This window comes from Carassius auratus, chromosome 27 (assembly GCF_003368295.1).
Source record: "Carassius auratus strain Wakin chromosome 27, ASM336829v1, whole genome shotgun sequence".
NCBI classification, from domain to species: Eukaryota; Metazoa; Chordata; class Actinopteri; order Cypriniformes; family Cyprinidae; genus Carassius; species Carassius auratus.
This window is the reverse complement of record NC_039269.1, coordinates 28915901-29039750: the sequence shown is the minus strand read 5'-3', so window position 1 is coordinate 29039750 and position 123850 is coordinate 28915901. Positions and strand designations below refer to the sequence as shown.

Here is a 123850-nt window from a genome sequence, read left to right as displayed (position 1 = left end):
AACTTCCTGGTATATGGCTGTGTTGACCTTTGACCTCAGAAAACACAGTGGACCAACACCAGCAGATGACATGGACCCCAAACCATCACTGACTGTGGAAACTTACACTGGATCTCAAGCAAAGTGGATTGTGTGCCTCTCCTCTCTTCTTCCAGGCTCTGGGACCCTGATATCTAAAGGAAATGCTCAATTTACTTTCATCAGAGAACATGACTGTGGAGCACTCAGCAGCAGTCCAGTCCTGTATGAAGCGAGACGCTTCTGATGTTGTCTGTTGTTCAAGAGTGTCTTGACACAAGGAATGTGAAGCTGAAACCATGTCTTGCATACGTCTGTGTGTAGTGGTTCTTGAAGCACTGGCTCCAGCTGCAGTCCACTCTTTGTGAATCTCCCCCACATTTTTGAATGGGTTTTGTTTCACAATCCTCTCCAGGGTGCAGTTATCCCTATTGTTTGTATACTTTCTTCTACCACATCTTTTCTTTCCTTTCGTCTCTCTATTAATGTGCTTGGACACAGAGCTCTGTGAACAGCCAGCCTCTTTTGCAATGACCTTTTGTGTCTTGTCCTCCTTGTGCAAGGTGTCAGTGGTCGTCTTTTGTACAACTGTCAAGTCAGCAGTCTTCCCCATGATTGTGTATCCTACAAAACTAGACTGAGAGACCATTTAAAGGCTTCGCAGGTGTTTTGAGTTTATTAGCTGATTACACTGTGGCACCAGGTGTCTTCAATATTGAACCTTTTCACAATATTCTAATTTCCTCAGATACTGAATTTGGGATTTTCCTTAGTTGTCAGTTATAAAATCAAAATTAAAAGAAATAAACATTTGAAATATATCAGTCTGTGTGTGATGAATAAATATAATATACAAGTTTCACTTTTTGAATGGAATTAGTAAAATAAATGAACTTTTTGATGATATTCTAATTATATGACCAGCACCTGTGTATGTATATATATATATATATATATATATATATATATATATATATATATATATATATATGTGTGTGTGTGTGTGTGTGTGTGTGTTAGCATTGCACTAGGGTAGTCATTATGCATAAAAATTGTGAACAAATACTTTTTGAAGGTTATACATGCCATATGAACAGACAATGCATGACGTATTTTCACACAACTGTAAGTGTCGATGAAGATAGGAGTTTGTTTGAGCTCTCCTGGTCTAGCATTAACTTAAAAATATATATATGTTTTAGATGTTTTGTGTTATTCCAAGAGCACATTCTTTATAGACTAGATTCAGACAACAGTCAGGATACAGTATGTCATATTCTGTAAAGAGATCACATGATATATGAGCATGTGTCAACCAATCGGAGTCAAGAATTCAACAATGCCATTGTATTCAATAAATAATTGACTATAGACCCTTGAATTATTGAAAATTTACGCACACTCTCAGCATTACCACCTTGTGTGCACATTAATTTTCAATAATACAACATCTTTAATTATTTGTTACATATACACACAATGAAAATCATCTGCAAATCAATATAACGAAGATAGAACTTCTATTCTTCCCAGTCACTCGGATGGTTCACAATTAAGAGTATCAACAATAATCAAAAACCAGTTCAGCCAGAAATATTGGGTAATCTTTGATGACCATCTGACCTTTAAAACCACATTGCATAGCTCGGTCATGAAAGATTGCATTGCGCAAAATCAGTAAGAGCACTTCCTAATTGAACAGGCTGCACAGCTCCTTGTTCTTTGTCATTTCTAGATTGGACTTTTGCAGTGCTCTTATGGCTGGACTGTGCAATCAAACCTCAACAAATGATGCAGAATGCAGCAGACGGGTCAATCAGACCAAAAGAGCCCATGTTACACCTCACCTTATCTCTATGCAATGGCTTTCAGCTGCTGCTTGCATCAGGTTCAAGACACTGATGTTTGTGTAAAGTACAACCACATTGTTCCATTCCCTCTTATGAGTCTACATCCTTCCAGATGAGTGAGCCGTGCCTCATGGTATCATAACAGAGAGGCAAAAAATCACTTTCCAGAACCTTCTCATTCACTATTCCTTGCTGGTGGACTGATCTTTCGGACCCAACCCGGACAGAAAAATCCCTGACAATGTGCAAGAAACAGCTGAAAACTCATCTCTTCTGTGAGCACCTGAATGCATTTTGTTAAAATATGTGACTTATTAAAATATGTGTCCTTAAACATACCGTGCTCAAACGAGTATGCCATGGTCCAATATCTTCTATAGATTTCTAAAGTATGGATCTGTGCACAGTATAAACATTAATATCGCCCACAGCCTTGTCTGTTCTCTCCAGAAGATATTTTGAATGTCATTAGGGTCTAAAACAACAGCTCTTCGTGCATGGACAAAAGAAAAGAAAAGAAAAAACACTGACACTTTTTTTCTACAGTGCAAGTGCACGAGCATCATCCAGTGTATTGGCAGAAAATATCAGTTAAATGGCTGGGTGTGGTCCACTGGCTCTGACAGCACACACAGCAGGAGATACTGACATTTAACTATCAAAAATACTGTGAATACACTGGCATGCCCTTACGTTTAATTAAGATTAGCTCTGATAGTCTACAGGGGGTCTGGGAAAAATGTCAGCACCCAATCGCTTCTGGAGGGGGTCTCAGCAGCTGGCAAAAGAGCTACAATGGCTGCTTCTGCAAGATAAATGATTCAGGAACTGCACTGCGCTTTGATGAACCGTGGGCAGGTAAAGTCAGCTAACATCACCAACATAGCTTTTGAGACAGTTCTTGTCATGTTTTGTTGTGCTGCTGTCCTCTTGAAGTGTGTAATGTTCTTAGATTTCCTTTTCTGTCATGCACACACATAAATTCTGTTAGGTCATTTATACAGTAACCCAAACATCAGAATTTGAGAAAAAAAAAAGTTATCTAAGTAACTTTGATAGTGTTTAGCGAAAATTGCTGACAGGAAGTCTGTGGTAGAAGGACTTTAAATTCAAAGGACCTTGTATTTCAGGGGTCACTAAGCCATTCAAATTCAAGCTCTCATCCACTGGTGTAGAGAGGGATTGGGACACAGCCCATGTTCAGTCTAGCTTTCCTTTTTTTTTAGAAAGTCCTCAATGAATTGGTCGCTTTGAATAAATCAATGAACAAATATTAAGTCTAGTTACCTTATATTATTTTATATACTGGCTATCAGCACAGTTATAACACTCTTGATTATATAGCTAATATGTAAAAAAAATAAAAATTAAAAATCTGGACCTATATCAGCATGTCAGGCAATTTTTATTATTTTGGTGCTATTTTACTCCCATTAGAATAACTAATTTACCCTACTCTTCTCTTCACAGTGGACGAATACCATCTGCTGTGGCCTGTCCTCACCACTAGTGTCTCCAAATCAGGAGTATGAAAAAAAGGGGGGCAACCACATGACTGGAAAACAGATTTTTCACAACTGGTTTCAAAGCCTTTAATTGCCAAACAATATTGCTTGACATCATCTTCTGCCCTCTCCTCAATCAGTAGCCTGCTGTGAAGATTGCACTGGGAGAAGGCTGATCCCCTAAGCTCCTAAGCTGTTTTATCCCTCAGTGGGGGTTCAGCTTACTAATGGAGCTTCACTTCATGCGAATACTTTTTCGTACTATGTGAATATCATTTTGCACACTTGCTCTAGTGTTATTGCCCACGCTCTACCTCTGCACACTCAATGACATCTTAACAAATATGCAAATTTATATTAAGGATGTATATAACACCTAATGAGAGATCAATGAACGCCAATGGTAGTGGACGGGTACTGAAAAAAAGGTGTTATTTGAATGATTTTAATGGGTTTGAAAATCAAAACACTACTGAAACATCTAAGATCATGTGATTTGAAATTTAGATGTTACTATATTTTAGTGATAGTCATGGAAAAACAGGCTTTTTGTCAGAATAATTATGTAGCTATTCCCAACAAACAAAAGATATGGCATAGTTATAATCAACATAAAGAGCACAGTGCAAACAAAACACCTGCTACACACTCCAGGCCTTATTAACAAGTAAGGATTCATTTCTGTATGTACCTCAATGGCTGACACATTATAAAGCATAAAGCAGGTGTAAAGCAGTGGTTGATTGATATATAGTGTGTGTATATATATATATATATATATATATATATATATATATATATATATATATATATATATATATATATATATATATATATATATATGAAAATACAACTCAAAAAAGTATCTTTTTAAAAAGTTTAACATTTTTAATTTATAAACGTGACCTGCTGATGAATAAACAGTCTTATCAAGTGCTCAAACTGTATTTAAAACTAAGATTGTACTTAGCAGAGACTAAGTGTTCAGTGAGTGTTAATATCTGTGATTCCTGTGTCTAGCAGTCTAATTACAGTAATACAGTCTAATTACAATCCTGATCTTGAAGTTCAGCCCAAAGGATACTGATTTTACACTTGGTGTGACTAGACAATTTGTCTGTGTTTTGCTTAATTGCAACATGCTTGTTGTGAAAGGTCCTTACAGACTATGTAATTGGAGACTTTTTAATATATATATATTATGTTCTCAGAATTGCTTAAAGGAATTTGAGATTAAAGTTACAAACTGAATTATTTTTGATTGTTCAAATGTAACGTGATTATTCATTAATACTTTGAAAGCAATTTTAATTGTTGTATTCTAGAAATGTGTCCAAAACATAAGCAACTAGTTTCCTGAATTAAAGTGCATTGTTTTCAAGCCAAAAGAGCATTTTATTTTTTCTTTCTTTCTTTCTTTCTTTCTTTCTTTCTTTCTTTCTTTCTTTCTTTCTTTCTTTTTATTTCACATTTTATTTCGAATATCCCAGCTGACATTAAAAGCTGTGCAAAGGCACAGAGAGTTTAATTCTGAAAGCTTAATATAAAATAATATATATTATTAATGATATAGACCATTGTTTCATTATGCTCTTTAATGGTATTCCTTGATTTACATCACATATTACCACTGTTTTAAATGATGTCAGTAAATCAGAACACTAAAGTGAATGGAATGATAGTGGCTCTGAATCGCTCTTGACGCGCGTCGTGGGAACGGCGAGGGGCGTCACCTGCGCGCGCTCGACACATTTACCAGACCCATGCATGTGAACCTCCCTGAGACAGATGAAAGAGAGCAGCTCGAAGTGAAGACCGCGAAGCTCTCGATGGGTAACCATCCCAACATGAGCCGTGAACACACGGTCAGTAACTGGACCGCTGTGAGGAGAGACGCGGGCTTCGAGGGTCCTGCGCTCGCGCTGCTCTCGGTCATGATGGTCATTCTGATTGCTGTGATCGTGTGTGGAAACGCGTTGGTCATCGTCGCCTTCAAGATGGACAAGAGTTTGCGCAAACAGAGCAATTATTTCCTGCTGAACCTGGCCATCTCAGACTTTCTCGTTGGTGAGTAAAGTTTACAGAAAAGTTGAAAAGTCTTCACAATATATTCAGCGTAGTCGGTTATGCCAACAATGTCAAATTCACTAGTGACTGTTATTCTAGGGAGAATAAAATTTGGTGCAAAGTGATGTGGTCGAACAATGTGCAGGATTGGTCTGTCTGAATTATACAGAACATATAGAATAAAACTGAATAAAATATTAATATCTTCTTTTTTTTTTAAATGAGGAGTTCTTGAGTAGTTAGATTATTCTTAATATATTCAAATCGCTACCAGTAGAATTTTTTTGTAAACATTTAGCTATTAAAATCTCACAAACAAATTCTTGATTTAAAATTATTTGATTGGAATGTGTTCACTTTGAAAAACAAGTTATTTAATACTGTCTGCATATACTAATACTTTCTCCAGATTTTTGAGTAATAATAATAATTATATATATAGGCTATATATATACAATCCAATCCAATAATCAATGAAATTCAGAGGGGAAAGGAGTTAACATTGAAAGAGATGTGATGTAAGAAGCGCATTCATGTGAAATGAGTCCAGCTCTGCTTCCCTTATTCATTACTTCAAAGTGCATTTACTGTATTTGGCTAAAAACAATATATGACATGTTTAATAATTTCATCAGTAGGTTGCATGAGATCCTGTGCTCTCTGTCAGTGGATTTGTCTACTTCTAAGTGTTTTTGTATTTTTCTCCCCATTTATTATGTTGTAATTTTGCCTTCTCATATCTTTGTGTTATAAAACAGCTGTAATCTCATTAATCACTGCAGTCCACCGATGTCTGCTCTTGTGATGACAAAATCTGTGAGCAATTCAGAATTACTATAGATGCTGTTGAGGAACACAAATAGTGTAAAGCTAAAAAGTAATTGCATGAAATCCCTTTTAGGCAAATCAGACTGGTACAGCTATCTGGTTGAACAAACTAAATGAACACAAACAGCTTTTGTGAAAGAAAAAGAAACAGCTGGGGATAAATCTAAACATAGTATCATAAAGTAAATATTGCTACCTTAAGAGTACTATTCTAAGATACTAATATGCATCCTTTAAGGGTAAATAAGGTACAAAGGTGTCCCTTTGAAGGCAGGTGCCACAAGCTCTTGTACCCATAAAGGTTAAAGTTGTGCACATTTTATTTCTGAGCATGCATGAAAGTCCATCAGAGAGTGGAATTCAAGTTTTTAGGAGTTTTCATTTATTACTGCAAACATTGACTAATTGTCTTTGATTGGATATACGCACTTTGTATGGAGCTTTTTTATTGCACTCTAATAAACTCTTACTTTACTCCACTATTGCTGTTATAAATCTGCACATGCAGATCTTAACGAGTCATTACACAAGAGATCCTCTCTAACTGCTGGAGACTATATTGCCTCAGATTCATTTTTTATGCAACTTTAGTGAATACCATGTACAGATTTCTCATTCATAAGTGAATTTTACTACATCGTTTACACTTTAGTTTGGGGACCCATTGCCACAATTTACTAGCTATTAACTGTGACTGTTGCTTCAGTAAACTCATAATTTGCTGCTTATTAATAGTTAGAAAGGTAATATTTGGGGGGTAGAGTTAAGGGACCTGTTCATGCAGAATAAGGCATTGATATGTGCTTTATAATGACTAATAAACAGCAAAGATGCCTAGTTAATAGTGTGAATTGGTCCCTGAAGTGTCATTACATCTAATACATTCATGTGCATTAAATATATAAGTGTTCTTAGTAGTAAGATTTTAAGAATAGTTACACTTTTTAAAAGTTTGCATTTTTTATTTTTTATTATTTTAATACATTGCAATGCTATCTCATGACCAATTCATACTGTACATATTTTATGAGGTGGCTAATTTGCACAAATTCATAAGCCTTCACTTGTACGATTTTGTAAGATTTGTCACCACCCCAGTGACAGGTTTAGGGGCGGGGTTAGGTGTAGGTCAATCGTATAAATTCATACAAATTGTGCAACAACTAAAATATCTACGATTTAGCAAAAATCATACGAAATTGTACGAGTGCGGATGTATGAATTAGCTACCTCGTAAAATATGCATGAATTGCTGTGAAAATAGGCACACACTTTAATATTTCAAATTATTAATCATTTTGGGAAAGTGTGTTATTACAGTGCACTGTTGTTTAGTACACAATTTTACCCCAAGATATAAATGTCTGCATTTCATAACTGTAGATTATTATTTTTTTTTCCTGAGAAAATACATTATCCTAGAGTTTTTACTTGACTTCCGCCTCAGATTCAATACCACGCACAAGTATAACAAACACTTTTGTGACACACTCAAATAATAACTAAGGAAATGTACATTTAGCCATTTCAATAGGAATCCATGCAATCTGGAATTTCGTTTTAGAGCAAAAAAAATAATAAATAAAACATTCCCATCACATTGACCAGCATAAAGCTGCTTGGTTTGACAGTGATGTTTGTGTGAGCTGAGCTTCATGCATCATCTCTATGCTACTACAATAGATAATGGACCTCTTTTGACTGTGTCATTTTGTAAATGCGACTGGATGTTTGCTCTTGACATTGCAATCATTGTGTAACCAAAGCAACACGACTGACAGAGTCATCACTAACATACACATGCAAAAAATGCTGTAACAACAGATATGAATTGCACAAATGATTCAGCTTGACTCTTCAGAATGACGATAATGTTGCTTTCTTGATTGGTGTTTCCCACAGGTGCCTTCTGCATCCCCGTGTATATGCCCTACATCTTGACAGGGAAATGGATGCTGGGTAAAGGACTTTGCAAGCTGTGGCTGGTCGTAGACTATCTCCTCTGCACTGCGTCTGTCTTCAACATCGTGCTTATCAGCTATGACCGCTATCTCTCCGTTACAAAAGCGGTGAGCTCTAATTTTATTGCCGATATTTTCATTATGAAGGAAACTGTAGTGAGGTATTCATTGTGTTTCAGCAGCCTTAGCTCATGACAACTGGCAGAAAGTATTATCCAGGCTGGCAATAAACAACTGCTACACGCACTATTAATGACACTCGTTAATAAAAATACATGCATAGTCACCGTGACTCAATTTGTTTTGTTCGCTTTAATCAGTCTGATGCACTGACTATTATAGAATATCACGTATTATTTAGAAATGGTCAAGAATATGAAATTCTTGCTTATGTAATAACCACCAAAAATGATAAAATGCTTATCCTTTCTGAATGAAATATCAAAAGGATAAACTGCAGATTTATTTTTCCCAGCCATCTTTACATATTTACCAAGAGTGCCAATATAAGTGGAGTGCACTGGTAGTTTTTGGCAGTTCAGGTGTCTGGATCTCTTCTGACATTTTTCTGGTAATATATCCCTTGTTTAAAGAACTGTATTGTCACTAATGCCAGCAGCGCACCTGTCCTACTTCCATCAACCTTTCTAATGGAAATGCAATTTTTTCTGAGGATATTCTTGCCTTCACATCACTGTCACTCGGGTCCCGGCGGTAATGCTGGGATAGGACTCATGATAGGAGCGGGTGGCAGGACAATGGAGCCCCACTGGCAGCTCATGATAAGTCAAAGCTGATGCTGATTGTGCCTCCTCATCACTGGCATCACGCTAGATCCCATGCATCATGCATTGGTTTAGTTTTGGTTCTGTGTTGGGGTTGGCAGAGCTCTTTTTCCTTGGTTTTTCCTGTTACACTGCAGAACATCGCATGAGGTAAAAGAAGGGCTGAGTTTGATTGAAGTATAATGTAAACGAGCAAATATATATTTCCTTTAAAACATTTTTGCATTATTATCTGGTTCATATTGTTTGTTTGATGTGTTTAACACCATGCCAGCTTGTATGGCTTATTTTCATAGCCAGAAAATTTATGCCTGATTTATATCATGTTTTTACAGTTCATTTGTACTAAAGCCGTATTTGACAACTCTATTAAAACTCTTCAAAAGAGTTAATTGTATAAAAAAAAAGTTTTCTCAAAGGATTTAAACCAGAACAATCCAATGGGCTAGTTGCATATCTCCGCCATCTTGGATTTCCGGTCTTGTGAGTGTGTGCGTAGATATTTCCGGTTGTGCTTAAAGTCAGTGCAGAGAACCAGAGAAGTCCAAATATTACCTTCTATATGTTTACAGGATTTATAATTTCACTTCATATGCAAATAAGATATACACTGCTATTTTCACTATACTATAAATGTTAACTGAGCCAGAACAATCCAATAAAACATGCTTGATAGATAAACAATTTTGGCAGAGTGAACATGTTGGAGGATCTTCTAGTGTTAAAACTTCCTGAAATTACCTTTTCTACAGAGGGTATAAACAAGTCCTATCGGCTGGAAAATTGAATGATTTTTTTATTTTTGTTTTTATTTATTTTTCAACATTGGGACTAATTTCATTGAGTTCATTCATTGTAGATCCCACTCTGTTTATTATCTGGTTCAGACGTATTGCTGGATTTCCCCTGAATGATAATTCTCCACCTGGTTCAGGTGGCTATTTCATTGGCTATAGACTGGTGGAAATGATAGATCTGTTAATCATGGATAATGCACTTGAAAAATAAATTTCTTCATGAACAAGGACCTGTTCTGTCTTACCCTTCAAACTGCATCTCCCTTGTGTGAATTCAGCATAGAATAATAGGTCAGTGCCTTCCTGGGAATGTGTATGACACCCTTGAAATGATTGAGATCATGGTCTAATGGTGAAGGGTGTCATCTCTCAAGTGTTTCGAAAGTGTAGTACCCAAGAGAAAGGCCTCTCCACTTCCGCAGTGGGCTGACTGGATGGAAGACTTACCGCTGTCCATCTGCATGGCTTTCGGGTTTCCACTGGTCTTTGAGAAGTTCAAAAGAAAAAAGAAAGAAAAAATCAGAGTAACTTCTGTGGCATGTTGTAGTGAATCAGCTTACAGCAAGACTGAACTAAGTCTAAAATAGATCCATAATTTATAATTGTACTGTAAAAAGTGGTCTTTATATGATAAAAACATAATTGTCATGTTAACATAGCATGCACTGATGAATTGTGCACAATAAATACAAAGCAAAGAAAGCAGGTATGATATTTTGATCCATTATGGCCAGCAAGCCGAATACATTTACCTTTATCCCAGTATGATTTCATTTATCTCACTAAAGGACACTGAAGATCATATTAACACACCTATCTTCTAAAGGAGAAACTAAAGGAATTTTTAATTAGCTTTTAAATTATTTATTTTGTGATGTCTTGATCTTTGCTCACATCACAAAAGAAAAACCACTGTGCTTCAAAGAGCACAACCATAATAGAGCTTCAGCCCATAGTACTGTGTTAAATGACAAATGACTGGTTTATATTTGTATTTTTCACAAGCGTTCAACGACTCAGATAACATTTATTTGTTAGTAGTAGTATAAGTACATTTAACTGCATATTTAAGTGCACTACCTTGAGTATTTTTAGCATTTAATTATTATTATTATTTTTTTTTTTACCAAAATACTTTAGTTGGATTTTTCACCAGTTCAAGGATTCAGATAACATATTTATTATTATTATTAAATACATTTTACAACCCCAATTCCAGAGAAGTTGGGACATTTAGTAAAATGCAAAAAAAAAAAAAAACTGTTTAAAACCCCAATAATGAATCTGTGATTTGTTCATTCTCTTTACATTTTATTTAATTTACAAAAGTAAAGAGAAAAGATTCCCAATGTTTTCACTGACCAATGTAAATGTATTTTGTAAATATGAACACATTTAGTTTTTGATGGCTGCAACACACTCCAAAAAAGTTGGGACAGAGGCTAAATAAAAGTGAAAAGGTTATAGAACATCCATGTTAAACTGTTTTGAAACAGCTCTCAGTAAGCAGGTAACTTGGTCATGGGTCAAGGTCTCATGTTTGGGTATAAAAGGAGCATCTCAGTCTTTGCAAGCAAAGCTGGATCATGGCTCATCACTTTGTGCCAAATTTCATGAGAGAAGTGTCAAACCAATAAAAAAATCACGTTTCGCAATGCAACATTGCAAAGAATCTAGGTCTTTCACCAAGTATTATGCACAATATTGTGAAAAGATTCAGGGAATCCAGAGAAATCACAGTATATGTAGGGCAATGCAGGAAACCTTAGTTGAATGAGCTTTTGACCCCTCAGATGGCATTGCATAAGAAACCATCATGCTGCTGTATTAAATATAGCCACATGGGCTCAAGAGTGCTTCAGAAAAATGCTCTCACTTAATACAGTCTGCTGCTGCATCAAGAACTGTAACTTGAATATCTGTTATTCTAGGATAAAGCTATAGATTAATTAAATGCAGCGATGCTGCCGTGTTCTCAGGGCCAGATGGTCAAAAATACTCTCATCACATTTCACTCTCATCACAAGTCCTCATTTCTACTTGTTTCTGGGAAAAATGGATGGTGAGTTCTCAGTCCCAAAGACCGAACGGACCATCCAGACATTCATTGGTGAAAGGGGGAAAAGCAAACATCTGACATGGTATGGGGGTAAATCAGGTCATATGGCATGGATGACTGGCATATGTGTGAAGGTACTATTGACATGGATGCATATATTGGGTTAGTACAGAGATATATACTGCCATCAAGATGTTGTCTTTCATGGGAAGTCCATGGTTATTAGGTCAAGACAATACCAGCTCTCATTCTGCTCTTGCTACAACAGCGTGGTCTCGTAGAGAGAGTGAATATGCTCGAATGGCCAGCAGATCTGTCTCCTATTGAAAATGTCTGGCTCATCCTTAATCCTTAATTATTAATTACAATTAAACATTGTAATTAAAAGGATTGCTGATGTTACACAGTGTTAAACATGCCTCCGTCTCAAAATCTTTGGAGTGTGTTGCAGCCATCAAAATCAAATTTTTTTAGAAATACATTTACTTTGGTCAGTGAAAACTTTGGAAATATTTTCCCTTACTTTAAATAAAAGTTAAAGAGAATTAACAAATCACAGATTCTTGATTTGATTCCATTTTACTAAATGCCCCAACTTCTCTGGAATTGGGGTTGTATATAATATTTTATTAAATGTTATTATTAGTGCATTTAGTTGCATATTTAAGTGCACTACTTCAAATATCATTAGTTCTCCAATAACAATGTCTACACTAATAATTACATTAACAGTGGTGCAAAGTAACTTCAAGTGTATCATGCAGCAACAGGTGTGAACAGGTGGGTTGGGACTTTACACCTTTTCTTTTTTTTTTACCAAAAGCCATATTTGAATGGATGTTGCATGAGAAGATCTTCCCAAATCTTTATTGTGGGGTTAAATCAGTCTAACTAAAGAAACATCCTGAGATGCCCCAGGAACAGTGATTTATAGGGCAGTAAATATTGTGGAATATTTACTTCAAAGCTTTCTCTGATGTTTGTTTAGACTCGGGTCAGAAAGCGTCCTTGAAATGTCTGGTTTTGTTTTCCCACACAAGCTCTTAACATCAGAGTAATGATACGAACATACATCACAATACGTAAGGTCTGCCTTTAATCTGCAAGACAGCCATGTTTGATCTCACAGACTGCGGCTACAGCTTCAATCAAAGGCAGTAGAGAAGGAAAGATTCATGCTATCATTGGCAGCACTTTGACAACACACATACTCTGATATGTGTGTACCAGCGAAAGAAAGTGTTTGTCTTCATCCCCTATTGTGTGTTTTCATGTACAGCTTCTGTGTACGATTTAGTGAAGCAAAACCACACTTTGTTGTCTTGAAATCAATTATGCCAAGAGTTGTTTTTTAATTAGTAGCCTATTAGCCCATTGGCTTCTATTTTGGACTATTTCATTGTATTTAAGTGTGATATTTGAGTATTAAAGTGCCCCATTATGGGTTATGAAAGGGTCATATTTTGGTTTTGGGAGTTCCCAACAACAGGTTGACATGCATGCAAGGTCAAAATAGACTTTCATTGTCTTATAATATGCATTTATTTTTACCTTACTTGCTCAAGGCTCCCAAACCATTTGCTGAAAGATACATTTTTCCAAACCCCTCCTTTGTGTGATGCTAATTCAATTCAATTCAATTCAATTCAATTCAATTCAAGTTTATTTGTATAGCACTTTTTACAATACAAATCGTTACAAAGCAACTTTACAGAAAATAACGTTTCTACAATATTTAGTAGTAGCTTATAAGTGGTGACTTTCAGTTTGTGCGTGTATGACAGGATTTTTCAGAAAAAAAGTTAATACAAGACGTAGTCAGCCAGACGATGAACATTATTAACAGCAATTATTATATGATGCAGTCACACTTGTAGCAATAATTGTTGTTGATTCAGGGTTAGCATCATCTGGGGTCCTCTGAGGGTCAGCATCATCTCTTCTCAGGTGTTCTGGGTCCAGACTGGAGCTTGTGTAAATCCTAGTTACCACGGGATGTAAATCCTGTGGCAAAACAGAGAAATGAATAGAGACAACATTAGCATAGCTGCTGTTCCAACAAAGTAAAATTAATTAGTCTAACCCAAGCTAAAGACTAAGAATGTGCATTTGATCAGATACAACTGCAGTCACAATTTAAGAGATAAATTATTCGAATGCTTGGCGAAAGAGATGCGTTTTTAATCTAGATTTAAACAGAGAGAGTGTGTCTGAACCCCGAACATTATCACGAAGGCTATTCCAGAGTTTGGGAGCCAAATGTGAGAAAGCTCTACCTCCTTTACTGGACCTTGCTATCCTAGGAACTACCAAAAGTCCAGCGTTTTGTGACCTTAGGGTGCGTGATGGGTTGTAGCGTGGTAGAAGGCTAGTTAGGTACGCTGGAGCTAAACCATTTAGGGCCTTATAAGTAAGTAATGATAATTTGTAACTGATACGGAACTTAATAGGTAGCCAGTGCAGAGACTGTAAAATTGGGGTAATATGATCATATTTTCTTGACCTGGTAAGGACTCTAGCTGCTGCATTTTGGACGACCTGTAGCTTGTTTATTGAAGAAGCAGGACAACCACCTAGAAGTGCATTACAATAATCCAGTCTAGAGGTCATGAATGCATGAACTAGCTTTTCTGCATCAGAAACAGATAACATGTTTCGTAGCTTGGCAATGTTTCTAAGATGGAAGAATGCAGTTTTTGTAACATGGGAAATATGATTTTCAAAAGACAAGTTGCTGTCAAATATAATATATTTTTGGTCCAATAATTAATATTTCTGTCTTATCCGAATTTAATTGGAGAAAATTATTGGTCATCCAATCTTTTACATTTTTAACACACTCTGTTAGCTTAGATAATTGAGAAGTTTCATCTGGTCTCGTTGAGCTATATAGCTGAGTATCATCAGCATAACAGTGGAAACTAATCCCGTATTTTCTAATAATATTACCAAGGGACAACATGTATATTGAAAATAGAAGGGGCCCTAGGACAGATCCTTGTGGCACTCCATATTTTACTGGTGATAAATGAGATGACTCCCCATTTAAATAAACAAAATGGAAGCGATCGGACAGGTAGGATCTAAACCATCTTAGAGCCTGCCCTTGACTACCTGTATAGGATCTAATCTGTAGTGATCGGTCCAATTGGTCTCATTCTCATTTCATCATGCCTGACTGTACTGCCCGATAAAGCAGTGTTTGTGAGCGCAGTGCTGCTTTGCCATTGAGTACAGCCATTACCTGGGAAACAGCTATTTTTACCGCTCCAAAAGCAGCACCTAGTAGCAAAAAATTTATTTGCATTTCATTTAGACCAACATGAAAAGACCAACAGGTGGGTGGGCGATATATTCAGCCAAAGTTTACTTTTATCAGTTATCCATGCATGATTTACAACATTCTAATATGAATCAAACCATAATAGCATATATATGTACTGTGACTCCTTGGCTCAGTATGTTGTTATATGCATGCATCTCTATAGTTCTCAGTTGTCTGCATTTTTTTTTCCTACCAATTAAATGCATTTTTTTCCATTGTTTTTTTTTCTCCTGATCCTAGGTATCTTATCGTGCCAAACAAGGAATGACCCACTTTGCAGTGGTGAAGATAGCAGCGGTTTGGATTCTAGCCTTCCTCCTCTATGGACCGGCCATCTTATTCTGGGAGCAGCTGACAGGCAAGAGCCGCGTGCCGGACAATGAGTGCTTTGCTGAGTTCTACTACACCTGGTACTTCCTGCTTTCTGCTTCAGTGGTCGAGTTTTTCTCACCGTTTTTATCTGTGGCGTTCTTCAACATCAGCATCTACCTCAACATCCGACAGAGGAGACTTGGCAGCAAGAAAGAATCCTGTTCTCCAAAGAGCCAGGATGCTACAAATCTGTATGGCGAGAAAGCACGCACGAGCATCCGAATCTGCTGGAACTCCATGATGCTCAAGAAGAAAAGCACAGCAGACGGCGAGAAGCGCTCGGAGAACGACGGTCTGTCAATGCGGTGCGTCCAGCGCTCACGTCTGAGGCAGGACAAGAAGATTGCTAAGTCCCTGGCCATAATCGTGTGTGTTTTTGCGGTGTGCTGGGCGCCGTACACTCTGTTAATGATCGTGCGAGCGGCGTGCAGAGGAGACTGCGTGTCCCATCACTGGTATGAGGTGACATTCTGGCTGCTGTGGCTGAACTCAGCCATCAACCCGTTCCTGTACCCGCTGTGCCACAGCAGCTTCCGGAGAGCCTTCTTCAAGATCCTGTGCCCACGACAGAGGTCCAACATACCACTGACAGCCCATTCATCCAGCACACACAGATAGTTTGAGTGATCAGAGGACAGCACACATGTATTGAAAACATGTACAAAGAGGATTTAAGTGCCTATGTATGGAAAGGAATGTTCTAGGTTCAATACAAGTCTGTAGACTGCATTTGTGATGTAAGGGGTGTTTACACGACACTTATTTTAACTTGTGTTTCAGAAAATGCTAACTTTTGAAAAGTACAAGTTTGCAGTAAGGGTGGGCGAAATAGCCTCAAAATTATATCACAATATTTCAAGAATAATTGCGATGATGTTTATGACGATATAGAAAAAAAAAATGAAACAACGTTTTATTGGTGATTGCAGCTGGCAGGCAGCAGTATGTATTAGTTCAAACACTAAGACTATTTTGAAGTGTAAATCTATTGTCATAAGGTGGAAGAAGCAGCATTATATTGCAATAGTAGTGACCAGTGTTGGGCAAGTTACTTAAAAAAAGTAATTAGTTAAAGTCATTAGTTACTACTCACAATTATTAACTGAGTTAGTAACTGAATTACATCATTAAAAAAGTAACCAATTACCAGGAAAAGTAACTATTGTGTTACTTTCATTTAAAAAAAAAAAATCTAATATGGTAAATAACTTGGATGCCTCCAACATTAAATGTGTAATTAATAAAATGGACACTAGATAAAATTGCACCCTGGTTCAGCCTGCACCGCACATGCATTGCTCTCAGTGAACGCAAGTTGAGCTGAGCCCATTCCACAGGGCGTTCTACAAGAGTGAAGAGGCGCTTCAAGGGTAGACTGCCCTGGCGATTTATATAGGACACCACCGCCATACTGTCCGAATGGACTAAGATGTGCTGTCCCCTTAGGTCTGGCAGAAAGGTGCGAATGCCCAAACATACTGCTAGCATTTCCAGACAGTTGATGTGAAGCTGAGCCTCCTCTTTCGACCGGTGGCTGAAAGCCGGTTTGCAGTCGCACAATGCTCCCCAAACTGGGTTGGAAGCATCTGTTAAGACCACCTTCCTTCTGCAGACCAAGACACCAGGTGTGGGGAACACATGATTTCAGCCAGCATATTTTGAAAGGCCATGAGAGGGCGTGAGGCTCCTATTTTGAATGAGGCCGCGAGCTGCTGAATGACCAGTGCATGTTCTGGCGTGACTAAAGCCCTCATGTGGGTCTGAGTCGAGAACTGTTCCCAGGAACAATATCCATTGGCTGTGGGACAGTGTACTCTTGGCAAAACTGACCCTGAGTCCCAGGCATTCTAAGTGGCTGAGGAGGAAGGATCTGGGAGATAGTAGCTTGACCTCCGACTGGGCCAGAATGAGCAAGTCATCGGGGTAATGCAGAATTTGGATTCCCATCTGTCTCAGTGGGGAAAGAGCTGCATCGTAACGTAACGTAAACGTAAGGCAACGTAACGTAAACGGCTGCTTCATGAGGGTGCAGTTCAGGTGTCTGAGATCGAGGAATCAATCTGAAATACTGGGGGTTTTGAGTGAATTGAAGTGCTTAACCTTGTTTTACTATCCCCAAAACTCAGTCTGCCACTCCGGGGATGGTCTGCCAAGCCTCGGCCGTGTGTAAAGATGTTGGATTGATTCGAATGACAGGCCACCTTGCTGGAACCCAATGCTCATGATAAGAGGAAGTGGAAATTTGCTCTCTTTTTGAAAATGTTTTTTGTTTTTTCTCTCGCTTTATCAGCGATCAGTTGTTTGAGGAGTATTTGAAATGGTCCAAAGTTTACAATGGTAGTTTACCACAAACACACTGCTGCCGGCATGACAGAGGCTGCTTGGGGGGTGGTCTGGCTGTAGCAAGACTTAGCCCCTTCCTCTCTCTGCCCTGCAGATCAGGAAGATGCCTGAGGTGTTGGGTCCAGCACTATCCTAAGCCAGGTTCCCAGGCACTTAGGGAATGGATAGCGTCTGTCCGATTGAGCAGCTGGAGGTGCAGGCTTCGTGTGCTGCCGAGTCGGCTCCATCGTGGCTGACTGGAAGCAGTGGCAGAACTGGAGCGCTTTGGCAAGAAGTGTTGTATTGTTATATTCAAAACCCAGCTCCTCCACAGCTTTAGTCCGGACGTGGAACAGTTCATGCCTGTGCTGGTAAAGCTTGGCTGTGCAGATGGCGAGCCCAACAGCTCGTCCGCATCTGAAATTCGAACAGGAAGGGGGACTTGATCACGGCGAAGGCTTCAAGTCTCGTAGACCAAAGATCTTATAGTCAACACTGAAAGAGAAGCAATCTGAGGATCCTATGGAAAAATGCCTGCTTATATAGCCAGATGGCCCCCACCCATTCTGGCGGGCTCTGGTGGCCTTTGTGGTTCATTTTTAATTCACAAACCAATGGCCGAAAAATGCTTCAGTCATCAGAGTAAAAGGAGTTTTCCCCATAGTGTCTTAAGCAAGATGCAGTATGAGTGAAGTATCGTTAAGGAACTACAGATGTGCAGTAAACTTATGTTAAAATAAGTCTTTATAAATCAACTTTACTTAGTGTGATGTTTTATTGCCACTAGTGTTAATTTCAAACAAAACCTGCAATTAATTATATGTAGGTATGTTTAAAGGAGTTTTGACATGTTTTTTCCAATGAGTCTAGGTTATGATTCTTACCATATACTGTAGGCAGATCTGTGCTATAGACTGAATCAACATGAGGTTATATATAGTCTTGAATTTTTATGCCAAGTAGAACATGTCTGATACAGCTTTAAGTGGCGTATAAGACATTGGCTTAATCGAGCTGAGTGCTCTTTAATAAGCAGCTCACTGATTTCATCATTTTGATTCACATGTGATGGGCAGTGATGATGTCTGAGTGGGTGAGTTGTTTACTTTGTAATTAGTCCATTTTCTGCAGTATGACCCACTCAGGCTTTGAGCAATGATTGCGAGTGTAAGAAGAGGGCATGATCACAATGACAAGGTAATAAGCCAATCACAGAGGGGTAGAGACATCTTCCTGCTTTGTGGCTCACCTCTTTAGATGCATGTATCTAAATGCTAACAATGTCTTCCATCATGTGCAACACACATTCAGTACACCTCAAAAATGTTTTGGTATTTCATGAATCTTTAAAGGGATGGTTCTAAAATTAACATCTTGTCATCATTTGCTCATCCTCAAGTTGTTGCAAACCTGTAGAAATTTATTTTTAACCAAACACTTTTTCGATGTTTGATGTCAATGCGTTCAGTCAACTAGTAACCCAATGCAATGAAGTCTGCTTCTTACTCAACTTGTTCACCTGCAAAAAAAAAAAAAAACATACACAAAAAAAAACATTGTTATCAAATCTGTGTTCTTACTGAACAACACATATTCAGTATTATAAATGTCTGCTAAATGTTGTATAGTGATAATTTAGCATTCTTGATCATTTTACACCCATACACTTCAATTTGCCAGTAGATTTTCAGTTTTTATAAAATTAGCATTAGCATTTTACATTATTTAAAAGCAAATGCATTTTACATTATATATTATAAGCTCTCTGTGTAATACGTGGTTTTCTTAAGCCGGTGCCAAACTAATTGTTAATCTATGATGTCAATAATAATTATAGCTATTGTTCTGCTAGGAATTATTTAGAAACACTTGTATAATGATTTAGATTTTGATTAATTATTATTAAATTGTTAAACTGCTTAGTTATTATTACTATTTCCATATTTTAAAATAATACTAGTATTTAAACTGTGACACACAAATGGGAATAAAGTAGTGGCCAAAATGCTACACATATCAAAAATATTCTCTCCATAGACTTTAACAGCTCTGCGCAAACTTTGATTGAGGTCTCTTGTGTGTTGATCTGTTCCAACTTTTGACTGGTAGTGAATGTATAGCCTGAAGTTGAAACATTAATGAACTCGTGACAATAAAGCGTGTGATAAAACTAAATGACAGACTCATTTATGTCAATGTTCTGAAGCAGAGAAATCAGACACATGCAATGACATCACATTATACTCACATATAATCACACTTCCTGTTGAATAATGTATTGTGTAGGCCTACTACAGTATTTCAAAATAAATACATGAATAACTAAAATATTACAGTCTGCATTAATCTTTTATACAGGCAGACAGACGGATCTTCTGTTGGGATGGTTTTGCTGACTGAATTGATCCATTAGATGTCACTGTTGATCTTTCACTTGAACCTCTGTGATCATTACACAATCTGACTGCATTTTTTGGGGAGGTTTAAAAATAATAAAATCAGCCATTCGCAATTTTGTTTTAAATCTACAACATATCTGAATTTATATATTTTATAGTGTGTATTTCAGCACAATAATTTAATCATGGTCTAGTTTATACCAGTAAACCATTTGCTCATTTATGTGAATATAATAAAATATGGGTGGATATAATAATATTCAATGACATCTCTAGACAGTGAAAATCAATAGGCTACAATGTCTTTAATGTTTGAATTGTATGTTTTAAACTTAAAAACAATGCTTTCAGGTTTTGTGAAGAACTGATGTATTAAAATTAGAGTTAAATTAAAGTTTTGAAGTGTTTGTAATGAAGTTTAATTACACTTGCAATATGAATCTGCAATAAAAAAATGAAAAAAACTGCAAAAGAAAAAATATTTAAGTGTCTAAATAGTCTGATGCAATATAGTCAATAAACTATATACTGTATAGGCATCTTATCCACATTACACGCTGTTGAACTATACCCAGAGTTTGATGTTTTGGGGTTTTAATAGGGTTTAAAAAAAAAAAAAAATTATGTAATGTTATGTAATGTGTAAATTCTCTTTATACAAAACTCCACTGATCGCACGTCTAAAACTGATAGACATTCTTTCAAATGCTGATCTTATGCTTTCATTTGGTTAACACAAATACTATAACAGTATAGTCTTACCAAAGCAATTAAAAACCCCTGTAATGTGGATACATTGCTGCACTTGTCATTCCTCCAGTGGGTCCCTGAGGAGCATCACTACAAGAGGTGATAATGACATGAAGCATACAGACAGAGTAATGTGACATACTTGCATAATATATCCCATAAATATCTCACACAAGACATCATCCTGTTGTTCTTTAATACTCATCTCCATTTTAATGATATGAGAGTTTAGAAAGATGCTGCTCCGTTTGTTCCACACTTAATTAAGTTTCCCTTTCTTTCTTCAACAGAAAAGCAGAATAAAAGACAAACAGAAAAGATAATAACAAAGAATAATGCAGTTTTTCACTGGTGTTATTTGTCATGAACAATACAATACTTTAACAATAAACTGTTTATCATTATCTAAAGTGAGCATTTGGGGACTTGGATGGAAGAGCTGTTTTTAGAAAAAAAAATGGCTCTGAACAACAAAGATAAGAATATAATAATAGAAAAAAACACAACAATGCAAGTCAAACAAACTTAATTTTACAATGGCTATATTTCACAGACTGCCTAGATCATATATAAAAGCTCATGTCATTAAATTTTGATCTTTGATATTAAATCAGTAGAAGTGTATGAATCCATTGAGGACAATAACTAATGTACAACCACTGTACACACAACAACTATTCAACACTCAGTTACCAGTGATATGATAATGATAATAGTCATTTTTTATTTGTTTTTATAATCCAGTTGTGCACAACAGTGCACATGTATAATTGTTGTTGTGGTTTAGAGTATTTATGTGCACCAAATTATAGATCAAAACAATACTGACAACTAATATCCACAACTGTTCATATCAGCCAATTAATTATGCAAACAAATAACGTTTTGGAGCTGATAAGCATTTCCTCATAAAACAAAGATATCCCAATGTTATTATTATTATTTTAATTTGATCACAAATAACGAAAATAATACAGATTTTTCAGACTAATAAAGAAACAACTGGGGCAGATGTTTCTTTTAAATGCTAGTCTAGGCAGTTTCTGAACTGCTAGCACAAACTAGCATAACTTCAGGAATAAACAACCTTTGCAAATGGCCCTTTCACACCAAAAACACAGCTCTTACGGCTCTGTAAGGGAAGTCATGTCTCAACAGGCAAAAGCAAGCTACTTTTAATAAAAGCAATACTTTTAACTTTTAGTTAGTTGAATTTGAGTTTAGCGTACCTGTAAGAAGAAACTCAGCAAGTCCGTCATATCGATTGAAGCACAATCATTCCATCAAATTCCTCCATCTTGTAAAAACACTGCCAGTGTTTATCCTTGTTTTACCCTGTTGTCTTTGAATTTTACTAGTGCTTCTGTAAAGGAATCTGAATTTGTTTTTCCAAACTGGCTAAACACCCTCAGGCCCAGCTGCTGCAGAAGCCACGCCCCAAACTCTCACTATTGGCTGTGCAGAAAGCACAGGCTGACAGACAGGCAGGGCATCCAATCATTGCATTCAGACCAGATGCAATGCTCTGGATGAACAATGTATGGTCATGAGCCTGGATGTTTTTATTTTCATACTTAGAATACTTTAATTATTGATTTCTATGTGAAGAGAATATCAATTAGTATAACAATATATATATATATATATATAAATGAGGCAGCTAGTTATTAGGACTGCAGGGCAGCCTGGGGTTGAGCGCTTTGCTCAAGGGCAGTTATGTTTGAGAGATTTATATGAAGTCTAAATGAATAACTCTCTCAAAACAGGGAAGCTTATCAGCATATGTGCCACTGGAGAGAGAGAGAAAACACTAAATCACTGCTACAGTCAAAGTCTTATATTTCATTCAATTTGTTGTATTACTTTAGGACAAGAAAAGTGCAGACAGAAAGCAATTTCATTGATGCCAGGTACATTGTCCAATAATATCAAGAATCAAACCATTTACATTTATTCATTTTGCAGGTGCAAAGCATTTTCAATGCAATTAAGGAACACATTTTATTAGTGTGTGTGTATTCACTGGGAACAATTCCCACAACTTAAAATACTGTGTGTGAAATAATAAAATGATATGTTAAGACGTGCTCTTATCATTCTGTGGACAAAATCCTGTGAACTTCGCCCGATCAGGACCCGTGTCTGAAGTATACATCGAAAAAACATTAAAAAGTTGGCCCGAGACTGCCTCTGACGTCACTACAGATGGGCACAGAAGGCTAGTGTCTCCTCCCCCACCTGCGGGCAGGGGTAAGGGGAATCGTGGGTCACGGGGAGGTAAGGCAAGACGTAAGGGATGTGATCCAGACGAGGCAGCGTTCTCATCCGAATGAGAGTGATGCTTAGGTATCTACTCGTTCCCTTTGGGGGTTTTGACATCTGCCCTTATCCTCCCCTTCCTAATTCCCCTGTAAGCACCAGCTCTCCACCTGACCGAGGTTGGGTGGGAACTTCTTGCATAACAGTTTCCTATGCTGCACCTATAAGGTTTTGGATGGTTCTATGTTCATACTTTAGTAACCACCTTATTGATGGACCAGACTAAAAGGAAGTGCCACTTGAGCGGGGCTCCAGCGCAGGAACCAGGTTGGGTGAGAATGAAACCCATTCTATATATACTTATGTATGTATCAAATTGCTGGTGGTTATGTGTGTACTAATACTCTGTAAGTTTTCTTTGCAGTGCTCAATTTCAGTGTTGACTAAACACTCGTCAGCATTATGTCCAGCCGGTATGATAGCCCTGATCCTGGCTATTTCCAGTATCAGGCGACCAAGGTCACAGGTTTCTGCGGGAGCATTCTTGATCATCAGGCATGGCACGGCACGGCACTGCAAGAAATTTCATGGATGTCCGGCCAGGTCACCCTGAGGGGCTCACTGGTCTCTTGGATATCCCTTATTGCTGACGCATCGAGCGGGAAATGGAGGTGGCGGTTACGGAAATCTTCTTGTATTTGCTGCCTCAAGTGATGCTCCCTTTATAAATTTGAGCTTGCCTCACACTTCAAGCTTCTCAACATGAGGGGCTATTTGGGCAGTTCTCGTGGTACTTTTACACGGCATTGTAATTTATTGAGATGCACCTGTATATATTAATAGAAAGACCAGCAGGACATAGCAGAGCTTGCAATGTTTTGATTCCATGATTGGGAGAGTCTTCATACTTAGAGGTTTCTGAGAACACATCCTCACATTCATGCCAGTAAAGCACAGATTCGTACCTGTGTATATCTCCAAAACTTGATTTTCTTAAGCATGTTAATGGACACTGGGAGATGTGGAAGAGATGTGGATTTTGAATTCCTAAAGTTACCTGTTCTCCAGGCCAGCATGAATAATTAACTCTGCAGGCTGCCCAAACTTTTGCAGACACCATTTTTTTGTTTCCTGTTATTTTGAAAGTGTAAATGATGGAAATAAAATCTAACTTTTTTTGACCTAGTATAAGGATGTCTAATCTGTCATTTGATGCCTTTTGGAGATTTTTCCATCTTTTCTTGGTGTCTTTATGCACATTAATAAAAACTTTTACCTGGGGTGCCCAAACTTTCGATCCCCATATATATATAGTTTTTTCCTTAAGATTACTGTGTAAAGTCAAATATGCCATTCTTCTGCTGATGTTTGGAAAAAGAAAACACAAACACATAGAAACACAGTAATGAAACGTTTTTGGAAAAGCACAGAAAATCCATATATTCATACAATTTTAATGTTTTCATCACATGAGAACACAAAAAAGGTCCAACAAATCGGACCTAATTTAATATTTTTATAGAACCATTTTTTTTATTGACATGACATATAATAAAAGTCTAATTTCCAATTGTCCAGTTGCCACTTATCAAGTCTGTAGTGTCAGCTCAAAATAAAAACATCCATAAAAGTATATTGAGTGTTGCAAAAGTGCATGTCAATTTAATTTCATGTAAAACTGGTGTATATTTTACATATTAGATACAACGTTATACAGTAAGAGTAGAGCGTTACACATCAGTCAGCCGTGACATGCTCCTGACAGCATTTGTGTAAGCAAAACCCAATGAGACAAATGGAGACAACAGAGAATAAATGTCCTCGCCCTCTTTCATATAGAAAGAAACATTCCAGACACATCCAGATTTTAGCAAGCATTAAACATCAAAAACAGAAATATACAAGTTAACGTGGACAGACAGCAGTTTCCCTAACTGTGAGAAATTACCTCAGGATAACAGAAGATCATTGGTTTTGCATAATTTCAACATATCCTAATTCATATTTCATTCAAAAGCTTGATGTTCTGATTACATGAGGCAGACTGGGCTGTTGATGATGGCTCAGTTTTCCTGATATCATCTTGAGCCCAAATACTTTCTCATATCTGTTCAATCTGGTTTCTTTTGTAATCTTCAAACACATTTATTTTCTAACAGTAAAAGTTCAAGACTCTTTACAAGAAAAGTAAAAGCAAAACATGAAGGATATTACTTACAAATAGGTTGTTGAAACACTGAATGTCAAACATTTTTACCCCCTGCCTTCATTTCTTTATAATTGCTTGACTGTGTGAAACAGAAAAATGCAATGTTCATATATTTATTGGGTCATGATGGGGTCTTGATTCTCTTCCAGGTTGTTCTGTTGTTAGCTGTTGTGTAGACTCACACTGTGGTTCTGAAAAACAAAACACAATGCAAGTTAATCAACACTGCAGCAGTTTCTTAATTCTGCACAGATGAGAATGTGTTCACACTGCGCAGAGAGAACAAAGAAATGCAACAGTGGTTTAACCAAGATGTTTGAATTTGACCGTAATATATTTTTCTAGCCTCTGTTAAGCGTAATCAGCACAACGGAGAAACAAGTCGGGAGCACCTGAAGGCAATATCCTTCATCAAGAAAAAGTACATTTAAGGAACAGCAAGAGCCTTAGGAGTTGAGCAGGACATCACTGGAATTCATTATGTGGTTATTAGAGAGGAAAATGTGTAGACCTGTCTCTACTTCCCAGTTCTGCTTTCTGGTCAATCCAACATTCCCAGGTTGGAGCTGGTTGTTTGTAGAGGCAATACATGCTGGAAAGAGGATCCCAATCTTCCCACAGAAGACCACATCAGAGGGGCAACAGCCTGAGGGCATCTTCCCAATAGAGCCTTCGACAAAGAAGTGGTCCAAGAACTGAGCCCTGAGGCACCCCAGTAGTTAGATGTTGTGAGTTGGACACCTCATCTCTCCAAGATACTTTGAAGGACCTATCTGATAGGTAAGACTCAAACCATTGAAGTGTGGTTCCTGAGATGCCTTTTGCCAGCTTAACTTCCCAAAACCATGCCTTGTATGGCCATCATCCACTCCATCAAATCCCAAATGACAGGAAAACCGACTAAACTGACAGTCCACTTTCATCCTCCTCCAGTTCAGACTCATTCCGTTACTCATGCCAATAAGTGCCCTAATTTCCAATTACTGGTATGCTTATGTCACAAGATACCCTGAAGCAGTTCTTCTCTACAAAGCCACACAAGAGAACATTGACAGAGAGACGTGTCTTTTCTCCACTAATTAAGGATTCCAAAGGAAATTCCTAAATAGGAATTCCACTGAGGATGTACTGTAAAAAAGAATCTAATCCACCTGGTGAGTAAATTGATCCCAAGTCAGTATCACCAGTCTATGCACACTGCCGGGGGTGATTATAAAGGTGCTTCCACACTGGAGGAACCTTTTCATAGTTTCTAGGACAATTGGCAGTAGTTCATGCTTTATGCGTGTTCCACTACAGGAACTAATTTTGTTCTAGGAATTCCATTTTGGGAAACTAAATCAGAGTTGTCATAGGAGATTAAGTCAGATTTTCATGCCCTTTCGATTGTGAAAGTGTGCGTTTACATAATATCTCTGTTATAATGAAACCAACGACACAACAAAAACAGCTCCGATCAGCATTCTCCATTCACCGGTTGTTGATGTTTATAAATGCCGTGAATAAAGACATCACTGTCAACCGCTTCAGAGTTCCTGCTGCCGGTTTAAATGCAACCGGGAAAACTGCCCAAGGGAGAAATCGGTTATCTAGGAATGACCCTGCTGGCTAGTTACTAGAACTGCAAGATGTAAAAGCACCGTAAGACAGCGGCCCGACTGGGTTTGAGGACAGATTATTGAGTAGCTGAGACAAATGCAATACCTATGGCTCATCTAAGAGGCCTGGATGTGCATGTCCAGCATCATCATAGTCTCAAAATCCAATCCCGGGTCAGTAGTGACTAAATGAACAATGGGTCTTTGCACTTGCCACTTGTCAAGTTACATTATGTATTTCTTGTATTTGGCCCAAGTGTTCAAATGAGCGTGAAGACCACAAGTGCATGTAAAACTTTTCATTACCCAATGGGACACACTTATAGTGTTGTAAAAGTGTGTTTACAGAGCTTTGTTTTGATTTTCAATACTGTAGAAAAATGGCTGTTCGGTAGCCTGTATAACAGAAGACACAATTTAGTAATGTGGTGCTTCTAATTAAGTGATAAAAAGCAGTAGCAAATAAACATACTGATCTTTGCACCAAAAATGTGCAACACTTTGTTTTGCTACCAAATGATATACATTTTATAATTATTATTAATATTCAATTTACACTGCAAAGGTTTCCCTCACTCGCGAGATCTCTGCAAAAAGTCTCAATTTATTTACAGAGCACGATGTATGAGGGAATACGCTTAGTCTCAAATACCGCTCTGGTGGATTTTGTGTGCATTAAAACAGGAAGATAATTCTGCTCACCAGCTCCAAGCCCTAATCTCCTCCCAGAGAGATCTCATCTATTCCTCAGAGCTCCTTCCTTGTGCTCAAACTATATACATCCAAAGCTGACATCTTCAGATTTCCAAGTGTGTTGCCAAGTTTGTCAGTTCTACCTGAATGTCTTTGTAATGCCGGATTAAGTCGTCACTCTGGATTTTTGCTTATAATTGACTGTAGATGTGGTTCTTTGTGGCCTGTACTGAATTATAGTAACAGCAATTGCTAGGTAGCCTAATGAAACCATTGTGAATACTTGGCTTAATTAACAAATGTTAACAAGGCAGCCGGATACAGTTGTGATTAAATTAGTCTAATTAACACTTTTCTTTTTAAGGATACCGTATTTACAGATCAGACTGAATGATTTGACCATGAAAAATCAGCACTGTTGGCCTTTTCTGCAGAGAAGAGTGCCAGAAAATAGATGGATGGATGGATGGATGGATTAGAGCTGAAGATCTTTGCCCAAACCCGATGAGACCCGACGGGCCTCTGGCGATTAAGTTTTGGTTGCACCAGGAACTAAAGCAAAGTCTGAGGTGTAGAAAAGTTTTGACCATATTTATAATGAAAATAATGAGTGAATACGGCGTACAATCAGTGAGTGCAAGAACGCACTGAAGCCACATCTGATTTAATCATTTTCCTCCTCAAAAACACGTAGGTTTAGCCTAATCTCTGTGAGTAAAGGTGTTTTAAATGATAACTAAATATTCATTGAGTCTTAAATGCATAATCTGGACAGATTATTTACGCTAATGTTGGCATTATTCTTTTATTAAATACCAGCTGCTAGTGCCGAAGCAAATCCGGCGGAGCCTTTATCTTAACTTCGTTATTCTCAAATACCAATCTTAATTTAAAATTTATCTTAATTTAATTTTTAAAAAGACTTGTTTTTATTGGTGCGTTGGTCTATTTATAGGCTAAATGAGCCTATGTTAGAGTGTTGCAATGTTACGATGTTACAGAGGAATTATTTTATTTTCTTTATTCCAACTTCCAAGTGGCCTAGTCTACATTAGTTATGAATAAATTATGTTAAAACATGTATAAATTACTTATTCTTGACACAAGGAAAAAGAGCTGTGTGTGTGCGCCCATTTGAATAATATCGGGCTGTAAATGGGTTCGGGCTTTTAAAAGGCTGTCTATCAAAATGTACTTGTCGGGTTCGGGCCGAAACCTGTCGGGCTCGGGTCCTGTCGTGCCTTACGTTTAAGGCCCGATTACAGCTCTTTTATGGATTTGATGGATGGATGGTTGACTGGATGGATGGATTTTAGGTGCACAATGCCTCCTGCCTTTTAAAGGCCGTTTAGTAAAGCGATGCTATTCTGTTGCTTTTGATTGGGTCTCTGTCTGCCAATTACATCAGATGTCACTGAAAGCTTTAGACCTGTCTGAGAGTTGATTAACAACTGAAAACATTCATTAGAAATTTATAAAAGCAATTAAAAATGTCATCAAATGTAATCAGTTACATTACTTTATTAAAGTACTTAAAATAGTTACACTACTTATTAAATTTTAAATAGGGCAACTTGAAATAATCAATTACATTTCCGAAGTAACTTTGCCAACACTGGTCCCACTGGAAGAATATTTACAGTTTGACCAAGATTGACTCTCCCCAGTAATGCCATAATAATAGTAATCTGCTAAATGACTTTAAATGAAACATTCTCCTGACAACACTGAAGCAAAGCAAATTTTATTTCACATTAGCAGAGTGGCTTGTAAAAAGTTCAGAGGAAGTTTACAGGAAGCAGAAGTGTGTCACAGATCAAAAGTGTTTGTTTGTATTGTGTGTCTCCCAGCAGTGATGTGCAGAGACTGCAGCGAGGGTCTGTCAGCGTCTCAAGACGAGGTGTTTGCATACACACTTCAGACCCAGCCAGAGGCAGGAACAAACACACACACACACACACACACACACACGCAAACTCTCGCAGGACGCTGCGCTTTGCTGCTGTCTGTATCTGATCTGCCTGCATCCGTGAGTCACTCATGGGTAATATCCGTGCTTTCATTACACTTTTGTGTACGAATCATACTTTAAAACATCTAAGCAATCTTAAACCTGAAGTCAAAAGCTTTGTTTATTTTTCTTGCTGTGCTTCAGTGTGAACTTTAGATTTAACGTCAAAAGTCTGAGTGATAGAAAACTATGGTTAGAAAACTGGGTTAGTTGTGTTGTCTGCTGTGAATGCTGGTAAAAACATTCAGGGGAAACAAATGTACTTTTTCATGTTGTTGCTGTCATGCATTAGTCAGAGGTTAATGCGTTGGCCTTTGAAAGGTTATGCAGTTTTCTCTTAATAAACTCCTAATTTGGTGAGTATTGATAGGAAGTGAGGTAGTGGTAGTAGTAGTTATGTTTGGGGTAGGTATGAGGGATCCAGAATCAGGCATTAATATGTGCTGTGTAAGTGCTAATAAACAGCCAGTATGCCAAACATGTGCATGCTAATAAGCAACTAGTTCATAAAAAAGTGATCCCTGAACCTTATTTGAAAACTATAAGCACGTTCATTAAATTTCACAAAAATGTCTAAACTTCCACTAACATGATGTAAATATAAATGTGCAAATTTTTTTCTTTGTCTTTTTTATTTTGTTTATTTACAAATATATACAAGCACATGGCAGAATATTAGTATCATTTAAAGCTTATTACATCTTTAGCTGTTTTTTAGTTAGTTTCATTCTTGCTTTCTTCAAAGTGAAGTTAGTGAAGTCTTCAAAGGTTAGACACATTGTATAGCTATTACAGAAACAGTTACGGTATTTTTATTCTTACAATGAAAGAAAATGAAAAATGAATGCTGAGCAAGGGTGACAAACACTGAGGGTAAAAGCGACTGTACAACGAGGAGACAGATTTAAAATGAACATGAGAAAATCACAGCTCTCAGTTAAAGAAGTCTAAAATCTGGAAAATGCAGTGCAGTTGCTCAACTACTCGTGCTTAGCTGATAAATGAAGTAGACATTTTCACTGTCATTTTTGGAGACAATCAACAGAGCAGTAAATTCCATGTGACTAATTACTCTAAAGTTGTAGCACAATGATGTGATGACAGTTGAACATGCACAGATGTAAACCCTTAAATAAAATGTTTACACTTTAATTTGGGGACCAATTTTCACTATTAGCTAGTTGCTTATTAGCATGCATATTACTAGCATATAAGCTGTTTATTAGTAATTGTAAAGCACATATTAATGCCTTATTCTGCACGAGCATATTTTAGATCCCTTAATCCTACCACATGACTAAACGTAACAACTCACTCACTAACTACATACACTACAGACCAAACGTTTGGAAACATTACTATTTTTAATGATTTTGAAAGAAATTTCTGACATTGGAAATGGGCATCATACTGAATACGATTAACATCAATAATGCAAAGTCGAGTTTTTTGCTTAAAGCCATTGCAAACACGTCCAATATATTTACAGTCTAATTTCTTCCCCTTGATTTATTTGTTGTGCCAAGCAGAAGGTTGTGATGGTCATGTGACCTCAGCATGGCATCCTCATTCTCAGTTCATCTCACCTGAAGCTCGGTTTGGAAGAAGAACTTGAGCGGGCACCGTGAGCAGTCGTAGATCTTGTCCTCCTGTCCGTGTGCGGTGAAGATGTGCTGCTGCAGTTTACAGGCCTGCACGAATACTGCAACGACACACAACACATGCATTAAACACACATCTTTCCGAACGCACTGCCAGTTTGCATCTCAGAACCTTTTGACACACAGCCCTGTTTCATTTCCTGAAATTAGTTCTGTAGACAAATGTAAGCCTTGACATGAAATAGCTTTTAATGCTTTTAAAAATATATCTTCTGCTCACCAAGGCTGCATTTGCTCTATTAAAAATACAGTAAAAATATTAATATCGTGTAATATTGATATGTTATGAAAATCTGCTTTACATATTGTGGAAAGGTATGTTTTCAGGATCCTCTGATAAACACAGTTTAAAAGAACAGCAATATATATATATATATATATATATATATATCAGTAAAGATATTAAAAAAATTGTGTATATATATATATATATATATATATATATATATATATACTTTTTTTATATCTTTACTGTCACTTTTCATTAACTTAAAATATCCTTGATGGAAGAAAAAAAATGTATATTTTAGTTCATTGCATAATTCCCATGAATCTTATTTCATGGTTGACTTTACTATTATTAAAAAATGTGGAAAGTAGTTATGACAATGTGTCTTTTTTTCCCCGGCATTGCACGTATAGTAAAATACAAGAAAAAATACTTGTGTAGAAAGCAAATTAAATCTTTTTGAATACCATAATGTCTGAAACTCAAATTCAGTTTCTACTCCTGTTTCTAATGGATCAAGTACAGTAAGAAAACAATTAGCCAACATTTATACAGTAGTATTTCTACAGTTCATATTCTAGTTTTATGGTAAAACACTCACGAGGACACTGAGGAAGTTCTCTCTGGTTATTTTTTTTCCGTAATCTTACTCCGTTCAAATCAGGAAAGACACATGTTCTGTTTTCCGAGCTCAGATTTTACAGTTTGGCAGCATGTGAAAGAAGTATTGTTACGAATGAGTGAATCGAGATGCTGGAAAACCCAAATGTTTCCAGTGCTTCACATCATGGGAGAAGCAATCCCACCTGAACACAACTCTTTCTCTCAAAACTCTCTGCGAATGTAATGCAGCTTTGATTCCCCGTCCAGCTAGAAGCATCCAGGGTTTGGCAGGATGGGTAACGGTCAGTGTTTTGACTCATAGTGAACAGTGAGGAATAATGATGAGCTTTATTTAGAGCCACTTTAGGGACATAAACAAGCACGGGAACATCTGGAAACACTGTCTCTATTAGTCAACAGTGCTAATTATATTGACATTATTAATATTCATGCAGACTTGTTATTTATGCGTAGCCTTATTTCAGTCACATAAAATCTTTGAAATGGCACTTAAAACACATAGTGCGTCTGTGTGCTTTAATTAAGCCATAGAGCTGTGTGTGTGTGTGTGTGTGTGTGTGTGTGAGCATGCACTTATTCTCTCAGGAGTACTTCAAACATGTTGTTTGTTTTCAGAGACCCATATGTTAAGGGTGGCTGGTCGTGAACGCGCGCACACACACACACACACACACACGCCAGGTTGTGTCTCTGTGGTAAAAGTTTTGGTCTTCATTTGAATTTCTTACGAGGGATAAACAACTTTTGCCTTCATGCCACCGTGTGGATTTGGGATTTAGACCCAAATTTGATGTTCACTGCTCCCATGCAAGCTTTATTAGGGTCAATGAGAATCTGTGTCTTCTAATTCAACTTACACAGATAAAACGATCTGGACGTCAATCTGTGGGTTTGAGATCCTGCATATGAGCATGAATGAGTGATAATATAGAGAGAAAGAGATGGACATGATTTGGAGAATGGCTAGACTAGAGTTTAACTTTGTATTTGTTAATGTTCCTTAATCCATTAGATGATTCAAAACTGACCATTCATGTTTAAATGTAATATTACAGTGGTTATTATAAATGATTTATCGCTGTGCATCACGAACAGGATGACGTGTGAGCAAGGGCTGTCCAATAAAGTCAATCCTTGAAACAATCAACAACACTTTCTACAATCCAACCGTTTCCCAACGAACAAAATCAAGATAAAACCCCTCTTTTCAAAAAGCTGTTTCACATCATAATAAGCAACAAAACCAGTCGAAATTTCCATTTTCATGGTTTATATACAGTATGCTACATTTTACGTATTACTAAATGTTTATTACCAAAACTCAAATTCTCTATGGAGGCAATGAATGGGATTTTTACTTTACAGTAGATAACTAAACTGTTTGTCAAGAGACAAAGCATCCAATGTAAAAACAAAAACAGCAATGAAGGATTTCTCATTATTGCCAAAGATTTTCAGAAAATGCTGTTCTTCTGTTCTCACACATTTATTTTTAATGTGAGTGTTTGTGGTTTTGGTTGATGAATGTGTTACAACTGTTATGTAATGCAAAACAAAACAAAAAAATAAAAATTCACATTTTAAATAAAGTCTTTTACAGTTATATAACAGTAATAACATGCATACAAACAAGTAGTTCACACTTTACAGCAAGGATCACGAATGTGCATAATGAGATTATGGGATGTTCCTATTGCATGTTAATGTTAGAGTGCTACTCTAATTCTAGGTAAAAGTGTAGAATTCTGATTTTTTATTTATTTATTTATTATTATCATAAGGGATTTACAGTTCTTCTTTACTTGTTTATAATGAGGCTTTCAAATAACTCAGTATTAAGAAATCAATTATTGATTTGAAACGTACTGTATAATGTTAAAAATACATATTTATTTTAAAAAGGTGTAATTTGAGCATATTTACTTTTTGATGATTTGTTATCATTTGTATTAAATGTATTGTACAAGAATTATTGTTTTGTATTGATGGGCACATACAAACCCAGGGCCAGGCTGCATTATTGTGCACACAATTGAGTGTAAAACTGTAGTGTTTTGTTGTGTAAAGTGAGACAAAAGCTCATAAGTGGCATGCCGAGTGTTTGTTCTGTGCTCGGCTTCCTCCAGGGTGAGCGGAGCTACTTTCAGCTGCGGGCTGCCTGACTTCACATAGCTGTCAAATGCGTCCCGCGAGAGCGACACTTCTGACATCTCCCCGCTGCCTCTGGATGGCTCCTCGACTCCTCTTTTACCTCCTTCCCCCCTCGCTCTTCTCTCATCCTCCCTCGCTTTGCATGATCACGCTGTGTATGTCCTTACCCTTCCGCATTACTTCATGCCTAGCTCCGCTCTCTCAGGCTGCAGTCCCCAAACAAACGCTTCTATTAAAACTGGTCGTGTTGAAATAATACTATAAAACTGTGTATAATTTCAGATTTTCCACTGGTGAATTGAAGTCCGATTGCTTGCGATCATTATTTGTGCCTGTAGAGGCCTGACAGAACGAGCTGAGGCCATCATATTCGACTCAGTGAAGAGCGTAAATGAGACTCGAGTCACAGTAGATTTGACTTTTAGTTTCAGCTCCAGTCCTCAACGGTGTGTTTTATATTTTATATATTAATTGCATTATATTTGACTCTGACCCATACAGCTTTTTTTTAAATATATTTAGTTTCAACCTTCATTTACCAAAGTATATTTTAAAATGTATTTCAGGGTTGAGAAAATACATTTCCAGTCTAACAGTAACTTACATTTACACTAAATGAAAATGTGGATGGAAGAGCCCAATAGATGTCAAAAGTCGATTTACAATGAAAATATAATATAATATAATATATAACATTCTTTGTTTTTGTTTTTCATTGTCAATTATGTAACTTGCTGATTTTTATTAAAATTCATTATTTTTATAACAAATATTTTTACTTCTAAAACAAACTGTAAAAAAAAAAAAGTCCAAATATATTAATAGAAAAGAAAAAATGTCTGTCTACTGCAGAGTATAAAGTATAAATAAACACTAAAAATGAGGATTTTTTTTTTTTTTTTTTACTGAAACTGAACATGCACAGAATGGTGTTTGTGCATCTCTCTGCTGGAAATACACTACAAGAGATGCAAAGAAAACCGTGTGCCTGCTGAAGGCCACTTCTTTAGACACAAAAAGCAATGGAAACACACTCACTGCTCTGTTTGCAGGGCATCGGTCCTGCTTGTTGGCAAGGTGAGCTAGAAAACACTCACACAACTGATGCTGGAGAGCTTTCAAACCAAACCCCAGGCTAAGGCTACGGTTTTCTATGGAAGCATATGGGTAGCAATATTCAATTTGGGATGTAATATGCAAAATCGCAACGCAATATGTAAAATGACAATGCATTTCTGTATTTACATTTGCCAATACATTTGTGCAACGTTTGGTGCAAAATGAAAATGAAAATTAAATTACATAATTTTCATTTGCCATTTCATACACCAGTTTTAATATGTAAAATGAATACTAATTTTAACGCTTTATAAGTTGCAAAATTTAAATTAAAATGTATTACAGAAATGATTAGATATGTCTAACATGTTCAAGCAAAAACTGTGGCAAAATGATCATTTGAATGCTATTTTTCTTAAATGCATTAACACTCACAGTCAAGACACTTACGATAGGATTTTCGGTAACACTTTAGAATAAGGTTCCATTAGTTAATGTTAGTTAACTACTTTCGTTAACATGAACTAAGCAAGAACAATCCTTCTACAGCATTTATAAGTCTTAGTTCATGTTAATTTCAACATTTACTAATGCATTATTTAAATCAAAAGTTGTGCTTGTTAACATTAGTTAATGCACTGTGAATTACCATGAACTAACAATGAATAACTGTATTTTCATTAACTAACATTAACGAAGATGAATAAATACAGTAATAAATGTATTATTCATTGTTTGTTCATGTTAATTAACTAATGGAACCTTATTCTAAAGTGTTACCGGATTTTCTTTCAATGTCCCGCAATGAATGTAGCAAAATTCAATGTGCACATTGAAAATGCATTCCGAGCCGATCACGTCTCCGCCCCCTCCTGTCAATCACTGTGTGAACAAGGCGGGGCTTGCAGAAGGTAAAGAGACTCAAGACTCAAGAAGAGGATTCAAGTGAGAGAACATGGACGAGACAGTTGGTCCGTGTACGTTTTGATCACTTCGGTTTATGGCTTCAATATTTCATTCGCACTTGTGGGTGGAGCTGAAACACTGCTTTCATCTGATTGGTCGAATCGCTCCACCTTCAGCTCAGTCTTTTCATTCTTTCAGGCAGAATAAGAGTCAGTGTGAGTGAAGCACTGTAATGTCTGAAACCACCGCTCACTGTTAATTAGCATAATATTTGAATCAGATGTAGCTGGGCACATAATTCGTGCTGCTGTGACCTGCAAATTATTTCTAGGTTATAGTATTGTATAAATATTGTCCCACTGATAAAAACAATGCAAATAGTTCTGTCTCCTTGGATAACAGTGAAGTGTATTGGAGAATGTAAATGTAAATACAGAAATGCATTGTCATTTTACATATTGCATTGTCATTTTGCATATTACATCCCAAATTGAATATTGCTACCCATATGCTTCCACAGTTTTCAAGCAGAATCCCATTTCAGAAAATAACTTCTGCACAAATTAAATGAACCAAAATGTGATCAAGTGTGAAAACGCCTCTAGATCAGTGTTGGGATGTTTGTGTGATGCATGTAGTCATATGTTTGTCATGCTTTCTGCAGTGCGGATGCCGTCCTCACAAAGCTGCTTTCTTTTCACTCTCTCTGTCTGCTGCATGATCAATATGAGCGCAGAAGAAGACGTGGTGGGACCAGTCTGTCAGGCACCAACACCAAATAAATGAAAATAGCCCAGTAGATCAAGTCAATAAGAATGAGAGAAGCAGAGAAAGACAGAGAGAGAGACAATTGAAGCACGTTGTTGTGGCGGCAGTAGAGAAATACATCAAGATAAAGTATTTGTATTAGCTGCAGCTTAAGGTTAAGAGCTCTATATCACTCCTGAGTCAGGGCTTCTCAGACTGTTGGGTTAGGGCTAGGTTAACCCTTACCCTAACCCTAACCCTAACCCTAACCCTAACAATCATTTTCTCCATGAAGAAAAGCATAAACCTTTTAATACAGACCTACAGTATTAAGAGCCTGGGCTGTGAAACAATGCTATAAATGACAGAAAACTGCTGTAGAAACTACAAATGTCATTTGGAGTTATTTATCTATTTTATTTATTCATCATGTTGTTGTTGTTTTTTCTAAAAATCTAAAACTTTGTTTTATTTAAATGAGTTGACCTATGGTCTTTCCACGTACTGGATGGTTTGGTGCCAACACTGGCAATTCAAAAGCAAATATATAGTTTTGTACCTTTGTTTAAATTTAGAAGATAAACGTGCTTCAAACTGACAAAAAAATTGTGATTCAGGGATTGTTGGTTTGGATCAAATCTCAAATTCTCTATTGAAGATTTTTTTTTTTTGGCTTGTATATGAAGAAAATGAAACTTTTGAATTTTGACTGACCTTATTTTTTCAAAATCTGCTAATTAATGTTAACCTTATGGTAAAGATAGTAAATGATGACAGAACTATCGAATTCCTAAACAAACTTTTATCCGTTGTGTTTGTTTGAATGCAGCTCTATCATAAACGTCCAGGTGTTTGTGAAAACCCGACTTAAACTACTCTTGAAAGAGTTTGAAAAGAAGCTTTGTGCGCTGAGCAGCAAACAGCCTCGGTGAGGTCTGCGATTGCATTCTGTGCACAGTTAACCCTTCTGGCACCAGAGATGAGACACTTTCCTGATCCCACTATTCACATCCAGAGACAGAGCAGATCGTTAACAGCAACATCCACTAACACAGTCCTGCTCTTCTCACAATACCACACTCCCAGCCAAAGACTCCACACACGTGTCTGAACTCATGTTATTCATGATCTAAAAAAAAAATCTTAATGTTCCTTAAAATGCATGAAATTCTACTTCCATTTGTGTTATTTCATAGATTTGGTGACTTTACTATTACTCTACAATGTGGAAAACAACTATGACTGTTGTTATCATTAAAAGCCTGATTGATTGTAGCATTTCTCTAGGATATGCAGTACACACACACACACACACACCAAACATAAAGTTGTACCTGTGAAGCAGACGGGACACTTGAAGATGCCTCCCATGCCCTCAAAGCTGTGCTCGATGAGGTGACACTGCAGCTTCGCTGGAGAGTCGAAGGTTTGACTGCATAGTTTACATTCATGAATGAGACCTTCCTCTGAGAAAAGACAGAAAAACATAAACACAAGCCTGTGTCACTGGAAGCGTCTGAAAGATTCACAATGCAAACACACCATCCCCTGGTTTCATAGACATGGCTTAAGTCCCAGACTAAAATACATTTCTTGGCTATTTCAACTGAAAGAAACTTCCACTTGGGTGATCTTACAATATGTCAGATGTATTGTTTTGCCTCAAGATGCACACCAATAATGTTTTAATCTAAGGGATATTTCTAAAAGCTACTTAAATGTCCTCATTGATCTATGGGCTAATCCTGGGTTAACCTAAACCCTGTCTGTGAAACTGGGCATATATTATTTGCAGTATATTTTAAACATTCATATTAAATTATCTTATAATCAAATATGGTTAAGAATAAACATGAGACACTAATTAAACATGTGTCTACATTGTATTGTTATTTAATGCATTTTTGATTTTGCAAACAAAGTCAACATTTATATCACAACATTATTTTGCATATTTTTGAATGAGTTTATTTTGCACTCTGCACAACTGCAAACTTTATTACATTCTGACCAAGTCATAAACTTATTGGATAAACATATGACAATGCTGACTAAATAACTGATTTACTGTACATATTTAATGTTTTAATGGTAAAGCTACAATGTGATCAAATGAGACTCAATAATTATTGGGGAAAATAAGATGTGTTAAAAGCACCATTAGTCATTGTGCGATATCATTGAGTGATATCAGAGCTGGTCTGATCTCAAAGGTCTGTGTGAGCGTACGGGTTTGCACTGCCACATGGGAACAGCTGTAGCCCATCAAACCCCAGAGGAGCCATTAACACAAGTGGCCACAGATGGGATTTAGCATAGAGTGAACTGTGACAGGATCTTCAAACGCACCTACAGCACCCAAACACAATACCAGACCGGTGACAACACACATAAAACTTCATTTTTAACTTTGCCTGTGCAAAAGTCACCTTGACTATGCTGGGTGTTGTGGGCGACTGCCAGGGCAATGCTGGTAGGTTCTTATAGTATGTTGTCTGCATGGCTGCTTACTGGCCCAATTCAATAGAGCCAACCCCTAAGACAATATTATGGTCTCTAGATATCAGTGTAACTCTACTGGCATTTGATTTTGCCTTATTGCTCAAAAAAGACATAACAAGAGGAACACATTTACATCAGTCGTTGATTGATACTGCTCATCTGTATGGATGACGCTAATGGTTTAAAAGTACAATTTGTAAGATATTTGCAGTTAAATATCCAAAAACCACTAGGCTAGTGTTATATATTTTGTCCAGCTGATTACTAACAATATCTCTAATGTTTTCAACTACTTGTAAATCATGAGAAAATTCCCATTCTAAACAGTGACATGGGGCAGTGCAGTCGCCTGTCAATGACATTAGTTACTCTTTGTTACATCCTTTACTGACGTAGAAACCACATGACACGTGGAACAAATGTGGACGTAGTGTCTAGCGTCCAGCAAACCACTAGCTTGCTTCAAGCAGTTCCTTATATACTTTTTCTTGCACGTTTTATGGTGGATTGTGTTACTTATTTACGGAACATGATTACAGTTTACCGTCTGCCGCTGGTTCTGTCGATAAGGACAGCTCCCGTAAACGTAAGCGTGCGGGCCAACCAAACAACCCAAGAAGAGTTTGGGACAAGGATCAATATTTCATTTTCTAGATGGAGTTGCATTTCTAGTTGCATTTTCTAGATGGAGAGAGCTTCGCCACAAACTTCAACTAGAAAGAGATGACGATCTCGCTTGTGTTTTACTCAATAGGCGAGTTGTTTTGATTAGTATCTTTACAAAAAACGTATGCAATTATAATGATCAACAAGATTAGTATTATGGGGCATACGCGCCAAACGCGGGGCATCGCATCTCTAGACCTGCGTGAGGATGCGTCTGATCCATAGTCTGATCGCGTCTTTGCATTGACTTTGTATGTAATCTACTTGCACAAATCGTTGAACTCGCATTTGCTATGTATGCCCAATTATTGTGTTTGAATGTACACGAGTGTATATATTTGTTGAACAAGTGGTAATAGTTATATCGTCTGATTGATGGCCATCAGTGGTTGGGTAGAAGACAACAAATCCCATCATTCCACTCTCCTTCTTACCGTCATCAAACCACGCGATTGTTATTGTTTCGGTAGTGCACCATCTAGTGGCAGGTCCTACAACTGTACCTTTAATGTATATCCCATGGTAGCTCAAATGTTTGGGATCAATAATATAAGAAATATATGAAGATTCTTGTTTTCACCAAGGCATTTGATCAAGAAATACAGTCAAAAACAGTAATATTATGAACAAAATATTTATATATATTTTTTTAAATATTACTTTTTCATATATAATATAACATATTGTTAATGACTATTCCACTGAAGGCTAGTTGTGATGAACTCAGGGGGAGTTTGTTAAAATCCAACAGTGAGCAAAACATGCTTGGCAAAAACATGAAAAGACTCTCCAACAGATGGTTACACAAACAATCATTGACGAGAGACAATGGCAACATTAGGGCTATAAAAACTAAACAATAAGGGTCACATGACATAAACCAACAAATGAGGAACAAGACACATGACTAAAACAACTAATCAGAACAAGACACACTGATCACATGAGGGCAAAGGAACTGAAGAATGATTAACAAAGTTCAAATAAAAAATATATATATATTTGAAAAAAAATTCAAAGCTTTGTCAATTTATTCTGGCATTGGCTGATCTGCAATGGACACATGTGATGCTGCAGCTATAGGGCAGAAGATACTGCCCTGAGAACAGCTCACTGAGGGAGTGGTGCATCTTTTAATACATAATGAGCCACATTAACATTGATTAAAGCCCTGGGAATTCAACCCAGACTCCTCCTCCTCCCGTGTGTGTGTGTGATTTCCCTCATGAGTTCAGCAGCTCATCTGGGACCGCCCTGTGTTTATTCATTCAACGATGAAAACAGCGTCGGAGGACTTTACAGAGGAAACGTTATCAAATCAAACACTGATGATTAATGATGGGTCGGAGCTATACGTGATTTATGAGTGCTGTAATGTTTCTGCGTGTGATCTGCATGCCAGATTGACATTTCACATCTAATGAAGACAAAGGGGAGCAAAGCATCACGAGTTGTCTGCAGTCAAAGAATCATTTGTTCAGGACATCATTATTTCTCACACACCGAACATGACATAATGTGATTTACTCCCACGTTCTCCTTCTGAAATTAGTGGAGATGCTCTAGGTGTGTGTTTATGAGGACCAAAAGATCACCAGCATTATTAGCATATAGCTATTGTAGAGTAGGAGGATGAATTTTAATACATTAATTATCTTAGATTCAGTGGCATGAAGTCATGAACTCTTATGAAAAACAGAGATTTGCTAAGAATAAAATCATCCAGTTCATACCGATATTAAAATTTGTCCATTATTTACTTTCCCCAAGTTGTCCCAAACCAGAGTGAGTTGCTGATCCCCTTTAACTTCCATAAAAATACTTTAAAAGTCAATGGGGACCAGAAATTGTTCGGATGCCAACATTCTTCAAAATAACTTCTGCTGAAACCAGCTCAAACCAGCAGCAATGCTTCAAGACATACATAACCAACATATTTATGCTGTTTTTTCAAAAGGGATGATATGAGGGTGAGTAAATTATGACACATTTTAATTTTGGGGGTAAACAATCCCAACCCTTTAAATGCAGTGTTCACTTCCTTTCAGTGTGGCCAAGATGAAGTACTGCTTCATTTGGAAACTTTTGGTAAGTGCTTTTGTGCCAGAAATGTAGACTTAATTTAAACATATATTTATCCTGCTTGCATACAAAACCAGAGATACATAAAGCCAAGTATTAGTATAATTTCTGAGCACACATGCTTCGTTGCAATACAACAAATAAGCATTTCACACTCTTTCTTCCCTCTCAGTGTCTCTCCATCAGTTTGTCGGCCGCCCCATGAGCCGCTCACACCAGGAGAGAGGAAGTTCATTAGCTCAGCTAAATCAGAATTAGTCCCTTCATTCTGACGGTCTGAACTTCATTAGACGGCCCTTCACAATCCAACAGGGAGATGTGATGAATCAACGTGGGACGATATGTTGCCTCACACAGCAGATTCACTCTTCCTCCCCACCGCACGCCCTTTCTTTCTCACTATCTTCTTCTCTTTCAGTTCAGTCATTCCCATCTATTCATTGAAATCGAGAATGAAATGAGAAGCGAGACATGTGTACATAATCACATGAATGAAAGCCACATGCCTGCAGAGCTGACATCAGTCCTGCATCAAACATGCTCAATAAAAGCCGTTTAGACTCTAGGGAACATTTGCTGCATCAGTCATGGGACAAAAGCATGATCGTTTGAGGAGTTCAAACAAAAGAGCCATGTGCAAATCACAGATTTATCTCATGTAACTATCACTGCATCTATAAATTATTTAAATTCGGTCTCCTCCACATGTAGATTATAATAACCATACAAAACCAGAAATGTCTGCAGCACAGGGCTGATTTTTTCTTTGGCTCGCGTGTTCTGTAGCCGCCCCACTGATGCCTGTTGCCATAGTTTCACAATTCAAAAGAGGCAAGAGCACCAATCAGATAAAGGACAGGACACAATTAGCAAACAAATCAGATTGTTGTGCAGCATGCCAAATAAATGAGACGGCACGGAGGAGCAGGTCCTGTGAGATTACACCACCGATATCAGACAGCATGCTTCAGATTGTGTCGTGCTATAGAACATGCAGAAATACAGCGACCTGAAGCAGCCATGTATGAAAATTATTTTATAGCATAATACAATACACCCTGACTGAATGATTATTCAGTGCATTTAAATGAGTAAACATTGAAGGCCTTTTACATTTTCTGTACACATTTGCATAAACCTGATGTATGTTTATCTTGAATAATCACAACAACAACAAAAATGCTATAGATAAAATAATTTCACTATTGAAACATGAATAATTGAATGGCATAGAGACCATTGTTGCACAATTCGTACAATTGCGGTTAAGGGGGGGGTGAAATGCTATTTCATGCATACTGAGTTTTTACACTGTTAAAGAGTTGGATTCCCATGCTAAACATGGACAAAGTTTCAAAAATTAAGTTGTACGTTTGAAGGAGTATTTTCCGGTAACCTTCCGGTTTGTCACAAGTTTCGGAAAGTTTTTTTCGAGTATGGCTCTGTGTGACGTTAGATGGAGCCGAATTTCCTTATATGGGTCCTGAGGCACTTCTGCCGGAAGAGCGCGCTCCCGTATAGCAGAGCACTGAGAGCACAACAGACTTCACTGATCAGAGCGAGAGCGTCGCCAAATGTCACAAAAGAAGTGTGTTTTTGGTTGCCAGGGCAAGACAACCCTGCACAGATTACCAAAAGAGAAACAGCATTAAGGGACCAGTGGATGGAGTTTATTTTTACAGAGCATCAACGGAGTTGTGCAAGTGTTTGTGTTTGTTCCCTGCATTTCGAAGATGCTTGTTTTACAAACAAGACCCAGTTTGACGACGGATTTGCGCATAGTTTATTTCTTAAGGATAATGCAGTCCCAACGAAAAAGGGTCGCGATCGTGTGTTGGAACCGCAGGCGGTGAGTAAAACTGCTTCAAATATCTCTGTGTTGTTAACTTAGCTAACAGCCCGTAAGCACATCAAGTAAACAACATGCGATGTTGTCATCAAACTGCACTTTCCACATGTACAGCTTAAAAAAATTAAAAAAAAAAGACGACATAAAGTGGAACTTAGTCATTTTCCAAAACCGCTAAGCAAATATATACAGTTTCAGTACATACCACATAGAGACGTCGTAGCAGATGCTGCTCTTGTTAAATTTCAGCCTCTGGATCTGACTCTGGATCATAAATAAACGGCTGAATCTGACTGTTAGCCATGGTTTGTTTTGGATGATGGTTTTTCCCTCAAGGTAAAGTCACAGCTTCCAAACGCTCTCAACGCAAAAGCCTACTGGCGCTCGTGATTCTTTAGCTCCGCCCACACGTCACGCCTCCAGCCGTTCATGTTTTTCCGGGAAAAATCGGTACAGACTATTTTTCTCTTATAAATATAATAAAACTAATGACTTTTTGGAGTTATGAAGGATGCAGTACTACTCTATAGGTACTCAAGATTAACAGGATATTGAGTGAATACGAGCATTTCACCCCCCCCCCCCCCCCTTTAAGTAAAACAGAATTGTAATGCATTCAGTAGCAATGCATCCAAAAATGTATACATGATTCAAACAGACATGAATAATTATTTCAAATGCAAATTATATTAAAATTAAATTTACATCTATGCATTTAGAAGACCCTTTAATCCAAAGCGACTTACTTTGCATTCAGGCTAACAATTCTCTCCTATCATGTGTTCCCTGGGATGTATCTATTATTATATATTGGATATATCTATTAAATAATTGAAAAATATATTTGTTGGACAGATTATCTAGCCCGATCTCATGAGAAAACATATATTTATGAGGTATAAGCATAAAGAATACATATGAAGAATAACAAGAACAAATTATGTAATAGAATATGTAATGGCTTCGCTGTATACCTTATACCTTGGAATATGGGAAATCTAAATATTATCAATTCAACAATTCTGTGATATCAAGAGAATGCATTGCAGTTCTTAAGATGAAAGTGTTAGATGAGGCCACACGTAGTTCATAAAAATAAAAAATAAAACATTTAAACTGTTACATTTACAGAAAAATGGCAAGAAACATACTCATGCTTTATAAAAGTTAAGACCTGTCCGCATCCTCCTAAAATTCCTTGTTCAAATACACCCCACGTGTCTATGTCACGATGTGGGAAGATTTGCATAACGCCGCCCAAATGTTCACGCAAAAAAGGCGTATTTTATTGTTGTGGCTGTCGGCACCATGTCGTAGAGACGCTGTGTGTTTCATTGTGAAATCAAAACGACTTTGTTTGGTCTTCCAAAAGAGGACACAACTAGAAATCAGTGGTTAAGTTGTATTTACATCATTGCTCCAGAACAGTTCAACCCAAATATTCAGATGTGTGCAGCACATTTTATAGAGGTTTCCTGACTTCCTGTTTCCTGGTAGAACATGACTGTAAATTTTAAATGCATACCCTAGTAAAAAAATAAATACTAAAATGTATGTGAAAAACTTTATTTTATGTTAAGTATACTACAATACATTTACATATTTAGGTACTTAATAAAAATGCAATTGTACTTTTTGTATACTAAACTAGGATACTAAATGTCTACTAAATTGGAACAATTTTGTAATTTTGTACTTAATGCAGTTTAATTGTCCTGTCGTACAACTAAAGATATGAAGTGTATTCGACTGTGCTAAAGTGGAGGTATGGCAAGTCTGCTTTAGATACACTTTAAATATTTTGTATTTAAAGACATTTATTATTCAAAGATCATGCAGTCCTCGTCAATAGTGACACTATTTTAGTGCAAGTAATACTCCCAAAAAAGTTTAATTATATATTTTATATACTTCAAAACTATTATAAAAGAACTAAACGCCCAAAACTCATATAATTTCATGGGGTCTTTAAAGAAACACAGTGAAAAATAATCAATTTAGGAAGTATCAAATGCAGCAATGATGTGATGAACAGTATTTTTCCTTTCCTTCATGAAGGAAATATCTGTTGGCATCACATTTACACAAAACTGTGCATGAGAACTGCAGTGGCTCCCATTAGCCGGGGATTTTGAGGTTAGGCGCCCTTGTGGGAGAATGTGTTGTGTGTGTGTCTGTATTGATGTGTGAGGCGAGGCAGGCGAGGGGGAGCCCTCGGGCAGCTGTCTGCACCTCACAATCACAAAACTGAGAGACACGCTCCCTCTACGCTTGCAATTACACACACACACACACACACACGAAACACAGGAGCAGAAGAAAGACTTCAGTAATTCACTCCCACTGGATGTGTACTCAGAGCGGCTGACATCTCGTCTCAAGGGAAACCGTTCAGTTGAGTCAGGGCCGGATTACCATGGTAAATTCCAGGTGATGAGGTACCTGAAGGGTACATGTGATCAGTTTACCTAATGTGACGCTGGCCAGGTTGAGTAATGTGGGCACTGTGAGAGGAACAAGCAGAGAAATATCCAATGCAATGGAGGCAACAGCTGCAAAAACAAGGCTCTCATGGAACCGCTGTCCATTAATAAAGACAATGTGCGAATAGCTCCATTTTCCACTCTACAGTCACCCGTTTTCCATATGTGCTCATGAACACGTGTGCTGCTTGTCCGGTGAAAAGCCTCAACTCAGATGACTGTTTGCTTTGGAGGAAATCAGCTTCCCCTGACTCCTGCCAGTAGAAAACTAGCTCTGATCTGCTGCCAGACCTGTCAAGAAGACCACGCAGAAGAAAAACAACACACCAACACAAACGCCACTGAGGTCGAAGTACACTGAACTCATGCAGCCTTCCAATGGGGGAACACAGCCTTTCTATATACAATCTGCAATGTCTTCATGCATTTTCAATTTCATTTGAGCCTAAATGGAGTTGGAAATCTTTTCAAATAACACGCTGTAGTATAGAGTCGTATAGTATAGTGTAGCATAGAGCTGAATGTTGTTGTCCAAATAAACTGAAGGGACAATATTTCTGTATATTGTAACATGTTGGTATAATACTTCCATAAAGAGACTCATAAACTCATTATTTTTTTTATTTTTTTTTTAAGAGTGTGTGGGTTTTTTGTTTTGTTTTTCTTAGCCCATTTCCATTAATATTGAAGCTGATTAAAGAATCACTAATCATTCTCTCAGCACACATGACCAGTGTTAGGAAAGTTATTTTTAAAAGTAACGCATTACAATATTAAGTTACTCCCTAAAAAAGTAACTCATTTTGTTGCTTAGTTACTCTTTTTGAAAAGTAATGCATTGTTATTTTTGTGTTACTTTTTGGCACCTCAACTGGGTTTTTTGACCTCAATTTGTTTTTTGATATCAAAATACCCAAAAGTAAAAAAAAAAATTAAGTCACAGCCACTGCCAGAATTTATTGAATATTTATTAAATAAAAATTAATTGCCTTCTTAATTTTTTGTATGAATACCTGAAAAGTATTACGTGAAAAGAACAGCGCCTCTACTTAAAAAAAAAAAACAATGCTGTTTTATTCTATATTTTATAAACACTTGAATATGGGTAAGTTTCCTTTTTAAAAAAGCCAGATTTTGCACACAAAGACTATGTCCTGATCAGATTCAGATTGATGATCAAAACACAGATGGAATAAATCACTTCCATCAACACATCCAAAGCTTGCATGGCCCTACACTACTTCCTGGACTGACATTTCATTAGCTCATGGCAGATTTTATCTATATTCTTGTTCATTTTTGACGTTTGCGTTATTTTACATATGCATATGCTTACATACACGATCGCTCGTTTCTGCTTCTTCGCCGTGTTTTGATCCAAACATTCAGTACTCTTTCAGAAGCTGTGTAATAGTAACTTTTCCACTGTTGAGAGCATTTAGAGTTCCCACTTCAGGTCTTTGGAGATTATATGCTATTGTGTATGTCGGGGGGTGGGGGGGGGGCAATTATACTCTTATCTCCAGTGTTTAAAAGTGCCCCTGTTATGCATTTTCACCCATTACCTTTTATGCAGTGTTTCATGTAGCTATATGTGAACATAAACTATCTGCACAGTTGTGAAGCCGACAAAAAAAAAAGTTATTATCTGTAAAAAAATAAATAAAAAGTTGGCTGCAATCGCCTAAATGAGTTGTCAGTAATTTGAATCTTATTCTGTTATGGCTCTACATCATGAATTAACATGCTTGCATAATGTCTGCCCACATTTTACGTCGCCAACTTGCCTGCCCACAAACTAAACTTTCTGTGTGATTAACATCATTTCGAGAAGAAGCTGTTGTCCTACGCTGTGAGAGTAAATTTGGTTGATCAAATCTCATAATGACCACAAACCTGTCAACACTTGACATTTACCACTGAGAAATGTCCTGCTTGTCCTTCATGTTTGTGAATCAGTTTCTTGGCAATCAACCACTTCAACCGTTTCATCATCAGACTCCGGCTCGAGTTGGTAAGCTACAATCCATACAATCTTTTCTATGTATTGACAAATCTCCAGGGCTGTCATTCTGTCATTGCAGTTGGCGTTTCGTTTCACGCGCTGTAAGCAGTAGACCAATCCAGAGCCGCAGAGAGATCTCTTTAGTGCTCTGGACCAATCACAAAGGACTGCCCAATCTGACCAATTACAGAAGTGATGGCTCGCGGAAAGGAGGGGTTTAGAGAGACTGGTTCTTTGAACGGCTTCGTTCGTTCGAGTCATTTTATGAATAATTTAGAAATTAGGTCAAATTTGAAAGTTTTTTGACCTTGCATGCATGCAAACCTGTTTTAGGAGTATCATAAAACAATATTAGCAACCTTAAAATGGCAAAATAGGGGCACTTTAAGTAGAAACATATCTGGATATGAGGATATGGGTTGTGTGGAGTAAAACATCCAACTGGCCGTGTTCCTGAAGTGCAGGCACAGCCTCCAAGGTCATCCGCATCAGGCTGTTCTCTCACACTGTTGGCTGCATTAAGAACATTTCACCTGCTCCCGGGATCCCAGTGGCGCGACTTCCTCCGGGGAAACCAGGTGGAGCATTAAAAAACCTCCACATATGGTGAAGTCAAGCTGCTCGGAGGCTGCTGGGTGTCTGCTGTGGGGATAGCAGTTCCTAAATGGCCCAGCTGGCTGTTGGAAAAGGGCTTCTACATTACTGCACCCCAGCGGCTGCCTCTTTCTGGAAAGAGGGCTAGCCCACTCACACCAGAAGGCCATTTTAGACTCTCTCTCTCACAGAGCGACTCTGGATCCAACAGATCATTTGGTCTTCCACTGCTGCATAATCAAATTCCTCCATCTGGCCACAGTTTTCCAGCAGAACAGGGTAAGGTGCTTGCCGTGCTGGCAAAATGAGTCGGATTGCGCTAAGACTAATTTTGAGCTACATGCAAAAAAAAAAAAAAAAAAGTGAAAAAAAAATGTCAATTTTAGTGAAATTTGAGGTTTTCGTTAACAAATAAGTTCATTAAGCCCTCATCTAGTAATATCAATGCTCCAGACAGTAAACATTTAAAATTATCTTTAGGTGTACCTTTTCTCTGCTTGCTTCTCACGCTGAATATCATCGGCACTTCTGACTGCACGTTATCATGATAAATATACAGAATTACAGTGTTTAAGTTTTCACGCAGACATAATCTTTTATGCCTTAGGTAAACATTTGGGGAGCTATTGGAGAAAACGTGTAACATTATAGGAGATCTGTGCATTACACCTGATATGTCTGTCTCAATGTTAATCTAACAATAAAAGAAAAAAGGAAATCACTCGCTGCTCTTGATTGAACTGCTTTTGTATTTTTAATAATCAATTTATTATTTATTTTTTACCTTTGATTATTTGTTTTACTTCTGCTTTTATGTATGTGCAAAATGAAATGCAGTATTTTTTTCTTATATCTGTATACTTTTTTTATCTGTTCCTATTTATAATAATAAAAAATAATGTATATTGTGATTATTAATACAGTAATTATTATTATTAAGAAAAGAACTGGAGGAAAAAATGCAATGTTGCTGGTGAATTTGCTTTGGAAATTTCAGAAAACTTTAACTATCAACAGATGTAGCTCAGGCATTTTCCCTCCAATTTCCAACCAATCATACATCATTTTGAAGGTCTTTTAATGAGAATGAGAAAATAGAAATAACTTTTTGAAAATTTGCTCATTGTGACTCATTTTGCCAGCACAGGTCACATATATGCAGAACAACATCAAGTATATTCAAAGACGGGTGACAAATTCTAGGAAATATTTGGGAATCTGGTGGTTATGTTGTGAAGTCAGGTGAATTTTGATGGCATGGGTTGGCTCCACTGGGCATGGGTCATAAGTTATGGCCTTCATAGTCATCAGATCTCAACCCAATGTGTTCGACATCATCAAAACACAGAAAGAGAGAATACCATTTGGAAGAATGGTGTTCCATTCCTCCTGTACAGTCGATTTCAATGTGTCTGTTTTGGTAGTAGCTCAGAAACGTGGACTTCAAACTATAAAACAATCATTCGTAAAGTGAGTCTACACTCGTTCACACGAGAACTATTTATTATCTATGCTACCTATGTATAATAGTGCTCCAAACCTGGGACTGAGGACCGAGAAGGCAGCTGCCCATGAAGGCAATAAGGCAGCTCACTAGGTTATGGAACTGAGCCAGTGTAAAAATGAGAGCAGACAAAAGGAGATGTCTTTTTTTCTGCAGTGTCTCCAGGGCTTCACCCTTGATGTGGCGCATTCATCATCGCGCCTCCAATATCAGTTATTCAGCGGCTCGTCTGCTTACAGCAGAATTAATTTGAGCTTTAATTACTCTCATCGGTGGAATGCTGATGAAGGCAAGCAAACGGGCAGCTTGGGACGCCGCTTTCATACCGCCTCAATTCCACACGGACACACGAGCTGGCAAACAACCGGCAGTCTGGCCGCGTCAGGACCCAGAGCCCAGAGCACAGGAGAGAAGAACCGAAAGGCAGACTGTATACACATGACCGGTATGTAAGTGATTATACAGACAGCCATTACAGCACAACAAGCCCTGACAGGGCTATCAGAACAAGCACCCTAGCAACACGACAAACACACGGTAATACTGCAATCATTTTTTATGATCCCCTCCCTTACACTTATTTATTTTTATCATCCTCTTTTGCTGAATGGTCATTTAAATCTTAATCAACATCTTATTACAGGTATTACACATGTAGAAAGATGTGTTTATCTAAAAGGTGACAGAGGAACACTCTCAGAATTCTTTTTTAATAAAAGGCACAACCCTCAGGTACGTAACCAAATGGACAAAAGCTAAAAGGTGCATCACTGAACCTTATTTACCCCTAAATGGTACATATTGATACTTTAAAGGTACATATTAGGAGTTTTGAACTACATACAGTATTAATACTTTAAAAGTACATGTTAGCACCTTTTGAAAGGGTTCTGCTCCCGTGACAGTTCTGCACATGGCTTCCAAAGAACATTTACTTGTTTTTTTTATATATACTGTGCCCTTCATAAGTATTAGAACAGTAAAGACACAATTGCTTTCTCTGCTGTGCAGTCAAGACATTTGCAAATATGATTAAAAGATGAATATGCAACAAATCTACAGAATGTCACATTTTATTATTAAGTCTTATGACACATACATGTTTTACCAAATTAAAAAGGACCACACTTTTAGAGTTCATCCCACTATTTGATGTGAGCATAAGTATTGGAACAGATGAATTTAAGGCAGATGTAAAAGCTGTTATTTAAATCTGGATATTGATTTGAGCAATCTAAGACTTTACATTTCTTTGCCCTGATAAAGTCCTTGACTGAACTGGTAGGGTGTTTTAGGTCATTGTCCTGATCCAATATAAGGTGCTTTCTAATGAGTTCGGTGGCATTTTCTTGAATATTGGTAGACAAGATGATTTCGTACCCTTCCAAATTCATTCTGCTACTGCCGCTTGCTTAGGATCATTTGCAGTTCCCTTTTTTCTCCACACTTTTGCTTTCCAGTCACTTATCACCAGATAAAGGTTAATCTTTGTCTCATCGGTCCATCGACTCAACCAAAACTCTATTGGCTCACATTTGTGAAGCATCTTGCCTTTCTATGTTCGGTGCTGATCAGAGGTTTGCATCTTGCTGTGTAGCTTCTATAATTCTGTGTCAAATCACCCCAGCTTTCTTGTTTTTCTCAGCTGATCAGGTCATCGTTGGTTTCTGATATTGCCGGTAGTTTCCAAACTCTTGATTTCTCCATGCCCTTTGTTTTTCCTATAGTTCTAATTGACTTCCTCTTTTCTTCTAGCATCCAAATTGCTTGCTTTTCTTTCAGAGTCGGCTTCCTCGTCTTCATCCTGATTTGTGTGTGTCACCATTGAATGCAAGACTTTGAAAGGCAGAAGCAATGGATATAACTGATAAGACACATTCCCTGCTTTTAATATCTGAAGAATTAATGCAGCAGGACACAACTGAACACTAAGAAAGACCTGTGAGGAAACTGTTCCAATACTTCTGCTCACATCAGATACTTATGGAGGGCACTGTATATAGATGGATGGATGGATGGATGGATGGATGGATAGATAGATAAATAATTAGATTAATCTTTTTTTTAAAGAAATGCATGGATAGTTGTAAGAATGCAATGCAATCTTGTGTTGGTATAAATGGACAGAGGAGTTAAAATAGAGCTCTTCTCCACTCATGATTGCTGTGAAAAACTAAACATTCACTCTAGACTAACAGTCTTTTAGTTGACATTTAAAAAAGTGTTCTAATAGAATGCATCTTTTTTTTTCTATTTGAAAACACCTAAACAAAGCCCAGCATTAAAGAATGCACTGGCTCGCAGGGTTAATTTGCCAATCTATTTTTAACTTGGTACTGCGTTTTAACGAGGTTCCTGTATCTCAAACAGCAGAGCATGTGGCCAGCATCAGCAAGGTAGATAGACAGATATTAGATAGCCGACAGGAAGTTATTCAACTAAATGCAGTATGTAATAACATACACTTTGTTTACAGCAGATGAGTACAGATTTGTTTCATTTTTAATCAAAATTATACTTTAGAGCAGAGTTTGCAGGGCAAATATTCCCATTCAAATACATTAAACAAAAATGCAATTAAATGATGTTTATTCTGAACAGATTATTATCATATTACATGAAGAAGACTTCTGTCGAGGTCAAAGAAGAGAGCTAATGTTGTCATGTGGACAGAGATGGACTTTACACAGGTGGAGGTTTGCTCATGGGTGGATACTCAGACTCCAGCTACGAAAAAAATAAATAAAAACACAGAATAAAAAACCTGCTTTAATGAACAGCTGGGTCACCAACGCTTGGCACCTTCATACTTCATAATGATAATAATCATTACAGCGTAAGCATCTTTCCCCAAAGTCGGCAGAGTTAGCAGACACCGGCAGACAACCCTGCCATTAAGAAGCAAGGAGTCTTTATCAGAGAAGTTCAGATGCTCTAACAAAATGACTCTAATCACTAATGAGATCAAACTGCAATTAACACTTCATGCTCTTAATGATGGGAAATGTTGAGCATGCCACACTGGTGAACCTTGAAAATGACTTTAAGTTCTAAATGATTTCCCAAATGAACATGCACTTTTTTCATCAGTAATGTTTTGTTCGGGGGAATTTGTCTAGAGATACGTTTCAGTAGATCTGAAAATTTCAAGATGAAAGATATTACAACAACAAAGTTCTTTAGAAATTGCAAGGTGCAATATCTATATGCATATGCTCAAATTCAGGTCTAAACACAATAAAAAAATGCTTGTTGCAGCAATGAGATGGAAAGCGGCGACCTGTCATATTTGAGAAAAAGAGTTTTATTGTATGTGTGCAAAACCTGTGTGTGAACATTTTCCATGCAAAAAAACCTACACACACACACACACAATGTATATTTATTTTTATGCAGCTCCACTGTAAAAGAAATACGACTGTGATTTGTTTTGTGAGTGAGAGCTAGAAGCATGCAGCCATTTTCAAAAAATGATGGTAGATGATTTTGCTAATTCCTACCTAATTAGTTTGGATCTGTGTGTTGGATCTGATTAGCAGGATTGATTTGAGCTCTGATGCTTTGACAACAACACGACTCTGTCAACTTGCTGTCAACAACAACAATATTAATGAAATCTATCTAAATATATCTAATATTAAGAAATATTTAAATGGATAAACCTTTCACATCAACATATGAAACATGTGAGCAACAGAAGCTCACTGTATTTGACACAACCCTTTGTCTTGTGAATCCAGCTGTCAGTGTGGGCATATCACCGGCCATTATCTGCCCCATCCACACTCATTATTGAAGCTAATGATCTGTTGTCCTCCATGCACCACAATGAAGGAGAACTACCTAAGAAATCTCTAAAGTTAATTAGTAATTAGAAATATAAAAAAATTAATCAAAGAGAGAGAGTGTTTCAGGTTTGAGTCTCAAGGTGTGTGTGTGTGTGTGTGTGTGTGTGTGTGTTGGGGTGCTAAATGGTTAATGAAATGCTGATTGTCGTCTTTCAAGGGCATTTCAACACCAGCAGCTACAAAGCTAATCAGTGGAGATTATTTATTTATATTGTATATGGGTGTTTCTTCAACTACAGGCACTTTAGGCTCTATATGAGCTTTCAAGAAACCAAATTTTCACACTAACACTATTCGAATTGTTCAAATGAATAATTATGTCTATAGCATTGAAATGAAAGATGCTGAAAATTCACATAACAAAGATTTTTTTACTAAAATTGATTATTTGTGGTCTTGCTTTGGGTAACTTCTTAGCTATTATTTTATGTACTGTAAATGCACACAATTGAACCATATATTCACTCATTTAAAAACTGCTTGATTGAAAAAATATTTTATTATAACTAACCATGTTTTATTAACTTTCACCTTTATCTCAAGAATGTTTTACATTAACACTTTCACTGTTGTCTCCTCTGTAATTAAAGGGATATTCCAAAAAAAAAAAAGTCATACAAAATTCCCATCGTCATGCCATCCCAGATGAATATGACTTCCTTTCTTCAGGTGAACATGAATGATGATTTTTAGAATTTTCATTAAATCAAATAAAAAATCCCTGTCAAAAGAGACAAAGGAGGCTGAGTCAATTCACAATGTGCTAGTGTCTAAGATAACAGGTGAAGAGAAACTTCTTACCAAAATATTGAAGTCTACATATTATGGTGGTGGGGCTTACATAAAAAGTATTTGCTTACAATACTGTATGTATATGCTAATCGTGTACAAAATGTAAACATTTGTTACAAGCCAACTGTTCCAACTCAACTTAAATAGCAAAAAAATAATATAAATTAGAATGAAACCAATCATAAAAGAGTTTAAGTTGCTTTAAAAAAAACTTTATGGTCCATATGAATATAAAGCTCCACAGGGTATTCAGATGAAGTTGAGCTCAAGGTGTTGATTTATTTTATAGCCAGGCCAGTTATAAACCATGGTGCTGGGAGCTGGGAGAGATCTGGCGTGTGTCCACTGGTTTGAAGCACCTGAATCTTATTAGAACATTCCACAGGGTTCCATGACTGCAGCCAGAGGACATCATGAAGGACTTCAATGAGAGAGTTCACTAATCAGCATCCTGTTCACCAGAAGGGCCCAGGGGGGCACAGCAATAAGAAGCAAGAGAAACTAAACTGAGCCGAGTAACGCCACAAACACAGAGACCTCTAAAAATCTACAGAATGTATTTCAAGTCATGTGTAACAGTTGCGAAGTACTACACATCAGCACACATTTAAAGTAAGCACTTATTATGGAAATAATATACTTTAATATGAATGGATAAGAACTGAATGTAATATTTTCAGATAATGAATGTCTTACTACAACAAAAAATGTATTATAGTTGAAATATATTTTAGATGCAGCTTAAGTGTTTATCTGCCCTTTTAAATAGGTCTTTATTGCATCTTTATGTGTAAATTCACAATAAATGTTATTGTTTTTAAAGTGTGGTTAAAGTGTACTGCTGAGTTTACTGGGAAACTTTTATGGTTAACTTACATATATATTTTTAAGTCATTTCTATTGAAAATGGAAGCTTTAGCTTAAGTTCTGCCAGGAAGACTCAATCACTTCGTCCCTAATTACCTTCATCATTATCCAATCACGTCTTTATACTCCTGTATAAAAGATCATACTTACACATGTTTGAGTTCGCAGATGCCAACGCGACAACAACCTCCACCCTCCCCACCACCACCAGGATGGTCCTGTCCTTACCTTCCAGGGGGGTCTGCTGCGCCCCTGCCTTCGTCTTCAGGCAGGAAATGCAGATTTGCTACCCTCGGATTACGAACCATGGACGGGGCCTTCCGCCAAAGAAATTTATAATTGTGCTCGCTGAGCTGTCAATAAATGTATGCTTCGTACATTCTTCTATCTCCCGAGTCTTTCTGGTAGAACTTATGTCATTACACATTTTAATTATTGTTGCAATGCATTACATTTAAAATATATTAACTATGAACGTAGTGTAAATTTAATGTTTAATGGGACAAGCGATTAGTCTACAGAAGAGACGAACGGCTGCGCGTGAGTGTTTTGCATAATACTTGTTTATAGATCTGCTGTTCGAATTATTACTTGCTGTTAGGAAGGACAATTTTGTTTTCTGCCTATTTCTACTTTGTATTTTTGTTGGCATTTGCATTTTTGATTGCATTTACTGGTGATTATAATAATTGCCCTCTGCTAAGAAGGAGCCTGTGTAATTCGTACTGCTCCCTTTCTGCATTTAAGTGTGAACTAGTCTCCATTTGAAGGAATTGCCCTGCTATAGGCTATTGCCTGTGCTAATTCAAAGGCAGCCACAGCTGCTTTCACTTCAGTATCTTAGACTATGTATGTATATGATGTCTGTGCACTGACATGGACGCATCAGTGGAAGCATTCAGCCTTGTGTGAAGACCAACAAGTGTAAAGACATGCGACTTTACCTGCGCGACTTCAACGACACAGGCAATGCACTTAAGTACTATTTATTATCTTCCCTTTACTCAGTTTCCTTTTCTGTCCCTTGTTTTTCAACTCTATCATGTGTTTCAAAACATTTATGTTGTATCTGGAAAATGCTCTAATGTCACACGCAGACGGCAACACAATGTTGCGAACATGCATCATATCCCTACATCCTCTACTGCACCTCTATCTTTCTCTGTTGTTCTCTGCTTTTCCCTTAAACTACACACTCAGTGCCTTGGGCTTGACTGAGACCTGGATTTGTTCAGAAGACTCAGCAACCCCAGCTGCTCTTTCTAACAATTTCTCTTTCTCTCACAGCCCCCATCAGGTTGGCCAGGGTGGGGGCACTGGTCTTTTCATTTCTAGCAATTGCAAATACTCAACCCACTCTCCCCTATGCAATTATAACTCATTTGAATCTCATGCGATCACTGTAACAGCTCCTATAAAACTCCAGGGCAAATTCTAGGCACCTTCCTAGAAGAGCAGGATGGCCTCCTGCCCTCATTCCCGGAGGACGGCAGTCCACTTTTACACTTTGGCGACTTCAACATTCATCTTGACAAGCCTTATGCTACAGACTTCCATTCACTCCATTTGATCTGAAACAACTTACCACTACAAGCACGCACGAATCAGGCAATCAACCTGAGTAAATTTACACACAAAATTGTATTGCAGACAACATTCTGGTATAACCCCTACATTTCCTCATTACATTTAAACTACATTTTGCTACCTGTGTGCCCCCATCCCCCATACCAGTTACTTTTAGATGAAACCTTCGCTTCTTGTCTAGACGATATACGCCCCTTCTAAACCCTGGTTATCCAATGTTCTTTGTGAGCACCGGATCAAACTCAAGGCAGCAGAGAGAAAATGGTGCAAATCAAAAGTTCCATCAGACCTGAAGATGTATCAGTCCTTGCTTTCATCCTTCTCTGCTGAAGTCCATACTGCTAAATATTCATATTTCCACAACTAGATCAACTGCACTCAAGACACATGTACTCTCTTCAAAACATTCAATTATCTCCTCTTTCCCCCTCCACCACTTCTGGAACTGCTGATGATTTCGCCACATTCTTCACAGACAAAACCAGAACGATAAGTAGTCAGTTCTTAGCCCTAACACTCCCATCTTCTCCTTCTGTCCCCTTACTGAGGCAGAAATATCAAAACTTCTCCTCTCCAGTCATCCTACAACATGCCCTCTAGACCCAATCCCCTCACACCTCCTTCAAGCAATCTCTCCTACACTTTTACCAGCACTTACACACATCATCAACACATCTCTACTCACAGGCACCTTCCCCACTGCATTCAAGCAAGGTTGGGTAACCCCACTGCTTAAAAAAACCTACATTAAACACTTTGCTTACAGATAGCTACAGCTCTCTCTTTCCCTTCAAAGCGAAAATCCTCGAAAGTGTTGTTTTCTACCAGATATCATTGTTTCTTTCACAGAACAAAAAACTGGATGCTAACCAGTCAGGTTTCTGGAGTAGCCATTCAACGGAGACTGCACTACTCTCAGTCACAGAAGCCCTGCAGATTGCAAAAGCTTATTCCAAATCATCAGTTCTTATTTTGCTGGATCTATCTGCTCATTTTGACACCGTCATTCATCAGATCCTTCTGTTTGCCCTCTAATCACTGGGCACCACAGGGATTCCACTTCTCTGGTTTGAATCATATCTTACTGATAGGTCTTTAATGGTGGTTTGGGGAGGGGAGGTATCCAAAGCACATCAACTTGTCATTGGGGTACCTCAGGGATCAGTTCTAGGACCCCTCCTCTTCTCCATATACACACCATCACTGTGTCCCATCATACAGGCACATGGATTCTCCTACCATTGCTATGCTGATGACACACGGCTCTATCTTTCATTTCAACCAGATGATCCAACGGTAGCTGCATGGATCTCAGGCTGCCTGGCGGACATCTTGGCATGTATAAAAGAATATTAATTACAGCTCAACCTGGCAAAGACTGAGCTTCTTGTCTTCCCCTGCCACTCCAACTCTACAGGATGATTTCTTCATCAAGCTCTTCTAAAATTTCCCCATCAACTTTGGTCAGAAATCTTTGTGTAACCTTTGATTACCAGCTGACCTTCAAAGACCACATCGCAAAGACTGCTTGATCTTACAGATTTGCATTGGTTGCACAGGTTTACATCAGAAAGATCAGGCCCTTTCTTACAGAGTATGCTGGACAATTTCTTTTCCAGGTCCTTGTCATTTCTAGGCTGGACTTCTGCAATGCACTTCTGGCTGGACTTCAATCAAGCACAAATCAAACCAAAATGATTCAGAATGCAGCAGCATGACTGGTCTTCAATGAACCCAAAATAGCCCATGTAACACCTCTCTTTATCTCTTTGCACTGGTTACTGGTTGCGGCTCGCATCAAGTTCAAGACATTGATGCTTGGATATAGAACAGCCTCAGGCTCAGCACCCGCCTACTTCCACTCGCTATTACGAATCTACATCCCCTCCAGAAATCTGAGATCCACTAGTGAGCGACGCCTCATGGTACCATCACGGAAAGGCTCAAAATCCATTTCCAGAACATTCTCATTCACCATTGCTGGCTGGTGGAATGATCTTCCCAGGCAACAGCTGAAAACTCATCTCTTTCGAAACTACTTGGGCTTCATCGTAAAAATAAATAAATAAATAAAGGTATTTATAAATAATTCTTCATTTATTCCTTTTTTCTAGCTTGTAGTTATTTGAAAAATGTCTAAAACTTGGCATTACAAGCACTTCCTGGGTCTGTTGGCCTCTTTAAGAAAAATTGCTTTATGTATCCCCCAATTGTAAGTCGCTTTGGATATTTATTTATTTTTTTTACGTTTAGAACAGCCAGGGGCTCAGCACCCACCTACTTCCACTCACTATTGTGAATTTACATTCCCTCCAGAAGTCTGAGATCTACTAGTGAACAACGCCTTGTGGTAACATCACAGAGAGCCACAAAATAACTATGAAGAAAATTTTAATTCACCATTCCTGGCTGGTGGAATGATCTTCCCATCACCATCTGACTTAATCCTAAAAAAATAAAATAAAAATAAATAAATAAAAAACTAAGAAAACCTTTGCTACTCTTTACTTAATCCCCAGTCTAGCTAGTACTTATTTGAACAACATGTGAAACTTGGTATAAAGAGTCATTCCTGTGTCTTTTTGCCTCTTTAAGATTAATCACTTGATATATTCCAAAATTGTAAGGCACTTCGGATAAAAGTGTCTTCTAAATGAATAAATGTAAATGTAAATACTAATGCTAATACATATGCACATATTTTGCACGAGTGGGGGGAGGGGTATGTATATTGAAACATATGTCATTACACATTGTCATTAAACATTTTTAATTATTGTTGCAATGCATTACATTTAAAATATATTAACTTCATATGTAGTGTTTAATAACAAACTGCAGTTAAAATTAGAATCATGTAATCTACATTTGATTTACTGTGTTAGTAATCACATCAGAATTATTGTCCTTATTTAAAGCAGAACAAAAATATTCAAACGATTATTCGATTAATCTAAACATCTAAATTGCGGTCAAATGATTAATCAAGATCCAAGATAAAAGTTTTTGTTTACTTGTGTGTGTATTTTTATTATGTATATATCAAAATACACATACTGCATATATTTTGAAAATATTTAAATGTATTTACATGTATATTTTTATTCATATAATTTATATTAAATATAAATATATTTCATTTATAAACAACATATTTTTCTTTCTATATTTATATTAGGGCTGTCGGTAGATAAAATTGTTTTGCCAATTAATTGCATGGTGTCCATTAATTAATCTAGTTAATCTCAAAATAAATTTGACTGTGAAAACACCTACAAAAGATTATTTAAAGCTATTTTTGTGTTAAATGAGTAAGTATCAAGTAGACATTACAAACTGAAACTTTAAAAATAAATATTTTATTTGATTTAACATAAAATGTATTATACATAAACATTTAGACTACAACTATCACTTTAATGTTTTTATTTGTATTATTGTTTAATGAAATTATACTCTAAATAAGAAACTAAATCTGCCAATTCATTCAAATGGTTGATTCATTCAAGAATTAAGACACACACAGACACACACAGACACACACACACACACACACACACACACATGCACGCACACACACAGAGGATATATATTTTATTCTTACTGAGTGAAAGGATCTGCTCAAATGAGAGCCTGTTTAGAAAGGTCAACAAAATGAGATAGAATATTGTAAAGAAATGCCTTTTTTTATTCAGAAGATTTTCTCCTCTTTGCTTTCAGCAGGACATCAGCCCACAGCGCTGCTTCACACAGAGTGGCCTGCTGGACAACAAATGTGCATCCTACACTGCTCCAAGCCTGCACCAACTGCTCTCTGCCATCCACCTCACCCACCTACTCTGGCTGGGCCGCCCAGGCCATTCCCCCCCAGCAGCGCACCAGAGCAACACAAGGCTGGATGTGTTTGCTGTGTGAGCATGAGCTACTGTAATCAGCCACCCCCACCCCATGTGTGACCGTCCTTGAGAAGGTGGCCCACCAACATGGCAAAAGCTTTAGAGGAGGATGGAAATTTGCCCCTTTTCTTTTTGCCTGATCACATAAAATCTCAAATATGTTGGGGTTATGCTGACCTGATCAAGTGTCATTGGCTGGATCATGCACACAAATCAAACCAAAGGAAGACCTTTCTACATCTTTAACAAAAGACTAACCAACTAAACAGCTAATCTGGATTTGGGCCGATCACACTGTGATTTTCTATCCACAGGCACTTCAGTGCTCCTGTGGCCAAGATCAGTCCCTACTGTCCAGTTCACACCTACCTCCACCTTCTTACCTTATCCGACTGCCTTCTGGAAAATGTCTCTGTGGAAATCAACAATATTAATGACTGTGAATAAAATCTGCCAGGAAAAACAAAACAAAACAAAGCACACCTTTTTATATTTACGAACCACAAGGCCAGGTTACAAGGACCTACTAGCTTTTATGCTCATGCTTAATAGCATCCCATTCTCTACATATTTAAATTTATGGATGGCAATATAGCAGGGACATGTGCCTAGAAACAACACCCCGAAGAGCATAGTCCCCGCTCCATTACATAGCATAATAACACTGACAGCTGAGCGCAGATAACCCTGCAGCCCTGTTTCACTGCATCTTTACAGATGGCCATTAAAAGCAGAATGTGGGCCCTTTTTCAAGGGAAAATATATGTAAAGCTTCTCAAATCAGGCCTTTGTTTTTTGACAAATGCTGGTTTATAGGGAATTACTGTCCAGATATACACAAACTTCATAGGAGACTGCAACAGAATGGGTTTCAGCAGAACCAACTGAAAATATAAAGCTTCTATCTCTACTAAGAAAAATGGAACATGCTTCACCAGCAGAGAGGCAATTCTGTTCTGACACATTTTCCTTTTCAATAAAACACACCAAAACATGAATAGGAATGAATAAATGAATGAATAAAGAACAGGTAAGGGAGATAACCACATAAGACCCTTGACTACAGTAAATCTGTTATTTTCCTCAAATACACAAACATTCCACCCTAAAATTTTGCTCCATTTTTTTTTAACACTCAAACTGAAATATTTAAGCACATTTATGTTTTAAAACCCTGTTTTATCCTTGACTATATACAAGAGTCGTATTCCAGTAATACAAGTTACATGGTCACACTTAATAGCAATTCCCAAAATTGGCATTGAAGTTGAATTGACAAATGTTTAGCCACTTCTTACAAATCCAAAACAGTCTTACCTAGCATATGATTAGCCACATGGACCTGAATGTCCCATTTACTGTAGAAGACCATCTGACACTTGATGCACTGGTAAGTCTTCTTCTAAAGAGTGGGAAAGAGAAACACCAAATAGTAATTAATTGTGTTGGAGTATGATGCTGATGTATGATGTCCCTTATAATGTATAATATAATTGCACTCCTTTTGGAAACCCTTTATTTTGATAGTCCCCCATCAATGAGAGTTAGTTGACATGTTGTAGCAAAATTACGTATAGTCAACAGAATGTCTAAATGAGACCATCAAAATAACCATTATAATGTAATTGGTATAAACCAATAAAAAATCCCAATATCGCTATTTATATACTAATGGCAAATACTGAGCATGCACTGTAGGTTTACTGAAAGGCACACCTTACCTCGTCACTTTGGGTTGGGCTAACTCGTGACAAGGGGGAGCCATTGGGGGTCTGTAACAGAGCAGCTTCTGGTGTTTGGTCTCTGTGCACTGTCTGTAGGTGAGCTTGAAGCTCTGCCTCTGACTCGAATTTAACATTGCAACTGGTACAGCGGGTCTTGGATACAGAAGGTGATACTGATGAAGACGATGAGGAAGAACAGGCAGTCTTTCCCTTTACAGGACCAGGGCTAAGGCTTTCCCCATGGGTCCATCCAGCAGCAGGACCCATCGAGGTTTGAGCCCCTTGATGCAGCGGCTTCCCTCCATTTACACTCGAACTCTTGCTACCAGCGACACTGACACATAGCGTGCAAAGACCATATGTCAAACCATTAATGTCAAGTTTCACCAAGTCCTGCTTAGAGTGGAACTCTTTGAGACATGCAGCACACCTGACAAATTTTTGACTTTGACTGTGTTGAAATTCTGTGGCAGCTGAGCATGCAGTTGGTTGATTCATAGATGTCACTCCAGTCTTTTGCATGTGAAAGGTGCCGTGGATCTTGAGTTCTAGAGTTGAGGTGACGGTCTGCATGCAGACCACACAGCGGAAGCCAGTCAAAGAATTGCGCAAATCAGGATGCATCTGACAATGTTCCAGGAAGTCTTCCTCACTCTGAAGAGGTAATTTACAGATCCGGCAGCTTCCGGTGTCCAGGCTTTTACTGTGAGTGACCTTGTGTTCTGTAAGAGTAAGTAGGGAAGGGAAGCGCTCTCCACAAATGGGACACATGTAGTGTTTGACAGGCCCTAAGTGCGTTTGCATATGCTCCCGAAGTCCTCCCTCCGAGAAAAAGGTTCTAGAGCAGACGTTGCATTTGTGGTTTCCTTTGATCATTTCTGCCTTCCTCTTGTGTATAGCACTCTCTCCAGGACGAATGTTATGGTCACGAAGTTGGTGATTGGTTAGAAGAGACTCCATGGTATAGGATGCACCACAGATGTCACAGCTATACATGATCTCTGAGGTATCAAAGTCTTCTTCGCTGCCATCCCGACTGTTATGTGACTCCCCTGCAACAGTTCCTCCATGGCTGTTGGTCAGAAAGGCCTGTAAGTCTCCATCATCTTTGGCAACAGAATCACCGCTACCATACGTGGATCCATTGGTGCTGCAGTTCTGGGTCTTTCCCTCAAACACACAGTGCTTTTCACGAAGGTGGCGTTCTAGCAGATAAACAGCATGGAAGGCTTTGCAGCAAAAGTGACAATTATACTTCTTGCTATGGGTAGTAATATGACACTGCAGCTCTACTTCGGTACCAAATGACTCACTGCAAAAGATGCAACGGTGTGAACAACCCTGGTTTTCAAGGTGACTATGTTTGACATGCATTTGAAGGTCAGCTTCATGCCTGAAATCCCAGTTGCAGGAAGTACATCGGTATACCTTTTTCTCATTACTGTGCTTCACTGCAAGATGGAGTTGAGTTGATACTTTAGAGTCGAACACCTCCTGGCAGAGAGTGCAGCGAAAAAACATAAAGGTGTGCATATCCAGAAGGTGCTTCTGCAAGTCATCCACAGATGTGAACTGCTTGTCACAGCTCTCACAGATGTAGTATGTGGACATGATGGTGAAATGAACAGTCACATGTTTCAGAAGAGACTCTTGGTTAGGAAAGTTCTTGTTGCACTGTGGACAGGTTAGCTGTGGCACGACACCATCAAGGTGGGTCTTTAGGTGTGTCTGGAAAAGGTCTAAACTGGTGTACTTAGCACCACACTGGTTACAGATGAACTCACTTGAACATAAGGAAGTGCTGTTCTGATTGAAAAGTGAGGCCTGATCTACAGAGACTGGAGATGAGGGGCTCAGGACTCGCAGAGATCTTCTCCCATTGTTGATATAATTGAGAGCAAGAGGGATGTTCTTGTGGTTCTCCTTTATGTGCTTGTTAAGCTTCATGACACTGTTAAAAATGGGGGAGTTGGTACAGTATGAGCAGGAGTAGATCTCCACAATGGGATCTTTTGGAGTGACTGCCAGAGGAGAATCAAACTGTACGCTTTCAGAGTCACAATGCGTCTGTCTGACATGTTCTTCTAGAGTGGTCTCAGTTAAAAATCCCATAAAGCACTTGGGGCAAAAAAATGCATTGCTTTCTTTAGCGACTGGATTAAGAAAGCCATGGGAGCACCGTATGTGCTCTTGCAGAGCATTAAGGTTTCCAAGAACCTCTGGGCAGAAATTGCACTGCAGCTCGTCATCAGACAGGTTAGCCAGTACACCCAAAGGATCCTTAGCTTTGTGGATCTGTTTCAGGTGCTCGTTCAAATTGCAAAGGGATGGAAGGATCTCCAAGCAATATTGGCAGGTATGAGCCTGTTCTGGCTTGTCAACATGTTTGGTCTTCAGATGAATCTGCAGCACAGAGAGGCTTGAGAAAACTTGTTTGTTGCAGTAAATGCAGCTGTATTCGATTTTTGGTTGTTTGGAAGATCGCCCATACATGTTATTATGGGTGGCCCTCTTTCTTCTCCCACGTGTCTTGGGCACTGCAGAAGTGGCCTCAACCATGGTCGAACTATCAACCGAGAGGTTGGAGTCTGGAGTAGTGCTTGAAACAGAAGTATAACCTACAGGCAACACGCAGGAGCTATTGCTGGACTCTGGGAGTTGGTGGATATCCATGTGAGTGTACAGCTCCTCTACAGTAGGAAATTGCTCAGAGCAAACAGTGCACATGTTGATGTTTGTATCTCTCCCATGCACCTGATTGATGTGGCTCAGAAGTGTCCCTTCATCACTGAACGGCTCGTGGCAGTAGATGCACCGCAGGCCAGGTTCGAGACTCACTCCTGGAGAAGAGCACTCTGGGTGGCTTTCTGCAATGTGCTTCTGCAGTTCCTCAGGCATGTCGAAACCCTCCTCACAGCGGCTGCATTTGCGAGTCTCTTTTAACCTCCACTCTTGAGGGGACCTTGTATTCGCTCCATCCTTCCCACGTTCATGCACCTGCATGTGTCCGTGAAGTGAGTTGGTGGACAAGAACCCCCGGCGGCACACTGGGCATTTATGGGGCTTGTTGGCAACGTGTGTTTTCATATGGATCTTTAGATGATCGCTGCGTGAGAAAGCAGAGTCACAGTCTCCACAGTGGTACTTCTTGTCACCTGTGTGAAGCTTGATGTGTCGGTCACGGCTGCGCTTGTGCTTGAACAAGCGACTGCAGAATGTGCAGCTGAAGGGAAGCTTATCTCTGTGACTCTGCTCGTGGCACTTAAGGAAGCTCAGGCGACTAAAGGATTTTGCACAAAACTGGCATGGGTAGGGTAGGCCTGCACCTCCTTTATCTTCACCATATTCATAGTCATCGATGTGGCCTGGAGACGTGTGGTCTTTACTGGATGGCGATGATGCAGGCCAAGAGCAGGATGGGTCATCTTCTATATCAGTTCCATCTGTCAAAAAAACAGAAGATAAGACGGAATGCATTACCTTTTTACTGTTTGGTGGTACACATATGCAACAATATGTCTCTTTTGTAACAAACTGTATTTGTCAGAAATCTATCCATTCAAAATTATATTAGTTATCCTCAGGGCCTACAGAAAATACATTTAATTTGCATGCCTGTCTTAATTTCGAAGTAGTGGCCCAGTGGTTAGAAAGATTGACTCCTAACCTCCTATTTGTATGCAATATTTTCCATAAATCTGCTTTGAAACAATGTATATCCTTATGTGTCCTTTTCAAATAAACCTGACTTTAACACTAAGTTCAGTCATGTTTTTAATAATTTGCTCTGTACATGAGTGGTTCTAATGTGTTGTGGAGATTTCATTGAAGTAAATATCCCAAAATGTGTGTAATCAATTCAAAGGTTGCTTATAGTCAGCTATGGGAATGACAAACTTCAGTGCCATTTGTGTACAAATTCTCCACCTTGAACAGTACGTTCCAAGACAATCACTGTCAGACTTGTAAATCCCTGGTGTTAAAAAGTAAGTACACCCCATGAAATGTGTAGCTATATAACAGTCAACATTTGAGGTGGATCAAAAAAGTTTTGGTTTTAGGACAACTTTGATGAAAGGTTTTGATCTGTATGTATGTATATTTATTTAAATACTTGATATTTTCTGGAGTCTGGTGTTGAATTTCTATAGTGTGAAATCCACTTCTATGTGTCTGTCAGAACAGATAAATTACCTTTTTAAAATAGATGCAGCATAAAAAGCCTCTAAATGTTGAATATTGTGCACTGCACTCACAATATTTGGGTTATGAACTTTTGCATGCCTATAAATGATTAACCCATGAGCATTCAGGACTCCATTTAGAAGATTACTGCTGAACTAAATAAAAGGTTATAGTTTTGGCATCTATTTAGTTTATAATCAGTTGATTTACTATATGAAGGTCTATGATTATTAGTGTCCATGTATCCACAAGAAACATATCTGATCAGGGCCAGATGAACACAATGTAACCTAATTATACACGCCTTATTTAAAACCAGCTAGTTTTCAAACAATCCACCAACCCAGCTTTTGTCCATATCCCTTTAAATAACGAAGTGAATTGCCAACCAATAAACTGCCAAGAGTCAGAGCTGAGAAAGAAAAAAAAACAATGGGGAAATGGCTAGGATTTATGAAACATCTTCAAGCAACCTACTCACATATTCATGTCTCTTCCATTGTTTTTACCTCAGGATCTGCCACGGTAACATGCATTTATGAGCACTTATCCCTTGGCAGCATATCTTCAGGAAACAGATAACAATGCAGGCTGACCCGCTGTTCCTCTTAACACACAGCTTTATGCAGCACAGCCCAAGATACACATTCTGAATAATTCCTCCTGTCCTATATTGACTGCACTGTGTGGAACATCCTGAACTAAAAGTATGAACAAATACTTGTTTTTGTTAATATTGTTCAGACAACATTTTATCACAAATTTTATGCAATTAAATACGTAAGCAATGTATTCCTGATCAGCAAACTTCACGATTAAACACAAACGTCAGCACTGTCTAGTGCTCACAGACAAGAGTGTGAACACTGACTGACGGGATCAGAGTCAGGGCAAAAAGACAGCATGTTTTTGTCTCTGTAACGTGTCTTGTTTTTTCCTTCCTTCACTCAGACGAGAAATGTGCAGGACGTTAGCTGCCTGAGTAAATAAAAGCCAGAGTCTCATGGGTCCTCATCCCCGGCTCATGGCAGGGGCCTCTGTGTGCCTGCCAAAGGGGATGCTGGTCCTGAAAACCTACACCCGACAGATGAGGGTCTGTCTTTGTTGGCCTGCCAAAGCCTTCCTGAGCATCGCTGTCCAACATCCTGCCACTTCTACAGAGGAAGACCTCCATCTTATGGGCTGACGTTGGTGCTGGGTTTTAGTCTACAGTATGTAGCTCTCAAAGCAACATCTCTGCACAGCTGGAATCACTTTTGACAGCAGCTTCAAGAGTGCTTGGCAATGCAATAATGTACTTTAATAGTCCTGAATATCTGCGGTTGCTTTATCCCACAGTTAAATAAAGGTGCTCCATCATAATATCACATTCATATTCAGAGGCGATTCACAGAAAAAGATAAGCATACACACATATGGAATATGGCATAAGTGAATGTGCTCCACACTGGTCACCTCAAGAGTTTGAAACTTTATTTAACCTGAAATATTCTTTAAACATAAGGTTTCAACATTTAAAAGACTACTTTATTTGCATAATATAAGACTACATTGATGTATTGGACTTGAAAGCTCATCTAAAGGCCTCCTCCTCGTATCTCCATCCATCATCATTTCTAACAGGCTACAGCTGAGACGGTTTAATCTTGTTTAGGAGGCCAGTTACTGACTCTTCAGCTGTGATTGCATCATGCTGACCTAAATTCCCGGACCGCTGAGAAAAACATCATCAAGCCAAAAATCACTAGAAAAAGAGTTTGTTCCCATACCAGTAAAATAGTTTCAAAAATTTTCTACCTATTTTATAAGCATTTTATATATGTAAATGCTATGAGTTGAATTAAGACTGGCTTTTGTAAGTGTTTTTTTATGGCATAATTCTATTCTATTGAAAAATGGTTAAATATGGTGTACTGCTAAATGTACTGACAGACATTTATAATAAACAAAAATCTACTAAATAAAAAATACACATTTATAATGATTTGCATTTAGTACATTTTAAATATATTTTATATATATATCAAAATTATGATTTATGATCACTGAACCAACCTATATGCATTAATTAAGTCTAATCTTTATGGGTTACAGTAAATCAGATAAATAGCTCTTAAGGTAACAAATGGAGGTGCAATATAGTGAGCTCAGAGCTCTGGCGTCTGACATCCACAGCTTCCTGTCCAGCGCAGGAGAGCAGCAGCGCATCAGCGAGTCTGTCCACATTTAGCCGTGTGCCCGATCATACACTCTAACACTTGGTCAGTGTCCCAGAAATCACCGCGCACAGGTGGACACCCAGAAAGACCAGACAAATGACAGATAGGGATGAGAAAACTAGGACAGTCACTCCTTCTGTTCTCAGGATTTACTGTGTGGGGAAAAATGATCAAGAACCTAAGACTAAGAAGACTGCTAAAGCCTTATATCGATCAAAATGCATTTGCATTGCCTCAATAAATGAAAAATTGACCAAATAATAATTTTGAAAGCTACTTTTAGCGACTGTTGTTCATAGGACAATCATGACATATGATGCATATATACACGTGTGTGTGTGTGTGTGTGTTTACATATTACACAATATCAATATTTACTATGATATTCATTTATTATTAATAGGGAAGGAAATGCTTTCCTCATGTTCGGTAGATCATGATAATGAATGTAAACATAACTTGTTTGTTCACAATTAAACTCCACAAAGAAGTAGCTATCGCTCCATGAAATCCATTTGATTTTTTTCCCCCCTAAATTCCGTGTTTTCCATAATCAATTTATAATAAACACACTTTAATAATTTTCACATTTGATTATTTGTTTTTCTTACTTGACTGCTTTTGTTTAAATGTAAAATGAAGAAAGTAATGGTGTCCTATTGGTTTCTTTCTCATATTTGTTCTAGTTGTTGCTTTTGCATCTGTTTTTATTTTTAATAACAAATCTAAATGGCTATATTGTCATTAATAATTAAGAAAGTAACTGGAGGAAGCAATGCAACGGTGCTGGTGATTTTTCGATGAAACCTTCAGAAAAATTCTACTTGATTTTTCTCAGAACTGACTTTGCTGACTCTATCGTCCGTTCCAACAAATCATTTAAAAGGTCTTTTAACATAAAATGTGAAAATAAATAACTCATTGTGACTGTGGTCACATAAGGAATATCATATATGTTATAAATGTTGTTATTTGAGAGGTATGTTTTACTATACAACAGTAATACATTTGTGTCATATTTTCTTTAATTTAATCCAGACTTTATTTTGGTGGTTCATGGTGAAGTTCATGTCCTGATATATCCAGATGCAGACACTGAAAGACTGTGAGCAGCATGTGAATTTGAGTTTGTGTGAAACTACAGAGACACACAGAACATTATGAGACACTGCTCTCATCATTTGCAAATTACATTTTATCGCAATCTTGTTATTACTGGTTAGCGCCCAGCTCTTCTTCTCTTGGCTTTATCAGGCTCTTTGTATCAGCTCCTCGTCCCTGAGCTTGTCTCAGCGTGCAGCGCTCAGGGACTGGAAGTGCTGTTGAGCAGGTCAGGTATGAGTGAGCAAACAGGAAGGCCATTCTGCCCCGGGGCCTTGGCTGGGTCTCTGTCCCCCGCGGCCCACCGGGGGGAGGCCAATCTGTCCCCCAGCAGAGCCCGGCCCGGCCCGCTTCACTGATTCACCCAGAGCTGAGCAGCCATATACAACAGTCTGCGATTGACTACAAGCAAGACAGGCGGCCAAATAAAAAAAGCAGATGGATGAGCCAAACAAACTCCAACTGCTCAGAGCAGTTCATATGCTTGTTTCACACCAAACACACTTTTCTCAGCATGTCTTGTTTCCACAACTTCAAAATGGCAAACAGTGTGTGACAGCGTTTATTGCTCTAAAGGAGCTCTAAAGGGGCCCCGAGGGGCCTGTGTCTGTGTAAGTCTGTTTTACTTAATATTGAATGCTTATTTTGAAAAATAAAAATAAAAAGGAGACGAATGAAGCACCAAAGAAATCACTTTCAAACCAAGCAACTTTCAAGCATTCTACATCTCCTGTGACAAATTCACCTAACATTGGTAAACGTGACCGTTACCATTTATAGGTTAATAACCACTATGTACTTAACCAATTTGTACAATGCATTTCAAGTGTAACGTATAAGCAGTAAATGTGGGAATGTCCCATAACAACATTCTCTGCAGTGAATGGGTGCCATCAGAAAGAGCGTCCAAACAGCTGATAAAAATATCACAATAATCCACAAGTAATCCAAACCACTCTGGTCAGGTCACGATCTGCGTGTTTGTGAGAAACAAATCATTCAAAGTATTTTACATTTAAACCATGGAGTCCATAATCCATAATAACACTTCCTCCAGTGATACAGTGCATCTCCTGACGTCTTTCACATCAAAATTCAGCCACATATTTGTTTAGAGCTGTTTTGGCTTATTGTCATTATGGATTATCGATTCATATTAGTTCAAAGCGTCTTAATTCTGGATTTCAGCCTTTGTCTTCTCCAGATGTTCACTGATGGACTGGAGTGCTGTGGATTATTGGGATGTTTTTATCAGCTGTTTGGACTCTCATTCTGACGGCACCCATTCACTGCAGAGCATCCATTGGTGAATTAATGCATTTATACATTTTTCATTTTTGGGGAAACCATTCCTTTAACATTTCCCCCTCCAGTTAAAATGATTATGAGCTGCACTTTGAACTGTAATGTATGATTGTTTTGAAATACTATGAAATAATTTACCCATATTTGATGAATCCGATGACAAAATGAGCCAAGCACCTCCCATTATATGAAAGAGAAGGTAAATGTCAAGTGATAATGCATAGAACTGCATAAATGGGAAGATTCAGAGAATGGTCATCTAGAAGTCTAGTCTTCCAAAAAAAAGAACAATTAAAACTCAGCATAGTTTGCCTGACCCTTCACCCTGGATCTGATTAATCTGCTTAATACTTAATACTTATTTCAGTTTCACACACCACATGTGAAACAATAGAAGAACACGTCTAATGCAAGAGAGAGAAAACACGCAGAGAAAGAGGAGAGACGGGCCAGAAAGAAAACAAGTGTCAGGCGAACAGCATGTTTTTCATGCACTCCTGTCTGAAATGTCAAGATGCATTCCCCATCAGTGTGAAGATACACTGACACACCGCCAAGCCTGAACACACACACACTGCATTCATTAATGATTAGATTTGGACAAAGGTGGGTAGAACTCCTCGTCAAAAATCGCACAAATGACAGTGATGTGTTTTCTGAGGACGTATGAGATGCTGTGTCTCTGTTTGCTTAAATTAAAGCTGATCTTAAGTTCACTGAGCATTTGATGACTAATGGTCCGAAAAGAAATTACTAAAATAAAAATAATACAGTAATTGAATATTAGTTGAAAGTAGTGCCATTTTACTATGAGATTGTATTAACATGTGTATGATGCATCGATGGATAGATGGATGGGTGGATAATATTTTGACAATTCAAATAAAATATATTTCAGAAGTGCATTTAAGTAGGAATAACAATAAAAATTTAAGAGCATTATTGCAAGAATGAAACGCAAATAATTTTATAATGCATCAAGCAGTCATACACTTTAAAGATTTATCATGTGCATTATAAATGATGCCAATGTTAGATACACAGCTGAGCTTAAGTGCTATTAAAAGGATCGAGAAACATTTTACTTTCAAGACGTCAAAGCTAATTCAGTACCACTTAAATGCAAATAAGTTGTGATAAGATGTTCTGAAATAATATCTTATGCAAGTGTGTACTTTGAAGGTATATATTTGCTATAATATGCTCTTTTTAAACATATACTTGTGCAGTAAGGGATTTATGAGAAACGCGGGAACAGATCGAGCACCCATACACACTTAGCCAGTCAAAAGTAAGGGGCGTGTCCACTCGTAATGGGGGAGGTGCTTGTGTGGCATAGTGTGTTCATGTATTTGGGGGTGGAGCTATTAAGATGAGGGCATGACCCTTATTGGTAGAGGTGTGTTTATTTTGGTGATTCCAAATATCAACAACGTTTATAAAAATTAAAAAAAATCACTTACTGAACTTTTTACGTTTTTTGGGGGGGTTTTCTTGCAGTAGACAATTCCATTGACTTCTATTATTTTGATAGTATGTTTTCTGTCCTCTTTCTCTACAGCCAAAACCCAAGCCTTACAAAAACCTTTCTGCACTCTTACATTTTCATTAAGACGTTATTTAGTATGTTTATTAAGCCGTTTTCCTCCAGGGGACCATTGGCTGCTCTCCATAATCTAGCTGATTTCAGGTTTTATTATCCTTGAGGGGACATTCGGTCCCTACAATGTGGGGAAAACCTGACCCACACACTGCCGCTCTGCTTTGGTCTTTTTAACTGCAGATTTCTCTCCGTCTCTTTCACTGCATACACTCTAATCCACTCCAGATGAACAAACATCTCTGTTTCTCCAAAGTCATATTCATCTCTCCCTCCCTTATTCCTCAGAAGTACAGACAAACAACAGACAGGACAATGAAAACAAAGAATACATCTTTACATCTTTAAGGTGGGGTGTTTCATTGCAGACAATGCATATTTCTATTTATTTCTGTAACATCCAGAAGCTGGATCTATTGTTTAAACAAACCAGACAAATAATTTACATAATTTACATCCCTGACCCCTTTTCAAAGTAAAAAAACACTGGATGCAGGAGACCGCATCAACACATAGACATGTTATAACTGACTGTAATTACATCTATCATTCAGGGTTTAATTACTGTCCCCGATTCTGGTCCCCAATTATTTCCCTATTCCAGAGCTACAACACTCTTTTACTGATTTAACATTTATAACTCTTGATGAAAAAAGATGACATTCTTGAATGAATGATGTATTGACTGCATGCTGATCTTTTATTATAGGATCACCAACTTTATATTTTCACACTCCTAAACATGGCACTGAACAAACCAAACTGTGACTGCTGCTTTGCTGTTTTCGTCTGCCATAAGGCCTCTTGGGCGCTCCTTGCCAATGAAAGCTACAATGGAGCCCAGACCTTCTGCTGTCAGTCTGAAGGTCTGGCTACATAAGACTGGTCCAAAATGGACCCAATCTTCCAATAGAGGACTAGTGGTCACAATCTTAAAACCATTGGATCTGGGTCTCAAAATGTAAAAAGCCATTGTTCTGTATCTGGGTCTTGGCTTGGTCTTTGAAGAACTAGACCTCAACTACAAGTCGACAAAGTATCATCAACGTTACAAAGAATATGCAAGAATTTGTGTGGCTAGTCAGTATGTCTCAGTGTTCGAAAAGAAAGCCACAATAAATTAATCATGTTTTCTTCTCAACCAACATCCCTTGGTCACGATCTTGGTCGTAAAGGTGTGGAAATGGACTAGATCAATGACAGGCAACTCCGGCCGTAGAGGGCCACTGTGCTGCAAAGCTTAGCCCCAGTATAAATGTGTCCCAATTCAGGGGCTGCAACCAAAATGGGGTTCACAATCTGTCTAAATATGAAGAGTTATGTCTAAAAGTGCTGTCTGAATTTTTTTTCAAGAATCAGCATGTTTATGTTCAGATATTTCACTTTAGTGGCAATGAAAACAACTTATTAATTGCCATTTAAGTGAAATTTCTAAACCTACACATTGGAGTCTGATCATTCCAAATGGCACTTATTTTTTTCATCTGAACTCTTCATATGTTCACCTTGGTCCATTTATGTACATAATATAAAGTATGATGTATAAGATACGTTTAAATTAAAATGTCTTTTAAGCCGTTTTTGTAACATTACATATCCAACTACTTTTTAAAGTTTAAATCTACCATTTTTTCTGAAAAAAAAAAAAAAAAACCTGTCATCACCAGCACACAGTGAATCTTGGAATAGTATTGGCCACGAAGGATGCATATCAAGAAACAATGCATATCAAGGCCATATTTAAAGGAGTTTTACATTTTGGACAGCCTTTGTCATGACACTGAGAAGCATTCAGTCTTTTCTAATGCAGCCTTTGATGGATGCATTTAAGATGTTTGTAAAGGATCCATCCCTTGTATCTTTCATACCACAGGAAACAAAGGTTTAAGGTTTCATTTAAAGGAGCATTTGAATTGGGACAGTATCCGTCGATCCGCTGTGATGAATCAGTCTTTGAATACAGCCTTCAAAGGATGCAGCCCCTGAATTGGCACACAGCTTATGTCCTCAGGATTTCTTGAAAATTACAGGCAGGTGTGTCTGATTAGGGAAGGAACTTAACATTTTGTAGGAAAGTTCTCCTCCAAGATCAGGGCTAAAGATGATTCATTTCGTGTATCCTTCATGGCTTGGGAAACAAAGGATGCACTTCAAGGTTTCATTTGAAGGAACTTTCGAAATAGGACAAACTTTTTTGCACCACTGTGACATGTGCAGTCTTCAAATGATGCAGCCCCTGAATTGGGACACAGCTCCTCAGGATTGCTTGAAAAGCACAGGCAGGTCCTCCAAAATCTGAAGTTCTAGGTCTGTTTTGCTATGTGTGTCCCTCAGCTTACAGCAATGATATGAAACACAAACTTAATGTACTGACAAAAGCATGAACCCTCTGCAAGGATAAGATCAGCCTATTAATACAGCTGTTGTTAAATACATCAGCATTCACTGGCACCGCAAGAACTGTTCGGAGTGGTCTAGACATGCACTGCACCTTAACAAACTACTGCTGATGTGCAGCGAGACAAACCTGCAAAACAACAACAACAACAATACACTGCTGAGGTGAGGGAGGGAAAGACGAACTGAGAAGTAAACAGATGACAGCATACTAAGAGGCAGAAGACACGGGTGTGGGGTGTGGAGAAGGCAGTCACAGTTAGAAAAATCTAATTTGCAGAAACACATAAAGCTCCGCTCAGACAAAAGGCAACACACTCGGGTATTTGTGGAGCTGTCTACCCATGATACCATTCTGAAAGTTTATTAAACAAGAAAGAGCCCTTCATGTGAAGACTCCCCACCCACAGACAAGCCAAAGCCCCACGGCCCCAGTCACTCAGTTCCTTCATTTCAGCCGTGTGTTCACCTCCCCGGCGCTCTGGCCTCCCTCATCCAGCTGTGGATAAAACAGTCCCGAAGGATCCTGCCGGTAATTTCCAGTTTCTATAGAAACTCAGGTATTAGAGAAGACCGCTTGGGGAGCAGCTACAATATATCGCCACCATTTCATCCGAGCGAGAGAGGAAGAAGTAGCAGAAAAAGAAGAAAAAGAAAAGAGCTGGAAGTCCCCCAAGGGTCTCGCAGTTCAAATTTCTTAAGTTCAGGGGAGGAGGAAAGAGACGGCTCTGGGCTGAACATACGAGCATTAGAAAAACCACCACAATGAGAGAGGGGGGAGCATTTCCTCTCTGGTCTGGCAGGAGCGATCTTTTCCCCTGGCTCCCACTGGAAGCTTTTTACAAAACATGTGTTGCTGACATGCTGACAGATTGCTCAGTGAAGTGTTCGGAGCGTGCACACACTGGCCATTTACAGGACAACATCCTCTACCTGAAGCGCCATGATTTATGCATACGCTTAAAAAAAAAAAAAGACAATGGAAAGCAGATTGTAAACAGAGCAGGTCTTTTGACCCAAAGCATGCAAATGCTGTTAAAATGACAATGGAAAAGCTATAGAGTCTGCTGTCTGATTGAGGACCAGAAATGAGGTGGTATTGACGCCATCTTCATTGGCCACTGGCTCAGAAAGTGCTGTCGTGAAGACCTAATGAAAACAGGAGGATCATAATGTATTCATGATGCAGCGACCCAGGGGTTGAGAGCACGCTCTCTGGGGACCCTTTACCTAGAGCTAGACGTGTCTGAGCAAAATCACTCGACACAGGACAAGAGCAGAATACTGAGCAGGCCAGAGGGGAGAGAAGACAAAACAGGAGAAATGAGAGAGATGAGACTGATGTGTGTTACCAAATGGGGACACAACAGCAGTGCTAAACAGATACTTGAAATAGACTTATAAAGGGGTCATATCATAAGAACATTATTTTGTTTATTGCAATGTGTTTATGCACTTTAAGGTTAAAAAAAACACATTATTTTCCACATAATGTACAGTATTGTTGCTCATCTATCCCTCGCCTTTCTGAAACGTGTTGTTTTTTTTAAAAGCTCATCAGTCTGAAAAGTGAGGTGTGCTCTGATTGGCCAGCTATCCAATGCTTTGTGATTGGCTGAATACTTCAAGCATATGACGGAAATGTTTCACCCCTTATTATACTGTGATGCATATCCAGGTCAGAACACCGGCGCCAAAAGACAAAAACAAATAAAAACATTACAAATGAACCATTTGTTGCATCCAGTGGGGACATAATTCTGGATTATAATGACTTATACTGTGTTTTTATGCGTTGCATTGCATCGCGCCATGTAAACAAAACCATGTCTGCATTTTTAATTGGAGAAACGACAAACACAACTAGTGCTACTATCAGTGTTTGGAATAACAGCGTTTAAAAGAACGGCGTTAGGTAACAACGTTATTTTTTCAGTAACGGGGTAATCTAACTAATCCCATCGTTACAATGCTGTTACCATTACTGAACGTTAAATGCGGTGGGTTACTATGCATTGATTTAATAAACTATGCAATCCGAACGCACCCTTGGCTCACACAGCGAGTGTGGAGGTGGGTTAATAATGAGATAAGCGATTATGATTGGCTAAGGCAGAGTCATGTGTTTCATGGTAGCCAATCAGAGCAAGTGTTTTTACACACATGCCAGCAAACGCGCCAGTGCCAGCGGCGCCAAACACACACACACACACACAAACACGCAACAGCTACAGAGATTCGCAGCAGCAGCAGAGATGGCGAGTCAGGAGCAATCCGATGAAAAGTTGGCATTTTCAAGGTGGAGATATAAGCACTACTTCAAATTAATTGTGGTCAAAGGCAAGAACGTGCATGTAATGTGTACATGTAATGTGTGACACGCGCATCTACAAAGCTAGTGGCCAAAAACACTTTTCTCACAAAGATAATACTTGAAGTGCAGGATAAAACTCTCGCTGTCTTTTGACGTGCAATAAATATCGAAAGTTATGTGTGAACACCTGTCTGTTCTACTCATTTCAACTGACGTGTGAAAACTGCTTAAAAATTTTTTTTACAAATTCTTTGACATATAGCAACTTTTTTCTTTTTCTTTTTTTTTTACAGTAACGCAAATAGTTACTTTCCCTGGTAACGAGTTATTTTTATAATAGAGTAATTCAGTTACTAACTCAGTTACTTTTTGGAACAAGTAGTGAGTAACTATAACTAATTACTTTTTTAAAGTAACATTCCCAACAGTGGCTACTATATAGTACCGGTTCTCAATTCCAGTCTTCGCGCGCCCCAGCTCAACATATTTTGCATGTCTCTTTTTGTTAACACACCTAATTCAGATAAACAGTTCGCTAGAAGTGAGCTCTGTGCATGAACTGCGTTCACATTGATACAGTGTTCATTGTAAAAAGTGTTCACAAGTTTACTTCACTTCAGAACATTCATTCACGGATTTGCATCGCACAACATCTTCACACACAGACTAATCATATACCTCTGTAAATAAATCCAATTTAGATTCACGTCTCATTTAGTTCCATGCACTTTGAATGGAACATATACGTTCGATTCAAACTGGAATCATGGCAGAATATCCTGCGATGTCCAATTCGCAGGTCACTTGCATTCGAATAGAACAAACGTCTGAAGCGATAAGAGAAACATACAAAATGTGCAGTGCAGGGGGACACGAGAACTGGAACCCTAACTCTAACCCTAACTGCTCTGCACTGCTCAAAACTCACGTTTGAATCATCAGTGGCAAATCCTTTACATATGGAAACGTACTTACAGACCTGAGTCAGAAGAAGCTGGCATTATAGTCTTCTTTCCCAGGATCAGGAAACAGTCCTCCATAAAATGTGCTGCACACATCTGAATATTTAGGTTTAACTGTTCTGAAACAGTGTTGTAAATACAACTTAACCACTTCTAGTAGTGTGTATTTTTGCTTTCACAATGAAACAGCATCTCCGTGACATAGCACCGGCGGCAACAGCAAGATCATTATGCAAATCTTCCCACATCGCGGCGTAGACGTGGGGACGTGTTTAAATGAGCCGTTTAAGGAGGACGTGGTTGGCTCTTAACGTTGATAAAGAATATCTCTTTGGATTTGAGACTTTAGTCTTTGCAACTTTACAGATTTTCTTTATGCACCAAGATCTCGAAAGACAAAAGAATAAAATTATCGTATCTTATGACCGCTTTAAGAATTAAAGTAAATGTCCAAGATGGTTCATGAACTAATAAATGTTTCACAACAGAACACATTGTCTGAATCTGAACATATTCTTATGCTTATTTACGTCAAACAAGGACAGAGGGAGAGCAAACCAGCACAGTCTCAGCCAGACACAGACTTATAAACATTTAATACGGCTTCCAGACGCACGAACAAACTCAGCGAGAGCACAAACATCTGGGACGAGGAACCTGTCGACAAATGTGTTGAGTGCAGGCAGTGCGCTTGCAAACATGCATGAAGGTTTCTGGATTAACAATAGGATTGCATTAGAAGATAGGAGAGTATTTGGAAATAAGTGTAGAAATTTTGAAAAATACCCACTCCAAATATGTTAGCAATTAGTTTTGAAGCTAGAAAGCTCTACTAAAAGGAATTGGTGGTTCCTGGGCAGGATCTCAGACTTGAACGGTTTAAATTTTCAATGAAAGTACAGTTAATTTATTTTTCTTTCTTGCTTTCCTTTATTACTTTGTGTTTTTAAATACATTTCCTTGCCTGGTAATTTGTGCCACTAATTAAATAATTAAGACCTGCAATCTACTGTCTTATTTATTAAACACTTCATGATCTGACGATCATTTAATCAGGGTTTTAAAAAAATATATACAAATATACTAGTAATCATATTACACACTTGCATACCTATAGAACACATTATATTAATACTCAAGGTGTACTGTAAATTCTTTCTAAATATAGCACATAAAGTACTTAAATTAATTCAATCCAGATTTATATAAACAACCAGTCTGTGGAAGATTTGAGTCTCACAAACCGGGTCGGTCCTTCGTTTGTAATGTTAATTACAATTAAAAAACCATTATGTGATTTTAATGCGCTATTTATATCAGAAGAACTTCTTTGGCAAGATCAGTCTGTGTAGACCTGATGTCATGAAGGCAGGCAAATGTTTTATTGATTGTATATGCTTTTGTTAAACCCATCTATTTGCAATAATTAGCATGTTTTTGTAAAAACTACATTACCCATGATGCTGTACAGAACATTCCACCAATCAGAGAGTCGCAGTGAGCAAAGTGCACTAAAAGAGATCTTTAGCTCCACCAATTCCAATGAAGTGCTGGAAATGACCACCAATTAGACAACCAATAATTTTAAAATAATGTTTATATTTCTCCATTTCTAATTAAATTCACGTTTGTTGATGTTTCATGGAATTGTAATCATTTGAAGCCGTTAAGTTTAGAGTCTTGTACTGTACCTTTGTCTTTGTGTCTGATTTTCATTTACTTTTTTGCTTCAAAATCAGTTTTTCATGATTCATAAGGGAAAAAAACAAAATGCCACTCATGCACTCTGTAGGAATCAAAGTGGAAACTCTTTGGCCACTGGCTCAAGTTCAGAAAGACCGATAGAATAATAGCTCACCTGTTTTCTATATTTTCATCTTTACAGAGATGAGCTATGGCTGGTTGACAAAGCTCAATGAATAGTTTATATGGAGCAGGATAGGATGCTCAGGAGACGGAAAGATAGAGAGCACAAGGAAGAGGAATAGATATGTCTCCTGAGACTGGAGCTGCTTTGAATATCTAATGACACTTTGGCTTTAACATGGGCAGCACTGAACACACTCCGACTGCGGCACACATTCAGATACACATTCATAACAACACTGCCAAGTGCAAGATAACTCCAATATTTCTGAATTGTTGAACTGAGGAGTTCATTCATTTGTGACACTAGCACAGGCCGACGATCCTTCAAACTGTCACGGCAGAAATTATGTGGTGTTTTATGAACTGTGGTTGGACATTTTTTTTTCTACATTTTCTAGAATTGACCTTCCCATTAAGCACTTTTTTTTATCATTGCAGAATACATCACACACATTGATGGCCTAAAGCTGGGGTGACTCCATAAACCTCTAAATTCAACAGTAGATTTGATACTGTGGTGTGCGGCAAAGACAATATCTGTATCTGTTGGAATGATAAAAATAGATATTTTATTCAGACAAATCTGGCACTTCCATGCGGTCTTGAACTACACTGAAAAACAGTGTACGGAAAAAAATTCTGAATTAGATATTACATTTACATTTAGCATTTAGCAGTCGTTTTTATACAAAGCGGCTTAAATGTAGTAGTAGTAGTAAGAATTGGTTATAAAAACTGAAAACAGAAGTGAAATAAGTAGTAAGAAAGAGGACAAATACAAAGTGATACTTATATCCCTGCACTGTGGAGTTGCAACGGTACAGTGGATGGTCTTCAGTCTTCACACATTAAAGACGGGTAATTGCACAGAGAACTTATGAAATGTTTTTTGCACCTTCTAAAAGTAGCTAAAACACTTTGAATTTACTATGACAGTGTGTCCACATCTGTACAGTGTACTTAATGAGCTGTAAAATGTAAGCAAGCAAATTAGTGCATAGAGCATCTTCTCTGCTGCTGGAGCAGTTTGAAAGTAAATAAAAACAACTGTGTTTTCATTTATTTGTACAATTTACAAATGTTAACACTTTTTATACAACGTGTTGTCATCACAAACACTTGCACACTTTGTTATGAGTGAAATCTTTTGATAGAATATGAAATATGTTGCTAACAAATTACATGTTTGCCAATTTTTAAATGCAACCATGCACATTTAATGTGTACAATTACTAATCTTCAGATTATGGTCCAGTTTATGTCTCAATGTCAGCGTGAGCTCTGGGCTATTTAAGCTCTCAGTCATATTAGACTCCTCTCTTCTTTTAAACACACTCAAGCACTGGAATGGAGAATATGAAACTGAAACAAACTAAACTATACTATAGCACTTTAAAACATTTAAAAGTAGAGAGGAGTACTTACACTTTTACTATTTCATAAGTGTATCAGCACTATGATTTGTTTATTTACTAAACTGTAATCAGGTGCATTTTTCACTCTCAAAAGATAATGGGAGGAGTTCAGTGAATTCTGCCTGCTGATAAGGCTGTTTATTTGAAAATGTAAATATAAATTTTAAATCAAATTACTTGAACAAATGTTTTCATTTAAAGTTTCAAATTTAATCATTTTTAGATAAACAATAATTTTTAGTTAACCTTGGAAACTGTTGCCCCAAAAATAAACATCTACTCAAAATGTACCTTGGCTATCCAAGATGCGTTTGTTTGTTCATAGTAACAGTTTTGGAGAAATGTTGCACTTGTTCACCAATGGATGCTCTGCAGTGAATGGGTGCCGTCAGAATGAGAGTCCAAACAGCTGATAAAAACATCACAATAATCCACAGCACTCCAGTCCATCAGTTAACATCTGTGTAGACAAAAGCTAATTTTGATGGCACCCATTCACTGAAGAGAATCCACTGATCAGCAAGTGATGCAATGCTACATTTCTCTAAATCTGATGAAGAAACAAACTCATTTATATCTTGGATGACTTGAGAGTGAGGGCATTTTCAGTTTATTTTTCACTTTTGGTTGAACTATTCCTTTAAGCCTAATCCTTAAACATACCCTTAATAATGAGCAACAAACCTTAAAAGGAGATTATGTTTTAAATACATGAGCAGAGAAACGTGTCTCACAACAGTTTACAATTCCACAGAAGGTATCTGTTAAAAGCCTATGCTAGTGACCTTGAGGAGCTTAATCGCTGAGCGTTTATGTGGAGATGGACAGCTGTTGCATTTCCAGCCTCCCTGAGGACAGCAGCGGCTGAAGCGGCAGGATGCTGAAACCAGACGCAGAAACTCAATCCTCAGCCGAGCCGGAGCCAGCACCCCACCGGCGCTGAGAGCTTTCAGGGGTAAACACTCCTATCCCAGCGCCTCTGGGGAGCGTTCCTACCATCCTCAGCGGGGATACAGCACTTCAGCCCCACACCAGCATTCACAGCCGTCAGGTAGGGGTCAGTATGAGGAATATACTGGAGGGTGCAGGCATTATTTCTTTCCTGTTCCTGTGGAAGACAGCAAGTCCTGCGGGACACATTCCTGTAGCCATCTCTCTCTCTCTCTGCAGTTCTGCATTAGCACGATCAATAGTCCAATCACATCAGGGACACGGGTGGATCCATCGGCCCATTCCCATAACGCAATGCAGTGGTCATGGCTTAAGTGCACAGAGAGGAGTTGAAACTCCTCTGGACCAGGCAGAGACAACGGCAACCATTGATCGAGGCAACACGTGACAACTCTTACTGCCTCTGTCTTTGCGTCTCATTCTCTCATGAAAATCTGAAATGCGTTTCACACACCCTTAGTCGGGGTGCACTGTAGCACTGTTCATAAAAATATTCACTGAGTACTGGAGTACTGGCCTTCATTAACAGCAGACGCCACTGAACAAACATTATAAAATACCAAATATTTTAAATAATGACTTTATGTTGTTTCCACTTTAATTTGAAGATTTAAATGTAAGAGTTAATCAAAGGACAAATTAATTGCACATTTTTAAAGTCGCTGGTTTTAATATCACTGAGGTACTTTTATAGTTTTTATTAATCCTTTACATTTTAATTGCAGTCTCAAATTAAAATGTCGTGGAAGTTCATTTCAGTAATTTAACTTAAATAAATTGAATACATACAGACTGAAGTAGTTTAAGTCTTTGGTTCTTATAATTGTGATGATTTTGGCTCACATATTAATCTAATGAATTAGAATATGGTGACATACCAATCAGCTAATCAACTCAAAACACCTGCAAAGGTTTCCTGAGCCTTCAACATGTTCTCTCAGTTTGGTTAGCTAGGCTACACAATCATGGTGAAGACTGCTGATCTGTCAGTTGTCCAGAAGACAATCATTGACACCCTTCACAAGGAGGGTAAGACACAAACATTCACTGCCAAAGAAGCTGGCTGTTCACAGAGTGCTGTATCCAAGCATGTTAACAGAAAGTTGAGTGGAAGGAAAAAGTGTGGAAGAAAAAGATGCACAACCAACCAAGAAAATTGCAGTCTTATTAGGATTGTCAAGCAAAATCGATTCAAGAATTTGAGAGAACTTCACAAGGAATGGACTGAGGCTGGGGTCAAGACATCAAGAGCCACCACACACAGACGTGTCAAGAGATTTACTGAACCACAGACAACATCAGATGCATCTTACCTGGGATAAGGAAAAGATGAACTGGACTGTTGCACAGTGGTCCAAAGTTCTCTTTTCAGATGAGAGCAAGTTTTGTATTTCACTTGGAAACCATGGTACTAGTCATAGAGTCTTGAGGAAGGCTGGAGAAGCTCATAGCCCAAGTTACTTGAAGTCCAGTGTTAAGTTTCCACAGTCTGTGATAATTTGGGGTGCAATATCATCTGCTGGTGTTGGTCCATTGTGTTTTTTTGAAAACCAAAGTCACTGCACCCGTTTACAAAGAAATCTTGGAGCACTACATGCTTCCTTCTGCTGAACAGCTTTCTGAAGATGCTGATTTCATTTTCCAGCAGGATTTAGCACCTGCCCACACTGCCAAAAGCACCAAAAGTTGGTTAAATGACCATGGTGTTGGTGTACTTGACTGGCCAGCAAACTCACCAGACCTGAACCCCAGAGAGAATCTATGGGCTATTGTCAAGAGGAAGATGAGAAACAAGAGACCAGAATTATTATTTTTTTGTCTTAAAGGATTATTTCACCTAAAAATTTAAATAATGTAATTAATGAAACTAATAAATGTAACGCTGCTGACGTGTTATCTTTGTTATTGGGCGCATCAGAAAACACGTCAGCAGCGTCATACGTCAGGAGCATCATGAACTCTCTCACAACAGACACGGAAGAGAAGAAAATGCTGAATAAAGTTGTAGTTTTTTGCTATTTTTTGGACCAAAATGTATTTTCGATGCTTCAACAAATTCTAACGGACCCTCTGATGTCACATGGACTACTTTGATGATGTTTTTCTTACCTTTCTGGACATGGACAGTATACCGTACACACAGCTTCAATGGAGGGACTGAGAGCTCTCGGACTAAATCTAAAATATCTTAAACTGTGTTCTGAAGATAGAACAGGTTTGGAACAACATGAGGGTGAGTTATTAATGACATTTTTTTTGGTGAACTAACCCTTTAAGTATTCTAATTTGTTGAGATTAATGGGGTTTTGATAAATGAGGCAAAATCATTACAATTAAAACAACCAAAAACTTAAACTACAGTCTGTGTGCATTTAATTTAATTCACAATTTGAGTTGAATTACTGAAATAAATTAACTTTTCCACGACATTTCCAATAAAATCAGCATCTCCATAAAGCATGTCAGCAAATGGAATCATAAAGTGCTCCAAAATCTCCTGGAAGATGTCTGCATTGACTTTGGACTTGATAAAACACAATGGACCAGCACCAGCAGACGCCACGGCTCCCAAATCATCTCTGACTTCGGAAACTTCACTCTGGACTTTGGACTCTGTGCCTCTCCAGTCTTCCTCCAGACTACAGACCTTGATTTCCAAATTAAATTCTAAATTTACTCACTTGAAAAAAGGACTTTGGACAACTGAGCTACAGTCCAGGTTCTAGGAATGTGACAAGTGTAGCCCTTTTCCTGAAGATGTCTGAATGTGGTGATTCTCTGTATCCACTCCTTGTGAAGCTCTCCCAAGTTCTTGATTAATTTTTTCCTGACAATCTTCCCAAGTCTGTGATCATCCCTGTTGCTTGTGCACCTTTTCCTACCACACTTTTTCCTTCCAGTCAACTTTCTATGAATATATTTTGATACAGCACTCTGTGCACTGACAGCAGTGACCTTCTGTGGCTTACCCTCCTTGTGGAGGGTGTTGATGATTGCCTTCTGGACTACTGTCAGGTCAGTAGCCTTTCCCATAATTGTGGTTGCATGTTCTAAACTAGCCCAAGTGTTACCCAGTATTTATACTCAAAATTATTCAAACTAATCAAGCTCAAAATGGAATACTGAATTTTTTATTTTCCCAAGCTGTAAGTCGTAACCTCAGAATAATAACAAATAACTCTTGAAATATTTTAGTTTGTGTGCAATGAATCTAGAATATAAGAAAGTTTGCTTCTTTTTATTAAATGATTAAAAAAATAATTACCTTTTACATGAAATTCTATTTTTTACCTGTATATTATGACTATACATGTGACTATACAGTTTTTTTATGATTTTGTTTTTGTTTTAGTACATCAAATTAAATTTAAGTTATTTATTTTTTATTTTTCAGTTTTAGTTAACAATATTAACCCTGGATTGGTAAAAACAAATCTGTCACCGGATGAATATGTGGTTCCTGACGTAAAATTCAACTTTTAGTGATTTGTGTCCTGAAATAAACCATGAGCTGTTACTCTGTTTTGTTCTTTTAAGACTAAAATGTTACTAAAAACGCAAGCTCCTCATCGCAGCACAGCTTTAAATCAGACCCTTTAGAAGAAGCAACTCATTTAATCATTCACGCTGAGCTACTTCTAAACTTGCTTTCACCTGCACACTTCTCTGCTCTTCTTCAGATACGCACCACTCTCAAATGTCTATTACATTCTTCTTGTTGGCCTCCACAGGGAGCTCATTTAAACCACCGTCTCAAGTAGTGAACAATTAACACTTATTTGTCAGAGAAATGGGGGTTTTTAATGAGAGGCTGCTCTGATGGCAGAAGTCAGCAGAGGGAGTCACTGATCAAATCCAGCCAAATCAATAAGACAGAAGTACTGAATAAAAACAAACCTAATCTCCAACCTACGGACCAAACCAAAGATGTTTTGTAGATGTTTTGTTGGTAACCAAACAGCTGTCAGTAGCATTTGAGTTCCATAGACTGGAAAATATACTAATTACTTGATTACCCACATTCTTTGAAAGATTTTCTTTTATTTTCAGCAAAAGAAAGAGACCCAATTTAATAATATGATTTCAACATAATAAAGAAACTTTATATAATAATTTTCAGTTTTTAAATTGTCGATCAGCACAGACTTGATCTAAATGATCATTTGCCTTGTTTTTAAGATCACCATTTTATACTGTATGCAATGGTATATAAAAAATAAATAAATAAAATATTCATATTATGTTCAATTTCAAGTATTTTTTTCTTTTATTCAATATCGTCAATATGGAAAGTTTTTCTCTATTTTGCCAAGCATTGCATCTCTTGATCAACACAATTGATTCAGCATTTATAAATGAATCGGTTGAGTCAGTGATTCAGTGAGATATTCATAATTGGTAAGTCAAAACTGCATCTGTACACTACTCTTACTATTTTTAGCATATTTTATTATGGCCGACATAGTATTATTAGTAGTGTGCAGTTAAGAAAACACAAGTCACTTGCTTCATTCCCGAATTGGTTGAGATAGTGAATCAGTGACTCACTCATTAAGACCAGTCACCACCTACTGCTCAATTTACTTTCATATTTAAATATATTTCATAGTACTATATTTAGTATATCTTATATTTAAAACATTAATCTCATACGCAAATGCAACTGCAGTGTAAATGCATTCATGGCATCTCTGAGCTGCATAACCAGTGTGTAAATACTCATCTAAATCCACTTCAGATGCAGCTTCTGTGCCGCTTCTGCAGTGCAAAGGTGGATTTTGTTGACTAGTTTCATTTCATTATTCCATTATTCTAACTGCAATACATTTAATAAGGTCAGAATATTTGCCTTCATAAAAGTAAAAAATTGTCCATGGAAAACAATTGAAGAGGGGAAATATTTTCACTTTATGGAAATGTTGTTGTTTTTTCCTCTAAGGGTTTAGGATTATTTTTCAGTTTTTATCCTGGCTTCACAAATCCTGCAAAGTGTCCTCCTTTTAGGAAGCAGCTTGTGCACATAATTTTTACATTTGCATAGTTCAAAAACTCTCTGTTGTCTATTTGGCCTATGCATCATGCAAAGTTGTTGTGTAATTTAAAGAAGCATCTATACAGCGAGGTCATTATTCACCTGTGAGGTGACACTGATGACTCTTGTGTGGAGTGAGAGTGTTCCGGGGCTCTTCCTCCTCCTCTTCCTCCTCCTCAGGACCGATGTGGCTCCTCAGACGGCCTTTCCCTTCATCCTTTGACTCAATCTCTGCAGCAGCGTCTGGATCTGAGGGACAGCAGGATGAGAGATGATCCTCCATAGTTAAAGATCTATTCTCACATTATTCCAGTAGACAAGCAGACATAATAAAACATCATTTTCAGAGATAATTTGTGCTCCAGCAATAATTGTATTGATTGCTCTTGCATTTCTTTTTATTAGCAAAAAATATTGATTTTGTTCGGTATGACCAGACAATTGAAGGCAATTTTATCTACCAGCCCCTGTTGCAGACAAAAAAGTGCTAATGCTGTGTCAAATCTCATCTTGTACTTCCATATTAGTAGAAAACCACCTTTCATCGAGGAGATTGTCAAGGCTCTTCTCCCAGCCAGACACAATCACAAGCGAAAGGTTCTTACCGTCACGACTGGTTTATTTGTGTTCATCTTACACATACTCTAAATGAAAAATGTGAGCATGCAGAATGCCTCCTTTGTCATGTTGCCATCAAATAAAACAGTTGCCAACAAAAACGTGAAAGTAGCGCATTAGAATGGAAAACCGTGTTCTACAGCCCTTAATTATATACCGAAATTCACTTTGGTTTGCTATGATGTTTTAAATGAGCATGCTGATTTATTTTGCTTTATTTTTATTTGCTCATTCTTAATATTCAATAATAATCTGGTATAAATCTTCCATCTGTGAGGGTACAAACTTTACTATAGTACCCTTATGATACAAAAATAAATGCATCAACTAGTCAAAGCAGTTGAATCCTCATCAGACTCTTCAACCCTCAGTTCACTCTCTCTCCATCAGGGAATCTGTTCCTATCTGATGGCTCACAGTCTCAAAGCACAAAAATAGCAGCTTCTAGGTAAGAATGCTCAACTTCTCGGTAACGTGGTGTGATTTCAGCTTCTTGATAGATGGTGTTTAATTCTGTATTCCTTCTCTCGCATGACAACTAATACTTTATGCTCAAATACTCTCCAGCAAGAGAAAATCCAACTATTTCTGCACACATCTCTTCACATCTTCTTGCCAAACTGGTTCACTGGCACTCAGAAAAAAATGATTCTAGGTTTCCTGCATCCTTCTGCTCTTTCACCACCGTCTGATGAAATTATATTTGATACAGCCTTGAATGAACCGCATTTGACATAAAATACTCATGAACACTCACGCAATCACGTAGCATTATTGATGTTTCATGTACATACAGTACATAATGGTTAATTGAGAAGAATAACTAGTCAATGCATCAGCAAACTGTGAACAAACTCATCGAAAGATGATAAGATTATTTCCAATCTACCAACTGCAAGGTTTGAACTTTTACAATCTATGTGCAAGTATCCTCTATAGACGCTGTCATTGAAGACGGATCAATAACGGGACGATTGAGGATTTGACCGCTCTCCAGGAGCCACCACATAAAGCAGTGAATGGGCAATGTTACTGAAGCATTTAGACAATCTCCTTGGTTCTCCGTTTATAGCATAAAGTCACAGTCTGAAACCTGCACTGATTTTCATGGAACAACGAGACTAACATACACAAGTCTCACACTGTCCTGTCCTTTAAAGACATGCTTCTGTTGAGCATCACTGCTTATCTCGTTATGTCACAGAGTCTAATAAACAAGAAGTAATGTGCAGTCAGTCATTATCGTATAATAAACCATAACACGGTGACCATGACCCCAAACCGGAGGCAAACTCTACCTTTTAAAGAAAATATTAAATGCAAATATATTCCAAGGAAACAGGCTGTGTAGTGAGCAGAGCTTGAGAAACGTGTGCTGCTGTATCTATACAACAAATGCCATGAATAAGTGATTTCTCTTCCCCTCCTTTCTGGAACTCCTCCAGCAGAAAGTTCATTCTGTGTATCGATCTTCTTTCTCTAATCAGCCCTGTCTCTCTCTCTCTCTCTAACACACACACACACACACACACACACACACACACACACACACACTCAGTCTAATGCACTCCTGGACTCATATTCTCTTCAAGAACAACACAGCAAATTTTATAAGAGAGAGACACCCTGTATAGACTACATGTGTTTTCTCCCTTTAAATACTTCATGAATAATTTATTTTTTTTATTTAAAATAAATAAAAGAGTAGTTTCATGTATATCCTTGTATTGTTCAACCAGTAGAGGTTACTTTTTAGAAAGAGTAATTACTACAGTAATATAATTACACTGTTAAAGATCTAATTAATAGCTATACCCAGATCAAAAAATAAAATGGGATTTTATTCTACAATTGCATATTATTTCAACCAAAAACAAAACTGATCACCAATTCTAAAAGCTTAATCCCAAAATGTGTTGATTTTCTGTAAATCTATCATTTTTTAACACTCATTTCGGCTCATAAATTTAAATACCCCATGCAGAATTTGCAAGGTATTAATAATTTTAGCAAAATAAGAGGGATCATGGGGGATTATTCTGCAATCTTTTGAAACGTTTGGTCATTTGTGTAAATTGAGATGTCTGTTATGTGTAAAAGTGTATTCAGGACGGTACTAAACATAAATAAAATAACACAACTTTTATGATCCCTCTTATTTTGTTGAAATTATTAGCATATTCTTCAAAAGGTAAAATCATTGGTAGAACTGCATCTTGAAGTCCTGTTTTCTCACATCTTTTAGATCCGAAAGAAACAACTCTCAAATATGAAATATCACAGTTTGACCATTGCTGGGCTGAAATATCAGATGCTTTCTCCGTCCGTCGTACTGTGTTTATGTCTTCACACCAGCGCCGCTGCTGTGCTAACGGCTGACAGACTCACAGGTACCATCATCCATATGAGCTTTAAAATAAACACACATGAGAGCTGACCTTTACATGAGACAAATCCACTGGACTCACTCATGACCTGATTACTGCTCACCGCTGCTGAACGCCACATGCATGACAGGAGGCATTCATCTACTGAACCTCCACAGCTCACATCCGCTCCTAGACGTCCAGACGCACTGCACAGCCACATGCAAATCAGATGCATGCACATTAACCATCTGGGTTGACTCATGGCACACAGAAATGAGCAGGGACACATTAAGGCATTACATGTCCACATAATGGACCTCTGAAAAGTGAAGATGATCTCTGGGACACGTTTGTATAAGTGCTGGAATCTTGTAAGTGCTAGCTGAAATAATTTCATTAAAATTCAGTATGATGCTAATACTTTTAACAACTGCTGCTGGTCGCTTCAGTCTCGCATTCTTTTTACTTTTCTTCAACTGAACAGTTCAATATTAGCTGAAAAATCACAGATGCAAGTTTTATAATCCTCTTGTAGTGCAAATGCAGACTAACAGACCTGCTGTTCCCAGATATGTCATTAATAATAATCAAACACATTAATAAAGGAATAAAACACACTCACTGTTTTTGTCTGAATAACTTTAGTAAGTCATAAAGTTCATAAGTGCATTGAGAACCTTCACGATTTCTGGTGTATGGCTTTACATTTGTTTGTTTAATAACTTTATAATTATTTGTGTACCTAATAGAAAACTAATTGAAGACAACTCTATATGGAACACATGCATTCTAGTAATGCATTCTGTTTAAAATAAGCATCTTTGATGAATAAATTAATTAATTCCATGCTCAAGAAACTGAATTTTGAATGTGTTTAGTATGTGTGTATAAAGGTGGTATCATTCTGGAATATGCAACATAATAAGAGAAATGTTATAAAAGACTATGCCATATAAAATGTCACATTTATTAACCTTAACCATACAGCAACAGTATTGTGTTATCCACATCATAAACCACTAGCTGCACAGTTTCCTTGTATTGCTTTGAAGTGCCTAAATCTCAGTTTGACGGTCTAACAGATGAGCACCAGCCTCTATTACAAATTAAAAAACTAGTAACGAAGGAACATTGAGTTGCTTCATTGAAAGCGTATTGTATTAGTGTATTAAAAGCTCACTGTATTATGTAGAGCATTAAGTGAGAGAGATGGACTGCATGCATCTGATACAACATTCATGCTTCAGCTCAATCTCATATTCACAATAAAACATTAGTTTGAATGTCCGCTGAGCAATATCTTTGTCATACTATCCTTTCATCTCATTGTTAGATATACCCAAAACTAAGTATATCATGATTATCAACTATGGAGACATCAGATCATTCCATAATATGTATCTGACTAAATCATGAAACTCTAGATGGTGCAGACTGATCAGTCCTTTACAGGCAATGAGCCAGCAATCACATAGTTTACTACATGGTGCAAGCTGATTGGGCTCTGCTGATTCTGAAGCCAATGAGATTAGTTTGCTCAACATTTAAAGAGCCAGTAAGATGAAAATTCTAAGCTTCCTATCACTGTTTATAAGTCCTGTACATTAGGTTTAAATCCATCCAAGATTAAAAAACATTGTCATTTTGTCAAAATATCATTTTAAAATTACCTCAATTCTCAGAGATCCCCAAACGGTTCGCGCGAAGCTGTTCAAAAGATTCAGTTTCCTTACTTTCCCACCTTTCGGTAGCATACTGTGTTCTGATTGGTCAACTAACATAGTCAAGTTTGATTGGTTGTTCCGCACACAACTGCATGGTAAACTATGCTTTAGCATCTGTTTGGGGTGAATTATGTTTTATTCCTCTCATCGCGAATCAAACAGTAAAATAAAAAACTTGAACAGTCTCACTGCTTTTTCTTCTGTGTGTGTGTATTCAAGCCGCACGCTTCAGTTTGAATCTGAATAGCGCGTTAAGCACGGGGGCGTGGTCACATTAGATATAATGAAGAGAGACGTGAAAAACAGACATCGCATTGTTTTCATATGGATTACTTTATCACAGAATATTTTCGGCAGCACTTATTTAGTTTTAAAGAAGACATGTCAAGCTTTCTATAGATATCTCTCTCATGTCTCTTCGTTGAGTATTCACGGAGTTACACTTCATTTTAATGACGTTTTTGTAAATGAAAATCAGCGCAAACAAAGGCTGCAGACAGCACACATACTGATAAGACGCTCGGGAGAAAACAAACATAACTTCATAATCATACTTCGCGTTGTGATTCGGAGATGCTCGTTGTTCTAAATAAAGTTGGTAATGAACCCTCTTTTATGGCCAAACGCTTTGAAAATCCCGCTGTACTCACCGAGATTAGAAAAGCAGTCATCAGTGTAATGTTGTGAACACAACAAAGGGGATTTGTTGTACTGTTCTGGTATTGTGGTAAAAATGAATTTTAGCCATTGGTTCTTCTGATCTTCATTCTTTGGCAGTGAAAATAAAACAAACTTGCACTTACAATTAAAAACACACTGTCTCCTCGACATGATGCTCTCACACCCACCAGAGCGTCTGTGTGTGGGGGGGGGGGCAGGTCAGAGTTCGTTTCTCCCAAGACGGTAGGCGGAGATTATTATGCAAAGTGTTCCTAGTGACGTACACAGAGATGGACAAAAGATTTTAAATCTATAACGACTCGTTTCAGTGATTCAGAGTCGACTCCTTACTTTAGAAGCCAATAACTTTATAAATCGTGTACTTTTTGGTTTAATTATTTGCACATTGTTTACACAGATGGACAGCTAAATCATACACTGTAATACAGGTCATTTTTGATTTCCCATCTGTGTGGCTCTTTAAAGGGGATGAAATGCTCGTTTTCACTCAATATCCTGTTAATCTTGAGTAACTATAGAGTAGTACTGCATCCTTCATAACTCCAAAAAGTCTTTAGTTTTATTGTATTCATAAGAGTAAGATAGTCTGTACCATTTTTTCCCGGAAAAACACGAGCGGCTGGAGTCGTGACGTGTGGGCGGAGCTAAAGAATCACGAGCGCCAGTAGGATTTTGAGTTGAGAGCGTTTGGAAGCTGTGACTTTACCGTGAGGAAAAAAACATCCAAAACAAACCATGGCTAACAGTCAGATTCAGCCGTTTATTTATGATCCAGAATCAGATCCAGAGGCTGAAATTTAACAAGAGCAACATCAGCAACGACGTCTCTATGTGGTATGTACTGAAACTGTATATATTTGCGGTTTTGGAAAATGACTAAGTTCCACTTTATGTCGTCTTTTTTTTTTTTTTCTTTTTTTTTTTTTAAGGTGTACATGTAGTAAGTGCAGTTTGATGACAACATCGCATGTTGTTTACTTGATGTGCTTACGCGCCGATAGCTAAGTTAATAACACAGAGATATTTGAAGCAGTTTTACTCACCGCCTGCGGTTCCAACACACGATCGTGACCCTTTTCCGTTGGGACTGCATTATCCTTTAGAAATAAACAATACACAAACCCAGCGTCAAACTGGGCCTTGTTTGTAAAACAAGCATCTTCGAAATGCAGGGAACAAACACAAACACTTGCACAACTCCGTTGATGCTCTGTAAAAATAAACTCCATCCACTGGTCCCTTAATGCTGTTTCTCTTTTGGTAATCTGTGCAGGGTTGTCTTGCCCTGGCAACCAAAAACACACTTCTTTTGTGACATTTGGCGACGCTCTCGCTCTGATCAGTGAAGTCTGTTGTGCTCTCAGTGCTCTGCTATACGGGAGCGCGCTCTTCCGGCAGAAGTGCCCTCAGGACCCATATAAGGAAATTCTGCTCCATCTAACGTCACACAGAGCCATACTCGAAAAAAACTTTCCCAAACTTGTGACAAACCGGAAGGAGTACAACTTAATTTTTTAAACTTTGTCCATGTATAGCATGGGAATCCAACTCTTTAACAGTGTAAAAAACTCAGTATGCATGAAATAGCATTTCACCCCCCCCCCCCCCCCTTTAAATGTTCACTGTAACCCTCCACCTCCCCAGCACCACATGTCTAGATCTGCTGCAGATACATTCACACGGTCTTAAAATGACACTGAACACTGAATCAACATTCAAAAACATTCATAGTTGAAATATATACTTATTTAACTTTTACAAATCCCCCTGTGGTTGAAATGATAATGTGATTTAAGCTTAGCAGCTTTACATTTTAAGAATGGGAACGATCGTTTAAGAATGATCAATTGAAAATTCATCCTTGTTGACCACAATTTTGAGAATGCAATCCCCTAATGGTGCTTCCTCAGTGATTACGGTCGCTTTGGTTAATGTGATTTCTAAAAATCCTTACATTTTTATGTACTGTACAAATGGCAACTTTCCAGTCAACGTGTAGCATACAGATAACAATCATAAAATAATCTTATATGCCAATAAAGCCATTTTTACTGGTACCAGTGTTCCACAAACAGACCTTGTGTTACAAAATGAGCCTGTCACTTCATTAGAGACTCATTCTCTACCCATTAAACAGGAACCGTTCCTCCTGTATGCCAGGTGTGGAAATCTAAATGGATTTTTGAAGCACAAGGAGAACAAAGACTCCCACCTGCTCCATGAGAAATGAGGCATTCTGGGAGGAGACTTCAGCTCTACCCCTGCGGTCTCCATTATACCTCCACGATCTGCACTTTCATTTCCTGGCACAGAGGAAAGGGACGCCTGACGAGACCTCCCCGCTGGTCTCTGGCACTGACTGACAGAGCACAACACTGCTTTGAAAAGCACCTTTAAAAAGAACTCCTCCATCTGACACAATTAAGCTGAAAGACCAAGAGCTGTACAAAGGCAGGCTTTCTGCTCAAGCACAAAGATACAGTAAACTTCCGCCTAAACAATCCAAAACTTTATTATTTTAGTTATTTGCCATTTAGTAGATGTGATTCAAAAGCAACAGTACGCCAGCCAGTCTTCCTAGAGTATACCGAAGAGTCTGGCAGTATATTTCATACTCTAGGGCTCATAACTGACAGACTGGAGAAATTATAATTGTTCTCTTTGGCTCACCCTCACTGCAAACTAAAATAACTACCTTTGCATCCCAGATCTTTAAATATTAAAGGGATAGTTCACCCAAAAATGAAAATTCAGTCATTTACTTGCCCTCAAGCTGTTCCAAACCAGTATGAGTTTCATTCTTCTGCTGAACACAGAAGAAGATATTTTAAATAATTTTGCTAACCTAAAGGTTTCTGTTTCCCAATTGACATCCACATTATTATGATTTTTTTCCATGAAGGTCAAAGGGAACCAATGAATGTTTGGTTACCATATTTTTCAATTTTTTTATATTTTCATTTTGGGTTGACTATCCCTTTAAGTGTCTTTTATAATTTAGCAAATGCAATCCATTTCCAAATGCATCCTGAAATGTAACTGCATCTACATCATGAATTGTGTGTGTTGGTCAATAGCCTATTTAAAAACAAATAAAACTGCACAGTGATTTATTCAAGTAGCATTCAGAATTCAAAAACACATACATATTAATTTCAGCAAACAAACTAGGTTACATGTGTGAACTACGGACAACATGTCAAAATGTTGTGGCACAGAGCATATCTGCATGACTCCTCAGAAGACCATCCATCAGGAGACTCGCTCAAAAGATAAAATCCTGACTCATTAACACTAGTCCGGATTCAATCTCTTTTTAAATTCATTTTGGGATGACATATATAAATGCTCCAACAATAAGTACGAACGGTGTTGATTTGAACAAGAATGCAACTAGTCTTGTGGACATATTGTTTGTACTTCACTTGTTTTTGCATTCCACATAGCTTACATAAATGGAAATGTATCATTCAATAAATTTTCTGCAGTTGTTTATTGAATTCATCATTATTATGTGTCCTTTTTTATTTACTTATTTTAGTGCTGTGAAATCGATTAATCGTGATTAATCACATCCAAAATCTAAATTTGTGTTTTCATAATATATGTGTGTACTGTGTATATTTATATGCAGAAATACACACATGTATATATTAGGAAAAGTGTTTTAAGAATTCTAAAAATACATTTTATAAAGCTGCAATTAATTATTAAATTTAGGGCGACCATAGATTGACTGAAGAAAACTTCTATGAATAAGCAGAGAAGCAATTGTGATTTTTTTTTATTTTTTATAATAATATAATAAGATTCTGAATTACTTGGGTTTTTCTGTTTTTAAATATTTCCTTTATTATGACAGATGCACTGACATTTTTGATTTGTGCATGTGAATTTTTTACTGTATTGTTAATAGAGAGAGCATAAATACTGATCTGCTTAAAAAACCTCTAAAGAACTTTATGGATTTACTTTTGATAAAGAAAATAAAATCAGAAATTACTGTTCTTAAATTAATATAAGTATATAGGCAAATTAAGCTTTTTGCTCCAAACATTCCCATTTTGGAAAATTAGAAATTTCAAGGACAACTAACAGGAACCCACATCTGTTTGTTAACTTAAATGCATACGATACTGTTGACGGTGTATTATTCAACAGGGAACAGTAAAGAAACCTACAAGCAATACAAGTATCCAAACAGTACATTCACAATGCACCTCGAAAAGCATCCAACTGATGAACATAAATGTCTCATTTACAGCCATCAGGAGCTTTGTCTGAGAGACAGAGAGGAATGTGGCACAGCAAAACCACAGCCAGCGTGTGTGTGTGTGCGTGCGTGTGTGTGTGTGTGTGTGTGTGTGTGTGTGTGTGATGCAGACGGGCGGCTCGGAGTAAATGTCAGTGTGAGAGGAGAAAGTGTTTGCATATGAGCGGATGTTGAATGTCTTTGGCCAGTGGACAATTATTCCCTTGAGCAATAAAGCTGTCACCTTTGTCCACTGCGTTATATATTAAAATAACCTTTTGTGAAAAAAGGTAATACAATTTTTGTAATAAAAGTCTTCCCTGAAATCTAAACCCATGGCTCATATGTATATAAACTAGCTTGTGTCTTCATGACAGAGGACAGGATTTCACACACCCTCGCTGACCTCATCACATTTAGTGCTGTGCGCTGACACTTTTACAGCTCCGTTATTTACTAAAATAATAACACTAGTTACAGTATGGTACTCAAGGCCGAATCTGAGCGGCCATCTCTTCCTTAGGGTCTTATTTGATCTTTTTCAAAAATGAATAATAAATCAAATCAAATAAATCTTGCATGAATGTGTCCACAAATCCCTCATTGACAAATAGACAAAAGATGGACTAAATCTAGCATATGTTTGAATTCAGATAAAACGGTTACACTTTCTTTTAAGGGGTTCTTGTTACAGTTTCATTATACATTTAAAAGAGGAATATTAATTAACTACATGTACTGCATGTTTAGGATTAGGGTTACTTGCATGTAATAATTAATTGTTATTATAATAGTGAGTTAGCATGTAACAAAGACACCTTAAAATAAAGTGTTAACGAAATAACAAAATCATGACAAGCATCTCTTATAGTTTTGCTTTTATGCCATCTAAAATCACCAGAAAAAAAAAAAAAAAAAAAAATGTATTATATAAAGAAACTTATAACATAAAGAGTTATTTAACTATTTTGTGGAATTATAACATAGCATTATTTTACAGTGCGTATTCATAATGTCAGAATTAATAATTAAAACAGAAAGTCTTTTTTTTCTCAAAATTTAAAAAAATTTTAAATGTAAAAATCCTCTGTTCGATTGACTTGTGTGTGAGAGAGTTTGTTTACAAACTCGACAAATATGTTGTAATGGTCAAACGATTCACGTATCCGGTCACGTGACGTGTCAGTCCAAACTTGGATGCAGATTTAACATCCAGATCTTATATCATCACTTCAGCATGCACATATCGTCCTGGACTCTCCAACGAGAGACGAACAGAGCACATAAAACACAGCGCAGAGTGGCATGCTTTCTGATCCATTCTGAACCTTTGCACATCAGCAAGCAAATCTTTGGGTTTATAGTTGTTGATATCTGCTGGAATCAAACTGTGTTGTATAACGCATGCATTTCCCGCGAGAAGGTGTCTGACATCCTACAATATTCAGTTTTGTACGAATGATCACTTACCTTTCAGAGCTCTTGGTTTGGCTTGTTTGCGGCGCGACATCCTACAGAAACCCGCTGAAGAACACACATATATGTTTCTAAATCACCTCTAATGTGATCAGAAAGCTCCTTCAGCATGACACATGGTCAAATCACAGTGGAGCAGCTGTTAAAATGTCACATCCATCTGCTGATAATTCATACACATGTTTGATATTATCTGTTACATTGCACGATTGATCTCGAGCGCCGCTGTAAATGTGCGACAAAAATTCTAATAAAGCGAAAAACGAGTATAAATTAATTATTTCCGTACACTGGCACGAGCTAAAGACTAATTGAGACAGTCAATTTTCCGATTTCATCTTAGAATCAGGACTGAGTGTTTTCTAAAAAGGGAAAAAGAGAGTCGGAGAGGAACATGCGAGCTCCCTCCTCATCACCAACCTGCGAGGTCTCGCTCTGCGCTGTCGCTCCGGTAGTCCACATAATAATGGAAAATGGAAGCGAGGCCCCCAAAGCCATGAGGACGGCTCCAGAGGGGGCCCCATCCCCGCGGGGACGCGCCCTGTGCGTAATCACGGAGGAAATCATTGTCAGCCTGCTGCTCTCAAACACTGACAGAGAGGCATGATTAAAAACCGCGGGGCGTCGGTAAGACCCGGAGTCTGGATCCGGAGCCTGGACTTCTGTCGAGACTTCTGAAGGCGGACTGGTCCCTCTTCTGGCAGAAGACACACAGAAGCGTCTCTAGATCTGAGACATGCACATTTAAATACAGAACCGCTTCATATTTTCAATTGCATGTTTCAGAGTTATATACGGACTTGGGTTACTCACCACAGTTTTATGGGATTTTTATAGAAGTGTGTGAACACATTTTATTTTTAACCTGATCTCATGAATGTGCGATTTACTGTTTCTTTCTGGCGTACTATTTATATGCAAAAATGGATTTGCATATAATGCATTAGGTAGGTTAAGGGGTGAGGAGGTGCAGGCCAACAAAAAGTGCGTGTCGTGTGCATATCGTTGAAACACTGGCAGTTCTTTACATAGCTACTGTAAAAAAAAAAAAAAAAAAAAAAAAAAAAAAAAAACAATTTCTAAATAACACTTAATGTCAATATCCAGTCCATATCCTGGGAACTAGAAATCTAGTGCCCAATTTCCAAAGTAAACTATAATATTTTATTATTTATTTGTAATTACTAAATGACTTATTTAAATAATATGAAGACATTTGAGCTTATATCCCAATATATCACTTTACTATAACGATTAAGATTATGTCAACAGAACTCATAAAATATTGTTTGCAATTCAAAAGCTTTACTTCAATTAATCATTCAGAATTGTAAACTTGCAATCATGCATTGAGTGCCAACTCATTTTTTAAAATTATTGTTACATGTTACAAATAACAGTAAATAAAGCATACTTCCAAGCAACTCTGAACCGTTAACCAATAATAAATACAGTACTTATTTGTGTAATTGTGACAACATCACCTTAAAATGAAGTGAAACCATTATATTTTTAACTTGCTTGCAGTTTTAGTATAACATGTTTTCCTTTTATTTAAATTAAAATGTTTGTAATGACATTTTAGGAATAGGTGAATAGACATAAAACAAGTTGATGAACTAAACGATGCTGGAATCGAGGGCATGCACAGAAGATGGAAAACAGCATCCAAGCTGGAATCAGATTCAGGATCTGACGTTTAGAGATGTTCTCTGTTGCACTGGGACTGAGCGGCTGTTCATTAGCATGTCATGTTGTGACCTCCAGAGTTGTATTATTTGTATAACATCCTCACTATATTAATAAAGCCTCTACACCATCAGAATCCGCTCGAAATATCTGGAATCACCCCTGAGTAAATTCCCCACTTACCATCTGACAAAAAGCACCAACAAAGTGTGATCAAAAGACGGCAGATTGATATGATTTGCTTTTTTGTTGCAATCACAGTGTTTGCAGGATGTAAACATTTTTTTGTATGTGGTTTGGTTCTGTCAGGAGGTCTCTGTTGTCTTTCAGATGAATATGAGCGGTGCGCAGGGTCCCCACATGCTGTCAGACTCTCTCCCCAAATCTGAAGCTCTTTTATACCTGCGTCCCCCAGCCGTTCCTCACAAACACAAACAAACACGCTCCAAACCCGCACAGACTGCTCCAGCCTTCATTAGGAACAACACTCCTGTTCCTCCAGCGCTCGTTTAGTTTGCAGCGTACAAACTTTCATTGTCATACTTATTGTGTGAATTAGAGCAACTTAAGGGCCCGAAACTGGCTTTTTCCTGTAAAAGCTGTTTGGTTGTGCTTCGAAAGTCGCATATGGTTATATTTTATAGTCATAAGTTGTAAAGTGTGATCAGATGATATAGGTTTTCATTACATACTAAAGATATGTAGTTACTATAAGCAAGTTTGAGGGGCTAGTATAGGATTTGGTTTATTTTGAACGTTTACATGATGTACCAGCTGTTTTTTACTTGGATTTTGGTCTTCAAAATGTTACTGTACGTTTCCTTCTAACTGTGAGTGAACCTTTACCTACAATTTATGCACATACACTATATGGACAAAAGTATTGGCACTCCTCCTTCTTTAGAACAGGAAAAGTCATTCATGTAATTCATGTATTTAAGAAATTGTATTTCCATCTCTGTTGCAACAGTTTCGGAGGTGTCTCAAATGATTTGACTGGTGTTTGGCTCAAGGTCTGTATTTAAAGTCACAGCAGACCAGTCAAATTCTCGATCGATCATGTTTTTCTGAGCCTTGTCTTATATTGTCATGATCGAGAAGAGAAAGGTCCTGTGTTGGTTAAGACTGACTGCTAATATTCGTAAGCTTCCAGTGTGGCCGGGTTCAGTTGGAGGCGTCCCGGCTGTGGGTGGAGGCTGGCGGACATCGTGCCCTTGCTCGGGGTTTTTGGCAGAGCCCGTTCGTGTCTTGTTTCATCGCAGCACGTTCACTCAGTATTTCTGAGTGCCAGGGGTCTTGTTTTTGGGACATAGATGTGTTTTTGTGATTGCTCTTAGGTTTTTAGTTGCACAGTTCTCTAGTCATTCAAGGCTATTTTAATAGCATCGCTGCTGGAGAGAATATGCAGAGAAGATGAAAATGCCTAAGGGAAGGAAAAACAGTAGATGAAACGAATAAAACCAAAGCCACTAGAAGGCAAACCTGCAACCTTTAAGCTAAAAAAGCGTAATGGTTAACACTTCTGCTTTGGCATTACCTGAGAAAGGGGACCAGAGGCAGTTTTTTTTTAATTTTTTTTATGGATTTCACTAGAGGAGAGGCTTCACTGAATAAACTTTTAGAGGACAGCTTATCATTTAAATAATTGACAGCCTATCTTCAACATGTTTTTCACTGAACAATACTTTAAGATGTAATCTGTCTGTGTAGATTCATAACTAAATCATCAGGTGTTAAAACATCAAAATGATTAAAAAAAATTATAATAGGATTTTTTTTTTTTTTCACAACCGATGAAGGTGTTTGGATAGACGCGGAAACATCTTATTTTTATAGTACAGTGATTTTAATAATTAAATTTTTTTAAACTTTTGGATTTAACTAATTTTTAGAGTACACATTAAAAAATTGCTGTTTTTTTGAGAGAAGTCACTGCCTTTTTGTGACAGTGATTCAGCTCACAGCTCTTCTCGGTGAACTCAATATCAAGCGACACATTATCCAAGTTAGCCATTAGCTAACCGTTCATTTATATAACAATGGTATTTTTGAAAATGCTTACTCTTAAATGGGTCTTCCCAGTGCAGGTTTTTTTTTAATTATACTGTTTTTGCTTCTATGCAAACTAGGAAAATGCAAAGTGCATGGAAAGTGCATGCACATTCTGTGTTCAGTCTAATAGTGTGCAGCCGCAAAGCATTTCATTACAAAGTGGATTCGTCAACTGGCCTGGAACGAATGGTGCAGTGTTTATAGTCATTTTCACAGATCCGTGAATAGGGTTTGTTTTGAAAATGCTGTCGTCTGTAGGAAAAACTGATTGTAATGAATCTGCCCAGCTCTGAGTCCTGTGTGAACAGAAGAACAGAAGGACCAGGTTACTGGGATGATCTCTGTGCTGGTCTCGTCTCTGCTGTCAGGAGGTCGTGAGAGACACCAGACTCACATCCCCACAGTTCTCCTCTCACTGGATGACACACATTTCTGACTCTCAGGTTCACCGAGAGATACAGCCACAAACACAGACAAAGGATGTTTGCAGTGTGTAACCCTCTACAGTGTAGTCTACACCAACAAATAGAGACGGGAAGCATTCACTGTAGTTTGTCTACAGACACAGAACTCGTGGTCTGGGCTGACTGCCAATGAGACGTCACAGAAAATTAATAATGATGTTTAGCAGAAGAAAATGGAACGGTTAACAATAACTGTAAATTATGAGGAGAAGGAGGGAATAAGAACGACCATATGAGAAAAAAAAAAAATTATATATAATCTGGCCAAAATATATTTTAAATGTATTTTGTAAACGATCAAAATAAATGTAAAAAAAAAAATTTTAATGGAAAAAAAATCTATACATATTTATTTATCTTTTTCCCCCCAACATTTATTTAAATATTTTAGGGATCGAGAAAACACATTTCCAATCTCACAGAAGCCTACATTTAGTCTGAATGCACATGTGGTCTACTAGAGATCAAAACTAGATTTTCGGTGATTTCAAAATTACAGTTTTTCATGTGTCTTTTAAATGCAAGATATGTAAAGTGTACCTGAAGTATCCTTGCAGTAGTTGCACTTTAGCACTACTTCTGCACAATTAAAGTGCACCGAGTACAAAATTAGTTTGTTCCAATGTATTAGACTTTAAGAATCCCAGTTTATACTAAAAGTACAATTACATGGTATTTTTTAAGTACATAAATATGTAAATGTCGTATACTTATCGTGAAATAAATTAATTTCAAATACATTTTAGTATATTTATTTGTTGTATCAAAATCAATTTTCCTTCAATATAATAAATTACATTTATACTGTTCATTCTGTGCCAACAAATTAACAACTTTACAAAACAACGTTCAGTTGATTCAGAGTTTTGAGAAAAAATATATTGTTTCTCCCATTATAATGTTTCTAAAACAAAAGACGTGGTGCATTATTCTGTTCTGGACGGAGAAAAAAATGCTCAATGTCTGGAGATTACTGTATTACTTTATTACAGTGTGGGTTTTCTTGACCATGTATTTTTTCTATTCTGCAACTGATCTGTTATCAATACAGGCCTATTATTGACACAACTCTTATTTATACTAGATATATCTCTATAAACAACAAACAACTGACCTCTGAATGAACTGAAGTAAACAAAAACAACAAAAAATGACGAAACCTTTTACCTTTGGGAAAGCAAAGCAGTCAAAGTAAACAAACTAAACTAATGAATCACCGTCTGTACATCAACTCATCACAGAACTGCTCTCAAATCCTGACCTTTACTCCTGTTTGACCTCGAGTGAGATCTAGCCGAGCTCTTTCCAGAACAAACACACCTTCTGTCCGCTGGGAGCCGTGAGGACGGACACACACATACACACACACACACACACAGCTATAAATACAAGCAGTTGTTAAGTGCTAGCATGCGCGGCTCTTGGCATGTTAATCAGGCTTTCTTTTGCCGTGGGCTATTTAGAGGATTCACCAGCACCGTGCTGAGCTCCTCACTGCTCCATTCAAGGACAAAAGCATCTCAAACAGACATTTATTTTCTTTGCTCTTGGCAAATATCCATACTTATTATAGCAAACATACACTCACGGCCGCCACTGAATAAAATATAAATGTAAAATGAGACCAGAGATATTTAAAATATTTTATCAGTCTAAAGTGTGCCCTTCAAATGTTTTCTTTAATAAACTGGTGTTTAATGTAATATATATATACAAATATACACAAAATGTGTAATGCAAGTAAATAGCAAAGATGTGTCACTGTCACTGTGTGCAGAACTCAAAAATGACCAAAGTGAAGCTCAAAAAGCAGCTTGTATACACAGTAAAAGTTCAGACATCGTCTGCTTTGCTGCTGCCGTGTCAGAGGATGATTTATTTTGTCCAGACATTTAGGGAAGAATTATATAATTGAACACAATTTGGTCAATGGTGCACAGTCAACCATCAATGTTAGTGTATAATGAAACATCCTTTGCTGTTCACACATTTTCTATTTTACACCATGAAAGAGTTGCAATTTTAAGAAGGCATATAAAGTAAAAAAAAAAAAAAAAAATCCTTGTCAACATGTTAATTTGTATTTAGAATAATGAGATATGCTAATCATCACTATCATAAAGATTTCTTCCCCCAGTGCTGTCTGTGAAACTCTTGTAAAATGTGTCCAAATAAGGATGATTTGAGGTTCTCTCACCCCCCCTACAGGACACACAGACTCTTCAGTGAAGACTGCTGTATTCTTGTGTTACAGAAGATTCAAGGAGAACTCTGATGGGCAACAATATAATGATGACATGTTGATTTAATATAAAGAGATGTCCAACTTTTATTTTAAAATATTGATTAGATCGTTTGAGAAAGCATGTCTCAACAGGTAAAAGTAGGCTACTTTTAATAAAAGTATCAACAAATTAGAAATACTTTTAACTTTAGCTACTACCTGTCGTGAAGAAACGCCACAAGGTCATCGCCTCGATCGGAGTCCCAAACATTCCATATCTATTTTAACAAGTCTTCGTATTTTGTCTTGCACTTCTGTAACGAAATCTTAAGTTGTTTTTCCACACTAGCTAAACACCCTCTGGCTGATATGCTGCAGTAGCCACGCCCCCAGACTCACGCTATTGGCTGCGCCGAGGTATGCAAATACATAAGATGACAGGCAGGTAGGACATCCAATCATTGAACATTTTGTGGCTCTGTGACATCCATTCTTTTGTCAATCAGCAGACCAGGGATCCTCAAATCTGGCCCACGGGATCAACTTTCCTGCAGAGTTCCTCTAACCCTAATCAAACACACCTGAGCATGCTAATCAGTGCCATTACAACACTTTTTGAATGATATGTAAGTGCATGGTCTGAAGCGCATGGCACAGGTGCACTTAGGGCCTGTCCGAATCAACGTTTGCTAGTTTAATGACAGAAGAAAAAAAAAAAAAACAAACTGTTGGCGCACCAGGCGCATTGTCCAAAAGGCTCGTACCCATTCTCTTCATGAGTCATTGGTGTGTTTTGGGCGTAACTTGTAAAAATCCAATCAGAGTCTCATCTCCCATTCCCTTTAAAGCCAGTTGCATTGCACCACAGTGGAAGAAAAATACTGCACCCATTGACCAGGTTTTAGTTGGTCCATGGTGCAATAGTTTTTTAATTGCCTGAAAATAGCAACGCGCCAACAATGCACCTGAAAACACCTAGTTTTCAGACCAGCATGCCCATGGGTGAACAGATGGCCACGAGTGCATTTGCTATTTAAACAATGTGGTGCTGGACGTGAAAATGATAAATGCAACGGGCTGAGAATAGCAAAAAACACTTGTGTCACATTGCACCGAGTGTATAGGTGCTTTGACACCAGAGGAACCGTTTCATAGCTCCTAAAACTATTGGCACAAGTGGTTTTTGCTATTTCGGAGTCGAGTCTAAAACAGGAACTATCAGCGATGTAGTGTGCACTGACTACACTATGCAGTGAGAAAGCGCTTTATGATAGGGCTCTGTCTTCTATTTGTATTTCAATGATGTGAAAGTAAACTTGTATTACAAAGGTATATAAAACTATGGCATTTAATGAGTTTATCCATGTAAATATATGGATAGAATCATCAGTAAAATAAGCCTGCATCGAGTTCTGCTGATAGTGACTATCGCTGTGTAAGGCACTATCATCTATGGCCCTGTGGCACGATGGCTGCAGCCCAATAAAGCTGCTGGCTTCCCCTGGGCTGCTAGTTCACGTCTCCAGGTGCTGGTTGTGTTCACACTATTTATTCAGTGTGACACATCTCCAATTAAAGTGTGCTGAGAGCTCTCTCCTCCCCACAAACCCTCCATCACAAAGAGAGAAAGACAAAGAAGAGAGAAAGAGGAAGAATATTCTGCCTTCAGCGATGATTGCAGTCATTTCCCACGGTGGCAGCTCACAGTCTTGCCCTGAGAGGTGCTCTGAATTATAATCGCGAGACGAACCGAAGCAGTGTTTTTCTGTGACAGCACAGTTACTGAACACAGCTACCATGACCTTATAAAATGGACACTTTAATCGATCGACTTATTTCTGCCCAATCACAATTCAGACTTCATTAAATATCCTATATACCTTCCACCTGGTCTTTTCGTCCTTGTTTAAAAGAGCCAGTCTGCCTCACACATTTTAAAGAACCGCTACGAGGCATTGTTGAAGCACACTTTAATCAGCACCATACGCTAAAGCCGGAGTTATAATAGAAACATTGGTGGCACTATTTCTTCATTCTTTGATGGTTTACCAGATACTTGCCACTGACGAGAAGCAATAATGTTAGTACCGGACTTCTTAAAAAGATGAATTTATTTATTACATTTGTATCATAAGGTAGACTACATTTCATTATTTGAGTAAAGCCTGGAATACACTACAGGATTTTTGTTAGATAAATAAATAACACCTTTTCAAATTTCTGTATTCCACTTCTACTGCTGGTTCCACATCTGGCTCTAGAAACAATAATTTGTTTTATTTTATATAAATATTGGTCATTGTCAAAGTCATTAGTGTCAGTGTAGTGCCACTAAGAGAAGACAGAAAAATTTAACAAATGTGATCTATTTTAACTCTGCCTCAGTGCTAACACTGTTTTTTAATGGTTAGAGTTAAATGTAAAAATTACAATAAAAAAAGCAATGCTAGTGCATTAAAAGTAATGTAAAGGAAACAGCACTGATGTTCTCTTAATTTGAACCAGAAGCAGTCATGTGGTTTTCAGGCGGACAAAGCTTTGGTCATCATAGATCTTGTGCTTTTGGCAAAACGAATCAAGCTCCAATACACTGCTTCAATATGAAAGGTGTTGTTTTTTCGATACAAGCTTTGGCGCTTCCGTATTGAACATCACATCACTAGCCTGTGGTCGCACCGAGGTGATGCAAACACCCTCCGAATGCAGTCTTCGAATCAAATAAGACAGTCTGACAAAGTTGAGTTTAAGGCTAAAGTTACCTACCTTGGGCAAAGTAGATGAAAATGGTCAGGTTTGTCCAACTGAAGCAAATATTTATCTGCTTCATTGATGACTGTCCATGATTGAAATACAACCCACTACAGTACCAGATCGGTTTAATCAAATTTCAGCAAGTCATACATGTCTATTTAAAAGGGAACGTCCCACCTTCAAAAACGAAAGAAAATTCAATACAGTCAATAAGCACACTGGACGACACTTTGAGCTACTGTTCAACACGTGGACTCAATCTGAGCTCTATTTGATAAAGCATAAAATACATTTATACATCTTAGCACAGTTTTGAACCAGAAAACCATTTTCCACCTCTCCACCAGCCTTCATACGCAGCTCAGCATTATTGCTTCTCTAACATTTGCAGGAGAGGAGAAAATGTCACAAAAAATAAAACAACGCACAATGACTTTCATTAGAAAAACAAAACAGGTTTCACTGCTGTGTGTGTTTCTGTATTTTCACTGATCTCTTAAGTTGCTGTAAATAAGGCAGCTGTTTCACTTAAGGCATTGCTGCTGTGAAATTGCTTCTCTGTTAAACTCAAGAAATGCACATATGAGTCGACAGGAAATTCTTAATGTGTACGCTTTCTCTTTTGTGTCAAATGAGTATTATAGGCGCTTCACAATTAGATCACCTGTGCTGAGGATCGAGCCAATCGTTGATCGGTTAGTTCAAATGCTTGTGGCCGAATGAAGAGTTCAGTCTATATTAGCGGGGAAGATTCATCTCTTCATAGGTGATGTGTAGAGATTTGGAGAGCACAGAAGACCTTCATCAGATCACACACAGCTCCAAACTGGAAATGCTAGGGTGGGAAGTCAAATGCTCGTCATCTATTGCTGGTAGTTGCCATACTGCGCCTGTGAAGAAAGATGCTAAGTCAGTGTAAGCCTGTGCTACAACACGGCTAGTACGATAGATTTAGTAACTGACAGTGTTAACTGAAGAGTAAAAAAGTCATGTCACAGTCAAAAACATTAGTTTGCATTACTGTTTCTTTTAAAGATGGAAATATTACAGATTAAAAGTGACATTTAATTGTCTCATTTAATGATTCCAATACAGTGAGAAACAAATGTTTGCAAAACAAGCTGATGAAAACAGTAAACCACGGCTTTATGGGGCTTGTTGCTTTTATAAAATGGTTATTCCATGTATATAGCAAGGTTTCACAGAATAAAACAGAGCAAATAAAGTGTAATGCTATTAATAAAAACAGTATTCTTCCACCAAACAATGTAGTTCCTCAGAAACAGGTGTGGTTCCAATAGAGTGGTTGCCGAGCAACACACAGAAGTAAACAAAGACGTGTGTTTGTAGAGTAATTTAGAACAAATTCAAACACGGGTCAACCAATCAGAATCAAGGACCGGAACTCTCCGCTTTATGATGTAACTTTGTAAATAATTGTAACGTAGGCTCATTTTAACAAAAACAAACAGACAAAACTTTCCAGAGCAAATTATATAAAGATTATTCAATTAATACATACTTTCTTGGGATGCAAAATGGCAAGATAAAAAGTCTTATTTTATGAGGAAATGATCAAAATAAAGGGAGTTGGTGAATGAAGCAAGAACAAATATCTCCCAATGACCTTGAACAATCATTTTAATTCTAAGGGAAGACAAATTTTCATAACTCGGATGTTTCCTCTTAAAGGGACAGTTCGACCAAAAATGTTAAGTCTGTCATTATTTACTCAGTCATGTTGTATCAAACGTGATGGAACACAAAATAAGATATTTTGAAGAATGTGGTTAAGCAAACAGTTGCTGGTCCACACTGACTTCAATAGTATATTCAATAGTTTCAATCATTTTTCAAATTAACTTTTTATGTACAACAGCAGAAAGAAACTCATTCAGTTGTAAAACAACTATTCTTTTATTGTTAATAAAATAAAACACAGAAAAATAACTTGCTGCTCTTAAGTTAGTAAAATAACTTTTTACAATTTTCAACAACTTTTCACTTCATATTTTCTAGCACCAAATAGTATCGATAAGTATCGGTACTGATAAGCAGTATCGGTATCGATAAAATGTAAAAGATACCCATCCCTAATTCACCCAGATCTGGATTTGTTGGCAGTGCTCTGTAGTGATGGGAGTGTTTCTCACCTGGTCAAAAGCATAGGGGCGCTGGGGCTGTCCCTGTGGGGGTCCGGGCTGAGGCGCTCTGTAGGCCGAATACTGCTGCCCTTGACTCTGGGGGTAGTTTGGGTACTGACTCGGAGCGCCCTGAGACGGACCTGTTGGTATAAAAGGAGCATTGTTTACTAATGGGTTTACTAGATTACTAACTAAATTCATCAGGGCTGAGATCATAAATCAATGCAGAATCGAACTGTTTGATTCTGAGATCTTGTGTAAGGATTTGGAAACAAGCAGAGTGCGACTGTTTGTAAAGCATGAAGCGCCACCTGCTGTTCAAAACTAAGCTCAGAATCGACTCGAGAAAGAATCACGATGCATTCGGAAAATCACAGAATGGGTGTTGAATCAATTCTCAATTCATGACGCATCTATCTACTTTCCCAGTTAACGGATTAAGAAACCTTATGTTCACAAATTGTGCAATGTCAGAAATGTGTACATCATTAGAATTAGTAAACAACATCTGGACCATTATAAACCTAACTAGTGAGGACAGAGTTTATATCACATGAATAGCCAAACCTGCACACACACACACACACACACACACACAGAGAGAGAGACAGAAGCAGAACTTGATGGTAATGCAGTCATCAATGACTGACTTCTGATGTCTCAGACGTGACTGTCAGTATATTTCCTACCGTAGGCCTGCTGCTGTCCGGGGTATCCCTGCTGTCCCGTGTACTGCTGCTGCGGGGGGTAACCCTGCTGCTGCGGGGGGGCCTGCTGATACGCCTCTTGCTGCTGACCATACTGTGCGTTTCCTACAGGAAGAGGAACAAGCCACTCATGAAACATCAGCAGAGCTACCTGCTAAGTGAAATGAACCGTGTGTTTGCAGGAATTCCAGCTATGAGTGTTTGCATCATGCACAGTTATGTGGACGATAACTGATATCACATCGAAAAAAATGTATTAAAGCGCCCCTATTATGGATTTTTTGAAAAAACAGTGCGTAACACAGCTCTGAGTGAATGAAACATCCCTGGAAGGTTTTAAATCTAAAAGTGCACCATGTATAAAGTTAGTGTCAGTCAAAATGAATACAAAATTAAATAAAAAAAAACCTCTCTGAATCACTGAAACGAAAACGCTGTAACATGTTGACTTCACTGAGTTGTGCATCACGGACCATTTATCAGCTCGGACCACGACGCAAACAAACTACAGACTGGTCCGAGCTCAGGACAGCTTTACTTACTGCAAAGTCACTACAAGACCCAGTGAGAATCAAATTCTCAATTCTTCAAATTCAGCACAGAAACAGATCAGACAGCACTGACGCAGAAAACCAGAAGCTGTAACAAACCCTCTACGCACACTTTGGAAATACAATCGCCCTTACATTATGGCATTAAGCACTATTTAATGATAGTACTTCAGTGATTAGAACTAAAACTTGGTAACGGTGTATTCAGCGCCAGCCAATGAAATTCCAAGCTGTGCATTAGCTCCGCCCATTACCAGATAAACCAGCTTATCTTCTGCTTGTTCTAAAAAGTGTAATAATTCTAGATGAACTCCAATATTTTGACAGGAGAAGAGAACAAAGAATATAGTTTACATGTAGCTTGTGGATTCAGTGTGGTTAATTATTTATTGTAATAAAAATAATCGTTAGATTAGTCGACAGAAAAAATAATCGTTAGTTGCCGCTCTACTTACAAGTATTTCACACAACTGTTTCCAGCACTAAATGATCCATGATTTGGATTTCATTTTCAATGGGATGACCAAAATAAATTGTGGTGAACAAATGCTTATGTAAAATAAAAATAAATACATCAAATCACCATTATAACCTGTAGAAGACAGCGGAGGAGCACTTTTGGGCTTATCAGTCATTCATTTATACTTTTCCCTTCATATTTTGAAATGATAAAATAACCATCAATATTATAAAATATCAGATCATCAAGAAATCAGATTTTGGCAGAGTTTCGCTCTTTTTTTGTGTATGAAGTCAATCTATACCCCCAGCTCAAGTCATCTTACCCTCTGGCGCCCCCTGTGCTCCATGGCTGTATTGCTCCGTGTAGTACTCCTCTTGACCAGGATACTGCTGAGGAGGGCCTGAAAACACACCAAAAAGACATTAAAACAGCCAAAATCTCAGCGATTCAGTATTTTATCCAGATATTTCAGTATACCTTGATGTGGTGGCCTGTAGGGGGGCATGGGCCTCTGTCCCAACACGTGATTGCCTTGCCCCATCATGCCCATGGGGTTCTGCTGCCCCTGGAAATGCTGCCCGCTGCCTCCAGAAGGGGGCATGCTGTACTGTTGGGAAGGAGCCTGCTGGTGCATCATAGCCCCTACAACACACATGCACCCAAAGCAAACCGGTTTTGTGATTGTGTGGTTGATATTATTGTTAAAACATGGTTTTGAGAGGAGTACCCTGATTGGGCTGCATGGTCATGTTGGGCCGAGGGCCGTAGTTGCCCATGGGCTGCCCCTGACTCATGTTCATCTGCCCCTGTGACTGTATTCCCTGCGAGGAGGGCACTGTGTGGTTATACGCCCCCATGGAGCCGTGGTTGCTGGGTGTCATGTTCATGGAGCCGCTGGGGGTCTGGTTGGGCCCCGGGCCCTGCATCGACATGTGCGTGGGACCTGCAGAAGGTTAGAGGTTAGAGGTTAAAGGGTCATGAATAGGGCGTTCACGGTAACTACTTTTTGTTGTACGATATATCACACCAACATTTATATTTATATTACTGTCAATTTAGGACCATTTTATGCAGCCGATTATATAATGACAGTATGAAGATATATAAAAGCATAATAGTGCAAGTACACCATTTCAATGAAAAAAAGAACCTTTTATTTGTAAGAATATTTTTGGAATGTGATCAAATATATCCTACATAAATAAAACACGTTTATATTTTCACAGCCGGGAAAAGGCATCTGTGTCTAAAACATTAATTTTACATTAATTTGCTCTCTTCTCTTATTCAGCTTAAAGCCAAAATGTTCCCACACTTGAGCTAAAGACTGTGACTTTGATGCCAGGTCTAGGGCCCTATGATTTCCATAATGTGGAAAACGTGGACGGAATCCAGTCATAAAAACAGAATTTACTGAATATCATGGAATTTATATCATTATGCTCTATTCATTATTTTTTAGAAACCTTGCACTATTCCAGTCTGTTTTAAATGGTGTTCTTGTATTGAAATTAAGACATTTCATAAGGCTATTTTAATAATAGGTTTGAATAAATGATGTATGCATTCAAATGATTTAACATGCTAAAACAAAATTTGACTACAAGAAAACATATGGTGCGAAACGTAATTTTTGTTAAACTATTACAAAATTGAAGTGCAATTGTATAAGTTTCTGGATTTTAACTTAATTAGACATGCTTATTAATACAATTTAATGCAACCATGAAAAAGGAGTCAAAAAAAATTTAAATGAAAAAAAAAAATGGAATACGGAAAAATTAAAACAGAAAAATGGAATTTGAAAAAAAATGTAACAGAATTCATAGCACCCTACAAGTCCATTGGGGCTCGTTCTTCCTAACTGGCTGTAGTTGTCACAAAACACTTTATAACGCAGCTGGTTCACGCCTTCTCTTCACCTGCAGCTGTGTGTGTGTGTGTGTGTGTGTGTGTGTGGGCTATTAAATATAGGATCCCCAAAAAGAACAACATTCCAGAAGATCCCTCCACCTGGAGAGATATATCACTGCTCCCCACTATATACAAGGCATTTATGAAGTGTATTTTACGCTGAATTTTACCCTGGCTGCTGGAATCAGGACCATTGTCAACAAAACAAGAAGCACACATAGAGAGACAGTGAATGAATGAGCACGTATTCTGTTTGAAGACCGCCATCGATGATTTTAAACATGAAGTCTCCCGTTTCTATGCGGCATTTCTCGATTTTCGAGAGGCCTTTGGCTCTTTACCGCATAGCGTAATACTTCATTCCCTTGAGGAAATAAAACTGCTGGAACAGTACATACATATAAACAAGAATGTATATATGACAATTCATTTTTGTGATTTGCAGATATCAACTAACGAAACGAGTTTAACTTGAAGTTGGGATTAAGACGGGGTGTCCCTGACACAAATCATACAATTACTGCGCTTCTCATTATTATTCATAAGAACGGACTCTCACGATCCAATCACTGCGATGTATTATGCATGAGGTTATCTTACAGCAGAGAATTCAAATCCCATCATGAAAGAGTTTCCTTGCCGTCAGTTCACCTCTGTAAAAACATGGCCGTAACAATATTTAATGTATAACAGTGCTTCGGGTGTGCGCTCAATGCTCAATTGATCTGTTATTCGTACAGAAGAAGCCACATAGTCTGGTACGGCAAGTGATCTGGACATTAATTGCAGAATTTAACCATCAAAGAGAGAAAGTTCAAACAAGAACAAAAAAAACTAACCATGCCTTTAATATCTCTATTTAAAATATAATAGAGCATAATGTGTTGTAGGTCTGTGATGAGAGACCAGTGATGAATCCATGACACTTTAACACAAACCCCTTCACAGTTAATGTGAAAATACAACTAAAACAATCCTATAAGCATCCAATAATCACATGAAGCAAACTATGTGAAGATGTAAATATATTAAGATGTATATTAGTTATTTATATCATTTACTTTAGTGTACCAGCACAAAAATGAATCACAAACCCATTCCAAAACAATTCCTGATCTACGTTTTTTTCTTATTTAGGAATAGAGTTAATATACATTTATGTGTGCATTTTTCTGCAGTTACGTACATAAATACTTCTTAAAATAATTATAAAATGAATAATATCAAAACACTTGTAGGTTAAGAATTCTAACCAACTAAATATAGCTTCAAAACGAGCAAAAAAGGACAGAAATTAGCCGTCAGAAGCGGTTCAGACAGCCTTAATGCGATTTCACACTGGATGTGAAGAAACGAGAGGAACTGTGATTTCACACCGATTGTCTTCTGCTAACACACTCCTGCACACTAGGTGGCGCCGAGCAGCAATGCTTTTTTTCTCAGATATGCATCGAGTATATAGATTTAACATCTTCTCCTGCCTTATATACAGTAATTCGACACCAGAAACACAAACTATCTTGTGTTAAACCCTATGTGTGAATAAATGTGTCTCAGACACCAAAGAACACTTCCTCCAAGAGGCTTGAAACGAACTACCCGCAAACTGTGAGCAAGTCTACCTTTGTTTTAAAGCCAAATGTTGATTAAAATTTGTTAGCCTTCCATAAAGTGAAGAATAAAGACTACTCATGGTATTATTCTTGAAAACCTTCACATTTGTCACGATGATAAGTTTTTATTGTGCGATATATTGCCCCAGAAATAATTGCGATAAGCGATATGATTGTCATCTTATGCCACTGAATTATATAATCCTACTATAACATCATAATACAAGAAGGCCTAGACACTTTCAAATGACAACACACTTTTTAATTCTTGAGAACATCATTAAGTATCAAAATATTAGAAACCTTAAATACTTGAGTAAACAGTAAATAAACATTCTATAACAAAAAAGGGCATAGAAACAAGTACAAAAATAGCACAAAGAACTTGAATGGAGGTTTTTTCCTGACCTTCATTTCTCTGTAAATTAAAGGTGCACACTATTACTGGAAAACACCGTCTTTACTTAGCAGTCAGACGTGTGCATACGCACAAAGGCACAGATCCCTAAACAAAGGAAACTTATTTTTTGGTAGAAGCATTTTTTATATTTGAACAAGCACCTCGTTATGTTAGAGAAGCTGCAAAAGATACAAGTACAAAAAAACACAGTGACAGTCATTTATATGTAAATATAATGGGCAATATATTGCATCACCAAACTCTTTTCGAGGTCATGTACATATATTGTGCGATAAGTCGATATATTGATTATTGCAACAGGCCTATTCTCATCATTTGTTCACAAGTGTCTAATTGTTTTGCACAGTACAGTAGTTTGCAGGTAGTTTCCCCCAAGCAGTTTGGAGAAGTGTCCCGAGTTCTCCTCAGTTGCTGGGGTTTGACGGTGAGTGCACTGCTCTGAATGTACCTGGCATCTGTCCGTTCATCTGGCTCTGCATGTGTGCTGCGGGCGGCCCGTCTGATGCCATACTGTGACCGTGGGGCAGCTGTGGACTCGCTCCGCTCTGATTCATGGCCATGCTCTGAGACGGAGGCTAGAGAGAAACACAGACACACTTAATCATTTCATTGCTTTATCACTTTTATTTAATAATTCCTGTTAGCCAAAATAGCAGTCTGACATGTTTTCACTAATTCAATTTCATAATTATAGATTATTTAATAGCCTTTGTGTCAACCTACACCAACATACCTGCTACCGTTTTTAAAGGGCTATCTAATCTTAAATTAAATTCAAACCCAAGCAAGATCAAATGAATTATGCACATTTAATAGAAATTTACTCTGGTTTCTTATTTTATTATATCTTAGGTAGACGTACCAGTATCCGTTAATGCAATATATCATGGTAATGAATATGCTTTACATTGTTATCGTTGGCTCTACTAAATACCGTGAATAATTATACATTACAAACTATTCAGAATTCATTTTATGAATACTTTTCCCATCAACTGGTCAGAATGCAAAACACTGCTGTATGTAGCTTGAAAGACACGTGTGTGCTCTGATGTTAACAAGCACGCATGAGAAGCACATGAGGAACACGTGAGACACGCTGAATGAAACACATTCACTCTCTGACAGCAGATGGCGCTAAACTGCAGAAAATGCAGCCTGGAAACCCCATAAATAAAGCAGCCGCACTACTTTATAATACAGATATAAATATTATTAAAATAAAATTGTGTATTTGCTATTATGTTCATCAAAGCCAATAATTAAGTATTTAGACAAAAGGCTATTCATTTTCAAACTTTTTTTTTTATTCTTTTGAGCTTTCATTAATATTAGGTATTCCAATATTTAATAAAATGCTGTTAAAATCGAACATTGCCACAGTGCTAATTAATGAGCTAATATGAACAAAACTTCTATTTTTAACAAAGATTAATAACTTTTGTAGCATTGTGAATGTCAATGGTTAACTAATGAGGTCTTATTGTAAGTGATACCTATTGGTCTCTTTTGCACTTTATTCCGTGTAAAACGTTTAACTTTATATATTTTTTCTGTATTGCATTTTTGTATTTAGACTTTTTCATAGACTTGAAAAAAGCATTTGATACTACTGATCATAAAACTCTGTAAAAAAAAAAAAAACCTTAAAAAGTATGGTATCTGGGCATTGCCCAAAGATAGATTACTGACTATCTAAGGAATGGATTTCAGTTTGTTCAATTCACCAATGGAAGATCTAATAATTCTTGTGGGGTGCCACAAGGATCAGTGCTTGGCCCTAAGCTATTCTTATTATATATAACAATATTTGTAACATGTTGACTTGATTAAACTGTGTCTTATTTGCAGACAATACAATTTTATTTTGTTCCAATCAAAATTTGGGAAAGCTTCTGGACACGGTGGAAGCAGAAATGAAAACATTAAAAAAAGGTTTGATGTTAATAAACTGTAAACTATTTTATTAGGCAATAAACATAAATACAAATGTTAAGATCAGAATTGATAAGTTTGAACTGGAAATGCTAAATTGAATTAAATTATTAGGGGTCATTATTGACCACAAGATCAGTTGGAAATAATCAAAAATATCGAAAACTCTGGCTATCATGTCTAAAATAAGATACATCCTTGATTCAAAGGCCCTAAATATACTGTACCAGTCTCTAATAGTGCCATACATGACTTACTTCTAGGAGATCTGGGGAAATACAAATAAAACCATAGTAAAACAAATTGTTATTCTGCAAAAATGTGCAATACGGATTATAAATAAAACTAATTATTATCATCCAACAAACCATTTATTTAGAAACTCCAACCTATTAAAATTTAATGACTTAGTGAAATTTAAAAATGCTCAAATAATGTTTAAAATAATAAATAATATAGTCACAGATTGTGTCCAGAACTTGTTTTACTTGTTTCCTTTCTTTTAGTTATTGTATGTAAGATGACTTTGGGTCTGTGTGTTGTGTTTAAAACAACTAAGGTGTAAAAAGGGTGGCGCAATAAGAGTAAGCTTCAGCAGACACCTTTTCAGTCTAAATTTCCTTTCTTTTTTTCCACAATTTGTTTGCTTGTAAATTGTATTTTACCTTATTCTGACTGAAATAAACTAAACAATCAAACAATTTAAATGCTCAGTTATTATTGTTATAAGAAAAAAATAAACCTGCAAAATACTGTATTATGACCACTTTTCTGAATCTAAGTTTCAATACCATGATAATACCGTGATAAAAGCATCATCAAATAGATCGCATTCTGATAATCAGACGGGAGACTGGGAATAAATACTCACGGCGGGAAGCAGAGACTGCATGTTCTGATTGGAGTCTGCTATTGTGGCCAGATACACCAGATTTCTGTGTAGCATCTGCTGGTAGCTGACAGAGAGCAACGAGAAAACAGCTTTGATCACTGAGTGAAGTAAAGAGTAACGCAGCATCCTACATCATTTGAGAAAGCGACGTGTGTGTCTTAAAGGTGTATGTTTTGTTGTAATTTACGCTCCATCATGTTATGTCATGTACATATAGAGTCTCTTTCTTCTGCTGAACACTAAAGATATTTGTAAGATATTTTGAAGGACGCTGGCAGCCACAAATGTCAATAGTTTTGTTTTTTTTTTGTTTCAATTATATGAAAGTAAATGGAGACCAACAACTGTTTGCTCACCCACATTCTTCAAAGCATCTTTGTGTTTGGCAGAAGAAAGAACCTAATACAGGTTCAGGATAATGTGCACATAAATACATCATAACACAATTTTATTTCACCCTCATTTTCATTGTTTTGTACTGGGTAAAACAGTTACACTCAGCACCTTAAAGGGAAAAAATACATGAAACCACAATATTTAATCAAAATGCCATTTTTAGCATAATTCATGCATTAATTGTGAACAGGCTTTTACTCCGTTAGCAAGGCGTTAAAATGTTTAATTTGCTATTATCCACCTGGTGTCACTATTTTCTCAGGTTTGACCTGTAGAGCAAATATTCACCCTTTTCTGTTTTCTGATTTTGCTGAGAAAAATATAATTTAAATATAAGAATATGGAATGGTTATTTTTTATCTATTTAATATGACACTGCACAAAAAATGACTGGTCGGGACTTCAGTGGGATTATGTAAAGAAACAGGCATTTAAAGGCTTCAAATCCTGAAAATGAATGTATTTGTGCTTATGATCAGGACTGATGCTGGTGAAGAAATCTTTCAGTGAATGTAAAAAAAAATAATATTGATACATAATATGCATTTCATATTTTTAACAGACATGTTTGTCCTTCGAGTACCTCTGTGTAACTTTTTTTTTTAAGTGACGAACAAAGGTTTTTTTTAAATCTATAAATAAAAGAAACACACAGACTTTTATGCCAGAGATCTTACTGTGAACATTCAGCTGTCTTCCCTTTACTCTGGAAGTCCATGATGCACTGAATCAACTGATTGTTTTCATCCAGCAACTGCAAATGAAACGACAAAATGTTAACTAAACATCAAAATAGAAAAAGAACAAAATAATACAGGAAAAATGAGTAAAAGCCTAATCGTATGCTGTCATTACATCAATCATCACTGAAACAAGCACACATAAATTCACGAAAACAAATCAAGTAATAGCTTTTGGTCATCAAGTGCAGACAAATCAGTGCTACATGAGGCTGGATGACATATAAATTAACCTGTTACCTTAAAATACTTCCATGTCTTGGCATAATCACTAATCAGCAGCTCATTAAAATAAAACCTAAACATTAATTCAAGCAGCGATGAATGCTAATCAACAGACATGAGTAATAGAAAACCGAAGAAATAAAGCTTCACTGACCAAATCAGACACGAACCACAAACTTCGACTGATCAAATCATAAATTAGGAATTAAAAACAGATAACCATATTTACAAAAAAAATACTAACGTTTGACTAATCAAATCTGACAGGAATAATGATAACACAGAGAATAAAAGTGGGCTGACCAAATCAGACCCGCGTAATCGATGTAACGAGAAATCGGCAATTAACAGACGCGCTTGTAACAAAACATACGATTAATAATAAATCATGTGAACGGTAACTATACTAGAAACGTTAATTAGAAATCACAGGCACGGTTCTTTCTGTTTGACCGTGTAACACTACGATGGTTTCACACAATCCTCTATTGTGATTCATCATAGAGCCGAGCATGTAACGTTAGCGTTAGCGGCTAACAAAGACACAGCGAACTGAGGCGATTTCAGCCGTTTAAAACACTACACAACGACTAGAGATCAGAAGCGCGACCTGCTCGTGTTTTATTCTGTAGGAGCTGTTGAATACTACAACAAACATCTCTCTAAAATGTTTTGTGTTGTGGTTTTGTGAGAGTGTTGGCGGGAGAGACGTTACAGCTAACTAGCCGTTCCCACTAACGTTACTGCAAAAGAAATCACCCCTGGCTTCATTCAGCTTGAAAAATGATTCAATTAAATTACCTTTTGTATCCCGGCAGGCGTTATATCGCCTTTAGCACGCTGCCGAAGCGGCGCGAAAGCCACAGACATGTTCGTTTATCGTCAGAAGAGAGATCAGCAGCAATCAACACACAAATACACACTGAGCGAGAACACACGCGCCGAGCCGCCAAACCAGACCGATCCATCTCTCGTGATACAGCGGGGGGCGTCGCGTCTCTCATCGCACTCGAAACAGAAAAACCGACAAGAGTGAATCAAGAATCAAGACGCTTGAAACATAACTCAACGTTTACAATGTCCAGCACTTGCTATTTAAATCATGAAGTTCCGATTAAAATTAAATATACACGCAAGAATAGCACCCACACCCCTCTGTTTAATAATAATGGTTTGTTCCTGAGGGTCACAGAGGGGGATTTCCAAATGCATTTGCGCAGCCTGGTTAAAATCAAGTTAAAATCCAATGCGCGGAACAGTGCGGTCATGTGTAAAATGCAATACAATGTGTGCAACATGGTGCAAAATGTACATTCTAATTCAATTACCCTATGTAACTATGTAACATAGTTCAAACTGATGATATTATAAATTTGTAACATACAGTCTGTAAGGTTTTTTTTTCTTTCTTCTTTTTATTTCTTGTGCAGTAAGACTAGACGAATTGTTATTTAAATGCAATTCTTTTACATTATCCTTTTTTCTTCCAAGAATACATTTTTCTCCTTTTTTTGTTCCTCTCTGACAGATAAACTAGCAAAATAAGGGGAAGGAAATGTTACTCATCTCATTAACATTCGCAAAAGTCACCAGCAGAGGGAGCAAAGAGGAAGGGATGAATCAGTAATGTGGCATCATCATTGAGACAAATATATAAAAGAAAAAAAAAACTGTGTATGCATATCTATATGCATATTCTTCTTAAACCAATAGAAAAGCACATGACCAGGCTCTATAAAGCTGCCAGAGTTTTATGTGTTTGATAAACATTGGTAGGAGTGAACTGGGTGTAGCAGCTCCTCATGCATTGACTCATCACAGTCGCAGTCAAGCATAGAAACTAAGGAGCTCAAAAGGTCAAAATATCTATAAACCAAGTTCCCACCTTTCCACAGAACACAGGGTGTTCATGACTAACCCACCGCCGTCTTATCACTGTCATACACCGTGCAATCTGCCTGTCGTCTCACCCACCCTGCTGGATTCGGGAATCCCAACACTGACTGTGATTTATCAGTCTGGAGTTCGCTCTGTGACAGTTTAGCATTGACTCTGATCATCTCTGTGAACAAATGAAACTCTGTGACAGTATAAAAATAAAGTCCATCTCAATGTCCAGATGAGAAACAGAGCTGCTATTGAAAGTCTCTGTGTAACCGCTGGAGCTCTTATCTTCGCTAGCTGATTGAAGTCAATTATTAACCTGTTGTTTAAAGAGAGAAGAAACACACGGTGAATTTTTATGAGAGTACAAGAACATAGTCTGGTATCATCTTTCAATTTTCTTTTAAAGTCACCATGGAATCCAAATAATGGACCATTCTTATTTTTACAATTTCCATTTCATACCAAGTTTCCTAAAAAGCAGGGGGGCGGGGGGTTTAGACAGAGGTTAATGGGGTGTATATAATGTTTCATTAATATTCTACAATGGAATGTTCACCCAAACATTCTGTCCTCATCTACTCATGTTGTTCCAAGCATGCATGAGTTTCTTTCTTCTTTTTTGTTAAACACAAAAGAAGATACTTTGAAAAGTGTTGTCATCCAAACAGTTAACAGCTATTGACCTCTACTGTATTTTTATATTCAGAATTTGGTCTCCCTCCCCTTCA

At 37.7% G+C, this 123850-nt stretch overlaps 3 protein-coding genes across 6 annotated transcripts; 1 reads left to right on the top strand and 2 right to left on the bottom strand.

The window, feature by feature from the left end:
- The first annotated feature begins 5081 nt into the window (after positions 1–5081).
- On the top strand, positions 5082–16491 carry LOC113046455 (histamine H3 receptor). Its single transcript, XM_026207306.1, has 3 exons — positions 5082–5440; positions 8171–8337; positions 15436–16491. The coding sequence occupies exons 1-3, from the start codon at positions 5137–5139 to the stop codon at positions 16183–16185; spliced, it is 1221 nt and encodes a 406-aa protein (XP_026063091.1). The 5' UTR covers positions 5082–5136; the 3' UTR covers positions 16186–16491.
- An 8244-nt stretch (positions 16492–24735) lies between these two features.
- Positions 24736–100685, bottom strand: LOC113046148 (zinc finger protein 521). Of its 4 annotated transcripts, XM_026207049.1 has the most exons (8): positions 100475–100685; positions 100049–100102; positions 89037–89183; positions 63582–67027; positions 63178–63262; positions 38520–38651; positions 31395–31510; positions 24736–25697 (listed from the first exon to the last, which is right to left on the bottom strand). In XM_026207049.1, exons 2-8 carry the CDS (start codon positions 100086–100088, stop codon positions 25668–25670), a joined length of 3996 nt encoding a protein of 1331 aa, XP_026062834.1. In that variant the 5' UTR covers positions 100089–100102; positions 100475–100685; the 3' UTR covers positions 24736–25667. The 4 variants fall into 4 exon arrangements, with proteins under 4 accessions (XP_026062834.1, XP_026062837.1, XP_026062838.1 ...); XM_026207052.1 differs by lacking the exon at positions 100049–100102 and having other exon boundaries at positions 100475–100637; XM_026207053.1 differs by lacking the exons at positions 89037–89183; positions 100049–100102 and having other exon boundaries at positions 100475–100637.
- An 8657-nt stretch (positions 100686–109342) lies between these two features.
- Positions 109343–122193, bottom strand: ss18 (SS18 subunit of BAF chromatin remodeling complex). The gene is made up of 10 exons (XM_026207048.1): positions 122037–122193; positions 120948–121024; positions 119854–119938; positions 117496–117622; positions 113827–114042; positions 113577–113741; positions 113422–113499; positions 112068–112190; positions 111388–111518; positions 109343–110124 (listed from the first exon to the last, which is right to left on the bottom strand). Exons 1-10 carry the CDS (start codon positions 122103–122105, stop codon positions 110098–110100), a joined length of 1098 nt encoding a protein of 365 aa, XP_026062833.1. The 5' UTR covers positions 122106–122193; the 3' UTR covers positions 109343–110097.
- Between the last annotated feature and the right edge of the window lie 1657 nt (positions 122194–123850).

Coding starts and splice junctions, on each gene's coding strand:
- LOC113046455 (XM_026207306.1), top strand. CDS start 5,137: ATGCATGTGAACCTCCCTGAGACAGATGAAAGAGAGCAGCTCGAAGTG. Junction 5,441..8,170: donor CATCTCAGACTTTCTCGTTG/GTGAGTAAAGTT, acceptor TGTTTCCCACAG/GTGCCTTCTGCATCCCCGTG. Junction 8,338..15,435: donor ATCTCTCCGTTACAAAAGCG/GTGAGCTCTAAT, acceptor TCCTGATCCTAG/GTATCTTATCGTGCCAAACA.
- LOC113046148 (XM_026207049.1), bottom strand. CDS start 100,088: ATGTCGCGCCGCAAACAAGCCAAACCAAGAGCTCTGAAAG. Junction 63,263..63,581: donor GCCCAACCCAAAGTGACGAG/GTAAGGTGTGCC, acceptor CCCACTCTTTAG/AAGAAGACTTACCAGTGCAT. Junction 38,652..63,177: donor TGTGGCTAATCATATGCTAG/GTAAGACTGTTT, acceptor GTCTTTTCTCAG/AGGAAGGTCTCATTCATGAA.
- ss18 (XM_026207048.1), bottom strand. CDS start 122,105: ATGTCTGTGGCTTTCGCGCCGCTTCGGCAGCGTGCTAAAGGCGATATA. Junction 119,939..120,947: donor AAGACAGCTGAATGTTCACA/GTAAGATCTCTG, acceptor GCTCTCTGTCAG/CTACCAGCAGATGCTACACA. Junction 110,125..111,387: donor GCCCCTATGCTTTTGACCAG/GTGAGAAACACT, acceptor CTTTCTTCACAG/GCGCAGTATGGCAACTACCA.